Source organism: Pleuronectes platessa, chromosome 19, assembly GCF_947347685.1.
Source record: "Pleuronectes platessa chromosome 19, fPlePla1.1, whole genome shotgun sequence".
Taxonomy (NCBI): Eukaryota; Metazoa; Chordata; class Actinopteri; order Pleuronectiformes; family Pleuronectidae; genus Pleuronectes; species Pleuronectes platessa.
The window spans coordinates 9,871,143-9,977,430 of record NC_070644.1 but is presented as its reverse complement, the minus strand read 5'-3'; the positions used below and the strand labels follow the sequence as shown (position 1 = coordinate 9,977,430).

The window sequence follows — 106,288 nt, the reverse complement described above, 5'->3', positions numbered from 1 at the left end:
AAATAATACATTGGTTGTATGTTTGATTGAAAACTAAAATCTATTTTCAATATATTTAAACATTTATCATTCTGAAGGTTGGTGCAGAAGATGATTTTAGGGAAATCAATCACAAGCTCACCTTATTTTGGGGACGTTTCTTTTTTCTATACCAAACATGTACATTAAGTTTTTTAACCAGGAAGCATATTTCCACAGGGAAACTGGCACAGCTCATAAGGCACAAACAAACAGAGTATAGAAATGAAGGTATAACGACTGGATGAAGGTTCTCTATTGTGCTCGGACATGCATCTATGTACGGCTGTATTTTAGAAGGTAGGTCTTCTCAATCAGCACAGTCAGCACGTAGCTCCCCACCAGGGTCAGCACCACATGGCCGAGGAAAATGTACGTCTAATGAAGAGAGAAGATACAGTGCACTAAGTTAAAATAGTATATATACTGTATATAAAGAAAGAGCCAACTCTGCGTCAGCTGTGGGTTTTATGGATCAAAATGAAACGGACCACTTACAAAGTTTAAGTCTGTGTAGTGGATCAGGGTCTCTTGCAGGCCTGTATAGATTCTCATGAAAATAGGATGTGACAGGTAGCAGGCAAAACTGATGTTGGAAAGTGGAAGCCAGAAACCCAATGACAAGAAGCTCTTGATAAAACCTGGGGAATCAGAAATTTAAAATACATTCACATATTTGCTTTCATGAGTAAAATATCTCACTTAACACTTAACAAGAAATGTACAAACATGCTACAAATGAACACAGTTTGTTCTTGAATACTGTGCAAAAGCAAGCTAAATAATTTTATTTTTCATGTAATGTGTAATATGGGCTTAAAGGTCGGGTTGGTAATCATGGAGAAGCAGAGCAGGCTATACTTTGAAAAAATTGCAACGATAAATCCTACATCCTCCAATAGTCAAAGCCACGCCCCCAAAATGCATGAAAACATCACTAACTGACAACTGTCATTACTTTCATGCTTACTGCTGTAATGAATGGCACCCCAGACCCAGATTACTTTATTTAAAGATCGAATATCTCAATAACCAACAGTTTTTTGGACTCAGGACTCGGGTTTTGTTTACCTCCATAACCTTCCTCGCAGGCCACTATGATCCAGGTCACAGCCAAAGCCCAGAGGGATCTGTGCACTCCTTGATAGAAGGCATGTGGCAACGACAGAGAGGTTGGCTCCTCCTTTAGGACGTAGGCTAATCCAACCACCACAGCCAAAAGTGAAAGACAGCAGAACCAACCAAGTGCAGCCTGCCACTGCAGCAACAGTAAGATCACACACATATCAGCATTGTGACTTTTATTTGTATCTGATATTACAAACAAGCATATAATTTTTGTTGAAACAATGTGTGAGGTGCCTTTCAATATAATCATACGTTCTTACCTTGTGCTTTAGGACCGGATCTTTCTTTGTGGTCAAGTATATTCCAGTCAAGACCCCTATTAAATATGGCCCATATCTTGTGTAGGGTTTCATATAGTAATGTAAGCCATAATTCAAATTTAACCTACAAAAATTAACAAATAAGATATTTTTTTTAATTCAAAAGAAACAGATGGAATGGCTATTTAGCTTTTTCTCTCTTTTACATTGGATTCTACGGTAATGAAGTGTCAGTGTCAACAGACAGAATTATTAGATAGATTTGGTTCCTATTTGCATTCGCACTGGATCACAGTCTTACCCTGAAGATGGCTGGAAGACTGGCAGCTGCAGGAGCGCAGTCCCGATGGCACCAGAAGCAATGGTCATCAGCATCAGGCCTCCTGCCACAGCCGCAAACACACCTTTGTTCCTGATAAACACCAGATAGGATGGGTAGGATTACGTGTGAGTAACGCGGTGGCTGTTTTAAAACACTACTAATTAGAAATATATTTTGAAATTATATAAAAGCACAGTGGACATACAATTTGTAAAAATAGAGCAACGGTGGAGTGGTGGCATAACACTGGAAGTCAAGAGACAAGTACCATGCCCACGGGATGCACTGGAGAGAGAGAAGAAACAAATGTGCAAAATACAGTGGGTCAATAAACATACAAATACATTTCCAACAGACAGCCAGAGAAAGTTTGAAATTACTACCAGCTGTGAGGGTGTGAGGAGATTGCTAATCAACAGCACGTTCCCCCACCAGTAAGTCTTACAGTCCGCCCTTGTCTCAGTAATTTGGAACCAGAATGGCCCCCCCCGTACTAAAGAGTCGAGGCCGGTACTGAAACACAGGATGAACAGATGCAGTGGTTGAATCCTGTAATGACAGAAAGAAACAATTAAATCGACATTGGTTCTGAGATCACGTTTTAAATGAATGGCGTTGAGATTCTAATGAGAAAAAATTACTTCATGACACTGACAGATTTGCATGAGTTGATTGGGTAAATTGTTGAATACCCTTTACCTTTTAATCCTGTTGAAGAGGTAGCTGGCCACCATAGAGATGCTCAGTTTGCCATCAGCCCTGTTGATGGAGTTTAGCAGATACCTGGCACTGAGCAGACCCCTGAAACACAGATGCTGCCATTAAACTCACCCTTAACCCTTTTTCAGAGACATGGAGAATCAATAAGATCACAATAAATAAAGTGCAAACCTTCATAAACAAATGTCTCAGAAGAATCCTGAAAATCTACTGGCCAAACAAGGTCAGCAACAACGATCTGTGGACAAGAACAAAACAACCCCCAGCAGCAGACGAAATTGGACGAAGAAGATGGAGATGGATCGGGCACACATTACGCAAACCAGAGTCAAACACCACCAGACAGGCTCTGACCTGGAACCCTCAAGGAAAGAGAAGCAGAGGACGTCCTAAAAACACCTGGCGCCGGGACCTTCAGGCAGACACAAAGAGACTGGGAGGCACCTGGTCGCAGATAGAAAAGAACGCCAGCGACCGTGAACTCTGGAGGTCCCTTGTCGACGGCCTATACCCCAGCAGGGGTGCTACAGGCACTAACTAACTAACTAACCCTTTTTCAGATACATTAGATTGTAACAGCTTTCAGGCATGAACACCAGAATATAATATCCAGAAATGGTTCTTTTTCAGAACTCTGGTTTTTACATATGAGGAACGTAGCAGGAGATTGTCCGACACATTCACAACAACAGGAAAAATCGTAAATATTTGTGCACTCTTTAAGGTATTTTAAGTTATGTGTACTCTGCATGTTAGAAACGTCATCAACACACCCACCCACACCCACTCGGACATTTTCCTGGCCCTTTTAATTAAGGGGCTGACAGGGGAAATTCTGCCTCTAACCCGCTTGTCGATTCCACCACTGTCTTTACGCTTCTCCTCACCCCAGCACCAAAAAGCTGTCAACAGCCAGAAAACCAGGTCCAGCTCCTGCAATCACATGGAGAGGGTTGCTCTTAGCTGCTTTCTCCAAATGTTTCTTGTTATCTGCAACAGAGATGATACAATATAGGTACAATGATATGTGAGTAATGATGAGACTTCCAAACTGAAGGACCAATATCTCATACCTAGGAGGAACATGACAGAAAACTGGGTGGAGTGGCCACACATGATCCAGAACAGGCTGAGGACACGGATGCCGTTCAGGGAGGAGTAGCCCCCTCCTGTGATGGATGAGGAGGTGCTCAGGACACTTTGGCTGTTATTCTGAAGAGAAAGTGCCTCCAGGCCCTGGTTCACACAGCTTTGAGGAAAACACAGTGGTGTGTGGCTGGTGCTATCTACAAGGACAATATAAAAATAAAAAGAAGAAGCAATCTATAAATATAAAGATTTGGCTACTGCACCTTGAAATTATTATGGAAATGATCTTGCACATGAATTCCTTTTATATTTGGTTTAAAAATGTAACAGCTGTTCTGCTGTGGTTGTTTATATAAAGTTTATTTTAGTACAAAGTGTAGCTGTACAGTAGGGTTTTCAAAAGTAGCAATACTTTGATACTTTTTCAATAACTTGTGTTTAAAAATGATGCAATCTCCATGATTTCCCTTTTGATGGTATCGAAGAAAAGAACTGAAGCAAATTAACTGATCCTCAACCTTTGGCTCTTTTATAGTTTGTTGTGGCTTTTTTACAGTTGTTAGTGTAAATGTATATGTAAATGACCCTCACCTATTGTAACAACTTTTGGGTTGTGACAGAAAGAGTAGGGTCGCATATAAAAGCGGCCTAAGGGATTTTTCTTCGTCATTTGACTGACGATGAAGTGTTGTTTTTTATACAAGTCTTTGTTAAGTTTTGGTATCATTACAACCCTAGTTCAGTATCTATTTCCTTATCTGTTTTCTGTTGATCTTGCAGTCACGGCTTGGAACCAGTTCCTGTGAACTTACCCTTTTCCTCTAGGCTGCCACCGTTCCTTTCACTGCCAGAGGAGCCATTGCTCTTCAGGGTCCCATAAAGGTTGATGCCAGTGTTTACAGAGGATGATTCAAGAGACGGACTGACCTCCCTGTTCTTTTTCCACCTTATTATAGCAGTGAGCAGGGTGGCGGCAAGAGGTATCGCGACCATCACGGAACACACAAACCTGCAGGAGAAAAGTTGCCAGTATTTTAGATGGAGTGTAGTATCCCTCAGATGAAGTCCTACACATGTAAAGAAGCACTTCTCCAGTTCAATACTCATGGAAATAATTCAGTAGAGAGTAGACTGACAGGCAGGTGACATCAAATGCATCTGGGGAAACGGTGTTGGACAAACAATGGGTCATCAACAATGCCTGAGCGGTTTGATTGACCAGGATGGAAGGAAAAGGAGGAATTAGGGACGTCTGACCAATCTGAAGTCTCCCTGTTAAAAAAGTCAGGAGGTCCAGTTAACAAAATTTCACCAAATAAACTGAGTGAATCAAGACTTTTAGAATCACTGACCGTATAGCACCAGCATTTCCACATCCTCTTCCTTGCAGGAGTCAGGAACACAAATACCCACAAAATAGCGGACTGTTTCCTGGGTAAGTAAAAAACGGCAATTCAAATAGAAATCTCCCATCCTTGTAGCTAGATGCCAGGACAAGGTTTTATCTCTTAAAATGATGGTTCATATTGTTACCTGCTGAAGAAACACCTGGCAGTACTGTCCAGAGAAGGTGGAGCCATGGGAAGACTGACACTGCTCCCGCGATCCCGGCTGGTTGACATTACCTCCTTCAACATTGCTGCCCATCTTTCCAAACGCATCATACACTGATAATAAACACAAATACACCAACAATTATTTTGTATTCATTTTCTTTAACATTGCTAGATAGGGCTATTTTCAAAATTTCCCATGGTTTGTCAGGCATATTTGTTGGACTGATGTAAATTACAATTTGCTGCAGATTTAAAAATAAATCCAGATCCAGTGAATTCAAACTTTGATCTTAACAGAGTAAATCTTTCAAACTTATATAAAATCACAAACATGAACAGTTATTAGTTAAATTCAGTTTCATTTTATGATAAAAATGTCAATAATAATAATAACAAACAAAATAATAATAAGGAAGAGTAATTGAATAACTTTGTTTTCAGAACCTATTTCATGTATAAAAAGGCATCTAAAAGTCTCTTAAAAAGAAAAAGAAATAGGCAAAACATTATTAAAAATAAATATTAGATAGTCAAGAAGTAAATAAAATGACATATCTATCTAACTAGAATAATTAAGATTCTCTAACCACTGGCCTCATAATTTTACAGTTTTGTAGGACTGCATATATTTTTGTAATCTAAGAAAACCAGTGGGGAACTTTTCTTTTTGATGTGAATTTAAATCTATTGTCTCAAACTATCAGAAATCTCACATTGTCTTTTTTCATAATTAATACATTTCTTTAAAAAGGCAGCTTCACTTACTGTTGACAGCGTATTCCCGTGGTCTCTCCTGGTTTAGTTCCCAGAGGAAAGCGTTGATGTCCTCCTCACATTTTTTTGTCACATTCAATGCCTGTGTGGTTTCCAGCTGTAAACTAGACCTTGCAAACAGAAAGAACAACAAAAAACCCAGAGCCATTTTCAGGACTGAATGTAAATCTTAGTAGAGGAGAGTTTAAATACTATGGGAAGGAACACACCCTTTTTCCCTTTGGCAAAGGCAAACATCCCCACAGCGGCAGCAGCAGATGAGAAGAGCTGAAGTCTTATGATCAGTCGACATCAGATCGCCCTCTGTCAGGTTTCATAATTTATTGACACAAATAACAACCTTGTACACAAGCACCAGAAATGTCTAAAAACAGCAGCAGCAGCAAGCACTTTCTAACCCACAAACAATTCACAGACTGATTCTCACTTGCAGTTTTACAGCTTAAGACAGTTTGTCTTATTTTTGGAGTAGAAAAACTACTTTTCAAAACAGAGTGATGAAGCTGATGATGAGACCTGAAAGTCAAGCTGTAGATAGTTTTCACACAACTTCCAAAGGTATGTTGATTGCTTTATTTTTGTCACAGCCAGGTTTACATTCCTTCACATAAATACTGCTCTGTAATATCAACTTTCATTATGATTTCACAATAAACCACAAACTGAAGAAGCTTAAAGAGAAAATGTGAAAAATAGATGTGCTATGGCTCATTTTGGCAAATTTTTCCAGGGAATAGTTCACTGAATTTGATGAATATAATTATGAGAGTGTGTGATTTGGTGCACCTTGATTGAATTCAATCAATCAATCAATCAATCAAATTTATTTGTATAGCCCATATTCACAAATCCCAATTCGTCTCATAGCAAGAGTAAGAGTAAGGAAAAACTATGTTGGGCCAGAGCCCAGCGGATGACCCCAAGACACAGGTCAGAGGTTATCCAAAGAAAATCTAAACAAAGGCCTGTGTAAATCAAGGCCTTGTGGAACATTCTTATCCACCTGTGAGTACTTTTTCCTGGCAGTTTCGAGAAACCCCAGCAGGTTTCAAGGCCCCCGCAGGAACACGGAACCCCTGCTGGGTCTGAAGAGCCCACAGGGGGGGGGGGGGGGGGGCACCAGACACTGGAGCCGAGAGGAAAAAAGGGTTGTTAAACTTTCGGCGGGAAAACATCCTCCTGCAGGCTTAAGAATCTCCCCCTGGTGGTGGAAAATGTTCTGGGAATGCCTTGGAACCCCCGCTGAGTTCCAAGCCCCGCCCACTCAGATCCATTCCTGACACTCAATTGGCTTAAAGCCAGCATCATCCTATGACCAACTCCTCAAGGAGGAGGACCTCTCAGGTAATTTAAAAGCCCTTGCACCCCAAAAATCGCTGCCATTTCCTGCTCTCTGAAGACGTCAATAGACCGTTCCCGGTCTAGCTAGATGGTTTAGTTGCTAAAGGAGGCAATCGCCATTTTACCCTGCTCTGAAGACGTCAACAGACCCCTTCGCAGATGTTCCAGTTGCTAAAGGGGGGCAATTACAGACGTTTGTTTTATTTCCATTTTCTTTTATTTCTTTATTCAGTCGACGTTTTATTTTGATAGGACTTTTTGTTATTTTAACTTGAAGAGGCCGTGCACAGGAACTCGCTCGCCGGCCGAGCATCACAGACTTTTCTTTTCACGATCCCCACAGCTGCGACACAGCTGTTAATCCCTGCAGGACAAAGCATCATTCTGTCGCAGAAGAGACGAGGCCGAATTCCGTTCCACGAGCAAGACGAATTCGCTCCATATCCGGTCCCAGCACGAAGCCGCTGCAACAGATGAACCAGCGCTATCCAGCTCAAGCCATGACTTCTTCACCTAATTCCGGGGATTCGCTGACCACATGTACCCCGAGGAACACAACACGAGATTCACTGGACTTCCGGAAAATCTGCGCGCCACGCGCAAGCAACACCGCGGAGGTCACAGTAAGAGGCTTTATTGTCTGGGCAGAGACTAGTTTAAATACTTAGCGTGTCATGTTTATTTGAGTGTGTTTGTTTGTAGATCGCTGATCTGTTTTTAAGCCGTGTAACACGAGGAAACGATGCGTCACTTCCGGCTCCTTGTTTACATTGGCGAATGTTTTAAAGTGCCTCGCGCCGTGACAGAGAGCCTCCGGCAGCACTGTTATCGTCCGACTAAGTTTGCAGAGACCTAACCTGTTAAAAGATCGGTGCACAACTCTAATTTGTGTACTGAGTGGTGAAGTCACTGTAGCTGGTCTCAGACGATGTTTTTGATGTCTCTCTCTCTTTCTCTCTCTCTCTTTTCTCCTAAACCTGTTTTTACACACGTCCCGACCTACACTTACCTATTTCATGTTACATAGAAAATTCTAGATTTAAAGAGCCTTAATACATCTCGACGCCATTCGGCGCCAGAACCATGAGATAAGAAATCTCTTTGTCTAAAGTTCCTTTGTGTAACAGGCGACCAACCGCCATCTTGTTTTCGACCTCATGTCGTCACCGGGGTCATAAACCTCCATCTTGAAAGTACGTGAACGTAACATCTTGATCCTGGCCAGACTACGTCACTACGTGATCTCGTCATTACGCCATAGCCACTCCCTTTACTCTTTAGACACATACACCCACACACACACACAGAGACACAGACAGGCAGACACACACGACCACACACACACACACCAGTAGATACTCAGTATTACATGTGTGACCATTGTGATAAGTGCTGCTGCTGCTGTTGCCTTCTTTGAAATATTGGAATTTGTTAAATGAAGAATCATTGAAATAACATTAACTTTATTTCCCCTTTTGAATAAATACTTTTGTAATTAAAGTATTTGTATTTCTGTGATTATTTGTACATGTGTATGTGAATGCAGCTGGATTACTATAGCCTGTGCTCGAACTTAAAACCCTTCATTGTTTATTATATAATCAGTAATATTAAATATTGAGATTATTAATTTAACTTTTATCACTTGAGACTGATAACTATAGTTTGACTAGTTGGTCCCTGTAACCAGGGTGGTGCCCCGCAACGATAAGCATTAATTACTAGGGATGCACCGATATATCAGCCGAACATCGGTAGCGGCCGATATTCGCCTCGTTTACTGATATCGGCTTATCGGTAATAAACTTGACTTTCACCGATATCATTGGCCGATGTTCATATTTGTGGTAAACCCGCTGGGCACGTGCCGCGGCTGGGGGAGCAGTCGCTCCGTCGCCCTCCTCTCCGCGCCGCCGGAGGCTCAGTGTGCGGCACCGGGAGGTCCTCATCCGGTGGCACCTCACGGCGCCGGCGCGGAAGGCGGGGAGGGGACTGGGTACGCGGTCAGCGGCGGCCACTCTGGACGCGTGTCGGGCCCTTCTCGCGGATCACCTCAGCTACGGCGACCGCTGGGGGAACCCTCCGGCTGGCGCCTAGCAGCTGACTGAGAACTGGTGGGACCAGGGGAATCCGACTGTTTAATTAAAACAAGCATCGCGAAGGGCCACGGTGGGTGTTGACGTGATGTGATTTCTGCCCGACACTAAAAACAGGTAAAACTGAGGAGGGCTTGTTAAGTTATCTTGACTCAAGCAGTGTAACTTGGTGTAAAAAGTATGAGCGTAGCGTCTGTTTAAGTACTTTATTCTCATGTGCATCGGCTCTATTCATCCGTCTCATGCACAGGTAACAAGGGAATTGACAACATACATCATACACAGAGAAGCCGTAACACATCTAATAAACGGGCAATACTGCTACCGTAAATCAATGAGGAGAGCGTTCTCTATAATGCTACTTTAACAGGGCTGTTTTAGACAGGGTAAAAGGTGCTGTTTTAAATTATCCTTGTGGTATTTTGACAAAAATATGTTACAGACATTTCATTAAGATCCCAAGGAACCATTTCAACTTGCGGTAAAATGGGCCTAATATGTCTCTGTTAAATAAAGTTTAGTTAAATCAGAGATTGTTTCATAAATCTGATTCAATTTGTGCTCATTAAAAGATAAGAGTGATGAATAGTGCTTTTTAAATAATGATTTAATTATTTTTCTGGCACAAAAGGGTGAATGAATAACAACAAAAAGAAAATAAACAAATATCGGTATCGGCTATCGGCCAGATTGTTATTTTAAATATCGGTATCGGTATCGGCCAAGAATTTCCATATCGGTGCATCCCTATTAATTACAGATTGTTTCATTCTTAATTGATAATTTTATTGTTTTCATTAATTATTTAACCATTATTAATTGATAACTGTATAATTTCTAATTAATTATTTTACTATTCTTAATTACTAGCTTTATCATTTTTAATTATTTTTAATAAATAATTTCTATTTTAATAATCATTTCTCATGATTATTAATAATTAGCCAACGTCAAATCTACTACTACTATTGCACAACAACTACTAAAAACCCTTTTAACGGGGTAAAAGTTCGTAGAAACCTCAGAGAGAGCCACATGTGAGGGATCCCTCCCCCAGGACGGACAGAAGTGCAATACACCGCGTTCCACATTATTATGCAAATTGGATTTAAGGGTCATAAACATTCATTTTTTAGTTTTTGAATTAAAATCATGGATGGTATTGTGTCTCAGGGCTATTTGGATGATTGAAATCAATCTCAGACACCTGTGATAATTAGTTTTCCAGGTGAGCCCAATCAAAGGAAAACTACTTAAGAAGGATGTTCCACATTATTAAGCAAGCTACATGTTTCAGGCAAAATGGGAAAGAAAAAGGATCTCTCTGCTGCTGAAAAGCAGCAAATAGTGCAATACCTTGGTCAAGGTATCACAACATTGGATATTTCCAAAAGAATTGCGCGTGATCATCGGACGGTGAAGAAATTTGTCACTGATTCACAGCTGTTGGGACATGGTTTTTGTGCAAACCACAGGCCTCCCTTCAGTCAAACTTGAAATAAGGGAGCCGCATGTTCTGGAGTGAACTCAGTCTCCCAGAGTGCCACATGTTCCCTTTGTCTTAAGACAGTCAAGGAACTCAGTCTCCCAGAGGATGTAACAGGATGCTGCATGTCCTGGGATTTGGGCAATATCACACAAAGGTGTCAAGAACCTGGGGGGTCACTCCTATTGGTCACTCTGGTCCAAGACCTGTGAGGTCACCGGGGCCAATATAAGGAGACGTCTGCCTACAATCTCTCTCTTCTTCCATCACGCCGAGGGCGGAAGGCTGTCTCTCTCTATCCAACCCACAACCGGAGGTCAGAGGTGCAGCTCCCAGCTCACCCCTCTCAAGGAAATCTCCTCGCCCTTCAAGCTCTACAAAACTCCTCGTAGCGACGCGATGTCCTGCAGGAAAACTTCAACCAGCATCTGAGCACACGGCTCGACAGAATCGCGAATGCAGAACTCTACGACCACCAACCCAGGAGACGTCACAGAACTGCAACTGGACTGCAACTTCTTTTCCCCTTTCCCTCGGACTGGTAACATAATCTGGGCTTAATAATTATACTACGCTAAGCAAGACTGTTTATTTGATCGGTGTGTGTTTATAAGTTTGATATGTGTTGTGATATTGTGGCAACAAGTTATTTGAAAGTAATTGTTAGTTAGGCCCTTCATAGGCCTCCTTTGTAGGTCTCTCTGACTCTTGCATTATCTGATTAACATCTACACAGACACACGCATAGTCTCCACCTAATTAAACCTACCCCCATAAAGCAACATCAGAAGAAGGGGGGGGGGCTCTTATCTTAGGGACCATTTTTAAAGCATGCTAATTTACATTCACACACACACACACACACACCTCCTTGTTAGTTAGTTTGATTGTTTAGTAATTTGTGTTTTTATACTTTATTATGTTCATAATAAATGTTCTTCTTTCACAAATGTTCTGTCATTAATATTGCATAAGTGAATCTTGCCAACTGTTACACTGTTAAGAACTCCATAAACCTTCATTGTTCATTATATAATCTTTAATGGTAAAATATTGAGATTTCTAATTGAACTAGATCTAAATGAGACTGATCTTAATCAATAAATTGGCTATCTTTTCCCTTCTATGAAGGGTGGTGCCCCGCGAGAACTTTAACCAATTAAAGTTATGATTTAATATTAATACTTTAAATATTAATGTTTTACATTTTATTTTGATAACCAAATTTATTGAGTGCCTAAAGGCACACCATTCTATGGTAACACTTTTTACGTACTATTGCACAACACAGCACAAGCGGGTTCGTTCAGACAAAGGCAAAATAAGGAAGATTTCTTTCAAACAAATGCGTAGGGTTAAGTGAGCAGCCACTAAAATGCCATTGAATATCAGCAAACAGGTGTTTGAAGCCGCTGGTGCCTCTGGAGTCTCGCGAACTTCAAGATGTAGGATGCTCAAGAGGTTTGCAAGTGTCCTTAAACCTGTTATTCGCCACCCCTAAACCAAGCTCACAAGCAAAAAAGGTTGCAGTGGGCTCAGGACTACATGAAGACTAACTTCCAAACTGTTTTGTTTACGGATGAGTGCCGTGCAACCCTTGATGGTCCTGATGGATGGAGTAGAGGATGGTTGGTGATTGGCCACCATGTCCCAACAAGGCTGAGACGTCAACGAGGAGGTGGCGGAGTCATGTTTTGGGCCGGAATCTTGGGGAGAGAGCTGGTAGGCCCCTTCAGGGTCCCTGACGGTGTGAAAATGACCTCGGCAAAGTACGTAGAGTTTCTGACTGACCACTTTCTTCCGTGGTACAAAAAGAAGAACCGTGCCTTCCGAAGCAAAATCATATTCATGCATGACAATGCACCATCTCATGCTGCAAAGAATACCTCTGGGGCATTGGCTGCTATGGGCATAAAAGGAGAGAAACTCATGGTGTGGCCCCCATCTTCCCCTGACCTTAACCCTGTTGAGAACTTTTGGAGCATCATCAAGCAAAATATCTATGTGGGTGGAAGGCAGTTCACATCCAAGCAGGTGCTCTGGGAGGCTATTATGGCATCCTGCAAAGACATTAAAGCAGAAACTATCAAAGAACTCACAAGTTCAATGGATGCAAGAATTGTGAAGGTGATATCAGAGAAGGGGTCCTATGTTAACATGTAACTTGACCTGTTAAGATGATTTTGATTAAAACTTTTATTGATTTCAGTAAATATGACCTCTTAATGCTGCACATTCAACAAATGACAATTTTTAGTTCTTTACAACCTATAAAATATCTTGAAACTTTGAAACTCAGAAACTCTGCATAATAATTTGGAACACTGCATTTTGAGTTTTTTATTTTTGAAAAAAATACTGTTATCATTGGGAGGTTTGTTCAATAAAATTTGAATTATACTCTAACAGTTGATGACTTGAAAATTATACTGACTGGCTGTGCATTACTATTTAGGAAAATCTCAGCAAAGTGTAATTTGCATAATAATGTGGAACGCGGTGTAGATGTCCGGTGTAGGAAAACATCATCAAGATATAGGTTTCAGCAGCAATGATGAGGGTAAACATCTTGAAGGATAACTTCAATATGATATGTCAAGCAGTCCTGCTGCAATCATAGTCTATGGTCAGCAGCCAGCAAGATCATGATCCGCCATCCAGATCGGACGCCACTATAGTACACAATCATTGTCCACTGCCGCTTATTAGGATCAATCATCAGCCGCTGCCTCGGTTGTGGTCCAACACCATTATATGATGCCAGCGTGACACAGGATCCGCCATTACCACAGGAACTGAAAGATTTATACTGGGTTAAATCCATCTATTTTCCTAATTTTCATAGTATGTGTGTTTTATATATAAAAGATAATAACTTGACTAGGTTGTGTGGGGGTGCAGCTGAAGGTAGGATTCTACGGTGGCCCTGAGAGCTCAACAAACAACAACTTAAGAAAACACATGCAAGTTGACAAAACACAAGCAATGTAAGAAAACTTCTATATCAATTTCACAACACACCACAACACATTACAGAAACGCGGAGCAAATAGACAAACGCAAAGCAAAAAGAAAAATGCGCAGCAAATAGACAAACGCGCTGCAAATAGAGAAATGCGCAGCAAATAGACAAACGCGCTGCAAGTAGAGGAGAAAACCAACGGAAGTGTTTCCAGAGGACAGCTAAAAGTGATGGACACTGCTGCCACAAAAACGTCCAATACATCGTACAAATTCTGTTCCACACAGGGATCGGCCACTCGCAGCTCTGGAGCCGAATGCGGCTCTTCAGCCCCTCTGCAGTGGCTGTACAGTACAGTGTTGTTCATATGTTTCGCGAACGCTGAACTTAACGAATCAGTTTTCATATTATTGACGTGAACGTAGCGATGAACATGAGTGAACGTCACATTAATTTTTTTAATTATCATCGTATCAGGCCACCATGAAATACCAGGAGCGGGCAAGTGTGTGTGTGTGTGTGTGTGTGTGTGTGTTTGTGTGTCCCGGCGCTCCGACCCCGCCCACTCGCTTGGAGAGAACCACAGTGAGCTCTGAGCAGCAAGATGGTCCGATCTAGAGACATGCCGTCTTCTCCTGTTAAACTGAATAAACAGCGCTGACAAGCAAGCCCCTGTTTGTGAGGCAATGTATTGTCCATAGTGTGCAGGGGTACGAAACCTTTACTATCAAAAGGGCGAGTGGGCGCGGTCGGAGCCCCGGGACCCGGGACCTATATACAGTCTATGTCCGGGACCTGAGCGCTCGCTACACACACATTAACGTAAACTCACGTTCATCGTTACGTTCAGGTTAATAATATGAAAACTGATTCGTTAAGTTTAGCGTTCGCGAAACATATGCACAACACTGTACTGTACAGCCACTGCAGAGGGGCTGAAGAGCCGCGATTGGCTCCAGAGCCGCGGGTGGCCGACCCCTGTGTGGAACCAAATTTGTATGGTGTATTGGACGTTTTTGTGTCTCCTGTGGCAGCCGTGTCCATCACTTTTAGCTGTCCTCTGGAAACACTTCCGTTGTGTTTACTCCTCTATTTGCAGCGCGTTTGTCTATTTGCAGTGCGTTTGTCTATTTGCAGCGCGTTTTTTCTATTTGCAGGGCGTTTGTCTATCTGCTGCTCGTTTCTGTAATGTGTTGTGTTGTGTTGTGAAATTGATGAAGATGTTTTCTTACTTTGCTTGTGTTTTTTCAACGTCATGTGTTTTCTTAAGTTGCTGTTCATTGAGCTCTCAGGGCCACCGTAGGATTCATCTTTGAATAATTGTCCTAAGATTTTGATGTTCCATGTAATTGCAGCTCCAATCTAAAGGAGAGATTGAGTTTCACTTCAAGGTGCTTTAGAAGGAGACAAAGACCTCTGTTTTGCCAGGAAAAGGCTCAGACAGAAAAATGTGTAATCCGGGAAAATAAACAAAGTCGAAGTTAAGTTACAATTACATTTCATTTAGCTGACGCCTTTATCAAAAGCGACTTACAATAAGTGCATTCCACCCCGAGGGTACAGACCAAGGATGACAAGAATTAAGAAAGTATAATTTCTTCAAAATAAAGCAAAACTACAAAGTGCTATAAGTAAGTGCCATTTAAGTGCTACTAAATGGTTAGTTAAAAAAAAAAAAAATGTATTCAAGGTATAGTCGGATCGAATTGAGGACCTCGGCTCGATGTGGCGTGTCCTCTGAGGAACCTAAATCTCCATGTTGAACATTTATTCTTGAAGACATTCAATGGACATTAGCAGCATTAAGATTTTGGATCACTGCTGACTGTATGAGGATTAGTCCCATATTACACTAATATATCCATACATCATCTAATCCAAGTGAAAAACTACCATGGAAACTGTTTAAAATAAAAAGCTCCTCTATAAAAAGGTCTATTCAAGGCCTATAAAGTATCTTGTTCCGTTTACTTAAAGACACTGACTTCAACATTTATTACATATTTCTGTGAGTATATTGTATACATGATGTAGTATTTATTGTGTACATTATATACAGCATAATCACCAATGTATGTTGTTTGCAATGTTAAAAAGTGAGTTCTTCTCACTTCTCAGCTGCACTCATTCTCTTAGACTTGATAAAGGCCATTCCATGTGTCCTCATGAGAGTGGTTAGGTTTCCCTCAGTTTCAAACATCTTCACACACACTTTGCATTTGGTGTTGGGTTTCCCATCATTGTTCTCGTCCGTAGTGTCCAGCTTGTTCTCCCTCTGATTCTCATCATCATCCCTGGTCCGTCCGTTGCATCGGGCGAGGCCGTGCGGCTCCTTCAGCCGATGAACGATGAAGAGGTGTCGGGACAGTGATCGGTTGGAGGTGTAGCACAGGCCGCACTCCTGACACTTGTAGGACGAGCCATTGGACTTGTGCTGAGGAATGTGTTTGTGGAAAGCGGCGATGTCCTCTGAGGTGAAGCCACAAACCACACACTTGTGAACTTTGGGGATGTTCACTTTGAGCCTTTTCAGAAGCTGTGAGTCTGATCCCCTGGGGCCGGTATTTCAAAACTTGTAATCCAGATCAGAATGATCCGGATAACCAAATCCCCCTGTCCTCAGCCACGGATCAACCTGATCTATCCCGGTATTTCAAAACTTTGCTGGATTGGATCAGAGTGATCCTGATACCGGCAGATTGGGATGTCCAAATCCGTCCCGCCCCCTGGATCACAGACAGGAAACAGGAAATGGAGCCAACATTTTACAGAAAAAGGAGAAGCTAGCTCAACTATTGTCTCTGAATTAAAGTATAATCTTAGCCAGTGTTGATGCGTCCTCAGACTAGATGAAAGGCAATCATTATGTTGAGTTAACCAATTATGTAAATCAGCACAAAGTTGAAAGAAGAGCTCGGCGATCTCTAATTAAGCAGAGTTCGCGCTAATGCGAGCTAACGCTGCTCCATTGACTCCTGTGTTAAGGAGCTAACAAGCTAGTAAATAGGCTAGCGTCTGTATGTCGCGGTCCACAGTCCATTTGAATGCATTCACTCGCAAGGCATTGTGTGTAGATTTTAAAATGTGTTGTACATATCTTTTTAGAAAACGGTTGTTAACAAAGGGGACAACCCTAAAACCTTAATATTAGATTTTCTTTACAGATGTCTGTGGGAAGAGACTTGCACAGACTTGCTCCAAATGGCATTACTTTTTGAGCTTTGGCTATGAAAATTAAGTGTGTGTGCTGAATGCATGTGAATAAAAACATTTGACAGAGTTTCAGTGGAGGCCTTTATCAGTGGGTAACTTAACAAAAAAAAACTGTTACTTAAATAAGGCATTCATATTCAAACTTAAACATACAAATCGAAGTTTTGTTAAACAAAAGCACCAGACCTTATCAATGAGGATCAAGAGAAATACAAATTAACCATGGCATTTTGAACTGCTCTTCCTGCTGGTTCATCTGCTTGATGTGGTGGTGGTGGTGGCTGCAGCTGTGGTACTTCTGCCTCAAGTGGTGGTCTGTCCAGGATGTCTTCATTCAGAGGAACTCTTCTCAATTGGGCAATGTTATGAAGAACAATGCAGGCAGATATTATATTGCAGGCCTGCTTCGGCTCCACACGAAGATAGTTCAGGCAGGCAAATCTGCGTTTTAAAACACCATTGATACGCTCAATTGTTCCCCTTGTTGCGCTGTGTGCATTGTTATACCTCTGCTGTGGGTCACATGTGACAGTAGCAAAGGGGGTCATAAGCCACCGTAGAAGTGGGTAGCCACTGTCACCCAGGAGGATACCATCCGGCGCAGTTTGTTGCAGTCTTCTGTAGAGATGACTTTCTCTTAGAATCCGTGCATCACGTACAGAACCAGGCCATCTCACAACACAGTTGGTTATTTTAAGGTCAGCATTCCCTAGATAACGTAGGGCAATAAGCACCTGCTCCTCCACAGGTAAGGCATGACTCCTTCTTGTAGGACGTTGAAGATGTGGGCGAAGAATTTCACATATATACAAAATATCTTCTCTTCGAAATCTATACCGTGCATAAAGCTCATCATTTGAGTACTGCTCAATGAAATTACCTCGTTGGACATACTGACGAGGCTTGTATCGTCTCTGACGGTGCCGCAGGACATGTACTATGGATGTCATGTTGCAGAAGCAAAGGTCATTGACCTAACGAGCCCAGTTTTAAAGTCTGTGACCTGTTCTTTCTTACCTGCTTTCAATTTAGCTTTATGGTATTTAAGGCCTTCCTTAGTGATAGGGCTTTCTCAGACAACATGGAGAAGAATAAAGGAAGTAATTTCACAACAGCAGAGACAACGGCCCTTTTGGAGGGAGTTCGTGCCAATTACCAGGCCCTTTTTGGAGGTTTTAGTGGTCCTGGACAGAGTTCTCTGTCCTCAAAAGTAAAAAATAAAATATGGGCCGACATAACAAGGCAAATTAATGCCACTGGTAGTGGCCAACGGCGGAGTGTTGAGCAGGTTCGGCTTAGGTGGAAAAACTTAAAGCAAAAGGCTACGAAGGACCATTCTGAGGCGAAAAACCCCCAAACAGGGAACAAGTCCATAAAACGTGGGGAGTTCACTGATACGGTTTTGGACATCATAGGAGGTGAGAGTTCCCAAGCCTTGTTTGGAATACTGCCAGCTGGTACAGGGGAGTCAATCGACCCCACGGAGCCTCTGAACCTGTCTGCTGAATTGGTCACCCTCACCCCTGTGGAGCTGGCATTTGAAGAGCCCAGCACAAGCCAGAGCCCTGTCTTGGAGGAGATGTGGAATCCACCGGCACCACCACCACCATGTAAGCGCAAAAGGCAAGCTGAAAAGGGGGATGGCTACAATGAACTACTGAAGGTGGAAACGGAACGGGCTCAGCAACAAATAATTCTAACAAATGAACAAATCTAACTAACACTTCTTAAACAAGAAGAAGTGAAGTTAAGAATTCAGTTGCTGGAAAAGCAGTTAAAAGACTGAAATGTATACTGCATAGTTTAACACTGTTTGTTTAATAAATCACATTGTTTTTCCTTCATAATTCCTTGTTAATTGGAGTTTGTAATGTCACTTACATGCAGTAGTGTAATGTTTATTCTGTGTTGCACTTCTGACGCCGATTTGTTAAAGCATTGCAGTGAACAGCATGCATGTTTGCAGAAAAAAAAAAGGAACGTGAAAAGGAAATAAACATTGATCAAACAGCAGTGAAGCTTAGTTGTATTAAACAAAGAACTTTGGGAGCAGTTACACACTTCAACTGTTCAAATCTTAACATGTAATCTCCCTCAAATCCACCTCTGAGGTGGGATCAGGGTGATCCTGATTTTTAGGATCAAACTGATCCAGATTTCCCACTTAAGTTTTGAAATACTCAACAGCAGCTTTTAATCCGGATCAAAGGCAGGATTGGATTGCCAAATCTGAATCTGAATCTTCAGGATCAGATTTGCTTTGAAATACCCGTTTTTAGGATCTGATCAGGATTTAATCCAATCCAGGTGGATTAATCCTGTCGGATCATTTTGAGATACCGGCCCCTGGAGCTCAAACCTGGCAATCCCTCATCCTCCCCTGGCTTCCTCTTTGGGCTGGGGGTCTGTAGAGGTGATCAAGATAGTAGGTTAGGTTAGGACGGGAGAATCATAAAATTCACTTGTAGGGTATTGATTCAAAAGGAGTACTTCCCTCTGATTAAGTTGCATGTCTCCAAATTTGTGCCACAGTACCGTTTCCTTGTCAGGTAATTCCTCCACATTTTCAGAGCGGACAGTCTTTCCCTCTGGTTCTTTGATGCCATGCATCATCTGAACGTGCTGATCCAACAGCACTCTTTTAGTGAAGGGCTGACTGAGAGCTGGACAGTGACTAGCAAAGCAGAGAGAAACATCAATTTTAACTCCAGTAAGCTGAAAAGTTGACATTTTATGCTCATCCTCAGGTTCACAATTTTAATTGCGTTGTTACTTAAAAGGTTTATGCCGGCCTCTGCTGTTCATGCTGGTCACTTTACTTGCCTTTATTGGGGGGTGCCAAACTAGCCATTGGGTTAGGGTTAGGGTTAGGGTTTACTGCAGCCTTTTGAATTTCTGATTGGCCTAACTTGATATTCTTCCTAACGCTAAACAATGATTACTCTCAATGCATAAAACTAAAACCGTCAAAGGCAGGGTACAATTTGGGGCATTTGTTTCGGAATTTCCGAGATAATTATCCCAGAAAAACAGAATAATTTTTTTTTAAGTGAATGTAATATGCTTCTGTAGAAGAAATCTTATTTTAAGTTCTAAACATATTAAGGGTGTTTTTTTCTCACGTTCTGTACGTCCTATAGCGACCATTACATTATGCAAATTAGGCGATGACGTCATTTAGCGACATCTAGCGACTTTTAGGACAGCCAATAGCTACTTTCCTTACTGAGGAGTTGGCAACACTGCTCACGGGCATCTGTAGACCTTCCGCAGCCCCTTGTGTTTGAGACAGTTGTGTCGACAGAGACTGTGGGAGGAACTGAAGGACTTGTCACACTGTCGACATGGGTGCTTCTTCAAGATCTACAATGTGAGCATGAGACTGTTTAAGGTAACCTAAAGAAATGCTTCATGAACACCATCTATCTATCTGGTTTCCCATTCCAAACACGATCACTTTTTCTGTCTTTCTATGCTAGAAATATGCAGAGAATCTTCTTCATTTTGAACTCACTTCCTGAGCGGGTATTTCAAAAACATGATGTGATCAAAAAAAAATGGCAATAAGAGTGAAGTCAGACATTCACCTTGCCATGTTCATGCCTCATATGAGCCACAAAGACCTCCCTGGAACTGAAGAGGGGAACTGTAGTCCCCACATGTGTATCTTGAGCTTGGAGGGCCTGAGGATTTACTGTTGCTTTTCTTTTGTGGCGAACGTGAAGCCACAAAAGAAGATTTCTTTTCTCCCTTGTCTTGACGATTAACATTTCCTCCATCTTTTTGTTGTTATTGCTGGGGCTGTTAGTGTTAATGCTGTTATTAGAATTGGTGGGCTTGATGCTGAGAGGAAGGTTGATGCCCAAGTTTGGTGGAACCTCGATGGTCTTCAGGGTTCCATGAATGACCTGGATGAATGATCTACAAATGCATATTGATTCCTATTTCTGAGTTTATATCATTAATGCTGGTATGTAAAACATTTCTAGAAAATTTAAATAGAAATTGTATAATTTTGCATGATATTCTGTTGCAGACTTAATGATGATGTTAGGAACATAAGTCAATATTAAACTCATTAACATGCATGAAATAAAAATTCTTCAATCTTACTTTGATAGGGGAGAGCGGGGTAATGTGGGACATCGGGTCATGTGAGACACCCCCTGTATCTAGGCAACGGAACACATTTGTGGTCATTTGACCATTATGTTTTCAAGCCCCTCCCATTCCCCCCTTGCCATGAAGGAGAAGTTGTTACTGGTGTTGTGGAAAGTATGTTTTTTCACAAAAAAATCTTTTTTTTCATGTAAAAGTAAATTTTCTTGCTTTGAACTTAATCAACTGTTGTGTCAAAACAAATTGAATCAGGTAGAAAAACTTATATCATACATGTTGGTGAACTTCCAACATATAAAACCATGTGATTGATGCTAGCTGAAGATTAGCCTGAATTGCTAAGAGATGTTGTTTTTGTAAAACGGTGGCTGTGGGGTAAAGTGGGACAAATGCTGTGGGGTAAAGTTTAGCACTTTACTCCACCATGAAGCACAAGTTAAGTTTATTCTTAAACATATTCTAGTGTTATATTACCTTATATATGTTTTATTTTTAATGTCATAAACATTGTAGAAAAGCCATCATGCCAAGAAACTATACACCAGGAAGACAAACTGGGGCCAAACACCCCTCGCAGAGATGGAGAGTGCAGCCGCTGAGGTCATGCAAGGAAAGAAGTCCTTAAGAAAAGCTGGAAGGGATAGAAATATTGACAAGACAACCCTCAGAAGATTCATAAAGAAAAAAGAGAAAGGGAAATTAAAATCAGTAGCCTGGGGTGCAGTAGCTGAGGTAAAGAGAATATTCACAGGTGAGATGGAGGAGGAGCTTGCCAAAAACTTGAAACAACTAGCTGACCAGTTCCATGGCCTTGCTCCAGTTAAGTGACGTGAACTGGCATTTGAATAAGCAGAGAAAAACAATATCCCTGTCCCTGCCAACTGGACAGAGAAACAATGTGCAGGTAAGCTAGGGTATGCAAGAGATCACATGAATCATAATAATCATAAATGTGATTAATTGACCAATCCCCAAGATTCTGTTACTAGTCCGATATTAGTGGTTGTCAATCTAGCTGTCAGGATTTTAACTATTACAACATGTGTTGTTATGGTAGTTTTAAAGTGGAAAAAGTAAGTGGACCACTTTACCCCGTAGCTGGGGTAAAGTGGGACACAAGACCACTTTTTTTAAAACAATCATATTTTCACTGCCCTTTGTCCTGAAGACATTCCGATCATTTCCATTGCTAAAAAACATCCTGAATTAATAGGAAATGTGTAAATTTTACCGATAATTCATTTGAGCTCGCCTAGAGGGGAGCAAATGTAAAAAATGTCCCACATTACCCCGCTCTTCCCTATGGTCCAACATGAGCTGTTTCTGCGCATAGTGCAAGGAGGAGTCAGGGCATTTGAACACTGAGACTTTATGATTGACAACATGCTGGTTGAAGTGTGCGCAGAGCAGGGACTGCTGAGTGAACACAGTGTCACACATGGAGCACTTGTAGATCAACCTGAAAAATACACACAAAATTGTAATATGAATTTACCGCACAACATTACAAGACTCAATTGGTACCTACATAGTGAAAGAGGTGTTAAGCGATTCTTAGCTGTAACGTGTGTTCTTATGAAAAAATGTTTATAGGGTAAAATTAAATTGTTTGAGGTCACAGTGACCTTGACCTTTGACATTTGACCACCAAATTCTAATAATTTTCCCTTGAGCTGAAGTGAAAGTTTGTGTCAAATTTGTGTCATTTCATTCTTGAGATATCATGTTCACAAGTGGGGATGGTTGGATTAGATGAACAAATGGACGAAGGGATGGACAAGCAGACAGACAGACAGAGAGACAGAGGGATGACCCAGGAACATAATGCTTCCAGCCCCTGGCTTCTGCCGACGTAAAACAAACTCCGGTTAAGCTACCATGTCTAACTCCAACAAATCCTGCTACTGACGAAGCAGCGAGGAAGGTTTTCCTGAGGGAAAGGAATTGGACATGGGTATTGGGTTACAGGGAAATGTGTCAGTGTGGAAGGAAGAGTGATGATGTGACATTGGAATAAAAGGGCTTGTCTGTTAATATTATTATTAGGAAACTGAAATAAGAGTCCCAGCTGTTGTTGAGTGTTGTGTTTCACATGAAGACATTAAACCTTCAGCTGTACCTAATGTTTTAAAGAAACTTTTGATTATAAAATTATTTCAGATCAGGATATGAAAATATAATTTTATGTATTGAAATATACAGTTCAGCTCAGGGTAAATTGTTTAATTTCAGATAGTAATGCAGCTTTAGGCTTGAGGCACAACAAGAGCCGAAACCACACAGAGCACCTGCTCCTTAACACCTGAATAATCAGTAGTGCTGAAGATGAATAGTGTCAGTGAAAGGCTGGTCCTGGATGCTCTATATGTGCGTGGGAATGTGTGCCAGGCGCAGTCTTGAAGGCCATAGGGCAGAGAGCACATTTGTAGAAGGTGTGGTATATTCAGCTAAATAGATCCCTTTAACATAGGTATAAACATGAATCACATGTTTAAGCATGCAGCCCTCATCTTCAGATTCTCCGAAATCCCTCCATGTATTTCTCTCACTCTAGGGAATGATCTCGGACCTGTTACTGGATGAATATAGAACAGAGATGGGCAAAGTACGGCCCGCGGGCCGTATACGGCACTTTGGGCTTTTTAATCCGGCCCGAACATGTTCAAATATAAAAAAAAAAATTTTTTATTGTTTTGAAACTCACAATTTAGTAGCACTAATGGCACTTACTTATAGCACTTTGTAGTTTTACTTCATTTTTGAAGAAATTGTACTTTCTTGCTTCTTGTTGTTCTGGGTTTGCACCCTCGGGGTTGAATGTACTTATTGTAAGTCGCTTTGGATAAAACCGTCAGCTAAATTAAATTTGACCGGGAGTGTGGTGTAGAGGGCTTGAAAGGGCAAATGATCTCCCTTCACTTTTTCGCTTTGCCCTGTGAGCCCTTCTGTAAAATGAGCGGATTTAGGAAATGAAAAGTGGACAATGACTGGCGAGTGTTTAACACTGAGTGGACAACAAAATACTTTTTCACTGAAGTGCAATCGAAGGCTGTATGCCTGATATGCCGAGAAACAGCTAAATTAAATTTGACCGGGAGTGTGGTGTAGAGGGCTTGAAAGGGCAAATGATCTCCCTTCACTTTTTCGCTTTGCCCTGTGAGCCCTTCTGTAAAATGAGCGGAATTAGATTCAAGAGTCAAATACCAAGGTAAGTTTTTTGGTGGCATTTGAAATAGCAAAGGCTAGCAAGCCTTTCTCCGAAGGCGGGTTTTGTTAAATTGCCTTGCAAATAAATGCTTTGCTACTTGTTAAAGGCCAAATCATTTCATGTAATGATTTTTATTATTATAAAAGTATATAAAAGTATTATAAAAATTATTATTTTTTTTTATGTCATTTAAATTAGTTCACAAAAACACTCCATCCATCTGGTCCTGGCCCGGCCCCTCTGTCAAATTTTAGAACCCATTGTGGCCCGCGAGTCAAAAAGTTTGCCATTGTCTAAATTGTATGATGTTTATTTCAAGATGCCTGATAGGTTTTTCACTCTCACTTTTTACACTCCATACAGTTGCTTTATTGTTAAAATTATGCTGTAGGACGGATTGTTATTTTTGTCATCAAATCAAATCAAATCAAATCAAAGTTTATTGTCACATGCACCAATGACAGCGTCATCGGAGCAGTGAAATTCTTATGACATGGCAGGCAAACATCTACGCATTAGGCGACTTTACAAAAGAAAAAATAATAACATACTATGTAACATAACATATAACATATAACACAGTCAAGTGAATATTAAATTAAGTAATATGAATATATGTATAACATATAACATAGTCAAATAGATTCAAATGAAGCAACAGTTTTCAGGGTGAAGAAGTGGGGAATATTAAATAAGATAAGTATATGTGAAGTAAGTGTATTTGTATGATTCGGGAGCAGAATGTACATGGTGACTATTCAGAGGATAGAAAAAAAAAAAACATGCTATCTAACATAACATATAACATCACATCGTAATATATAATGTAGTCAAGTGAAGCAGTAGTTTACAGGGTGAATGGAATATTAAATTAAATAATATGAATATGAATATATGTATAAATATAACATAGTCAAGTCAAAGTCACATAGTCAAGTCAAAGTCACATAGTCAAGTCAAAGTCATGATCATACACCTGTATGTTTTATTCTTTTGATTATTTCAAAACTTGTTGTTTAGTCTCGAAGGGGAGAATATGTGGTATATTCAGCTAAATAGATCCCTTTAACAAAGGTATAAACAAGAATCACATGTTAAAGCATGCTGCCCTCATCTTCAGATTCTCAGAAATTCCTCCATGTATTTCTCTCCCCCTAGGGAATGATCTCGGACCTGTTAATGGATGAGTATAGAACATGGGTCTTAGTCTTTAAGCACAAGATATGTCTTTATGAATACACCATTTCATTAACATTATATGCTTAGACACATGCAGTCATGTCCTGCCAAACCACAGGATTTGGGACGTTGTTGTGCCTTGGGTCGCAACCTCTCTATATAATGTGGCCTTGACTCCTGCAAATTCAGGCTCCTGCATTTGGCTGGGAATGTCTCCAGGTATACCATGGTGCCTGTCCTGATCTGTGAACTTCTTTGTATAAAACATTACTATACAAGCTAGTTCTGGGTCCGCGGAATCCTTCCTTCAACTTCACCATCATCGACATCTCAGGTGCTTAGCATATATGATAAAGGTCTTACAGTGTCTCCCCTGGAGGGAGACAGAGGGTTGAACACAGACTTGAACGTAAATTCAATTTAATTCAAATTTTCAAATGATCTTTTTAAAATCAGTTTGATGTATTGTCGTTTAGCTTAGCTAAACAGGTGAAACAAGGTTAAAAGGTTACAAATAAAATTTGCCTATCAAAAAGGAAACACTAATGAAGCTCAGTATTATATATATCAGGAACTTCATCTTTCTTATTTATTCACAGTTCTCTGTTTTTCTAATCAGCTGATTGTGGGCATATATATATATATATTCAAAACATCTGGAACAAAGTCCCTCAAAAGGAGGACAAATTATATAAATAAAACAAAACCTTAAGTCAAAGACAACTGATAAAATTACACCAACGCACAATTTAATCGCAATGTCCAAAAAAGGATAAAATACACATAATAGCAAATATATATGTATATTTATATACGGGCCTGGGCCCGGACTCCCACCGACGATATGTGTCCAGTTCCGCCTCCCCCAGCAGCCGCAGCAGTAGCTCCGTGGTGGGAGCCCCCAACCAACTGAAAGCGATGGATGAGCACGGACCCAATATATTGACCAACCTGTACTGGCTCTTTGTGAAGGGATACTTCCAGACGACTTCACAGATGCAGGTGAGTACTGTTACGTGTCTTACATGAACACTCATGTGGTTGACAGACTGCTGCTGCTATTCATTTTCACCTGTATCAAGACCTGGACAATAGAAGCTACAGAACTAACATGTAAATCATGAAAGACTAATAAGTCATTAATAGACGATAATAATATGTAATATAATCTATTTTAATTAAACATTTCTCAAAAACACTGACTCACTTCGATCCCTACCCCTGTTGGACTCTGAACCTACCCTGGCTGTAACGCTAACCAGTCATCAGTCTCCATGCGTTAACCCAACGAGGAAGTTCTTGAGTTGCAGCCAATCAGCGGCAGGATATGGGCAGGCCTTAGCTCGTCTAAGGTGGTTGGGAATAATGAGGCACTGTTGATACTGGCACATAATTCGGTGTTTCAGGTTTTGAATGTCCTACTACTGACACACATCCGGACTCTACAGTACAAGTACGCTGTAAAAATAAATATATATTTAAAAAAACTGTCTTTACATCTATAGAAAAATTTAAAATTTAATTTAGCAAATCATCCTCAACCATTCTACCCATTGGACTCCCCCAGAGCTTTTTTAATTGGTGCTTGGAAACCTGTATTTCTTTTGAGATTGTTTGAGATATTTATGAAATAATTGCAAGGGACATTAAGGCTTCGGCAACTGGAAACCCTGTGATGACAGCTGTGCCTGCTGATGAGAGCCTATAAACTCCTTCAGGCTACTTGATGGGAGGTTTATTGAAAAAAGAAAAGTAAATGAAGGGAAGTAAATAAGTAGTAGTTTAAGATAGAACCTGATCTACCTGTCCAGCCCCAAGGCACAAGAATGGACAGGTTTCATACAACATTTGGTGTTAAAGCTCAGCTTTGTTGGATTTACCCAAGAAAAGAAGAAGACAGCAAAGTGATTGAGACGCTGTTACCTAAATAAGAAACATTCAAACTTTCACTCAGCATCACAAATACACACAAAAATAAAAAAAAAATCAATTGAAGACACTCTATCCCACAAAAAAATATTTATTAACTCATATCATTTGCTCAAAGATTGAGCACCGCAAGATCTACGGTCCGCTGTGGAAGTCGGAGTTAGGCCCTCTGACCCTTGTGAACATGGCTCAGGCGGACCTGATAGAGCAGGTTTTGAGGCAGGATGGGAAACATCCGATCCGGACCGACATGCCCTTCTTGAGGTTGTACCAAGAGATGAGGAACCAGGCCTATGGACCCCTGACCGAGTGAGTGTACCTCTCTTAGCTTTACCTTTGTCTCTCAGGCCAGTCAGAGGACAAGTCCAACGACACTTTTTCCAAAAATTTTCACTGAATATCGGGTCTAGAGAGACGATTTAAAACTTATCAGAAAATGATTCTGCATCGTAAGAAAACATTTAGAAAATAACACAATTATGTTGAGCTCGACAATGCATTTTTTTTTAGAAGGGTCTGTGTCCAGTAGGACTGTAGATGCGACCTAAAGCTTAATAGATTGAAAAATCACTTGAGCTCCATTGTCAAATAGCCTTTTTACAATCTTAAAAAATGTTGCATTGTCTGACAGTACATGGTGTGCATCACTCCCCCGATGCTTTTCATTTATAAAAGTGCTTGCAGTGGGTCAGGTGGACATCCAAGAATTAGTAATGATCAGTTTCTTTGCTTTAAAAGCTAACACACAAGATTTTAAACAACCAACAACTATTTGATGTGTAAATGTAGTGTCTTCACTTCTGCCTTGTGAATGTTTTTTTTCTTTAACCCTAGAACACTATTGACAATTAGTAACACCATCACTAATGTCGGGTACATTTTACCTGATATAATACACCTGATAAAACATACCTCTCATAAAAATATATTAATGTACAACAATACATGGCAATTTGAAGTACTCTTCTTTTATATTCCCTGATATAACATCTCAGAAAACGAAAAAAGGTATCATGGGGGGGACCATATAAAAAGGCTCTAAAATTTGTGAAAAATTAATCAATGACAATATACAATGACGATATACACATTAATTATTACTATAACTAAATAAAATAATTAACAAATTAAATTAAATAACGTAAATAAAATACACTTTACATAAATTAGACAATCTAACGTACGTGTTGGATATTAAGAAAATAATACAACAGGACATACATAAACTCACATACCTGCAGTTGTGGAAACAAACAGTGTCTGCATGAAGTTACTGCGTGCTCGTCCCCTGTACAACATACGTAGCGTTACTTAGCTTTCCCCTAACAACACAATGTACGCAGCAAACACACCTCTTCATCATCCCCCCCCCCCGTCGGACAATAAAGTCACACTCTCTCTCTGTGTGTTGTGTTGTGAGTTTCTCTGTAACCGGTCGGGCCATTTTAGTGCACTTGTGAGTCCCTTTGTGGGAAACTGTTGGTCCAACCCCTCCCGATGGTTGTGCTAATGTTTTTGCTGCTATGTTAAGTAAAAAAAAAACATGAACTGAAGTCAATATTTGATTTGGTACATCTTCAGGGCAGCAATATGGAATTTCTTTAGTTTTTAAAAAAAAATATTTAGCCAATAAGCTTAACCAGTAGTGCCTCTGGTTATGTGTTTAGGAGCCACTTTCACCTAATTTCATAATGTCAACAGACTGTAGGCCCCAACCGAGTGAGCGCACTCATGTAGTGTGGAGGTGTGGCCATGGAGGCAGTGGAAATGCTAGTGCTATTGCGACATGTACTGTATATCATTTGCCCCATAGAATACTTAGGGCAGTTTTTATCAAAGTTTTCATTTTAACAAAGACAAATCCCATACACTGAACATGGATAACGTTGCATTTCCACTTCCTCCCACTATCCAGAACTGAAGCCAAAATATCCCAGCCATCTTTCGCCCAATGCTGTGATATTTGAGCCAGTCTCAGCTATATGGGGGTGGAGCTTTGGTATCAAGGTATCGACCTATACACTCCTGATCAAAATCTTAAGACCAGTTAAAAAATGGCATGAATTTGCATTTTGCACTGTTGAATCTTAGGAAGGTTCTAAGTAGAGTTTCAAAATGCAAAAAGAAGAAATGGGAACAAGAGCCCAAAAGTTGTGAGCAGGCAATTTATTGAAAATAACAATTTAACTGAAGTAGGCTTTTCATCAGCTGATCAAAAGTTTAAGACCACAGCTAAAAAATAAAATAAAAACTCCTAAAACAGAAATGAAAGTGTCAAAAACTGACTCAGTAATGAGTAGCTCCACCATTATTGTTGATCACTTCAAAAATTCGTTTTGGCATGCTTGATGCAAGTGTTTCCAAAAGGCTAGTGCGAATGTTGCGCCAAGTGGTGAAGATGGCTTCACGAGCGGCATCCACTGTCTGGAACTGAAGTCCATTTTTGTAAACTTCCCTTGCCATCCATCCCCAAATGTTCCCACCCAGGATGGTCCAAAAGAGTGATGTTATTCTCCTGGAAAATAGTCTTGGTCAGACGGGCATTGTGAATTGGAGCGTTGTCCTGCTGAAAAACCCAGTCGTTACAGACGAGGGCCCTCAGTCATGAGGGATGCCCGCTGCAACATCTGTTATGGCCAGCCCAGTTTATTAAGTTAAGTTGGCTGGAGATTTATAACTTATTCTTGTTATGTGTTGTTATTGTTTACTCACCTCTCCTCTCGTTTCAGACTCCTCACTCCCTCGCTCGTGTGTGTGTTCCACCTGGGTGATTGTCAGCTCCTCCCTGATTGTTTTCACCTGGTCCTCATCACCCGGTGTATTTAGTCTCTGTGTTCCTGTGTGGCGTTGCCAGTTCGTCTTTGTTTCTCAATGTTCCTAGCGTTCCAGCAATTCCTCCTGATAGCCTTCCTGTTACCGATCCCTGCCTGCTTAACGGTTTACGTCTCTGCCTTTTCCCTGCCGGATACCCTGCCCTGTGATCGACTGGCCTCCCGTGTACCGACCTTGGACTGGAACGATTACGAACTCTGCCGCTGCCTGTCTCCTGTGGATTATTGTACCCATGTTTGGACTGCCGTGACGTGTACCAATATTCTACAGTAAAGCTGGTTAATTGCACCTTCTTGTGTCTCCGAGTCGTGCGATTGGATCCACACACCTGTCTGCACTCCTTACAACATCTCCACATAGCCAGCTGCTGTTTGACGCCCCTGCACAACCTGGAGCTCCATTGTTCCATTGAAGTAAAAAAAACCCAGATCATGAGCGAGCCCCCTCCACTGTGCCGCGTAGAAAACATCTCAGGTGGCATCTCCTTGTCATGCCAGTAACTTTGGAAGCCATCAGGACCATCAAGGTTAAATTTTTTCTCGTCAGAGAATAAAACTTTCTTCCACCTCAGCGCCGGTGAGATTTTTTTGGGTCTACCACTTGATTTTTTTGTTCCATAACCCTGAGGATCTTTTAAGAAATGCAAAATGACTGTCTTACTGCGTCCAACCTCAGCAGCGATGGCACGTTGTGAGAGGCCTTGTTTATGCAGTTCAACAATCCTACCACGTTCAAAGACGGTGAGTTTTTTTGCCTTTGCCATCAAGAGATCTTCACAGTGTGATTACTTGACAGGAAATGACATGGAATCCAAATTTTTGCACAGATTTTGGCTTTTAAAGGCTGTAGTCTTAAACTTTTGATCAGCTGATGAACAGCCTATTTGAGTTAAATTGTCTCTTGTTCCCATTTCTTCTTTTTGCATTTTGAAGCTCTACTTAGAACCTACCTAAGATCCAACAGTGCAAAATGCAAATTCATGCAATTTTTTAACTGGTCTTAAGATTTTGATCAGGAGTGTACATGTGCACAGGCAATAGCGAGTCAGTCGCAGCTGTCAATCATGACGCTTCCCTCTATTTTTACAACATCAAATAACTAAGTAAAACCAAACTGGGAAAATATGCACTTGAACATGCATCAGTGTGACAAGAACTACCTAAAATGACCGAAAACATTTTTCAGATAAATGTTGTTTGGCTCATGCCCAGATCTGCAAGAAAACCTCTTGGGGTAATTTACCTACGCCCAAGAGAATGTCTACCATTATGAATTGAGCGGCCATTTTTCGTGATTTGAAGCCTTGTACCATAACGGACTTCCTCTGCGGAATTAATCTTTGTGTGCAATCTAGTGACCTCCACAATGAGATATCATAGAAAAGATTGGGTTTTCTTTTTAGGGCATGCACATTTTAAATTCATTGTACATGAACAGATCTGCCCCAAACTGGAACTGGAGCCTCATTTCCACTTATTATCCTCCTCTTTTTAGGATTGGGGCCAACTGGCAGCGGACCCGCAGTATCCTGAACCCGTGGATGTTGATACCCAAACACTGTCGATCTGTCAATCATTTCCTCAAGGAAAGCCACTCCCACTCCCACTGAAAAACCCCGGAAAAGTAATGATTTCAATGAATGACGGCTACGAGTTAAGATGATAAAGCATCCAACTTCTTCTCTTCAACCTTTCTAGATGGTTTATATCTTTATTATTTATTAACAATTCTATGCCAGCCTGGGAGTTGACAGTGCAAACAATCTCACTGCAGTTGTCCTTGACTCTTTCACTCCTGCATCAGATCTTACAGCTTTAAATGAGTTTTACTTGAGTGTTTTGTTACTTTTGTAACTTTATGTAGTTGGAGCAGAGAATTAACTGTCTGGAGAGGAAGTGAGCGTGCTGTCATTCAGGCGTGTTCACTCTGGCACGGCTGCACAGTCATTTGGCCTTGACCGCTGAATAGATACAGGGAGATAAACTGTGGGGTTGATTCCAGCGTTTGCTAGAATCACATAGGAAGGATTAGGTTCATTACATGATCTCTAAACAAAGACTTTGTTACAACAGTTTTAAAAAACCCTCCCTCAGGCATGATCAATTTTAGAAACTCGGGTAACTCTGTAAACATGCTTGTTTACTTTCTTGCTGAGAGTTAGACTAAAACCAACTCTGCGAGCTAATATTGGAACAGTAAGTATGAAGCTTTGTTTAAACACTGACATTAAGGAAAGAGCCCACGGCTCCACCTACCAGTCCTTTTATCAGCATTTTCCACCAAGGAGGATATGTTTTACATTTTTAGTTTTTTGTTAGTCAGTGGATTTTTAAAGTCAATTTTAGCCACTTAGTTGGCTCGTGGAAATCTAGTGGAAAACCTGCAAATCTATTCATAATATTCATAATGACTTTATATTACTTTTATTTACATTTTTTTGAATGTAGGTATCTGTTCAGTGTTGTTTGAGACACGTATGGGCTGCTTGACCGAGGTTTTGCCTGAGGAAATAAAAAAGTTCATTACCTCCGTTGGGAAAATGTTCCACCTCAAGCAGGTCGTGATCCTCTTCCCCAGGTCCCTGTGGCCCTACCTTCCCGCTTGGAAATGGTTTGTGTCAGTCTGGGATCACCACCAGTGGAGCATGTCACAACCCCCTTAATCACTGATTTTCTTTGAGTTCACCTAAATTAACTTTTTTCTACATTCCACATCATTATGCAAATAGATTAGATTAGATTAGATTCAACTTTATTGTCTTTAAAAAGTACAAGTACTTATACACCGAAATGCAGTTTAGCATCTAACCAGAAGTGCAAAAAAAAAGGCAGTAAAAGTGCAGAGTATTGTGCGTATTGAAAGTGGAATGTAAATAAATAAGATATGTACAGTAAGAAATATATATTGGATAGCACAGTATTAACAGGTATTGTCTGATATAAGAACTATGAGCAAGATAACTATATAAAAATATATAAATATGAATATGAATATACTGTAGGACAGTGATTTTCAACCTTTTTTGAGCCGCGGCACATTTTTTACATTTACAAAATCCTGGGGCACACCACCAACCAAAATGACACAAAATGACACTCTATGGCCTAACACAGTACATATAATACATATAATTAGTAATATAGTTTCTAAATGTATTAAAAAGCACTATTTTAAACTATTTCAGCCCTTTATTACTCTTACCTTTTAATGAGGTATTGAATCAGATTTATGAAACAATCTTTGATTTAACTAAACTTTATTTAACGGAGACATATTATACCCATTTTATCACAGTTGATATGGTTCCTTGGGGTCTTAATGAAATGTCTGTAACATATTTTGGTCAAAATACCACAAGGATCATTTAAAACAGGACCTTTTAACCCTGTCTAAAACAGATTGACCTGTTTTGAGTGCCAATAGTTACTCCCGCCGTTCACCTGCGCTTCATTGAATTTCTTCACTTTGACATTCAGAGCACTGGGCAGAAACCGATAAGATTTATTCAATCTCTTTCGTGAACCTGGTCTCTGATGTGAGGAGTTCTTTTAAAGGCGTTTTTTGTAGAGCAAGAAGTTTCATGACTGCTGGAGGGAGCGTACCTCACACACCCGCTGTTCAGCGACAAGATGACGATCACTGAGACTCTGGCAAGCATGACTGAGATCCTGCTGGCAGGAGTCGACACGGTGAGTTGACTCAGTGTGTGTTCACTCTGTGGAAGGGACGAGTCCAGTCTGCAAGAGGCTTACAAGACAAGTACAATAAAACAAAGAAAGAAACCAGATTAGTGGCATCAATAAAAAAAACTAAACAAATAAAACATCTTGATGGTTTTCGAAGATTAAGAAACAAAGTTCGCTAACTTAGACTCATAAAAGCATTACAATAATTTCAACAGACCTTTTATTTCATGGGATATAGATACTTAATTTAAATTATATCAAAATAAGTGCAGTACAACCTTTAATTTACAATTCACGCAACCTGTGGACAGGAATCATGTCCTTGATAAGTTTCCTCTAACACAAGATTTAATGTCTAAAATTTGCTGGATTTCAATATGTTTGTATTTTGGTCTAACAACCATTTCTTCAAATATAGTACAAACATTATTCTAATTGTGCTCAAGCTCAATGTGTGGCCTATGACCCGTGACAATTTTTGTGATTTACTCCAGGGAAAAACATATCCATGCTACAAGGGGTTTGAATGTACTATTGTTAACACAATTATAAAGATAAAGATTATACCACTTCATACCCTGACAGCTTTAGCAACAGATAACAGTGCGAGTGGCTCTCCAACACTATCTCCTGGAGTCTGTACCACCTGGCAAAGCTGCCAGAGATCCAGGAACAGCTGAACCAGGAAGTCATTTGCCCCGGAGACAAGATGACGTCCAGCAAAGACATCGCTCAGATGCCATACCTGAAGGCCATCGTCAGGGAGACACTAAGATAACATGGCATCTTTGTCAATGCATTTTATCAATAGGACATTGGATGGATTATTTGAATGTTTAAAGTGTGTTTGCTCAGGATTGAAAGACCCAACATTACCTCTTGTTATTATTATAATATTTCCTGCAAATGAATTGGCTTTTTGAGGGCTTTAACATGCTCAAATTCTAACCAAAATTTGCACAGAGTCAGAAAGTGGTAAAAATATACGTATTCTGGAGGAATTTTTAATTGGCGTCGCAAAATAGCTCAACGGTGCCCCACGAGACCCCCGGAACATGTTCACATTGACCGATCTTCACAAAAATCAATACACAGTGAACCATGACCAGACAAACAAAAAAGTCTTAGGTGCAATTTGAAAAAAGCAACAGGAAGCCTGTTATTTGGCATTTAGTGGCCATTTTGGCCATATTACAAATTTTACCTTGAGGTACTTGTACCAGGGATTACATCAGGTCCACTTCAAATTGAGATGAGTGTCATCACAACAATATGGAGATACAAACTAACTGCGAAATCGATTTATCGTCACACGTTGTGACCGTGGCGTGGTGTCAAAGTTTGATTACATGCCATTCAAACACGATATTCTGCATCGCGGACAAACATGAACCATGAATCCTTTGATGCTGAGCCGTGAACAGCAACTCCACTCCTGCAGGGACAGTGTCAGTGGTCAAAGATCAAAGGAATCTTTATTTCTTGCAAAGGTGACGTCTCTCTCTGTCTCAGTATTGGGACGTTTCCTCAAACCGTGTAAACATTGAGGTACGGCGAAGGTTTATCCCTCGCCAAAGGAGATGATGTTGTCATAACTCCACTGTGCATTGTCCTATCCCCACCAAACTTCTGTCTCATGATCAGAGTCCAATTCTGATCAGCTCTATTTGTCAATATTTCCTCAGTCATTATTTATTTTTTTCCAGGTAAAACGCATGCAACGCTTCAAAATTCATGTGCTGGGGCCCGCCCAGTGCTGCTTTGCAGTCCTAGAAATTTTTGAAATTGTATTTTATTGTTGATACTTCCAGGGTTGAGTAGCTCTGGTTTTAATTATTGTTTTTATTAGGTTTTTATTAATGTTATTAGGTGACTTTACATGATTTTTTGAAGGTATTCCTTTTCGATTCACATTCGTTTTCCCTTTCCTGCTTCGTGTCAATATCTGCACATAAATACATAGCTCGAAGCAGCAAGTGGTTAACTTAGCTTAAAGCAAATATTGGAAGTAGTTGGTTAAAACAAAAACTGTTGGCAAATAGACTATCATTGGTTAGCCGTGTCTGCTTATTCTTACACATCCACGTAAATAAAACAAACAGACTTAAAACAAGTCAACATGGAAAAACACACAACACAACCAAGTATATAAGCAAATGCAAAATAAACTTTCAGCCAACACAACCAAAAAAAAAACATATTCACGCACACAATTCAGGTTTTTTTAATGGACCTCGCCAAATGGAACCTTGGGTAATCAGGCCATGTTTTCCAATCACTATAATGCCAATATAACTTTGCAAAGATATTATATATCTAGATATTGCCAATTCCAACATTCAAACATCCAGGCAGTTACAAAATACAGCTAATAGACACAAAAGGTTCATAGACCGACGAGGAGTTGCTGACAAAGGCAGCTGTAAATACTGATCTTTGTATATTATTTGTGCAAGAATTATGAATTTCAAAGTTTAAATCTTTAATATTTTGCGAGTAATATCACATTTGTAAATGTTTTATGAGTCACTATATACGCAGATAAAAACAGAGACAGCGTTCATTTTTTTGATTGGAGTTTGACATTTTTTTTAATTTTTTTTATTCAAAATACACCTGTAAACAATACTACAGTGACCTATATAGCTCTGAGCAGAATGAAAACTCCCCAAAAATGTTGAGTTTCTTTGACAAACTCACATTTCCCTGTATCCCTCCGGAGCACAATTAACCACTTTGGGGAGAGATCTCAAACACAGAAAGTCAACCAGCTGATCACACATGTTCTGGTCTTGCCCTCTCAGAAATTTTGGGCAGACTTTTTTCATGCTTACTCTACAATTTTTGGTGCGGTCATCCCTCCAAACCCATTATGTGCCATTTTTGGCTTTACCGATAAAACTCGTCCTCCTAAATGCAGGGCCCATGTTGTCATAGCTTTCACCTCTCTGCTTGCCAGACGTCTGATACTGCTCTTATGGAAGGAACAAACACCTCCCACATTCAGAAGATGGATTAGAGACACCATGTCTTTCATGAAAATGGAGAAAGTCAGATATACTCTGAAAGGTTCCATACAGAGCTTTGAGAGAACCTGGATCCCTTTCTAACCCTATGAGAACATACAATGCCCACTACAAGAGAAAGATTAGATGGCAACAACCGCCCCCCCCCCCCTCTCCCTCCTTTATTTTAAATTTAAATTTAAATTTACCTATTTACTTACCTATTTTTTAATTAATTAATTAAAATTTGTATTTTCCTCTTTCTTTCTTTTCTTTTCTTTTTCTTGCAGCAGTGTCGTATGTATTGTAATAATCCAATCTGCCAAATACATACATAAATATATATATATATATACATTCTAAAGTCTCTCTTAATGTATGTACTTCTGCTGCAAGGGGTAGGCTGGCTGGGGGCGGGTGGGTCTTGCTGTGGGGATGGGTATATCCATCAGATTTGTGATGTGTAGTTGTATAATTGTACTGATTACCCAAAGAAAACCAATTAAAAAGTGTTAAACATAAAATACACAGTCACATTTCTGGGGCAACACCTCTAACTGCACTGGCAAAGCAACAATGCAACCGTATGAGGCCCAAACTGTTCTTTGAAAAAGTATTAATTATGAATTTGCTCACCTTGAAATGACCTTGCTCACGTTGCACAGCATGTGTGTGACTTATCTCATAACACTGAAATCTCCTGATGACATAAGCAGCGGGCTAGTTTCCAATCATTTAAATGGTGCCATGATTTTAACTTGGAAAAGCATGAAACATTGACACTTTTACTGGCCAAGCTTCATAAGTCCATTGAAGCTTTTATTAATTAGAAATGGTGTCGGATTGGATCAGAAGAAACAGTTTCACAATTTGGGAAACAGGTGTATTAGCTTTCTTGCAGGGAGGTAGCTCAGAAGATTGATACCACTTTTTCGGTCTGCTAAATTTAAGGTACATGAGTTGGCTTTAGTTGAGCATAAAGATTAGAAGCAGAAAGACACAACTCACCCAACTCGTCAACATAAACTAAGCTTAGCTAAGATAAGCTAAATAAGCAAAACTGAGCTATATTAAGCTAAGACTAAATTAGATAAGCTGAAATAAACTAAGCTAAGGTAACCAGCTGCCGGACTACATGATCTATAGCACGTCCTGACCCGTAGGTTGTCACTGATCTTTTCCCGGCCTTTCCAAATCTTCATCTCTGACAATCAATACTTTTGATTGGATCTAACTTGACTTATATTGCATGTACTGCACATTTTTTTCCCCGTAAACCGCTTCCTAAAGGTTGTTTCGTAATAACAGCAAGGGGCAGTTTTGTAACCATGTGACGGCTGTTACATCGTTGTTCCTGTGATAGGTGAGATGGAACAGAGACTTTAACGGCAAAAATCAACACGTTGTAAATAGTTTAACAACAGAGACTTGGCCTTGCGTAAAACAGCAATGCTCCAAGTTTAACATGTTAGAGAGAGAAAATAGACTGTTTCTAGCTACTGCTCATCTGAGAGCTCCACCTGCTGTCGCAAAACAACATGTGAAGTGATTAATCAATCAAATTGTATTTATATAGCCCATATTCACTAATCACAATTTGTCTCATAGGGCTTTAACAAGGTGTGACATCCTCTGCCCTTAACCCGCAACCCCCGAGTAAGGAAAAACTACTAGAAAACCCTTTTGACATGGTAAGAAGAATGAAGAAACCTCAGAGAGAGCCACATGTCCTCAAACTCTCCTCAAACTTCCCGGTTAAGAGCGAGGAGGAGAACGGTGCTGCACATGGAAGACCAATGCGTCACGGCCAAGTTTTGTTTGTGTGTGTGTGTGTATGTGTGAGAGGGTCAGTTAATGGATGCTTTTTCCAAAACCACTTTAGGCAGTTGTGTCATAGCAGGTGACTGACTCATATGAGACACATCTTAACTATGCCAAAGTCTTATAAAGAAATACCAAACAATAATTGGCAATAATATTATACAACTGAGCACCTGACAGTATATCCTTGATTAAAAAATTATTGATAATTCAAGTATGTGCATTGAAAGTTAAAATAATAATCATCAAAATCATAATCATACACTTTATTTAAATTATACATTACAAAACACAGTTACAAGATGTTTTACAAGTTAAAAATGAAAAATTGAAGGCAAACAATAGGAAATGATTAAGAGCAGTTTGAATAACAGACAGCATTAGAGCACAAATACTTTAAAAAGTGTTACTGATGAGAAAAGAGTAAAAACAGTAGTTGGTAGGATCAGTATTGGGAGGATACACATGTATAAAAATATGTCTTTAAGAGACCTGACAGAAAAGGCTTGGTCAATTTATTTGATAATTTAAACAGGTTTAAAGTTATAGATGGTAGTACAGCACTGTGGTAAATAATAAATTGGTTGTATGTTTGATTGAAAACTAAAATAAATTTTCAATATATTTAAACATATATCATTCTGAAGGTTGGGGCAAAAGATGATTTTAGGGAAATCAATCCCAAGCTCACCTTATTTTGGGGACGTTTCATTTTTCTATATCAAACACGTACATTAAGTTTATTTACCAGGAAGCATATTTCCACAGGGAAACTGACACAGCTCATAAGGCACAAACAAACAGAGTATAGAAATGAAGGTTTAACGACTGGATGAAGGTTCTCTATTGTGTTCTGACTATCATCTATGTACGGCTGTATTTTAGAAGGTAGGTCTTCTCAATCAGCACAGTCAGCACGTAGCTCACCACCAGCGTTAGCACCAAATGGCCAAGGAAAATGTACATCTAATGAAGAGAGAAGACACAGTGTACTAAGTTAAAATAGTATATATACTGTATATAAAGAAAGAGCCAACTCTGCGTCAGCTGTGGGTTTTATGGAACCAAATGTAACGGACCACTTACAAAGTTTAAGTCTGTGTAGTGGATCGGGGTCTCTTGAAGGCCCATATAGATGATGATGAAAATAGGATGTGACAGGTAGCAGGCAAAACTAATGTTGGAAAGTGGAAGCCAGAAACCCAATGACAAGAAGCTCTTGATAAAACCTGGAGAATCAGAAATTTAAAATACATTCATATATTTGCTTTCAGGTGTAAAATATCTCACTTATTACTTAACAAGAAATGTACAAACATGCTACAACTGAACACAGTTTATTCTTGTATACTGTGCAAAAGCAAGATAAACAATTATTTTCCATGTTAAGTGTAATATGGGCTTAAAGCTCGGGTTGGTAATCATGGAGAAGCAGAGCAGGCTACACTTGCAATGATAAATCCTACATCCCCCATTGTCAAAGCCACGCCCCCAAAATGCTTTCATGCCAACTGCTGTGATGTATGACACCCCAGACCCAGATGACTTTATTTAAAGATCGAATATCTCAACAACCAACAGTTTTTTTGACTCAGGATTCGGGTTTTGTTTACCTCCATAACCTTCCTCGCAGGCCACTATGATCCAGGTCACAGCCAAAGCCCAGAGGGATCTGTGCAGTCCTTGATAGAAGGCATGTGGCAAGGACAGAGAGGTTGGCTCCTCCTTTAGGACGTAGGCTAATCCAACCACCACAGCCAAAAGTGAAAGACAGCAGAACCAACAAAGTGCAGCCTGCCACTGCAGCAACAGTAAGATCACACGTGATGTCAGCATTGTGACTTTTATTTGTATATGATATTACAATCAAGCATATAATTCTTGTTGAATAAATATAAATCAATATAATCATACGTTCTTACCTTGTGCTTTACGACCGGATCTTTCTTTGTGGTCAAGTATATTCCATTTAAGACCCCTATTAAATATGGCCCATATCTTGTGTAGGGTTTCACATAGTAATATAACATATAATCCAAATTTAACCTACAAAAATGAACAAATAAGAAATATTTTTAATTTAAAAGAAACAGATGGAATGGCTAGTTTGCTTTAACTCTCTTTTACATTGGATTCTACGGTAATGAAGTGTCAGTGTCAACAGACAGAATTATTAGATAGATTTGGTTCCTATTTGCATTCGCAGTGGATCGCAATCTTACCCTGAAAGTGGCTGGAAGACGGGCAGCTGCAGGAGCGCAGTCGTGATGGCACCAGAAGCAATGGTCATCAGCATCAGGCCTCCTGCCACAGCCGCAAACACACCTTTGTTCCTGATAAACACCAGATAGGATGGGTAGGATTACGTGTGTGTAACGCGGTGGCTGTTTTAAAACACTACTAATTAGAAATATATTTTGAAATGATATAAAAGCACAGTGGACATACAATTTGTAAAAATAGAGCAACAGTGGAGTGGCAGCATAACACTGGAAGTCAAGAGACAAGTACCATGCCCACGGGATACACTGGAGAGAGAGAAGAAACAAATGTGCAAAATACAGTGGGTCAATAAACATACAAATATATTTCCAACAGACAGCCAGAGACAGGTTAAAATTAGTACCTTACTTGGGGTTGGGAGGATATTGCTAATCAACAGCACGTTCCCCCACCAGTACGTCTTACAGTCCGTCATTGTCTTCATGATTTGGAACCAGTATGGCCCCCCCCGTACTAAAGAGGTGAGGCCAGTGGTGAAACACAGGATGAACAGATGCAGTGGTTGAATCCTGTAATGACAGAAAGAAACAATTAAATCGACATTGGATCTGAGATCACGTTTTAAATGAACTGCGTCGAGATTCTGATGAGAAAAAATGACTTTGTGACACTGACAGATTTGCATGAGTTGATTGGGTAAATTGATGAATACCCTTTACCTTTTAATCCTGTTAAAGAGGTAGCTGGCCACCATAGAGATGCTCAGTTTGCCATCAGCCCTGTTGATGGAGTTTAGCAGAGACCTGGCACTGAGCAGACCCCTGAAACACAGAAGCTGCCATTAAACTCACCCTTAACCCTTTTTCAGATACATTAGATTATAACAGCTTTCAGGCATGAACACCAGAATATAAAATCCAGAAATTGGTTATTTTTCAGAACTCTGCCTTTTACATATGAGGAACGTAGCCGGAGATTGTCCGACACATTCACAACAACAGGAAAAATCATAAATATTTGTGCACTTTTTAAGGTATTTTAAAGGGGACATATTATGAAAATTCCACTTTCTGTAGTCCTTCTACTCTGGCATGTCTACCGTCCCAAAAACTGTAGGGAGTCTCGCTACATGGCCTTGGACCACCCCCCACCATCATCTCACCGGCTCCGGGGAGAGACGGCCCGGCTCCCCGGCTAGCGTTAGCTCGCGAGCTAACGAGAGCTAACGCGCTCCACCCTCTCCCCGGGGAGACGGCGCCGACTGGGCCGGGCCGGGCTCCACCGTCTCGCCGTCTCTCTGGGGAGCACGTTAGCTCGCTGCTGCTACCCGTCAGACATCTAAGTGGCCGCATAAACATGCCGATCGTCGAGGCGGAGACCCCCGGGACACCTCTAAACGTTCACTCAACAGTGTGGAAGGATGCTGCTGCTACTCCAGCTCCAGCTCCCACTGCTCCCACTGCTGGACTGCGCTGGGGCGCTGGGGCTCTCGCAGCCAGGCTTCAACCCTTCTGACTCTGGTTCAAAACGTTATGGTTGCAAGATTGTATCGTCGTCTCCATATTTATACAGAGGTAATGGATAGCTACAAATCTGGGCACTTGTATCTCATGAAGGAGGGAGGAGGGGTGAGGGGGAGAGGGGGACATGGGGGGGGGGGGGGGGGGGATGAGAGGGAGGCGGGGCACTCAAAACAGGTCAATCTGAGGAGGTCTGTTTTAGAGGGGGTTAAAAGGTGCTGTTTTAAATGATCCTTGTGTTATTTTGACCAAAATATGTTACTGACATTTCATTAAGACCCCAAGGAACCATATCAACTGTGGTAAAATGGGCACACGATGGGTCCTTTAAGTTATGCGTACTTTGCTTGTTAGAAACGTCATCAACACACCCACTCTCTTGAACTTTCCATACATTTCAGTGTTGTATTCTCACATAGGCCCACTCAGACATTTCCCTGGCCCTTTTAATTAAGGGGCTGACAGGGGAAATTCTGGAACTGCCTCGAACCCGCTTGTCGATTCTACCACTGTCTTTACGCTTCTCCTCACCCCAGCAGCAAAAAGCTGTCCACAGCCAGAGAAATAGGTCCAGCGGAGGCCATCAAATGGAGAGGGTTGCTCTTAGCTGCTTTCTCCCAATGTTTCTTGTTATCTGCAACAGAGATGATACAATATAGGTACAATGATATGTGAGTAATGGGGAGACTTCCAAACTGAAGGAGTATCTCATACCCAGGTTGACCTCTACAGGAAACTGGGTTGAGTGGTGACATATGATCCAGAACAGGCTGAGGACACGTATGCCATTCAGGGAGGAATAGCCTCCTCCTGTGATAGATGAGGAGGTGCTCAGGACACCTTGGCTGGTATTCTGAAGAGAAAGTGCCTCCAGGCCCTGGTTCACACAGCTTCGAGGAAAACACAGTGGTGTGTGGCTAGTGCTATCTACAAGGACAATAACAAAATTAAAAGACGAAGCAATCTAAATGTAACAAGTGCTATGTTGTGGTTGTACATTTAAAGTTTATTTTAGTACAAAGTTTAGCTGGGTTAGGGTTTAGTAGGGTTTTCAAAAGTATCAATACTTTTATACTTTTCAATAACGTGTGTTTAAAAATGATGCAATCTCCATAAATTTCACTTTTGATTGTATCGAAGAAAAAGAACCGAAACAAATTAACTGATCCTCAACCTTTGGCTCTTTTATAGTTCGTTGTGGCTTTTTTTTTTAACAGTTTTTAGTGTAAATCCATTACTTTTACAATTTGATGACTTAATTATTGATTAAATGGATATGTATTGTATATGTTAATGACCCTCAGCTATTGTCACAACTTTTGGGTTGTGACAGAAAGAGTAGGGTCGCAAATACAAGCGGCCTAAGTGACTTTTCTTCGTCAGGTGGCTGACGATGAAGCGTTGTTATTTATACATTCACATTCAAATCTTTGTTGAGTTTTGGTATCATTACAACTCTAGTTCAGTATCTATTTCATTATCTATTTTCTGTTGATCTTGCAGTCACGGCTTGGAACCAGTTCCTGTGAACTTACCCTTTTCCTCTAGGCTGCCACCGTTCCTTTCACTGCCAGAGGAGCCATTGCTCTTCAGGGTCCCATAAAGGTTGAGGCCAGTGTTTATAGAGGATGATTCAAGAGACGGACTGACCTCCCTGTTCTTTTTCCACCTTATTATAGCGGTGAGCAGGGTGGCGGCAAGAGGTATCGCGACCATCACGGAACACACAAACCTGCAGGAGAAAAGGTGCCAGTATTTTAGATAGAGTGTAGAATCCCTCAGATGAAGTCCTACACATGTAAAGAAGCACTTCTCCAGTTCAATACTCATGGAAATAATTCAGTAGAGAGTAAACTGACAGGCAGGTGACATCGAATGCATCTGGGGAAACGGTGTTGGACAAACAATGGGTCATCAACAGGGCCTGAGCGGTTTGATTGACCAGGATGGAAGGAAAAGGAGGAATTAGGGACGTCTGACCAATCTGAAGTCTCCCTGTTAAAAAAGTCAGGAGGTCAAGTTAACAAAATTTCACCAAATAAACTGGTGAATCAAGACTTTTAGAATCACTGACCGTATAGCACCAGCATTTCCACATCCTCTTCCTTGCAGGAGTCAGGAACACAAATACCCACAAAATAGCGAACTGTTTCCTGGGTCAGTAAAAACACGGCAATTGAAATAGAAATCTCCCATCCTTGTAGCTAGATGCCAGGACAAGGTTTTATCTCTTAAAATGATGGTTCATATTGTTACCTGCTGACGAAACACCTGGCAGTACTGTCCAGAGAAGGTGGAGCCATGGGAAGACTGACACTGCTGCTGGGATCCCGGCTGGTTGACATTACCTCCTTCAACATTGCTGCCCATCTTTCCAAACGCATCATACACTGATAATAAACACAAATACACCAACAATTATTTTGTATTCACTTTCTTTAACATTGCTAGATAGGGCTTTTTTCAACATGTTCCATGTTTGTCTGGCAGATTTATTGGACTGATGTAAATTACAATTTGCTGCAGATCTAAAAATAAATCCAGATCAAGTGAATTCAAACTTTGATCTTAGCAGAGTAAATCTGTCAAACTTATATAAAATCAAAAACATGAATAGTTATTAATTAAATTCAGTTTCATTTTATGAAAATAATGTCAATAATAACAATTATAATAACAATCAACATAAAATAATGAAGAGTAATTGAATAACTTTGTTTTCAGAACCTATTTCATGCATAAACAAGCATCTTAAAGTGTCTTAAAAAGAAAAAGAAAGGCAAAACATTATTAAAAAATATAAAATGTAATATTAGATAGTCAACAAGTAAATAAAATTATATATATATCTAACTACAATAACTACAATAATTAAGATTCTATAACCAATGGCCTCATAATTTTACAGTTTTGTAGGACTGCATATATTTTTGTGATCTAAGAAAACCGATGTCTTTGTAGGCAACTTTTCTTTTTGATGTGAATTTAAATCTATTGTCTCAAAGTTGGAACTATCAGAAATCTCACATTGTCTATTTTCATAATTAATGTATTTCTTTAAAAATAACTTACTGCGGACAGCATATTCCTGTGGTCTCTCCTGGTTTAGTTCCCAGAGGAAAGCGTTGGTGTCCTCCTCACATTTTTTAGTCACATTCAATGCCTGTGTGGTTTCCAGCTCTAAACTAGACCCTGCAAACAGAAAGAACACCAAAAAACCCAGAGCCATTTTCAGGACTGAATGTAAATCTTAGTAGAGGAGCGTTTAAATACTGTCGGAAGGGAAACACCCTTTTGAAAGAGGTCCCATTAAGTCATCCGCTGGCCTGAGGCGGTGGACTAGTGGCAGAAACTTGGACTATGGGCAGAAAAGGTCTCTGGTTCGTCTCTGGTTCGACTCCACGCAGAAACAACAAAAAGATGAACCTGGATTGATCTGTCCAGAAATCCAAGAGGATTCTCCCTACCCTGTCTAGTGCCCCTGAGCAAGGCACCTTACTCCTCCAAGATCCGCTCCCTGGGTGCCGTACATGGTCGCTCTCTGCTCTGTGTGTCATGCACCAGATCGGTCAAAAGCAGAGATTACATTTCCCTACGTGCATGTCTGTGCATGTGTTTGGGACTAATAAATGCATCTTAATCTTAATCTTTACATGAGGAGGCTGACAGAGAGATCCAGGCTTTGTGATTATGTCCCCTGCAAAATCAACTTAGTGTTGTGGTCCTGTGATTACCACTGTGACTCACAATGTTTAACCATATGCGTGAATTACACGTTTCAAAAATCCTTAAATATTCACAGAAGAAGAACTCCCCTTGAATTTTAACTTTTATCTCAATTATCTTATTTTAACTGTAAAGCCAAACTTAAAATGTGGAAAAAGAAATACCACAGACCGTCCACTATCTGACCACTAGAGGGAAAGCTTGTCCTAAAATGGCCTTTACCAGGCAACAGTGAGGGAAACGACCTGCACTCATTCAATATGACACAGTTTCAGTCATGTCAATTATAGTTTATGAGCGTGAGAACTATTGCTTACACACCAGCTTCACTCTCGTCAGACTGTTGGAATGGTTGTCGTAGAAAAAGGCTATACCCTTTGCCATTATTTTAACATTCAGTATTCAGTATATTCAAATCAGTTTGATTGATCACGAGAAGATTTGTGATTTAGGTCCTTGGAGAAACGCTGATGTCTTAAGTGCAGTCGACATCAGATCGCCCTCTGGCAGGTTTCATAATTTATTGACACAAAGAACAACATTGTACACAAGCATCAGAAATGTCTAAAAACAGCGGCAGAAGCAAGACACTTTCTAACCCACAAACAATTCACAGACTGATTCTCAGGTGAAGACAGTTTGTCTTATTTTTGGAGTAGAAAAACTACTTTTCAAAACAGAGTGATGAAGATGATGATGAGACCTGAAAGTCAAGCTGTAGATATTTTTCACACAAATTCCAAAGGTATTTTCACTGGTTTGATTTTATGAGTGTCACAGCCAAGTTTACATTCCTTCACATAGATACTGCTCTGTAATATCAACATTCATTATGATTTCACAATATACCACAAACTGAAGAAGCTTAAAGAGAAAATGTGAAAAATAGATGTGCTATGGCTCATTTTGGCAAAATTCCCAGGGAATAGTTCATGGAATTTAATGAACTATAATTATGAGAGTGTGTGATTTGGTGCACCTTGATTGAATTTACAGGAACTGAATGATTTCTACTGAATGCCTTTCTTGTTTATATTGTAATATATTGATAGGTGAATTAATCTGTGGATTAACTGCTGTTTTAAAGACACGTGAGTGTTTTGTGTCTTATACTTTAAATATTCAGGTACATACAAAAATGTTTTAAGTCTAGTTGGAATCTCAATGAGCTGCTATTTATAGTGTACTAAACTAAGACATCCATGAAACGTCAACTTACAAAGTCTCACAGTCTTTGAGGATTAGTCCGATATAACACTAATATATCCATACATCATCTAATCCAAGTGAAAAACTACCATGGAAACTGTTTAAAATAAAAAGCGCCAATATAAAAAGGCCTATTCAAGGCCTATAAAGTATCTTGTTCCGTTTACTTAAAGACACTGACTTCAACATGTATTACATATTTCTGTGAGTATATTGTATACATGATGTAGTATTTATTGTGTACATTATATACAGCATAATCACCAATGTATTGTATGTTGTTTGCAATGTGAAAAAGTGAGTTTTTTTACTTCTCAGCTGCACTCAGTCTCTTAGACTTGATAAAGGCCATTCCATGTGTCCTCATGTGAGTGGTTAGGTTTCCCTCAGTTTCAAACATCTTCCCACACACTTTGCATTTGGTGTTGGGTTTCCCATCATTGTTCTCGTCCGTAACGTCCAGCTTGTTCTCCCTCTGACTCTCATCATCATCCCTGGTCCGTCCGTTGCATCGGGCGAGGCCGTGCGGCTCCTTCAGCCGATGAACGATGAAGAGATGTCGGGACAGTGATCGGTTGGAGGTGTAGCACAGGCCGCACTCCTGACACTGGTAGGACGAGCCATCGGACTTGTGCTGAGGAATGTGTTTGTGGAAAGCTGCGATGTCCTCTGAGGTGAAGCCACAAGCCGCACACTTTTTAACTTTGGGGATGTTCACTTTGGGCCTTTTCAGAAGCTGTGAGTCTGATCCCCTGGAGCTCAAACCTGGCGATCCCTCATCCTCCTCTTGCTTCCTCTTTGGGCTGGGGGTCTGTAGAGGTGATCAAGATAGTAGGTTAGGCTAGGACGGGAGAATCATAAAATTCACTTGTAGGGTATTGATCAAAAGGAGAACTTCCCTCTGGTCTCCAAATTTGTGCCACAGTACCGTTTCCTTGTCAGGTAATTCCTCCACATTCTCAGAGCGGACGGTCTTTCCCTCTGGTTCTTTGATGCCATGCATCATCTGAATGTGCTGATCCAGCAGCACTCTTTTAGTGAAGGGCTGACTGAGAGCTGGACAGTGACTAGCAAAGCAGAGAGAAACATAACTTTTAACACCAGCAAGCTGAAAATTAGACATTTAATGCTCATCCTCAGGTTCACAATTTTAGTTGCGTTGTTACTTAAAACGTTTATTCCGGTCTCTGCTGTTCATGCTGGAGGGTGGGGGTGGGGGGGCAAACTAGCCATTAGGCATGTGTTATGCAAGTGTGGGTTAGGGTTAGGGTTTACTGCAACCTTTTGAATTTCTGATTGGCCTAACTTGATATTCTTCCTAACGCTAAACAATGAAAGCTCTCAATGCATAAAACTAAAACCGTCAGAGGCAGGGTACAACAAATCCTGTATGTTACAAGATTTGTGATCGTCAAGGATGAGCAGTGTCCAGTGTTTCGTCTCGACTAAATAGACATTGGAATTGTAAGACAAGAAGAATCAAGGGGCAACATAGAAATTAATAATTTTCTGCTTTAATCGACTACACATCAGGAGCCTGCTGCAGATTTGTCATCATTGGCTACTGTTGTGTTGTCGAGCAACAGGAACTCCTTTACATACAAGAGTGCGACTCAAACAGTTAAACACAACAATTGTTTGGACCCTGCATGGATTTGCATTTGTATTCACTGAGGCCTGATGAAAGAGTGTGTGTACTCACGGGCATGTGTAGACTTTCCGCAGCCCCTTGTGTTTGAGACGGTTGTGTCGACAGAGACTGTGGGAGGAGCTGAAGGACTTGTCACACTGTCGACATGGATGCTTCTTCAAGATCTACAATGTGAGCATGAGACTGTTTAAGGTAACTTAAAGAAATGCTTCATGAACACCATCCATCTATCTAATTCCAGAACTCTGTCTGTCTGTACGTGACTCGCATATCTCAAGCTACCTTCAACTTATCGGTTCACACTTGGACCCGAGGAAGTGCAGTGTCCCATTTGGTCCAAATTGGATACATGGTAAATTCAATATTGATTAAATACATATAAACAGGCAGCTATCATTCAGTAGTGGTGGCAGCTGGGATTCATCAACGTAAGTTACGTTGTCAATCCTGACAACAGCTGGTCTTTACCGGGGCTCAAGAACTTCCGGTCACTATCCGGTAACAAATTTTAGAAAGACAGCTGCAATCAGCATTACCACAAACCAAGAAAAAAGCCCATTCCAAACACGATCACTTTTTTCTGTCTTTCTATGCTAAAAATATGCTAAGAAACTCACTTGCTGAGCGGCAATTTCAAAAACATGATGTGATAAAAAAAAAAATTGACTATAAGAGTGAAGTCAGACATTCACCTTGCCATGTTCATGCCTCATATGAGCCACAAAGACCTCCCTGGAACTTGATAGGGTACTGCAGTCCCCACATGTGTATCTTGAGCTTGGAGGGCTCTTGAGACCTGCTGAGGATTTACTGTTGCTTTTCTTTTGTGGCGAACGTGAATGTTTCTTTTCTCCCTTGTCTTGACGATTAACATTTCCTCCATCTTTGTTTTTGTTATTGCTGGGGCCGTTGGTGATAGTGCTGTTATTAGAATTGGTGGGCTTGATGCTGAGAGGAAGGTTGATGCCCAAGTTTGGTGGAACCTCGATGGTCTTCAGGGTTCCATGAATGGCCTGGATGAATGATCCACAAATGCAGATTGAATCATATTTCTGAGTTTATATCATTAATGCTGGTATGTAAAACATTTCTCGAAAATGAAATGGAAATCATATAATTTTGCATGATGTTCTGTTGCAGACGTAATGATGATGTTAGGAACATAAGTCAATATTAAACTCATTAACATGCATGAAATAACAATTCTTCATTCTTACTTTTATATGGTCCAACATGAGCTGTTTCTGTGCATAGTGCAAGGAGCAGTCAGGGCATTTGAACACTGAGACTTTATGATTGACAACATGCTGGTCGAAGTGTGCGCAGAGCAGGGACTGCTGAGTGAACACAGTGTCACACATGGAGCACTTGTAGATCAACCTGAAAAATACACACAAAAGTGTAATATGAATTTACTGCACAACATTACAAGACTCAATTGGTACCTCCATACTGAAACAAGTGTTAAACGATTCACAGCTGTAACTTGAGTTGTGTTCTTAAGAAAACATGTTTATAGGGTAAAATTAGATTTTTTGAGGTCACAGTGACCTTGACCTTTGACATTTGACCACCAAATTCTAATCATTTACCCTTGAGCTGAAGTGAAATTTTGCACTCATTTCATTCTTGCGATATCATTTTCACAAGTGGGGATGGTTGGATTACAGTTAGACGGACAAATGGACGAAGGGATGGATAGACAGACAGACAGACAGACAGACAGACAGACAGAGAGAGAGAGACAGAGGGATGATCCAGGAATATAATACTTCCAGCCCCTGGCTTCTGCCGACGTAAAAAAAACTCCGGTTAAGCTACCATGTCTAACTCCAACAAATCCTGCTATTCACGAAGCAGCGAGGAAGGTTTTCCTGAGAGAAAGGAATTGGACATAGGTGTTGGAAGAGCAATGATGTGACGTTGGAATAAAAGGGCTCGTCTGTTATTATTTTTATTATTAGGAATCTGAAATAAGTGTTTAGAGTCCCAGCTGTTGATGAGTGTTGTGTTTCACATGAAGAACATTAAACCTTCAGCTGCACCTATTGTTTAAAAAAAACTTTGAATAACAAAGTCATTTCAGATCAGGATAGGAAAATATAATTTAATGTATTGAAATATACAGTTCAGCTCAGGGTAAATTGTTTAATTTGAGATGGTAATGCAGCTTTAGGCTTGAGGCACAACAAGAGCCGAAACCACACGGAGCACATGCTCCTTAACACCTGAATGATCAGTAGTGCTAAAGATGGATAGTGTCAGTGAAAGGTTGCCACATGGAATAAAACAAACTCAGGTTAAGTTGCCATGTCTAACACCCACAAATCCTTCAACTGATGACTCAGCGAGGACGATTGTCCTTAGAAACATGAATTGGACATGGGTATCGGGTCAAAGAGAAGTCAAAGGAAATGTGTCTATGTGAGGTTGGAATCTTCTTGAGTAAAGAGCTTTTGAATTATCTGTCATTGAGCATTGAATTTAGCATTGAAATTCAAGTTTTTGTACTTCAGAAGGCATAACAGTTTCCGTAGCCTTTACTGAATGCTGTTTTCAATGTTGCATAAAATTGAAACAGGTTGCGTTGAGAACAAAATTGTATATAGATCACAAGTTTTGCAAAGACCTACTTGGGCTCTCCAGCCTTCCCTCCTGGATGTTGTATATGTGCGTGGGAATGTGTGCCAGGCGCAGTCTTGAAGGCCATGGGACAGAGAGCACATTTGTAGAAGGTCTCACAGTGAGCGCTCTGGATGTGGGACTTCAGCATTCCAACATCGGCGAAGATCACACTGCAGTGATGGCAGCTGGAGGGAGACAGGGGGCAGAGGGAGAAAAGGGAACAGTCACACAGACTTGAACATAAATTCAATTTAATTCAAATTTTCAAATGATCTTTTTAAAATCTGTTTGATGTATTGTCATTTAGCTTAGCTTAGTTTAGTTTAGCTTAGCAGGTGAAACAAGGTTAAAAGGTTACAAATAAAATCTGCGTCTCAAAAAAGATAACACTAATGAAGATCAGCATAATGTCTATCAGGAACGTCATCTTTCTCATTTATTCAATTTTTCTGTTTTTCTAATCAGCTGATTGTGGGTATTGTTTCAGTAATCCAATCAGATTTGTCCATGATCTCAATCAGCCAATCAAGTTTTGCTATCAAACTTTGAACCTGCTCTCTTCTCATTTCAATGATTCCCTATGACCCTGTTAACCCAAACCCCACCATTTCGATCCGTTTTTTTCATATCCAGAGCCTTGGTTGAGCCTAGCGCAGTCTCAACTTCATGGGTACAAAAGACTCTCATTAATAAATATGGAATTCTGTCTCATGATCAGAGTCCAAGCCTGAACAGCTCAATGTGTCAATATTTCCTCAGTCATTATTTTTATTTTTTTCAGGCAAATCGCATGCAACGCTTCATAATGCATGTGCTCGGGCCCGCCCAGTGCTGCTTTGCAGTCCTAGAAATTTTAGAAATTGTATTTTATAGTTGGTTCTTTCCAGGTTGAGTAATTTTGGTTTTAATTATTGTTTTTATTAGGTTTTTATTAATGTTATTAGGTGACATGATTTTTTGAAGGGTTATTCCTTTTCGATTCACATTCGTTTTCCCTTTCCTGCTCCATGTCAACATCTGCACATAAATACATAGCTCGTAGCAGCAAGTGGTTTACTTAGCTTAAAGCAAATATTGGAAGTAGTTGGTTAAAACAAAAACTGAAAATAGACTATCATTGGTTGGCCGTGTCTGCTATGTCTTACACCTCCACGTAAACAAAACAAACTGATTTAAAACAAGTCGAGATGGAAAAATGCACAACACAACCAATTATAAAAGCAAGATCAAAAACAACTTTCAGCCAACACAACCAAAAACCAACACTGTGTCGGGGACTACTGCATATTCACGCACACAATTCAGGTTTTTCAATTGACCTCCCCAAATGGAACCCTGGGTAATCAGGCCCAGTTTTCCACTCACTATAATGCCAATATCATTTTTGCAAAGATATTATATATCTAGATATTGCCAATTCCAATTCTTTGTCACCCTTTGTGCTGACTCAACACAACTTAGAAGCTGTTGAGTCTTTATATATGTATTGTACAAACTGGCTAATATGTACAACTTCAAGCAGGGTTGTGTCTTCACTTTGCCGTCCCTACAGGCAAGATACCCTACAGGTGTATTGTCACCCTGCTGGAAACAAATGCAAACCCAGGCCCATTCAGTGAGGAAAGTCTAATGATAAATAAACAGGCTTACATGTTGATGAGTGGACAAGCTGGCGGGCAGGTATACAGGCAGGTAAACATCCAGGCAGTTACAAAATACAGCTAATAGACAAAAAAGCTGTGGTTGGTTGATGACTTGTGAACCAGCTGTCTTGACTGCAGATACCGGCAGGAAAGCTGTCGCAACAGGTTTAATGGTCATTTAAACCAACAAACCGACGAGGAACTGCTGACAAAAGCAGCTGTAAATACTGTTTTTTTGTATGTTTTTTGTGCAAGAATTATAAATATGAATTTCAAAGTTTAAATCTTTAATATTTTGCAATTAATGTCAGATTTGTAAGTGTTTTATGAATCACTATATACGCATTTAAAAACAGAGACAGCTTTCATTTCAAACAATTTTGACAAGACTCGTAATTAAACCATAACTAATTGATTGAACCATAATTAAGTGTTATGGTAACTGTCTATTTTCTTCCCCCGAAGTTTCATAATGTATAAAATCACTTTAAGTGATGTGGAACTGTCAAGCTGATGCAAACACAATGTAATATTAACTATAATTAGAGATGACATCATAAGTGGCTCTTTGAAAGAAAAGCAAGAGCCCTTTAAATCAGAGTATAACCACTTACCAAAGTTTGACACTACTCTTTTGAAATACAATCGACAAGTTTTGCAGATCTGACTGTCCAAAAAACAGGGTCTACAGGAACAACTTCGAGAACTATATCACAAGTGAGGACTTGTATGTTCAAATGATTTGATTTTACTAAAGTTAGACTGACCGGTAGCCGACTCTGCGGGTGTAATGTAAGCAGTTCTTGGTAATGTGCGACTGGAAGTGGACAGATCGGCAGCTGGCGCCACACTCAGGACAGATGTAAGGAGACTTGTGCTGGTGGATCCGCTGGTGTGACTGAAAGCTGCACTGATTTGGCAGAAGAATTTGGCAAACCGTGCAGGTTTTCTGTAAGCACAGAGGAGAAACAAATTAAGAAATATATTAAAGAAAATGAATGGATCCTGAGGGGTGAATATGTATTTCCCAGAAAGTACTTACTTAATTATGATATTACACAGATCTCATTAGGACCAGTTTACTATGGAACTACCTTCGGTTACTGAGGAAAAAGTGCCGATAGAAACAATGTACATCTCAGAACCTTGGCCCAGTAACACTAGAATGAAATGATAAAGTAATATGAGTAAACCGACTCAGCTTTACAGAGCTTTAGCAGTCCTGCTCAAAACTTCACTGTTTTGGATCACTCTCACTACACTCATAGATACCAGCTACAGCAAGCTTCTATTTTTGGGCTACAGCACTTTAGTAGAGCATTTAGCTGCAACAAAACATAATATTTCTGTCAGGGGGGTGTGGAGACCGGAAATAGAGAGTGAATAGGACTTGCATTTGCCAGGTGCCTCCAAAATCAGTGTTAATGTTGCCTTATATCTGCTTGCATGTGTAAATAGACAATTGTTTGCTAAAAGTTTCTCTATAGCAACTCAATATAGTTACATCTTGTTTTCACTGCCCCCAAGTGGCCACAAACATCAACAACACTTCATAGACCACTATACTTAGTAAACGAATACATCTTGCGGTAGCCAAATTGATTATTTACATTTCCGAATCCCAAAAATTAAATGGAAAAATTTTATGTTAGAGTTCACGCCATAAATACATCCACACACCTGTCCAATGGACTCTGGTGCCTGTTGATAGTGCCTGGCTAGCAAACTGTCATCTTTGAACACTTCATTGCACTCCATGCACTTTAGGTTGGGCCTGCAGAGCTTTGATGCATCATCCTCCAAGGGCATGGCTGTCACAAAAGGAGCACTGCATGGAGCTGAAATCACTGCAGTCTGGGACCCACTGACAGTGCCTTTCCCTGAAATTTGACTTTTTGGTGCTTGGGCTTGGAAAATGGTGGTGGTACCGGTGATGCTGGGTGAGCCTGATGACAATGATGTGGGTATCATCTGGTCTGCAGGGATGGGTTTTAGGATTAGATGTGAGCACTGCATGACAACCCCCTTGTCCTTGTGGCCCCTGGCATGAGACAAGAGGCTGCATTTGTTGTAGAACACTAGACTTTTGGCACAGTGGTTGCAGGTGACCTCGATCCGCACACTGCGACGTTCGTAGTGCTGTGTCCGGCTCCTTTCCAGAGCAAATGAATCTCCACACTCCAGGCACTTGTAGCCACGTGAGGGTAGAGAGATACCGGCTGTGGTTGGCGGGGATAGGTTTGGAACATACACAGGGACAGGATTAATGCTACTTAAGACTTTATTAAAGGCGTCCACTACAGAACTTTGAGTGCTAGAGATAACTTGAACCCTGGAGACTTTCTTTGAGGCCTGGCCAGTAAGAATTATCTGCTGCTTGACATGTGATTGTTTCTGGCTCTGCTTGGAGGAGATCAGGACCTGTTTGAGGTCACAGGTCACAGTCTGAGGCAGGAGGTTGAGGTTACCAAGATGCACTGTCTTTGGCACAAATTTGGCATTGGGCAGGCTGGAGGCAGGTACCATGACGGTCTTTTGCTGGAGGACTTTAGCAGCTTTCAAGATGGCACTGCTGGCACTTTGCACTGATGCAGCTGGAATGACTGTTGCTTTGATTGTGGTGTTGTTAGCAAGCTTAAGGTTGATGACTTGTGAACCAGCTGTCTTGACTGCAGATACCGGCAGGAAAGCTGTCGCAACGGGTTTAATGGTCATTTGCTTGGTTATTTCAATTGATGGTCCTCCAGTGGTGGCTAAAACCGTAGTTGGCGGCCTCGTTGGAGATGAGAAAATTGCAGTGGTAGTTGCCGTGACAGATATGCTACTCTCTCCTTTTTTCAGGCCGTCAGGATCAAACTCTGGGAGAACGCGGGTCACAGTGCGCTTGATCTGTCCAGAAGAGGTCTTGATTGTTTTGATCCTGACCTTTGGTATGACTGTGGTTGTGTCTATGCTTGAGGAAGGGGAACCCTTGCGACTACCTTCACTGGTGACACTAGAGGGGCTGTCTTGTGGCCTTGTTAGCAGCCTCTTTGCAAACTCTAGGGCTGACTCATTCAGCTGTGGCCTTTCCGGAGCAGCAGGGTTTTCATTGACCTTGTTGGTTTCTTTATGTGTTGGGGGAGAATCCAAAACACATAAGTCTGTACCATTGGCCTTTTTGGCACTGAGGGCTGCTATGGCTGCTATACAAGAAGATAGTTTTGCAGAGGACTTACCCTTGACCTGGGGGATAGGGGACACATTAACAAGTCCTGATGACTCTTCAGCCTCCTGACACTCCTTACTGTGAGACTTGAGTTCCTCCTTGGATAAACTTGACTGACTGATATTGTAAGACTTCGAATCTCCGATTTTGACACTATTGTTATTATTGTTGTTATTGTTTTGATCAGGTTTTTTGTCTTTGTTTGCTCTGGGCTTAGACACATTGTCCACTGATATGGGAGATTTGTAATTCTGGTCCTTTCCCTTAGTGGAGGACCTGAAGAATGTCTGACCATCCCGATTGTCCATGGGGTCATCTACCTCAATTTTATCATCTTCATCAAACTCTTCAGCACTGGAGATGGGGCTGAACTGATTGTAGGAGGATGGTTGGTTGTTAACTGGCTGTCCTTCCTCCGTGGGATCTTTCAATCCATTCTTGGTGTATTGAGGAAAACCTGTTAAGAAGCCATTATGAAGTCTGTTGCAAGTGTCAACAGAATGGGAGTGGAAATCCCTTTCTGATACAGTTTCACCATGTTCCCCATTGTCTGCTTTTCTTAGGTTCTTGACAATGACACTAACGCCAACGTCGTGTCCTATTGAGGTGCTGTGGGCATCGTCTTCATTAGTAGTCACCCCAGTGGGTTGCTTGAGCTGTCCGTCGCGCTCATCACAGTGGCCAGATTCAATAGCAGCTTTTGAATCCACCATGTCGGGGATGTCGAAAGCCGCCAGCAGATCGTCAAAGTCGGGCGTCTTCATATCTCCCATGGTCCTGATCCTGGTCTGATGAGGAGATCACCTAGGGAACACAGATAAAATAATCATAAGCAACACAACAGCATTGTACAACATTTTGTTCAGAAAATTATGTAGAGAGGGAAAACGATGCATGTATTGATTGTTTTCAGAGAGAAACACAAACCGCAGTCTCAGCAGGGATTTCAATGGCGTAATTACTGTAAGTGAAACAAATGAAATGGGGAGAAGAACAATAGTTTGAAATGCAGATCTACCGCAATATATATATATATATATATATATATATATATATACATATAATAGAAGATGATTGATTGTGTTTATTTTTGATGAATCATAAACACAGAGCATGTTCTGGTCTTGAATTCAAAAAGGAAAATGTATTTTTTAAACGGAGTTCTTTGCTCTCAGTTTGATATAATTCCCCAGAAACTGGTCGTTATGTACTTTAACAGTGAGCAATGTGAAGGGACTGAAGTGTCTTGGGGACAAAAGACACAGACATGGAGCTGCTCTGCTTTTATGTGCCGTAAAATTCAAATGCATGGCAGCCACGTCTGCACACACACAGAACCACATTTTACAGTCTCACGGCTTCTTGGTGTCAATTGTAATAATCCTGGATGCGGATGGCGGGAGAGGTGCGATGGTGATGAGGTTCAGATGAAAACCAGACAAGAGACAGAAGGAGAGGCGTTTTGGAGGGGGGGGGGGGGGGGGGGTGGCTGTGAAGGAGAGCTGTGAAGCTGCAGCAGAGAAGAAAAAGGCCTGGTGGAAAGAAGAGCTACTAACAGCCATGACAGCTACAGCAGCCTGACGCAGGAAGTCCATGATGGTTTAATACGGACAAACATGAAAAATACACCACACACGTTCTCCTCTTAGCAACAGCAGTTTAATACACATGCAGTGCCACCACCTGAAATCCACACGCATGGCAGAAAAAGACGACTACAGTCTCAGATAAGTCAAATTTCAAATATGCAATCGTGAAAGCGAAGCAGCCACTCCTCACCCTCTGTCCTCCGTCCCTCTCCAGTCACTAGCCAAACCTTCCCTCCTGTCTTCCTTCCATCCTGCAACAAACACAGTCACAACACTGCTAACCCACAAAAAGGCATCCACCCCACCCTGCCTGGAAAAAAAACGTCCTGTCTCTTCCCCAACAAGGAAAAGACCCAGAACACAGGGTCAGGTTACATCCATGGGTCTTGGTGAGTGATGGTGGTCCTGTGGTGAGGATCCTCCTGAGTCACTCTCTGCACCATCAGCAGCCCACAGACATACAAACAGACAGAAAGACCATGCTCCAGTGTGTGTGTGTGTGTGTGTGTGTGTGTGTGTGTGTGTGTGTGTGTGTGTGTGTGTGCACGAGGCAGGCGCCAGGCAGCAGATTCACAGACTCCCGGCCGGCCCTCCCGTCCCCGATCCCCCTGCCCTGGTCCCTTCCCCAAAATCTCCCCTGCTCCCATCGCCTGTGCTGCGAAGGCTGTCGACACCCATCCAGCGGTGAGCCGCAGCAGACGCAGCAGGAGCAGACTCTGTGCCATGGTGGCCAGTAGCTGAGCTGTGATGGGCTGCCATGGAGAAGCCTGTGCTATCGCTTTCCCTCAGAGGAGCACAGAGGCGGCATTGTTCCTGTCAGCCCTCTGTCTGCCTCAAACCGGTTTCAGCTGGTTCCGGTCACCCAAAATAAAAGCCCCATGCTGCAGCACGGCCTCGGAAACACACAGGGAGAGGGCCTGAGACCACTTCCCAAGAAACACCGCGACATTTGCAACACAAACTACATAGATGTTGTGGTATGGAGTCAGTGAAACAGGAACACACAACATTATACAGAGATATGGAGCAGATTCACAGGAGCAGCTTGCTAGGCCTGACAACCAGGCCACAAAAACACACACAAACAATACACAACAAAAGGATGTTTGGGTGAGCACAGTCACTTTCAAAAATAATAAAATAATATCAGAAAGACTATATAAAATGATACACATAACACAATGAAAGCAAAAAATGTGTCCGATATAACAAATACACAAAACTGCTGTGGAAAATGATGACAACACATTATAGAGAAGAAGAGAGTTTAGGTAACCGTGATGGTAGAAGCTCAGTCCAGTGCCTTGGCCTGTTTCTTAGGCAGATCCCTCAGTGCTCTCCCCCTACACTTGCTGGTCGTCTCTTAGAAAAATTTAAAACTGGCTTGCAGACCCCCAGCAGCTTTACACACACAGCACCTAGATGTAAAGGCAAGATCTGTAAAAACACAGACAATCTGACATGGGCAAAAAACGCAGGCCAGTCATGCACCTCCCTCCCCCTGTTCTCCATCAAACACATGCCCAACCTACCACACATGTGCCACCATAGACACACATACACAGAAACATGCACATTCATGCATATATGCATATAGAGGTAAATGTGGCATACCCTGGTCAGATTTTTTTTCCACTCTCAGGAGATATTCAGGATAGAAAAACAGTCTCCCTGCAGAGGCCTCAGCACCTGCCTTCACTCAACTCCAACCATTCTCCTCCACCTCCCTCCCCCCTCTCCCCTCTCTCGTCCACTGGGTCAGTGCTAGACGTGCCCAGTCCCAGTCCAGGCCTCGCTTTTTTCCCGGAGCCCCCAACACTGCCACCATGGCCGTGCATGGAGGGACAGGCGGAGAAAGGGGGCAGTATTCAGCAGGCGAATCAGGCCTTTTGTTTCGGTGTGTGTGTGTGTGTGTGCGTGTGTGTGTGTGAGTGTGAGTGTGCTGGGGGGTGAGGGGACTCTCCACTCTGGCTCTGGAGCAGCGGCAGCAGCAGCAGCTGGTGCAGAGAAAGACAAGAGAGAGAGAGGGGGAGATGGAGACAGAGGAAGGTGGGGGAGATAAAGAGGAAGAAAGGAAAAGGCAGCAGGAGCATGAGGGCTTGAATCCGTGCAGTACATCTCAGGCCTGTGCTGCAGCATAAGCAGATGATAAAGATTTTTTCCATTTTTTCCAAGATCGTGCTGATTAACTAATACTGATCCTGACCCTTTGCCTTCAAGGATAATCTTTTTTTTAATAACATGACGTATAAATTGCCGAGGCCTCCTTTTAGGCCCGACTGCCCATCTGCATGCTGCGTACACCAGCGTCTTCTGTCTGGTTTGTATGTTGTTCCTGGTCAAAGCTCTGCAAACATATATTGTATTCTTGCAGAGCAGCTGCCTGTTCTTGGTAAGAACACAATGCAGGAGAATAAGGCTACCTTTCACTTGGACATAATGCGTATGCTGCAATGGCATCATTTCTCAAATGCCGTTTCACATCACAGCAGAATCGTCCTGCTGCAGTTATTAGAGAAAAGCAGCACACCAACAACAAGATAATCAAAACAGTCAAAATCAGAATATGTCAGATAATTCTCAAAACAAAACTGTTAAATGAATATTTCATAACCTACCTGTGTGACTGCAGGAAGATGTTTTCTCTCTTTGGCCCTCTACCAGTCCTTCACACATCTGGCAGCCCCCTCAAAGGCAGCCATGAAATGCTGCAGTACATAATCGAATTATCCTTCATTATGCTAAAAGGCCGTGCACAGATTTATTCACACAGATGCAATTTCATACACTGCGGGGCAGGTGGCAACGTGCACATATATCATTAAAGGCCCTCATGGTGCCTCCTGCCTCTCCACAGTGTGACAGATCCAGAGAGGAGGCTGAGGTGGCAGCGCTCCCCACCCCCGACAAACACACAGTCGCATGACGTCACGCTGCCTCCATTCATGCTGGCTGGAAGCAGCAAAGGGAAACTGCCACGAGCTCGCCATCTCATTTTCTCAAGATTTATTTCCTGTAGAAGATACAGATTTATGGTTGTTTCACAGACTGTGTCTGGAATATCACGGCATATGTATCAGAATTTGTCAGAGCTAAAATCTTTAGTGTTTATAAAATGTACCCTAATCTTAATATCATCTCCACAATGTCTTTAATAATCAAAGATATAACCCTGATAAATGTTTAATCAATTAAAAAAGTGGTTCCCAATGTGTTCAAATTTTCACATTTTAACAACCATGTGCTTGAACACATGCATTTTCCAAATATATCAATATTGTGTGACATTGCTCGAAGCTAAAGAGCTATCAGTAAACAAGGAAAGGCTTAAATGTGCACCTTACTGGATCAGGAATGCTCCACGGATGTTGGAGATATAATTTGCACCTCTGGGTAAATTGTGGCCCCTTTTTGGCCCCGGATTTTAGATTAATCCTTTATCTGCCACTGACTCAGATTGTTCCATTTGAAGGATTCTAAACATCACTTCTAGCCTTTAACTATATCCAGTTTTAATATAATACGCTGTAGTATCCTTAAAATGTGTCAGTAAGTTTACCTAATTTTTCAAACTAATTGAAATGCTATTTAAAATCCTAGCAGAGATTCCAATGTGCACATTTTGTACTATTGGATTTGAACATTTCACTGTTGTTATGTTGCTCAGCTGGAACAAGCCGATGTAGAATACACAAATCAAGTACATGATATTGTCAGATCGTGGGGTTTTGATGGATTTTACTGACTGTGAGGAAAACTGACTTAAAATAAAAAATTGTAACACAAGGATGAATCATTCGTACATCATCTTTCCATGAAACTAAAACTTTTAGTTTCTTTAAATCTGACCGCTACCTCAAAGGCCCCTGATTGGACGGAGCTGTGACGAACAGCAATGTTCTTATAATGGAAAACTCTGAGCTGTACTTGACACTTTCTGGCTGAAAGGCCTCCCTTAATCGACTCATTTTTACTTGTCATCAAACCGGTATCATTACAGTCGTGACACCGCAGTCAGAGCACTTAGTGTATCGTGAGACATTTGGAGACAATGAATGGATTGAATAGGAACCAGACAGGATGTTATTTTCCCTGCTCACTCATAGAAAGATATTTTTATCATGACATTAGTTATTGTTCATCTGTTGTACATGAAAAAGGTTAAATTACCCCAAGGAAACTTATAACAGTAAAGTACATTTTGTGCAAATATATAAAAGTAGTGTTTAGCAAAGAAAACTATAACAACGCAATTTATTAGGGCCCGAGCACCGAATGGTGAGAGGCCCTATTGAATCTGTAAGGATTTTTATTATTATTAGGGCCCGAGCACCGAATGGTGAGAGGCCCTATTGAATCTGTAAGGATTTTTATTATTAGGGCCCGAGCACCGAATGGTGAGAGGCCCTATTGAATCTGTAAGGATTTTTATTATTATTATTATTATTAGGGCCCGAGCACCGAAAGGTGAGAGGCCCTATTGAAATTGTAAGGATTTTTATTATTAGGGCCCGAGCACCGAATGGTGAGAGGCCCTATTGAATCTGTAAGGATTTTTATTATTATTATTATTATTATTATTTCCCTTTGGGGGGCTTTTTCAGGGTCTAGACATGCTCAAAAAGTTATGAAACTTTGCAGGAAATTCAAGGTCTGCGGATATTTTAGTATTCTGGAGTAATTGGAATTGGGCGTGGCAAAATGGCTCTACAGCGCCCCCTGGAACCAGCCCCTAGGTTTCCACATAACGGATTTTCATCAAAATCTGGATATAGGTGTATCGTGACCAGTCATGAAAAAAAGTCTCATGGAGCATTATGAAAAACGCAACAGGAAGTCCGCCATTTTGCTTTTAGTGGCCATTTTGGCAATATCCCACATTTTTACTTTTACGTACTTGTCCCAGGGCTTTCATCAGATCAACTTCAAATTCAGATGAGTGTCATCACAACAAGATGGAGATAAAAAATGATTGAGGGATTTTTTTTTTATCACACCGTGTGACCGTGGCATGGCGTTAAAAATTGGTTACACGCCATCAAAACACGGGCATCTGTATCTCGGACATACATGTTCCAATCAAGTCCAAACTAGACATGTAAGACAATAGTCCCCGCCTGATGACATCTATGCATAAATGATGACTTAAAACCGCAGCGCCCCCTGGTGGCAACAGGAAATGTCTTGTTTTTTGCTTGTCTTACACTTGGATGAATTTCTCCTCATCCACTGACCTCAACCATGTCAAACTGTATCAAATGGGTCCCAAGACATTGACAATGAAGACATAAGATTACCGTGACTTTTCGTCAAACGCCATATGAATGGCGTGGCATTAAAGTTCATCAACTCGCCGTGAAACACGAAATTGCTGTAACTTCAGTGTTCATGATTCTATCTCTCTCAAACTACATGTGTGTAACAACAGCCCCCCCCTGAAGATATTCATATGGTTTTAAGAAATGGGCGTGGCAAAAAAACTGACCAGCGCCCCTTATAGGGCAACCCCGGCACTACGATGGCCGACATTTATACAAATCTATCGGGACATGTGTCGTTTCATAACAAACAAAAAAATATCTTGGATAGGTATGCTTGACCAAACCGGGAGGCCGCCATTTTGGATTAAGTGGCCATTTTTTTTCCATATTCCACATTTTTACTTGATGCACTTGTCCCAGGGCTTTCATCAGATTAACTTCAAATTAAGATCAGTGCCATCACAACAAGATGGAGATAAAAAGTGATTAAGAGATTGACCTTTCGTCACACCGTGTGACCGTGGCGTGGCGTCTTGAGTTTGATTAAACGCCATCAAAACACGAGGTTCTGTATCTCGGACATACATTGTCCAATCGAGTCCAAACTAGACATGTAAGACAAGGGTGCCATCCTGATGACATCTACACAGAAATTATGACTTGAAATTACAGCGCCCCCTGGTGGCTACAGGAAGTGACATGTTTTATACTTTGATGAACTGCTCCTGGCTGATTTACAATATACAGCTCAAATCAGATCAGTCAAGTCATTAGATCATGGTCAGAATTGTGACGTTTCCTCAAACCGTGTAAACATTGATGTGCGGCGAAGGATTTTCCTTCGCCAAAGGACACGATGTTATCATAACTCCAGTGTGCATTGTCCTATCACTACAAAACTTCTGTCACATGATAAGAGTACAAGCCTGAACAGCTCTATGTGTCAATATTTCCTCAGTGTCATAGCGCCACCTACTGATTATCCATGAAACAGGAAGTACTTTGTTAATCCACACTGCCTTATCCAACCGGCTCCAAACTTTTGACCTATGATCACAATCCTGATCTGAACAGCTCCATATATAAACATTAGTTCAGGGTCATAGCGCCACCTACTGATCAGTGTGAAAATTACATTGTGGTAAAATTTTCCAATTGACACGAAACTGCTCACGCTACATCAGAGCGGCTACTTGAACAGATCTATAAGTCTGTGTGTAATTATTATTATTAGGGCCCGAGCACCGAATGGTGAGAGGCCCTATTGAATCTGTAAGGATTTTTATTATTATTATTATTATTATTATTTCCCTTTGGAGGGCTTTTTCAGGGTCTAGACATGTTCAAAAAGTTATGAAACTTTGCAGGAAATTCAAGGTCTGCGGATATTTTAGTATTCTGGAGTAATTGGAATTGGGCGTGGCAAAATGGCTCTACAGCGCCCCCTGGAACCAGCCCCTAGGTTTCCACATAACGGATTTTCATCAAAATCTGGATATAGGTGTATCGTGACCAGTCATGAAAAAAAGTCTCATGGAGCATTATGAAAAACGCAACAGGAAGTCCGCCATTTTGCTTTTAGTGGCCATTTTGGCAATATCCCACTTTTTTACTTTTACGTACTTGTCCCAGGGCTTTCATCAGATCAACTTCAAATTCAGATGAGTGTCATCACAACAAGATGGAGATAAAAAATGATTGAGGGATTTTTTTTTTATCACACCGTGTGACCGTGGCATGGCGTTAAAAATTGGTTACACGCCATCAAAACACGGGCATCTGTATCTCGGACATACATGTTCCAATCAAGTCCAAACTAAACATTCAAGACAATAGTCCCCGCCTGATGACATCTATGCATAAATGATGACTTAAAACCGCAGCGCCCCCTGGTGGCAACAGGAAATGTCTTGTTTTTTGCTTGTCTTACACTTGGATGAATTTCTCCTCATCCACTGACCTCAACCATGTCAAACTGTATCAAATGGGTCCCAAGACATTGACAATGAAGACATAAGATTACCGTGACTTTTCGTCAAACGCCATATGAATGGCGTGGCATTAAAGTTCATCAACTCGCCGTGAAACACGAAATTGCTGTAACTTCAGTGTTCATGATTCTATCTCTCTCAAACTACATGTGTGTAACAACAGCCCCCCCCTGAAGATATTCATATGGTTTTAAGAAATGGGCGTGGCAAAAAAACTGACCAGCGCCCCCTATAGGGCAACCCCGGCACTACGATGGCCGACATTTATACAAATCTATCGGGACATGTGTCGTTTCATAACAAACAAAAAAATATCTTGGATAGGTATGCTTGACCAAACAGGGAGGCCGCCATTTTGGATTAAGTGGCCATTTTTTTTCCATATTCCACATTTTTACTTGATGCACTTGTCCCAGGGCTTTCATCAGATTAACTTCAAATTAAGATCAGTGCCATCACAACAAGATGGAGATAAAAAGTGATTAAGAGATTGACCTTTCGTCACACCGTGTGACCGTGGCGTGGCGTCTTGAGTTTGATTAAACGCCATCAAAACACGAGGTTCTGTATCTCGGACATACATTGTCCAATCGAGTCCAAACTAGACATGTAAGACAAGGGTGCCATCCTGATGACATCTACACAGAAATTATGACTTGAAATTACAGCGCCCCCTGGTGGCTACAGGAAGTGACATGTTTTATACTTTGATGAACTGCTCCTGGCTGATTTACAATATACAGCTCAAATCAGATCAGTCAAGTCATTAGATCATGGTCAGAATTGTGACGTTTCCTCAAACCGTGTAAACATTGAGGTGCGGCGAAGGATCATCCTTCGCCAAAGGACACGATGTTATCATAACTCCACTGTGCATTGTCCTATCACTACCAAACTTCTGTCACATGATAAGAGTACAAGCCTGAACAGCTCTATGTGTCAATATTTCCTCAGTGTCATAGCGCCACCTACTGATTCGCCAGGAAACAGGAAGTACTTTGTTAATCCACTCTGCATTATCCAACCGGCTCCAAACTACTGACCTATGATCACAATACTATTCTGAACAGCTCCACATATAAATATTAGTTCAGGGTCATAGCGCCACCTACTGATCAGTGTGAAAATTAAGTTGTGTTAACATTGTCCAATTGACACAAAATTGCTCACGCTACATCAGAGCACCTACATGAACAGATATATATGTCTGTGCGTAATAATAGTGATGGCGCCACCTACTGGCAAACCTACTGCCGCAGAGCGCAAAACACATGCAACGTGGAGAAGTGCATGCTCGATCGATGATGTGCGCTTGGTCATCGATCGCTCTCTCCACCGACCGCAACAGGCTTCAACGTGCGGGTGCTCGGGCCCGCAAGTGCTACAACGTAGCCCTAGTTATTATTATTATTTCCCTTTGGGGGGCTTTTTCAGGGTCTAGACATGCTCAAAAAGTTATGAAACTTTGCAGGAAATTCAAGGTCTGCGGATATTTTAGTATTCTGGAGTAATTGGAATTGGGCGTGGCAAAATGGCTCTACAGCGCCCCCTGGAACCAGCCCCTAGGTTTCCACATAACGGATTTTCATCAAAATCTGGATATAGGTGTATCGTGACCAGTCATGAAAAAAAGTCTCATGGAGCATTATGAAAAACGCAACAGGAAGTCCGCCATTTTGCTTTTAGTGGCCATTTTGGCAATATCCCACATTTTTACTTTTACGTACTTGTCCCAGGGCTTTCATCAGATCAACTTCAAATTCAGATGAGTGTCATCACAACAAGATGGAGATAAAAAATGATTGAGGGATTTTTTTTTTATCACACCGTGTGACCGTGGCATGGCGTTAAAAATTGGTTACACGCCATCAAAACACGGGCATCTGTATCTCGGACATACATGTTCCAATCAAGTCCAAACTAGACATGTAAGACAATAGTCCCCGCCTGATGACATCTATGCATAAATGATGACTTAAAACCGCAGCGCCCCCTGGTGGCAACAGGAAATATCTTGTTTTTTGCTTGTCTTACACTTGGATGAATTTCTCCTCATCCACTGACCTCAACCATGTCAAACTGTATCAAATGGGTCCCAAGACATTGACAATGAAGACATAAGATTACCGTGACTTTTCGTCAAACGCCATATGAATGGCGTGGCATTAAAGTTCATCAACTCGCCGTGAAACACGAAATTGCTGTAACTTCAGTGTTCATGATTCTATCTCTCTCAAACTACATGTGTGTAACAACAGCCCCCCCCTGAAGATATTCATATGGTTTTAAGAAATGGGCGTGGCAAAAAAACTGACCAGCGCCCCCTATAGGGCAACCCCGGCACTACGATGGCCGACATTTATACAAATCTATCGGGACATGTGTCGTTTCATAACAAACAAAAAAATATCTTGGATAGGTATGCTTGACCAAACAGGGAGGCCGCCATTTTGGATTAAGTGGCCATTTTTTTTCCATATTCCACATTTTTACTTGATGCACTTGTCCCAGGGCTTTCATCAGATTAACTTCAAATTAAGATCAGTGCCATCACAACAAGATGGAGATAAAAAGTGATTAAGAGATTGACCTTTCGTCACACCGTGTGACCGTGGCGTGGCGTCTTGAGTTTGATTAAACGCCATCAAAACACGAGGTTCTGTATCTCGGACATACATTGTCCAATCGAGTCCAAACTAGACATGTAAGACAAGGGTGCCATCCTGATGACATCTACACAGAAATTATGACTTGAAATTACAGCGCCCCCTGGTGGCTACAGGAAGTGACATGTTTTATACTTTGATGAACTGCTCCTGGCTGATTTACAATATACAGCTCAAATCAGATCAGTCAAGTCATTAGATCATGGTCAGAATTGTGACGTTTCCTCAAACCGTGTAAACATTGATGTGCGGCGAAGGATTTTCCTTCGCCAAAGGACACGATGTTATCATAACTCCACTGTGCATTGTCCTATCACTACAAAACTTCTGTCACATGGTCAGAGTCCAAGCCTGAACAGCTCTATGTGTCAATATTTCCTCAGTGTCATAGCGCCACCTACTGATTCGCCAGGAAACAGGAAGTACTTTGTTAATCCACTCTGCATTATCGAACCGGCTCCAAACTACTGACCTATGATCACAATACTATTCTGAACAGCTCCACATATAAATATTAGTTCAGGGTCATAGCGCCACCTACTGATCAGTGTGAAAATTAAGTTGTGTTAACATTGTCCAATTGACACAAAATTGCTCACGCTACATCAGAGCGCCTACATGAACAGATATATATGTCTGTGCGTAATAATAGTGATGGCGCCACCTACTGGCAAACCTACTGCCGCAGAGCGCAAAACGCATTTAACGTGGAGAAGTGCATGCTCGATCGATGATGTGCGCTTGGTCATCGATCGCTCTCTCCACCGACCGCAACAGGCTTCAACGTGCGGGTGCTCGGGCCCGCAAGTGCTACAACGTAGCCCTAGTTATTATTATTTCCCTTCGGAGGGCTTTTTCAGGGTCTAGACATGCTCAAAAAGTTGTGAAACTTTGCAGGAAATTCAAGGTCTGCGGATATTTTAGTATTCTGGAGTAATTGGAATTGGGCGTGGCAAAATGGCTCAACAGCGCCCCCTGGAACCAGCCCCTAGGTTTCCACAAAAGCGATTTTCCCCAAAATCTAGACACTGGTGTAACGTGAGTAATCATAGAAAAAAGTCTATTGGAGCATTATGAAAAACGCAACAGGAAGTCCGCCATTTTGCTTTTAGTGGCCATTTTGGCAATATCCCACATTTTTACTTTTACGTACTTGTCCCAGGGCTTTCATCAGATCAACTTCAAATTCAGATGAGTGTCATCACAACAAGATGGAGATAAAAAATGATTGAGGGATTTTTTTTTTATCACACCGTGTGACCGTGGCATGGCGTTAAAAATTGGTTACACGCCATCAAAACACGGGCATCTGTATCTCGGACATACATGTTCCAATCAAGTCCAAACTAGACATGTAAGACATTAGTCCCCGCCTGATGACATCTATGCATAAATGATGACTTAAAACCGCAGCGCCCCCTGGTGGCAACAGGAAATGTCTTGTTTTTTGCTTGTCTTACACTTGGATGAATTTCTCCTCATCCACTGACCTCAACCATGTCAAACTGTATCAAATGGGTCCCAAGACATTGACAATGAAGACATAAGATTACCGTGACTTTTCGTCAAACGCCATATGAATGGCGTGGCATTAAAGTTCATCAACTCGCCGTGAAACACGAAATTGCTGTAACTTCAGTGTTCATGATTCTATCTCTCTCAAACTACATGTGTGTAACAACAGCCCCCCCCTGAAGATATTCATATGGTTTTAAGAAATGGGCGTGGCAAAAAAACTGACCAGCGCCCCCTATAGGGCAACCCCGGCACTAAGATGGCCGACATTTATACAAATCTATCGGGACATGTGTCGTTTCATAACAAACAAAAAAATATCTTGGATAGGTATGCTTGACCAAACAGGGAGGCCGCCATTTTGGATTAAGTGGCCATTTTTTTTCCATATTCCACATTTTTACTTGATGCACTTGTCCCAGGGCTTTCATCAGATTAACTTCAAATTAAGATCAGTGCCATCACAACAAGATGGAGATAAAAAGTGATTAAGAGATTGACCTTTCGTCACACCGTGTGACCGTGGCGTGGCGTCTTGAGTTTGATTAAACGCCATCAAAACACGAGGTTCTGTATCTCGGACATACATTGTCCAATCGAGTCCAAACTAGACATGTAAGACAAGGGTGCCATCCTGATGACATCTACACAGAAATTATGACTTGAAATCACAGCGCCCCCTGGTGGCAACATGAAGTGACATGTTTTATACTTTGATGAACTGCTCCTGGCTGCTTTAAGATATACAGCTCAAATGAGCTCAGTCAAGTCATTGAATCAAGGTCAGAATTGTGACATTTCCTCAAACCATGTAAACATTGATGTTTGGCGAAGGATCATCCTTCGCCAAAGGACACGATGTTTTCATAATTCCACTGTGCATTGTCCTATCACTACCAAACTTCTGTCACATGATAAGAGTACAAGCCTGAACAGCTCTATGTGTCAATATTTCCTCAGTGTCATAGCGCCACCTACTGATTCACCAGGAAACAGGAAGTACTTTGTTAATCCACTCTGCATTATCCAACCGGCTCCAAACTACTGACCTATGATCACAATACTGATCTGAACAGCTCCACATATAAATATTAGTTCAGGGTCATAGCGCCACCTACTGATCAGTGTGAAAATTAAGTTGTGTTAACATTGTCCAATTGACACAAAATTGCTCACGCTACATCAGAGCGCCTACATGAACAGATATATATGTCTGTGCGTAATAATAGTGATGGCGCCACCTACTGGCAAACCTACTGCCGCAGAGCGCAAAACGCATGCAACGTGGAGAAGTGCATGCTCGATCGATGATGTGCGCTTGGTCATCGATCGCTCTCTCCACCGAACGCAACAGGCTTCAACGTGCGGGTGCTCGGGCCCGCAAGTGCTACAACGTAGCCCTAGTTATTATTATTATTATTATTATTATTTCCCTTTGGGGGGCTTTTTCAGGGTCTAGACATGCTCAAAAAGTTATGAAACTTTGCAGGAAATTCAAGGTCTGCGGATATTTTAGTATTCTGGAGTAATTGGAATTGGGCGTGGCAAAATGGCTCTACAGCGCCCCCTGGAACCAGCCCCTAGGTTTCCACATAACGGATTTTCATCAAAATCTGGATATAGGTGTATCGTGACCAGTCATGAAAAAAAGTCTCATGGAGCATTATGAAAAACGCAACAGGAAGTCCGCCATTTTGCTTTTAGTGGCCATTTTGGCTATATCCCACATTTTTACTTTTACGTACTCGTCCCAGGGCTTTCATCAGATCAACTTCAAATTCAGATGAGTGTCATCACAACAAGATGGAGATAAAAAATGATTGAGGGATTTTTTTTTTATCACACCGTGTGACCGTGGCATGGCGTTAAAAATTGGTTACACGCCATCAAAACACGGGCATCTGTATCTCGGACATACATGTTCCAATCAAGTCCAAACTAGACATGTAAGACAATAGTCCCCGCCTGATGACATCTATGCATAAATGATGACTTAAAACCGCAGCGCCCCCTGGTGGCAACAGGAAATGTCTTGTTTTTTGCTTGTCTTACACTTGGATGAATTTCTCCTCATCCACTGACCTCAACCATGTCAAACTGTATCAAATGGGTCCCAAGACATTGACAATGAAGACATAAGATTACCGTGACTTTTCGTCAAACGCCATATGAATGGCGTGGCATTAAAGTTCATCAACTCGCCGTGAAACACGAAATTGCTGTAACTTCAGTGTTCATGATTCTATCTCTCTCAAACTACATGTGTGTAACAACAGCCCCCCCCTGAAGATATTCATATGGTTTTAAGAAATGGGCGTGGCAAAAAAACTGACCAGCGCCCCCTATAGGGCAACCCCGGCACTACGATGGCCGACATTTATACAAATCTATCGGGACATGTGTCGTTTCATAACAAACAAAAAAATATCTTGGATAGGTATGCTTGACCAAACAGGGAGGCCGCCATTTTGGATTAAGTGGCCATTTTTTTTCCATATTCCACATTTTTACTTGATGCACTTGTCCCAGGGCTTTCATCAGATTAACTTCAAATTAAGATCAGTGCCATCACAACAAGATGGAGATAAAAAGTGATTAAGAGATTGACCTTTCGTCACACCGTGTGACCGTGGCGTGGCGTCTTGAGTTTGATTAAACGCCATCAAAACACGAGGTTCTGTATCTCGGACATACATTGTCCAATCGAGTCCAAACTAGACATGTAAGACAAGGGTGCCATCCTGATGACATCTACACAGAAATTATGACTTGAAATTACAGCGCCCCCTGGTGGCTACAGGAAGTGACATGTTTTATACTTTGATGAACTGCTCCTGGCTGATTTACGATATACAGCTCAAATCATATCAGTCAAGTCATTGAATCAAGGTCAGAATTGTGACATTTCCTCAAACCATTTAAACATTGAGGTGCGGCGAAGGATCATCCTTCGCCAAAGGACACGATGTTTTCATAAGTCCACTGTGCATTGTCCTATCACTACCAAACTTCTGTCACATGATAAGAGTACAAGCCTGAACAGCTCTATGTGTCAATATTTCCTCAGTGTCATAGCGCCACCTACTGATTATCCATGAAACAGGAAGTACTTTGTTAATCCACACTGCCTTATCCAACCGGCTCCAAACTTCTGACCTATGATCACAATCCTGATCTGAACAGCTCCATATATAAACATTAGTTCACGGTCATAGCGCCACCTACTGATCAGTGTGAAAATTACATTGTGGTAAAATTTTCCAATTGACACGAAACTGCTCACGCTACATCAGAGCGGCTACTTGAACAGATCTATAAGTCTGTGTGTAATAATAGTGATGGCGCCACCCACTGGCAAACCTACTGCCGCAGAGCGCAAAACGCATGCAACGTGGAGAAGTGCATGCTCGATCGATGATGTGCGCTTGGTCATCGATCGCTCTCTCCACCGACCGCAACAGGCTTCAACGTGCGGGTGCTCGGGCCCGCAAGTGCTACAACGTAGCCCTAGTTATCACTACATTCTAAATAATGATAAATTCCAAATTTAATCTTTAGTCTATAATCTACATATTCTCCATCATGTTATGAAAATAGATTAAACACTAAACAAAAGTTTAGCTTAGTATAGTATAGTAAGTATATCTTTCATCACAGAACTGGATTATTGGTACAAGCCATTGAGTCTTTCCGGAAGATTCACCCAACAGTGCCACCTAGTGTCTCTACCACTAAATGGAATATTAAGAGTAAAACTGGATACAAAACCATTGTCTTTATTCTTTCCTTTTATTGAGATGTAAATTATACACCAGGGAAGAACATTGTATGAAGAACAGCAGGTACTTTCCCACATAAATATACTATATTTAAAAAAAAACTTTACAGCTCTCATGGTATAGGTAGAAGAAAAAAAAACTCCTCGACCTTTCAGTATGTGGCAAGTTCATACCTTCAATTATGCAGCGCGCTTGACATTTGTCAAGATATATTCAATGATTTATTTAAAGTATATACTATACCAGAGCAGCTAATTCCAAATTCTAAGAACTCATGTATGGGTATTACACTTTTTACGCTTAAAATAAACCTCTTTATTAGCAGATTGATTTATATGAAATAACCTTATATGAATAATGCATTCCGGTTTCTCAGTACATTTCCTTGGTGCACGATCATGCGCGGGACCTTGTTGCCTCACATAAACACAAAACGACAAATACTCCTGGTGGCACCTGCTCTGTGAGCTCTGTACCTGCCGTTGCCCTTTGACCATGTGGTGAATCACCCTGTTTGGTTAAGGTCAGCCTCGGACAGGGATGTGATACGTTCTGAGCCCAAGATGCTCTCTAATATCCTGCCGGGGTGTGTAAGTGGATAATGCCCAGAGGAAACCTTTAACCTTTTCAACACAAAATGCTGCTATACCTGCAAACGCCTACGCACACAGAGCACATGGACTCCGTATCTGTCATCATCCATTGTTATTCCAATCTGTGGGTCAATACTGTCATGAAAGGGGTCAGTCAAGTATGAGAATTAGTTTTTTTAGGGCCGATTAATTCACACTGTTGACCTTTCCAGAGGGTTCAATACACTGTAATAAGCTGTGCCGATAAATGAGGTAGACCACACCATTCTGCGTCGTCAAATATTTGTCTTTGGCAGAAATATTGCCCATTGTCATTCGTGTCATCTTGTTTGACTTGTGTTTGTTTTTTGAAAATTCTGCGTCATTTCCTCAGCTCTGAAAACAAGGGGATGTTTGGGAAATCGCACTTTATTCAACAATAGCAAGGGAGATTTCACAGAATGTTTCAAAATAAAAAAAAAAGAAGCAACAGGAAGGTCTGGATTTAACGCTGATTTGTTAAGCCATTGAGGACAATAACTATATTTATAGAACTTTACAATACTTAACTTGATCGCTGCTTTACTACTCCATCCTACTAGATCCAACACGTTTTACTACCTAACAGCTGTAGTTCATACTGCTTAGTTTGCAGATAGAGATTTTAGAACAAGACACCAATGTGTTAATTTATCAATTATATTGTAAAATCTAATTATGTGATATATAGTAACATTCTGAAATGGAGATTTGACATGATGGTGATGAAAGTACTGCACTTCTCTGTACCAGAGATATTGAAATGACTGAAAGGACTTTTACCTCTGACAAAATGTTTACTGACTCAAGTTTTGTCATTTGTTCTAACTTGAAATCATGATAGTTTCCTCAGGCCACTTTTCACATAGAGCAGGTTCAGACTACTCCTTCGTTTGAAGAACTTATTACACCACGATCTGCTGACTCAAATCAAGATATCTCATTGGAGAAGAATCAAATTTTTTGAGGTATGTTCATTCATCAGAAACATACTCTCATTATATTGTAAAAGTAGCCACGCCACATTTGATTAATTCTTCTTTATCAGGGGATGATCTGTCGTTGAAACTATATGCACAATTTGAATGGTTTGAAAGGACTAAGCAAGTGAAGCCGAAGCATCTCCGTCGCCATCTGGCTGCAGGATAGATCATACACTCCCCCTCCTCCATGTTAGTGGATTGGACGTATACGTCAAATAAAATTTCCTCAAAGATATAGTTTCTGTCATTTTATGTATAGTTATGGTTATATTGTAAAAAGGTTTTCTGAAAAGTTTGATTTAATCATTCATTAATAATCTTATATCATACTGAATGTTAAAACATTGTGAAAGTGGACGTTTTGCATTAGCAATACTTTTCAGAAATTCCTGCATTTTGCTAAAAATAGTTTAAAGATTAGTATTTTTAACGTAAATCCTCTGTGTTCTTCTGTCGTCACTGGTTATTGTGCAGCTTCCTCCTCCACGTGCACATCCTTGTTGTGACGGATGAGACGGAAGCAATTACACACACGAGCCGTCCATCACGGCGACGTGACGCTGACCAGCTCTGAACAAACATGAACAAAGAGCGGTGGTCTGATAATTACAAGCTGATGGATGATGACCATCAGTCTCCTCCATGTTCCCTCTCGTCCTGACAGCAGTTTTGAAAAAGCAGCTGATGACGTGCAGCTGGATCTGGATGAGGAGGGGGGCTCTGAACTTTCGTCATTAGGGCTTTTTCTGTCTCAGGCTCCGGGAGTGTAACTTCTAAGTCCACCGCTCGGACCGACTCCCCCTCTCCTCTTCCTCTGCTCTTCCTCTGCTCCGTCTCTCTCTGCGCCACCGCCTCACACAATACAAAAAACAATTGGTCGACTCTGGTGGAGGTTTGCTGAAGTTACATCGAGCTGATTCCCGCAGCTGAGGATCCATATACGTGTAGTGTATAGGTCTGATCTCTGGTAACGATGGGCGGAGTGTGCTGGTGTTATTCGTGGACCTGCAGACTGTGGCCGCTTCTGATTCTGGCGACTTTACCCAAATGCGTGGTCCAATTCTCAGAGAGTCCGGCTGCTGTGGTGGGGAAGATGTACCCAAGAGGCAACCACTGGGCAGTAGGTAAGAACAACCTATGACTTCACAGGAGATACATTGAGTTACCTGCTAGAGGAAATGTTGACTTAATTGGGATTAGACTATTTTATTTAATTGAAATAAGATGTATTGATTTAATTGGAATTGTACATATGTATTTAATTGGGAGAGGACTTCTTAATTTGATCGGAACAAGTTATGGATTCAATGATTGGAATAAGACATTGATTTAACTGAATTAAGAGTTATTGATTGAACTAAAATTGATTAAAATGGGATAAGCTGTATTGGTTTATTGAAATAAGACATATTGATTTCATTGAAGTAAGACATATTGATTTAAATCAAACAAGACACATTGATCAAATTGAAAATACCCATAATTTGCAGGAAAAAAAAACAATGACAGTAAAATAAAATAATGAAATTACAATCAATTGGGTTTTATTCAGTTAAATTAAGAAAAGTGTCTCCTTTGGACAGGAAAGCTGTTTCATGTGAAACATCACTGAAGCCCCTGCATTAGTTGTATGTGGTGAAATTAGAGTCTCTATTACTATACTTTTAATATTAAAGTGTGATTACAGATGGCTGATCACCTTTGGACGCGTACTATGTTAGATAATTCTGGTTAGCCTACATGTAGTTCAATCTGAATATATACAGCTCAATCTTCATGCATCTCTATCCAACCTTCCAGGTCACTTGATGGGTAAGAAGAGCATCGAGAACCCGCCTGCTGACGTGCAGGGGACGAACCCCAACGGTGAGAAGCTCTCAGAAACAGAGCTGGACCGATTCGAGCCCCTGATGGAGACTCTGACACAGCAGAAGAACCAAAACCAGATGAGGACCCAGACTGCAGACAGGCTGCTCCAACTGCACAGAGGCTGGAGAGAAGAGGACAGAGACAAGTATCTCAGAGAGGTCTGGCTTTGGATTTGATCTCCTCATTGATCTTTAAGTGGTTCCGAAATAAGATAATAATTTGTGTTTTTCTCACTTTCATCCCAGCTGTCAGACCTGTTTCTTCTGGCTTTGAAACTGCGAGGCAACGACTCCACCTGAGAGCGAGACGGATTCTGTTTGTGAAGCAGTCACCACCACCTCGAAACACTGTAATCACATATCCACACTGACAGTTTTTTTTTTTCTGCTGTGAGAAAATGTTTGAAACTGGAAGTTTATTTTAATCAGTGATTTCATATTTCTAAATCATGCAGCAGTTTGACGGCAGACTGGCCTGAAGACTATATGTCACATAAGCCCAAAAAAAAACGAATAAATTTAACGTTGTGATAACTGCATTGTTGACGTCTGATCATGCTTTGCACAAAAAAAAAGTGATATCTTATATTTGTCTAATATGATCATCCAAAAAGAATATTCATGTTCTCTCCATGAGTGCAGTAAGCGGTCTGAACCGCTAGATGGCACAAGAGCATCTGTAGTTTTGTCGTTACATGTTACCTGTAGGGTAAAGTATGAAGGGTTAACATAATCATAATTACAAATAAGAAGCGATCATAAGAAGACGATTATGGTCAATTCACTTCACTTTTATGCTGCTTTCCTCTCATCGGAGGGAAGAAACGTCCCATTTAGGACAGGAGGATGGATGATGATGGCGACATTTATTAGCCCTCGGGGCTTACAGACAATAGGACATGCTAATTGAAACAATTTGGCTACACACATCTTTCTCTTAAAGCCAAGGGACAGTTTTTTCTCTCTCTTCTGTTCTCTTCCCTCATTTTTCACGGATGATCGGCCAACAATAGAAGTACAAGCCACTTTCACCCCATCACTCATTACGAGTGTAATCCCAGGAGCGAATGGGAGACAGTTTACAGGAGCTAATGAGGATGAAATAAGTGGGTTGACAAATGCAGAGAGAGGAAGTCTGGGAGTTAAACACACATTCCCTCGATGCTGCAAAGAGATGCTGCTTTACTTCAACGTTTGATGTTAAGTGACTTTGCAGCTTTAAAATATAACAATTTAGATGATTCTTTTTTTAAATCCAAATTTGTATTTACAGAAGGCATTGTGGGCCTACTTGAGTCCATAATGCCAAAGCTGAAGGGATTTTCGCAGCCTTTGCAAAGTATTGTAGGTAAAAAACATAATCATTTAAAAAAAACAATCACAACCAAAAACATCAACTGTTTCACTAATTTTTCATTTAATATACAAAATCTTTCTTCTCACCAGCCTGATTATCATCCACCACTAGAGGGTGCTATATTCAGAATTTTCCATATTAATGTGTGCTGAGTTTCTGCAGTTTAATGATGAAAACAAATAAAATCTGAATCCACCATTGAAGGTATTTTGAAAGCAATGGCAAATTCTTTTGAGTAAGAATTGTTTTTTTTAAACAAATTTAAGCCAAAAACAACATCAAGCCCTCGTGTATCACTGGATTTGCAGTTAAAGTTAAAATAGCTGTTTTTGGAAAACGTTTTTCATTCAGCCTGACAGTCATCCACCACTAGGGGGTACTGTATTTAGAATTTCCCGTGTTGTCTTCTGAGTTTCATTCCACTGTTGCCTTAAATCTCCAGTGTGGTTCATGATCCTCTACACATCTTTACTGACGTGTGAGATCGGTGGATCCCTCCAGCTCATAAAAGCTCCTCTGCTACATATTTCAAACCTCTCAAATGTGGATAATGTTCTGGGACAACTTGATTAGTCATTATCTTCTTTGTTGCTTTTACACACAGTTTATTGTATAAAGAAAATGTTCACATCCGATAAATCTTTCATGGTGAAAACTGAGAATTTGAGTCCAAAATCGAGTAGAGGGAAATGAGGAGTGCTCCATTTACAGCAGTAGAATAAATACATACTGGTTGCTAGAAATGGAATTTGCTCTATTGGTGAAAGAATGAACGTGTTCTGAATGAACTTAGAAACTTAAAAAAACTGTTTGCAGAGAAGATAAAGGAGAAGAAAAACCCAAAACAGAAAACTCTGATTATCAGAAGTTCCATATTTTCACAGTGAATGTACAGTTAGTGTCAAACCTTTGCAGAAGGGTAGGTTAGGATGTGTCTAATCCTAGAAGTCAAACTGCACTTCTCACTTTTCCAAATGTCTAATACTGCAGCCCCCTCAGCAGGAGGATAAAGTCACGTTTCCAAAAGATGCAACAGATGTATTCTGGTACTTCATGTCCATGTCTGAGCTCCACTCAGCATCACCACGTCTTCCCAAAACTCTGAATGTGTTCCTTCGCCTTCATCCTCAGTGAGGCTATACTGGAGTTCCTTGGATCAGCAGAGCACTGGTACGCCGGGGGTGGGGGGCACATAGAGCCGATGTGGGGCAGGGGCTGGCCATGTCCCAGGCCCGGGCAGGAGAGGAAGGAGGCCGACAGGGAAGAGGGCACAGAAGGAGGAGGAGAAGGGTTGTATGTGCCCGGAAGGCCCTGCGAGCCACCGATGAAGCCCGGGAGGGACTGCAGGGAGGTGGAAGTGGTGATCGGGCTGGAGAGCCAGGGGTCCAGCTGCAGGCCGGAGCCCAGGGAGCCTGTGGGGGAGCGGCTCAGGCAGAGCAGAGAGGAGGAGGTCTCCTGGAGCTTGATGGAGCTCACCTCCAGCTTCTCCTGCCGACGCCACTTTGCCCGTCGGTTTTGGAACCACACCTGAAAGAAAGAGGAGAATTTTTTCATTTTCAATGCATTTCAATCATCATATCTTTGTTTATTCCTTTGGGGGGAACTCTATGCAGCAGCTTGGCCCTCAGAGCGTCTCTCAAAACACAAAGAGAGGAAGAGAGACAGAAAGAAGAGACAGCTACAAAAAACACAGGCTGTAAGCTTAAAATATATTATGTAAAAATAAATCATTGTGTTTAAGTATTTAAATTCATTTTATTTTATTTGAACAGACCTAAATCACGACAGACATTATCTCAAGCACTTAACATAGAAAGATCGAGACCTTACTTCTATGTGAACATTTAAAAAGACTGGATAAAATTATTAAATATATGAGTGAGGATTTGAGCTTTTAAACTAAACACTTTCCTTCAAATTGTGATCAATAATCGCATGTAAACATACAGAAATATTTCCAGAAGGGGACTCAAATTGTAATATTTCCTTTTAACAATGATAAAAATAATGATGTCATAAAAGCCTCATTTTCTTTTTACCTGAACTAAACCAAGAAAAAAACATGATGTTAAAATCGTTTTCTGTATTAAAAATGTAAACAAACTGTAAATGAAACACCAATTTGTCAACATAGTAAAAATTTATTTATTGATATTAAATATTAATTAGTGACTGGTGGGTTAAAATAGTTGTAAATAATGGGGTATAAGACAGAAAATGATGACGTATTGTATATATATATAATCTAGTATTGTCCTAAAAATCGAGTTTATCATTTAAAATTGAATAGTTTTAACCCAAAACAAAATTTTGAGGGAAAGATGATACCTATTACAATGTTACTTTAGATTATTTTTATATATGTTTTTTTAAGATCTTTGGCATTTATTAAAATATTGTTTTGTTCAATGGTGAAAATTATAATCACCATGTTTAAACAGCCATCATGTAAACTTGAAATTCCTTTTTAATTGTTTCTCTAGCTCCTTGTAACTTTTGGAAAGGTGCTGTATAAATAAAGATTATTATGATCAGTAGCAGGCCAATAAAAGTGTGATGAACAAAAGGGTTTTTTATTTCCTGGGACATACCTGCACTCGGACCTCCGGTAGGTTGACCTTCATGGCCAGCTCCTCGCGGCTGTACACGTCCGGGTAGTGGGACTTCTCGAAGGCTCTCTCCAGCTCGTGGAGCTGGAAGGTGGTGAACGTGGTCCGGTTCCGACGGTGCTTCTTCTTCGGGTTCTCGTCATCGGACAGTTTCCCGTCGTCTCTGTCCGGTGAGTCCGGGCACACCGAGGCTTCAGCGGCGCACACAGCTGCGGAGACACGGACCAGGGTGAGAGGGGAGAACATCCAGTAAGGTTCAAGTTATGGCCAAATGGAAATAGCCTATCAAACAGCTCTATTTTTTTCCAAGTGTTGCGTATTTAATCTAAACTCTAATATTTCTTATTGCCACTCCAATCTGCTGAAGACAATTTGTTTTACATCATACAAAATTACTCCTGATTCCCCCAAAAATGTCCTAGAGAAACTAACAGAAAGAGCCATTTTATGTAGCGATTTTAAACCTTCAAAAGCCACAAAGTCTATACGATTTAAAATGCAGAAATACACTGCATTTTAAATCGTCTCGATTCCTTCATTCAACTGAATCCACTTACTGTCAAAACTTTCTGCGTAAAGACTCTTCTTCCCCGGTGTCACGGTGACGCTCCCGGTGCGCTCTGCATCTTTGGCCAGAACTTTTCCCGCCATGCTGTACGAGGCCGACTTGTGGAAGATAGTCTCCTCTTTAAATCCCAGTATGGCCTCGATGCTGTGGATCGTAGACGGGTTGCTCCCGGGGCTCTGAACCGAGCGTGTGGGGGGAGACAGGCGCTCATCCATCATCATCATGACTTGGGCAGGTGATCCAAGAAGCCACATTGGTCGGTGAGGTCTAAACGATGGTGACAATTACGCACGGTCCAAATCAAAAGTCCAGGTTTTGCTGTTCTCTCCTGTTGGGTAAAGTTGTGGATGTCAAATAAAAAGTCTGAGGGAGGTTCGGGGAACTTGCGCGTAGGACGCACACCAGCGAGGCTGCCTTGCGCATGTGGATATGGAGTATCCTCAGAGGGGGCTTTTAAAGTAGCGCCTGCTGCACGACCCCCTGCTCAAGCTGCAACCCCCGCTGCACGTCAGAGAGAGAGAGAGGACGTCCCGTGGGATTTGGCCCCGCTGGATTTAGGGGTAACTGTGCGCCACCATGCAGCCTCCCATAGCTCCTCCCAATCTCAAGTGCATCAGTCGGTGGATGCTGCCTCTAAACCTTCTTACATAAATCTTAAAACCATCTTTCCACTCCTCCAGATGTCATGTCATGTCAGTCTGTCAAAAAAAAAGAGGAAGATTATAGGCAAACAGATTAAGGTACAACAAAATCATAATTACAAGATTTCTGCTCAGGACATGGATTGCAAGATGACAGCTTAGTATTTAATCAAAGCGTCAAGATATTGTTGCCAAAATGAATTGATATTTAATTTAGTGAAAGCATTATTTGTCTTATTGACCTAAAGATAAACAATAAATCACACTTCTTGACTCACATTGAATCTAAGTATTTATAATAGTCTCTTTAATTCAATTAAACTGTAAGCCAATGATTCCTAAACCAGACTTAAACTATATGTTAACCAGTTCTTACAGGTGTTGAGTCCAACAGGGAAACAAAGCCCAAACAATAACTATAACCACTTAACAGCAAACAAAGATTGACAGCAGTATAGTAATCCTACTTAAGGGGATTACATTATTTTACTCAAAAGGGTTAAAACCCTTAAAACTATTTAGGTTTTCCTAATCACAGAAGGTGACCTTATCCTTTGTTTGCCAGATAGAGGAGGGAGGGGGGGTCGCTAACTGAGCACTCCTTAATTAACTCCAGAAAGTTGGGAGTCAATGCATGCAAATGTTATTTAAAGGGAAGAAAAAAAACTTGTTCTCTGGTCATCTCCTGCTTTTGTGTGTTGTAATGATGATTTGTGGCGAATGCATGAGCAGGTTTGTAAAACAGATTTGAAAGTATCAGGGGGTAAAATAGTCAAACTCAATTTGATTCTCCCTCAGTTTCCAAATGTATTTCTGAATCCAGATGAGAACTTTTATTTTTCCCTCTGTTGAAATCACCTTTACCTCGAAGTTGTGTGAATCTGTTGACAAAGTGGTTTTAATTTTAAATGTGAAAAGGCTTAAAATTGTGTTTCAAACAGACATGGTGCTGAGACAGTGAACCTGTCAGAACGTGTTTGTTTAATAAAATGTATGTTTCCATAGAGAAAATAGTGCTTGGCTCAATAAGAGAGAATTTGTGTTTTATGGATATCAAAAATAATTACAATTCAATTTGAAACAACAATTTAAAATGTGTTATAGAAATGCTCCTCCCTCTGTGTGCTAAAATAGCTTCACCACCTCTCAAACTTATCTATTAACACTTTATGTCTTGTTTGTTTAATACGTCAATTAATCCAATTTTATTTGTCTTGTTTGGGCAAATCATAGTTTGTGTACAGATAGAAAATAAAACAAATTAATTCAGATATAAAAGTGGTATGATTTTATGATTTCAACACTCAGGCAAATTTCTCTATGTTTCTTTTAAAGGTACATTAAAGTTACACTATATTGCCTTAACCAAATTATTTTGCCCCAAAGCTGTTATACATTCATTGACTGCCAGAGCAGCCTTCATTATTCAGGGAGGGGGGGCTGCACAAGATTTGGGACCCCGGGTGCAGATATGCTCCAACACAAGAGCATTAGTGGTGATCAGGCCTGGATTTATCACCACCTCTGAAGGTGCTGGATGCTGAGCTCTGTCCAGGCCCCTTGGTCCTTGGACGAGGAAGAGCTCTCACACAAAACTGCAGCCATCAAGTTAAAAGCATGAACATATTGTTTAAAATATCATTATTAGCCGGTGTCAGAGAGAAGCTGCATTCAGTCAAGTACCATAGTATTATTTTCAGGTATCTACTTATTCAATTCCATTATATGCAATTCTATACGTTTGCATTTCAGAGGCAAATATGGTAAGTGTCACTGCTCTGTAATATAAGACGTTATACCAAACCATTGCTGATTTATGGTTGATAGATTTACGTGTTTGTAAAGTATACACATTTAAAGTAAACACTCGGAATGGGATTATTAATACAATTTTAGCGATCATACTCTACTCAGTTTGGTCCAACCATTAGCATAACCTATAGGCTACTTGTTCACCTCAATTTAAACTTTTATTTCAACCATTTGTCCAGTACTTCAGATGGCATTACTCAAAAATTGCAAAATTTCAAAGTATCATTTGTATTTTTACCTTTTTTCTTTTTTTTTTTAGCTAACGCGGGTTAGAAACCCTTTGTCAGTTCTACCCCGATTTGAATATTTTCATGAATGTTAGCAACTGTCTTTGCGTCTTGAAACTCCACGAGAATCTGTGATGGAGTGGATGAGACTGTTTCTTATATTTGAAGATGAATATGATCGACTTGTGTAATTTGCCGAGCTGGTAGCTAAGCATTGTTTTCCGATAAAAAGAGGAATGACATATCGGGCCTTCAGACTTTGCTTCATTCACTAATATCCCTATCTGGAGAGAGAGAGAGAGAGAGAGAGAGAGAGAGAGAGAGAGAGAGAGGCACAGGCTGACAACCTTGGTTGTTCTGATCCTATTAGATGGTAATCTCCAGACTTCACAAATCCACAGCCGTCGTTTCGACTTCATGTGAAACTCTTAATGTTGAGGATTCCTTCCTTCTTGCCTCCCCCCTCGTTCGGCCTAATCGTCCCTAACAAGTGTTTGGATAATGCCCAATTAAATTAAGACTGATTTCTTCATTCACAGTTTAAGCCTTTGATTCAGGTAGATGGTTTTAATCGCTCAGTTGGTTCAGCTTCGTACATTTTATGTTTGGACAGCAGAATTTCTCCATGCCTGAGCATTTGAGAGGTCGCTAGTGAAATCCAGACATGAAGCACCATGCAGCAGAATTAAAGTTAATAATCATAGCATTTAGCCATTTTCCCAAACTAAGATCATCGATAGTTTGACCAATAATAATCGTACATAAAAGAAATTGAAAATTCAGTTTTTGAGGAAATTGCTAAACTGAATTTCTGGTTTGATTTGAAGACCCAGTTAAAAATTTGTGAGGTTGTATGGTCACATTTTGAAAGCATGTACAAAATTGCATTCAAATATCATAAATTTAGTAATTTGCAAAACAGTTTAAGTTTGTCAACATGCAATAAAGTTTAAAACTATAGAAATATATTTTTTGCATTTGAAAAGATGTAAATTTAAATTTGTGGTGGGATATTTTCTAATGAAGATTCAGGACCAACTAATTTCTAATCTGTCACGTGACACTGAAATTACGAACTATTCGGACCCTGTTTTTACGCCTGAGCTGCAATTAGCATTTTGTCCACAGGTCAGGTGAAACCTTCCAATCAGGGCTGAAGAAGACCCATCCTAGTTACACACCAGTGAAGAGGGTAATCTGCTAGTGGAACAGGATTGAAACGCTATAATTAGCGCACGTTTATCGTAAACCAAACTCCCCCTGGTGGCTAGTCTGAGTATAGAAATATAGTGGGATTGCTCTCTGAAGAGGATTTTCAAGCTTCAAACACGAACAAACATATTTAATGTGTTCAATACACATCTTTATTTAAACATTCAGACATTTTGTTTTCTCAGTTTTAAATACCTCCACGTATTTCATCAGTGTTTATGTTCATTCCTCTCACTGGAATGGAATAAATATATATGGAATAAGTGTATTAATATTAGGATTTGTGCAAATCTGAAAATGTCTCTGCAAATGTTTCAGGCTCACTGAACTGCTGAAGTGTTTGTGTAGAGAAAGTACCAGTAATTCTTAAATATTGAAAGACAAAAAAAAATCCATCTAAATACCGTAATTATTTCAAATACCACATACAAAAAAACTAGAATAACCAACAACCAAAAGGACAGTTGAAATACACAGACGAAACTGTCTCATTATATCACAAACATTTTGAAATGCACTGTGACCTGTGACCTGTGACAGAGAAGTGAGAAGAAATACTTTGCATGGACGTTCAGGGAAAATCACATTATATAACCAAGAAAACTGGGGAGACATGGGGCACCTTGGACATAATTTTAAATAGTTTCTGATTATTAAGTCACTGGGAAACTTTTACAATATATCCATTTTTGCGTGATGCAGACTGGTAGAAGTAGCACTGTGTCACCTTGAGGGGACCAGGCATTTTTTTTTTTTCATTTTAGACGGATGTTTTGCCTTTTTAGTGCTTATAACAGATTCTACATGTTGACTGAAGTTTGGTCTTTCATTTCCAGGAAATTGAAATGCAGGCCGTTCACATGACGGAGCACTTCTCCTCCGCTTTAGTCTTGAGCTCGGTGACGGTGGCCGAGGCCTTCTCCTTCAGCTGGTCCATGTCCATGTTCTGCAAGTTTTGAATCTGGCCCATGAGGGAGTCCTTGCCCTCCTCCTCCGTGGCGTCCTCGTCCACCATCTTTAGCAGCTCCTCGGGCACGTCCACGTCGTCCCCGGCCATCTCGATCATGTTCTCGTCCTGCTCACTCTGCGGACGGTGAAAGCAGCAGCCAGAAAACATGGGTAAGGACCCAGAAACATTGACATATGACAGTTGATGGTGTGACACTATAAATCGCATTAGAGACATTTGAAATAAGGAATTGTGTATTTTTACACCTGTTTACAATTTGTCCAAAAACTATTTTTATCTGTTTATCCTCCGTGGTATACATGTATACAATTTTTCTCGTAATCATTTTTATTTCAGTTATATCCATACAAATTCAATTTATGTAAGGTCTTTCTGTTCGAGTGTTATTTTTATGTTTAAAAAATGTCTGCTTTTAACAATATGAGGCTGTCAGGTGTAGGAAGGACATTTTGTGTTTTCCCTGGTTATAACAGAGACTATGTATTTATAGTGTTGAATTATTATTTGCAGAGGTAAACAACCTAGAGGCTGACTTAAAGGATTTTTACAGGATTAACTTTCTGCCTGGCCGCCTGCTTTTCAAAACATTTCAGGTTCCACTGCCACACTCAGGCCTGTCATACTGCATATGCCAGCCATTAAAGGTCAATATAAAACATCCATAACTTTCAAATAAAGTACAATTAGTTAATTCCTAACAAAGATTTTAAAGCGTTTTCAACATTTTTCACATATTTTTCTGATGCCCCTGTGTCTTTGACTTCCCTCTTTCTGCACTAAGTGCATGGTAATGCTCAATTTAAAATCTTTCCAACAAACTAAACCTAATCACTTAATATGTGGAAAAGTCATGCAATAGGCACTGTGCTGTGACTACTTTAAACTTCAATCTGTGGGATTATCTGGGACCTGCCTTTAGCCTTTCCTCTCTGAATCCCAACGATAGTCTAAAGATATCTACTACGGTGTCGCACGAGACCCTAAAGCCAGTGGACGGACAACAACATCTTCCTGTTTACTCACACTACACATGAGATATATATGAATAAATAGGTGTTTTTCTAAATCACACTTGAGTTCACATTATGTAGGTCCCCAGCCCTTCAAAGATTAAAATAAAATAATTAACAGAACAATATGCCTTTAGGTGCTTTATTGTGAAAATCCTTTTAAATGTATATTTCAGCTCTAATAGAGACACTCCTAAAGGCTTTGTATGTTGGTCTTTTTCAAACTGCCATGCAATACAAACATCCTTTACAGAAAATAATTACATTTATATGCACAGCTCCCTGCCATTGTGTCCGTCATAAATATGTTGTTTCAATTTAAAAGAGACAAACTGTGAAAGGAAATTAACCCATTGTTTAAAACTACAGATGCAAGAGGCTGCTAGAAAAAAAGCCTCCAAGGTCATCGCTGCATTCATGGGAATAGAAAATCATCTCATCAGAAAAAGCTGTATTAGAAAGTGAATTTCCTATAAAAAACACACACACAGTTCATTACAGGTAAGGCTGCATCAGCAGATTAATGTATATCATTATAAGGTTCTAGATATTTATCTTTAAAATGCTTAGATTAAATCTCATCATACCTTATTTGCTCCTTCCATTACAGCTTATTTCTCTGTAAGATTCCTTTTTAAATCATGTAGCTGCCTCACGCTACAATCACGAAAGTAGTTGTGGCTCTTCCTTGAAGCCGGTTCACGCTGCCTGTTGCTCCCTAATGAGCCTGAGACACCTGCTCAGCGCGGTTTGGCCCTGTTAAGACTCCAGGTGCAATGTGGGACACATAGGCTGACGTCGCCGAGATGCTGCTTTGAATGTATTTGTCACTAATCTACTGGCATGGCCTCCACCTCCTGTTGACCAGGCTGCAGCTGCCAAGCGCTCTTGTTAGATAAAGGCAGCCTCTGCTCACTGTGAAGCAGCTATTTGCCGCTCGCACTCAGCACAGTCATCAGATGCTGCTCTTTCTGCCAGTCACTGGAGGAAAGGGCCTTTTAACAAGAGCTGACTCATATTTTTACCAGTCCTTAATAGCAAATGGAGAAAAGGGCCATCTGATCAATATATATATTTAAAGAAATCCTCCAGAAACTGCAACTTGGGTCTTGTAAACTTGTAAAATCCCCTTTTTTGGCATGAAAGGCAGTTTACATCCACATATTCAGTGTTTTGAACACAATAAACTGCAGTCGTAGACATTTAATCCCTCTCAGGGAACCTGTGAGCAGAGGCTGGTGTATAAATGTTCTATTTTGTATAATTATCATTTAAATATGTCTAATAATATTCTTATATGTCTTTATATTAGAGGTTTCAAGTGTGTCACAAAACTGCATATTAAAATACACTTTTTTAATGAAGTGCTTATAAATATCAAATACATCAGTAGGTCAAAGCGATGTGTTACTTTAAGATCAACCATTATACCTTTGTGTTCCTCTATTAAGTATCATTTATACAGTACAGATGTAAATCCCTTACCTTTGGCAGTCTGTATTTGTCTCTGAGGCACACCCGAAGTGTGGCCCTCTCTGCCTTCTTGTGTAAGAAATCTGCATCTCTCTCCATCCTGAAAGAGACACAACAATGTTTTTAGTACAGCAACATTGACTATCAGTCACAACAACATCCCATGTTGGTCAAAGTAAAAAAATATTATGCCTGTTAATCTCTTTTCTGGAGAACACGATATCTGCAGGTGGGATTTTGTGTGTCTGCATGTTTGTCTACAATGTGTCACGGGTTCTAGCAGCATAACATGTTTTCAACCCCAGGATTTGATGTGTTTCATTCGGTTTTTACCTTTTATGTGTTTCAATCCAGCGTAAAGAAAATAAACCTCAACCTGATTCCACAGAGCTCATCGCAATATTCCAATATCACAAACGTTAGTGACTAGGTAATCAAATGAGTTACCAATATGGTCTCAATATGTTCCTATGCTTAATGAATGTAAAGTAAAGTTGTATTTTTTTACCATTAGTGTATATTAGTGCTTTGGCTTCAGGTAGATTCCATCAACGATTTCAACATCTACAACTGTATTTTTTTTTATGTAATGTAATCTGCTTCAAATACAAAGCAACTTCAAAATAAACAAGGAAACTGTTTGAAAAGACTCTCGATCAATTTGAAATACGATCACAAACCTGGTCATATGATTACAAACCATTCAGCTTCCGATTTTTTTAAATTTTTTTATTTGCAGTGTTTGTTAATTGTATTTTAGTAGTCTTTTATTTCATTTTGTATAATTCAGTATTTTGTACCTTTAAAATGTCTTTACACTGCAACGAAACAGGGACTAACCCTCAGTGGATTCTCTAGTTTAAACAAAAGCAATATATATATATTTGACTCATTTTGATGCCGCCTTTATTAAATATTTACCAAATCTTGGGGCATATTCACTTTTATGTGGTCATTTAGCGTCTTTTTTGTTTTTTCAGTATTCCCCAGATATGCATGCAGGGTTCTGTATGTCACCGATGATTTGGTCCTTGGTAATGTTTACTTTCATGTATGCCACTACTGGTTAACCTCCCATATATCTACAGAATATAAGATGCATACTGAGACTGTATTCTGTATCAAAGAAGTCAATAGCATCGGAATTTAAAAATCTGCAAAATCTAACATATGGGATGAATATTTTTTATTTAAAAGTGTCCTCATCCTCTAAAAACTTGTATGCTTAATTCATCAAAGGCCATTTCCTGATGTCAATGTGGTTCTGTGCACTTTGCTATATATATATATATATATAAGTATTCCTATATCTCATGGCACTATTCACGTTAACTTTCCCTCAGCCAATTAAAGATGGGATTATAAAGCCAGACTGAGTCGAGCAGATTTCCAATCAAGCAAAGACGGCACAACCTGAACTCCAGTCGAACAACAGAGTGCTGCACCCAGGTTTCTGTAAACTACACATTCATTAAAATGACCTTTACTTTGCAGATCATAGAGATACTGATACATAGTCTTTTATTTCCCAACAATGTGTTTGTCTGCATCAGGAGTCATCGTGGAGTGAATATGTGAATAGCGTTACAAAAAATCTACAATACGAGTGTTGTCATTTTAATTCCCCAAACATGAGAGTAGAGAGGGTGGATTAATCCTGTTATGTCATACAAGCGGACTGAATTTGATGCTTTAAAATCTACCGTTTCACCAAATTTAGATTAGTCACATTTGTACAATCGCACAATTTACAGTTTTCCTTCTAAATTCAATTCAGGATTGATTAAACACATATTAATCACATTGTACATATTTTATTATGGAAATCTCTGCGCAATGGAGAAGAACTGGAATCATTAAAGTCCGTGTTTTCAACTGAATACTGAATTGTTTTTAAAACTAAACACTAAACAGAATGTTACCCATCTCCGCTCTTGATGCAGAAATTGATGACAGATTAGGAGAGATTATTGATCCAGGTCCATCATGACCTCTAGTCCTGGTGGATTATCATGTAGAAATTGTAGGGGGAAACAATCATTGCTTTGTCCCAAAAACTCACATATGCACAAAAAAAAAAAATACAAATGAATTGGTGTTGGATGGGAGTGTGGTTGCAAGACAGGGAAAGTTAAACAGTGACGAAGTGGACTGCAGCTCTTCAAGGTCAGATTCTGCAGCCATACAGGTTTCCACGGACCAATGGCATCAATTCATAAGGGACTGTAGGGTCCGGGTTGTTTACTTACTTCTCCTCCACCACCTGTTTTTGGTACTCTTCATACTCCTCCCGTGTCATCCCCGCTGCTTTGGCTGGATCTGTGGGGGCGGCCTCCTCTTCTTTGTCACCTCCACCCCCGAGGCCAATTCCTGACAGGGGGTTCCCAATCATGCTCTTGATCAAGAAAGCCATCTCGACCTCTGTGACTGTTTTCTCTGCTTTCTGGTTGGAAGAAACGTCGCTGCCCCTTTATGGCGCCCTCCGCTTTGGCTTCCTATAGCTGTCAAATCCAGTGGTAGCTCTCTAGCTAACCTGCTGCTTGTCTATGGATCCAAGGACACACTGATGACAGGCAAACACACACACACACGGTTTGCCTCGGCCATAATCTGGATTTAATCCCCCCTGCTCCACGACGCTAAGAGGCAGATGGCCTGTTTTCTCTCTATTTTTAAATCATGCAGACCTTTGGTGGATGTTGTCGTCTTTTTTATTTTGGACATTTAGTGCATTCTGTGGCAGAGCAAGGTGAAGCATTTATCATAAAGAAATAGAGTTTTTGTAGACAGGGGCCTTCACTTTGTGACCACACACACCCACTGCTGCTTAATCGTATTAGTAAAGTAAGGGCCGGCCCGTGTGCAGCTTATACTGCTGAGGCCGAGCAGAGTGGAGAGAGAGAGAGAGAGAGAAGCGTGATTATAGTCATGTTTATCCGCACTGGAACCTCCCTCATGCCGGGCTATTGTTCCGTGGGAAGATGATTGACAGGAGGATATATTGCTCAGGCTTCATTTCTCCATTTTATTTTGGTTACCTCACTTGAGCTGTCAAACGTTTCAGAAATGGGCCATCAGATGTGTCCTGTGATTTCTAGATTTATGCTCAAGTGTTCTCACATGTTCATTCTTTACTGCAAGATCACTTAGTTACTGATCAACACTGCAATGAAATCAACAAGGGCCTATCGAGACATCCAAGGACACCTTACAATAGATCATGATAATACTGTAGGTGTAAAGTGTGGGAGAAATGAAGGATGCACAGATCTCCTTTACCATTTGTTCCATTAACTTCCTCTACTATGAAATAACCTGCAGAACCTGCAGAATATAGAAAATACGATATATAACGCATGTATGTTTTTTTCAAGGAAAAGAAAGATGTGCATCAACTCCAACATTTCTCTGAATGTCGCTCGCTCCATGATTTTGGAGCAGAATTAAACATAAAGAAATATGACATACGATGACCATGAATGTCAACATACAGCCTATATTTCGGTGATTCAACAAAAATTCTGGATGACATTTGCATCGATAGGAAACCTGAACTCTAATCAGGGATTATGCAAACACTGCTGCAGTTTGCTGCACATCTTTCTTTTCCTTGAAAAACACATACTTGCATTATTTATCGTATATATTCTATATTCTGCATGTGCTACAGGTTATCTTATAGATTTAGATGAAGTCAATATGTCGATAAATTCTAATGGACTTTTTTTCCAGAGCAGCCATTTTGACATAAAAAAAGACAAACGTATAACGGAAAAACCCAGCGTAAATAATTTATAAATAATCAAATTAAAAAAGGTAAATAATGTAATGATCTGGCCTCAGGTTAATCTGGACGGTTAAAGACCTGTGAATTCTTTCTTCAGTGAAATTAACCAACCACTATTAAATTCATTGTCATAAAATCTGGTCATTTGGATATTTATAACTATAAGATGATGGCCTCTTGTTTTTAATGATTACTGACACTAAAATGTACGTGTAAAACCACCAAAGGGTTAACATTTCTAATGTCCAGTAGTTTAAATACCGAGGTGATAAAAAATGAAAGATTTTCTAATTTGCAAGACGGCTGTGACTAAATTCAGCCACATTGAGCCACTAATTCCTGTGTTTATATAGATAAATGTAAACTACAACTCCTTTTAGACATAATCCATAAGAGTAAAAAGTTAATAACAGCTTTGATCTTGTGCGATTATGCAGAAGTGTATTGTAAATTGTTCATTTGGAGAATATGTCCGATTCTGACACGTCGGACTCGATCAAAACAGAAAAACAGAAGCAGACATCGGTTCTTTGAGTTTTGTTCACCAAGTGCTCAGCATTCTTTTATACAAAATTTTACAAGTCAAAAAATGGGTTGATTTCATTTTTTTTCAGGTAAGTTTCATGGAATTGGACTGTGGCAGATTCAGCTTTCAAAAACAAAATCTACGGATCTGACTGATCAGAAATACTGCAAGGAAGTTATAGCATCAGGATGGAAGTCTCACACTAGCATTTATACACAATGATTGATCAAATTAAAAATCTGCAATTAATTAAAATAAACTCCATCGACAAAACTATTCTTTTCAAATAAAATAACTTACAATCTGAAAATATTTAAACCAAAAAAAATTACCAAAATGGACATTCCCTCATTTACACACTTTCATTTTCAGAATTTCATCAAAAGAATTTCTTTGCTGCAGCTTCTTGTTGAGTTCTACACGAGGGAAAAGGAGAAAAAGAGAATTCATTAAAAAGCGGTCGATCTTTTAAGCACACAGAAATTTACCAAAAAAATGTATGTGTCTTACTTGTACATGATGTAGCAGAAGAACAGGACTGATTGGATGACGATGAAGATTATAAAATGAATGGTGGATAAGCAGGAAGGCACAGGAGGCGGGTCAGGGCACTTTACGATCTTCTCAGCAGGATTCTACAGGTGAAAACACACAGAATAAGATTCAGTAGAGTGAACTCTTCTAACTGTCGTAGTACTTCTTAGATAACCCAAGAAAATGTGTCTGGGCAATTTCCGGAGTTTGCCTTTCCCAAATGAAGAATGCAGAAGGAGGTTGCCGAGTCAGACGCTTCACACCAACAGGAAAACATCATTCAGGCAAAAGAGAGGTGTTTGGGTAGAATACGCAGAAAGCGATTCGTCAAATTTGCTGATGTTTCCGTTTACAGCACATCGACACCAGAATCGGTCCTTATCCCCAAACACTCTGGTATCTCAATGTCCTTCTAAGGTCTCAGAGATCTTTGTCTAAGTGTATGGCACCTTATCGATATTTGCATTCCATTTGTTATGTAAATTTTTGTTGCATTTTTGCATCAGTTGCTGTTAGAAACGTCATCAACACACCAACTCCCTCTCTGTGAAGCTTCTGGACATTTTCCTTCCTTGTTCTCAAATGGGCTCACTTTAAAAACGATCCCGACATTCTACTGGGGAATAGCAGGAAAATGTAGCTTTCTCACTTCCAGCATCTCGGGAAAAATCCAGGAAAAATTCGGAGAGTTCAGTGCATGTGTGCAAGTAGCTGAAGTGTCGGTGTTGAGTATCTGATCTGTACCTGAGCACTGCGCTGCACCAGGTGATCCACGTCTCTTTTGACCGTGTGCAGATGCTCCTTGATTTCATTGAAGTGCTGAATGGTCTCATATGTTCCGATACCAGCTGCGTTCCCCTGGAGCTGGGCCGAGCCGATCTGTTTCAGCGACTCGTGGAAGGAGCTTCTGCAGAGACGAGGAGAGGACACACAAAGGGATCAGAGTCCCTGTAGAGGAACACTATGCCTGTTTCAAATACTTCTTCAGTCCCACAGCCTCTGAAAACCCAATAAACATGTCACCAATACAGTCTAGTCTGTTTACCTTTCACAGTCGGATACATGCGTTGAATGACTTCATGTTTGGAAACAGAACATACAGTAATATGCTGTGTGGTATCATTTATTTACCATCATACAAATAGTCCTAAATTAATCTTTTAATCCCTATTCACAAGAGGCTGCATATTCTCAAAGTTTGAAAACAGAAAATTACCATCTGATAAAAGAGGTCATGATTGCTAAATTAATCCCTTATGAAAACATGTTCTTACAACAGATTACAAGTACAGGAGGTTAATAAAAAAAAAAACACAGGAACCCTATCTGCAATATGTAATCCAGACTCTCGTCATGATGCTAAACCCATCTACAGCGTTTTCAGTACGGTATATGCCATTTATTGCATATACAATATGATGTTGTATACTTAGAGCAAATACAATATGGCAGTTTGAGTGTATAGAGTATAGTATATGCAATCAAGAGCATATACAATTTGGTATATGCCATATAGAATCTAGATGGCATACATGTTAAATAGGGTTAAGTTAATAGGGTTAAGTTAATGCAAATATCTGATAATAGGATATACACATCCTGTTATGTTTATGGTCAATAAATACAAGTAATAAGTTTTCTATTCTAAAACGGTGGCTTGTTATGAATCAAGAGCAGAGCCAAGATCCTGGAAAGATAATATTTTTGTTTTGTGTCACTGCAACTGTCCTCAGCCTGATTATCGTATTTTCTTAAGTTACTATTTGTCAAATGTCCGTGACTCATGACCTCCTACAGACATCAACATGGATGATCGAACAGTGCTGCCTCCAGTCCTCTGTGTCTTTACTTTCACTTTCAGAAGTAAATGAGGTTAAAATGCAAAATAAACCATTCTCAGGAGAGAATGAAAAATGTCTAAGCTGGGATCATATTTCTCAACAAAATGAAATTTCTCAAGGCTGATTACTTACAGGGAGGAAGCAATAAGTTTCCTTTATCATCTTAAACACATCTAAGACGATTACAAAGAAAAAAAAAAGTGACTTGACAATTGAAAGGAACTCCAGCAGCGTAAGTCCCGATTGTGACGAGAAATCAATTGGAAGGAAACTGTGTTTTGCTGTGTATGACAGATGTATTTAAAGACGACTAATCTGATAAGGACAAAAATGGTGCTAAGATGTGGCCTTTTCTTGCTCTGCCACATGTCTGCGGTCTGAGAGGACGGCTGGGGATGACACATAAACAAAATCTAATTTGTTTCGCATAGAGAGGGGGAGAGGACAACAAAAATCTCCCTTGAGGAAGTAAGTGAGCATTTATTAAAGCCGACATCTAATCTTTATTTACCACAACTGACCCATTTATGAGCGGAAAGCCCTCCTTGGAGTCTCGGATGAAGTCCTATCATCAACTTGGGTGTTTAAAAAGACGGGTCAGGATAGACTGAGAGCTTAATCTACAAGGTAATACAGATCAGTCGCTCACATTAGCACACAAAATGAAGCAGCTGCCGCCTTGTTGCCGCAGGTCTGAACTTAGTTAACGTGTCATTCAGCTCATTCAGCTGCAACATCAATTGACCACTCTGATAATGTGCTTTCTGGAAATTACAGAAACTCTGTCTTTTTCTGCTGTCTATAAGATTTAATTCACTTATGGAGGCATCTGTGTGGAATTAAATATATGAGACAAGTCAGAGTCCATGTGAGTTATGGGTCAGCGATGAAATAAAGAAAATCATGTATGGAGAGTCAATTGAGGATGAATGTCCTGTTGGATTTAGGGCATATAAACAGCTTGGTTCTTTTATGATACATGAGACTAAGAGATTAATGTTACATGAAATAAAATCTTTAATATCTTGTGATTCTGATTAATTCTTTATGCAGATGGTGGGATGGCCGCTACAGGTCAATTACTGAATAAATTAACACTGTTGATTTTTGAAAGGGCACAATTTGATGAGGAAAATAAAAAACATTCAAATGTTCTCAACAATTACAAGCTGAGCTAAAAGTGAAGCTATAATTAAACAACTAGCTGAATATTTTATTTAGGGAAACTAAGTAAAAATAATGATTAAAATCCACTCTCTAATCTTTGGTACTGAGGATGACTACTTCTTCTTTTTATTCTTTTTTTAAATCTCTTGCGTGCTCACAATGACTAAGCCCACAAGCACCTTACACGAGCCATACAAAAGCACAAATATGTTATTTACAAAATAAAAGCGCTCCACATCAAAAAAATTACATTCTCTATACCTAATCAGGCTTACTCACGGTAAGTACCAAAATCAAACAGTCATCTGAGTCTCTGCTGTGGAAGGCACACCATCATAAAATCTCTTAAGCTGTATTATCTTGGCATTAAAATCTGTGCAGGCTGTGATCTGAGAGTGGTAAGGAGAGCATTTTTTAAGGTTGAAGGAGAAGAAGATTACAGCTGGGCTTTACTGTACCTATCACACTGTGCCTCAGCAATGACAGCATTCTTATTATGTGGAATAATATATTTAAAATAAATGACTTTCTCTATCCGGGATCAGACTAAAGGAGTTCCAGGCCGATATGACCCTGATTCCACAACCCAAAGAATCGCTGGAGAAATCTGGTGTGGAACCTGAGCTTGATACCGATGTTTGGCCCAGACTGTCGGCTAGTGTGATTGGTTACAGAGCATTTCTTAAACCTCCCGAAGTGCCTTTAGAAAAATCTGGGCAGCACCGATATTTATCAAACATGTTTGATATTACTTATTTAAAATCAGGAGGATTATTTGTACGGTGAAACCACTCAGCAGCTGATGGTGCGGACGCACAATGGTCAACAGTCTGAGGTTAACTTCAGCTAGCATGCGACTGTTGACAGATATTTTACCAACAGTTCAAATCTAACCTGAAGAATAGATAACCCTTGTTGACCCTGTCTCTCCATCCATTTTTTCTTCCAGACTCATTTCACCTTCTGCTTTCTTTATTTACTTTACACTAACTCTTCCCCATCCAGTTTTGGGTGATGTGCCCTTATTTTCTTATCTTTCTTAAGACAATTGAGAAGAATATCTGTGAAGATTCTCCTCATGTTCTCCCGATTTCAAAATCAGTCAGGATTTTAAAACTTAATTCTTAACTAATCATCATATTTTTACCTTGTCAACAACACAAGCAGAGACAGGACACAAGCGGACTGAGTTTGGAGGAAGCCTTGACTGTGGCTGGATTATCAGGCAGGCCGACACCTGCGATGTTGCAGCCACGGCATCCTGAGATTAAATATGATTTCAGGGAATTACCGGTAGGATTTCCCTTGTTTTTCTGGAGTATCACAGACCGCTCTCTTCATCTGCGGTTGCACAAACAACAGCTCGTTTTTTAGGATCGGCAATCCGTAACAATGGATGCTGCTGTTACTTACTTCAACTCGTTCAGGTTTCTGAGAACCTCCTGCTGGGTAGACAAGACGGTGCTCAACTGTGGATTGGAAGAATCAACCTAGAAGACAAATACAGCACAGCGTGATCAAACACAAGAGCTGTTATAAAATCAGGTTTATAAGTTTGGCTAACCTGTCATAAAAACAGTTTATTGGAAGGAAAACACAAGAATGTCACTGAAGTGCATGTTAAATGGCCATTTGCTTTTAAAGCTTTATTTCACTGGTTAAACAGGTTTACACTTCTAGATTAACACAGTGATAAGAAATTAATCTCGGGTATGCAGAAAAATGTGGATTTCTACATTTTCCTTTATGTGAAAAGGGGAATTCTAGATGAAAGTAAGTGTTTTTTTTATAATCCTGAACTGATTCTCACTGTGTGGATCTGGTGTAAAAAATTCTGGCAATAAAAGGCTCACCTGTCCCGACTCGACGTTCGCCCCCTTTTTGGCGACCTCATCGGTGATAACGGAGACGTATCTGCGCTGCTCGTCCAGGATCATGGCGAGCTGCCGGTGAAGCTGTTTGATCTCCAGATGGATCCGGTTCTGGCCTTCAAACACCTGCCGGATCTCCCTGTCATTCACGCTCTCGTACTGGTCCTCAACTAAAGAGGAGAACCAAAATGTAAAGATTAAAACCAATTGAAATTAAATCAACAAACCTTCTATGGGGCAATTTGGAGATGTTTATGCTTTGGGGTAAATTATGATTCAGAAATTTGTACATTTCCACATTTTAATTGAGTTTGTTCCTTTAATATAGAAACAAATTATAAGAAAAGAAATTATATAATTTTACTCTTATTGATATTTTACCCTGTGCCTTTAACATAATTAATTGGGCCGTATGATTTCAGAACACTAACTTGGCTCTCCTTGGACGTCTGGGTGCTCTTTCTGAAACTCCTCTTTCTTTTTGTCGAGCTCTTGCTGGAAGTTCTGAAATTCCTCCTGGTACTTGTCCTTCTCTTCTTTAGGAATCTCAGATTCAGGTGGAGGCTTCAATGGAGAAGACAAAAAAAAAAGCCCACTCTGAGCTCAATAGAGGCCAAGCTTAGGCTATATTGTGCACATGCGGGCATGCGCACACAGAGACACACACAGCTACAGAAAAGTAAGTTGCACACAGGACTTGGAGAGAATGAGGAGCTCTAGGAAAGTTTAGTTACCGGTTGCTGGCCTGGTTCTGTGAGTCTGAATAACAAGAAGGACAAGACATCATGGTCATCTGAGGGAGGAAAGGAATTTTGAATTAGAAAATGACAAAGGAGAAGCTTACTGAAAATACAGCATAGTAATAAGGAGCAAAATCTTGGGAAAAACCTGGTAAATACAGATTAATAAACTGATTCTACCTTTGTAATGTTATGGTTTGTTTACTACAACAGGGTAGCAGTTATTCAAAAACATGAGTAATATCTCAACAGGTCACAAAATGTCAGTAATAACAGTAATTATGTGACTCGTCATCCCAAAATAATTAGGCTGTGAGGGTAGAACACTTTAATAACGGAGTAATATCACACTAATGAAATAATGAGCATATGGTTATGGTGGGGAGAACAGTAGAGTTTATAGTAGAGAACAGAGTAGTACCTGCTAAACCACCGGTGGCAGCTGAAATGCCAAAGAAGCCCTCAGTGGGAATGACCATGTTGTCAATCTTTGTGCAGAACTCATAGTCGTCTCTGTCTGGAGTGAAACCGTTGTTGATCATCACCTGAGGAGGAAAAAAGAACGATGCTGCTGCTGATAAAAATTGTACTGATATTGACCGATATATTTTATCTGTATATCTATATTTTTTTCTTTAACTTCTAAGATGTCATTATCAAACCCTCACTACAATGTAAACAAATGCAGACTTTTTCTGCATTGTTTATTTTATACACCGATATGTCTGTAAGATGATCATCAGCTTTATATATATATATATAATATGCTGTATATAACGGATTCTCAGCATTTGCCATAGGGCTGTGTGTCCGTGATGCTTCCTACCGTCAGTGTCTTCTTGTAGTATGTTATTTTGGCTCTGACAGGATACGGTTTGTTGCGGAAGTCTCGTAAGCATGTGCCGAGGGCTTGTGTGGTGCCGTCACTGCCAGATGAAAACAACATTGTCAGAAAAAAACAGAACTAAACCAAGGCTCCACGTCATCATGAGTTTGGAAAAGGACAGTAGGATCAAGGGGTAAGAACCTCTATAACCTGTATAAGTGAATACAAATCAATGTCTGTTTTTGTAAACACTCAGTTTGGAAAACACTGAACTCTAAGACAACCTGGAATTGAAAGAGTGATTTAAAGCTTTCACTGGCTCGGGGGAGATTAGGAAAAATGGAGGATTATTTACTTTCCAAGCAAATATAATAATATTTCCTAATCTTCTTTAAGTTGTTAAAAAAATTTGAGTTGGTGATGACATCAGATCTAAGCAAGAGAAGTGTTTACTTACTTTTGGTGGTCATAAGCAAGGTTGCCATTGTTTCCCACAACAATTATGGACGGGTTATTTTTCTGGAATGAGGATGAGATGACAAGGAGATGCATTAATCCTTCACATCAAGTAAATGTATTATAGGTAATCTCATGGCAAAATATCAAACTGGTACCTGGGCACAGATAAACACTTCTCAAATGACTTGTTTTGCACGACAGCGATCAACAATATTTCCCACACACTTCACACTTTAGCAGTTGATAACAATCAAACAAGAGAGGATGTCTTCTATGTCAGGTTTTTGAACTGGCTGCAACAAAAGACTGAATCTGAGTTAGCTGTGAGTCTGTTAAGGTGCTTTTTTACAAAGCTCCACATAAGACTCATTCAGGAACAGAAAGCAAATGATATGTAAATATGTTTTAACTGTAAAATGGCGAAACTGACTTCTGTCCACACAAGCTCCAAATGAGTAACGGTCTTGTGACCATTCACTGCAGCTGTGTCATTGATTGTGTAAAGCACTTGAACACTACAGAGTAGTGTGGACGGCAGGCGTGAACGTAGCAACTGTGATGTGTTTTCAAACTAAAAACATAGTAGTGTGCAAGCAGCCTACAGAATTTAGTGTTAAGCTGACACTGACCTTTCCATCGTTGTCAAAAGAGTCAAAGAAAATTCCGAGTCCGTTCCAGTGGTCGGCGGCTCCGTACACTGGACCGTCGAGGCCTTGTGATGTCGTGAACCACACAGCCTGTCAACACAAAAGAAAGCACACATACTTAACTTAAATTATTGTTTCAGTGACATTTGTAAAACAAAAGATTAAAATGTGGTACCCTGTGTGCACGCTGTATATACGCTAGCTATATATATATATATACACATATATATATACACAATCAGGCTATGCTTTGTTTATTCATTTAATAATGCCAGATTACAGCTGGGCTTTATTGTTTATCAAATTGCAATAATTCCATTTCCATTATGAAGTCATTATATATTTTCTGACTTCATTGTGTTGTCTTATGATGTTATATGATGTTGAATAATGTTCTGATCAGTATAAGATTATATTTATAATAATATTAGATTGTTTCTCTAGCTGTAATTCAGCAGAGGTAACTTGTAACCACAATCCAACTCCTGCATCACCTGTCATGTTCCTGTCTGTAAACAACAGTCATTTCTTCTCATCAGTTTAGTTTGGCTTAAATACTGCAAATAGAAAACTGTTGTTTTCCCCAGGTGTGGAGACGCTTGTCATTTCCCCCTGTGGGCATGGCACTCCTCCTGAAACAGGGAGTGCACCTTCGCTTCAGATACAGGATTTTCCATACTTGACTTTCAGAGTCTGCGAGGCAGCAGGTGCTTTATACAGTAGATCTTATACTCAGATCCAATTACAAGCTAACTGTATTTTTCTGATAAATGTATGGTAAGGTTTAATTTCTTTAGTTTTTTAGTTCTTTAATTTCAAATATGACATTGGATATGATAAATTGTAAGGTTGTGGATTAAAGATATATTGCAGGGCCATGCAATATAGATTTGGGGATTGATTTTGATGATGCATCAGCTTCTGTAACAATGTAAACACAAAACTTTTCAGACCTTAGTCCGGGGAATATTGGCATTTGTTTTACAAATTTTTCATTTATTTTATTCCTAAAGAATAACTTTCAAATGGAGAATGTTTTGGTGATTCAGATTATGAAATATTTGCAAAAGACAGCGACAATATCATCAAATATTTCAAATTGTCATGTTCTTGATGCTCGATGCCACAGACACCGTTTAGTTTCTATTAAAAGTATTAAGGTGTAATACCCAGCCCATAGTATAGATCATGCAGTAGTAAATACATTGAGTATCTCAGCTCAGTGTTGATTAATTTGAGATCAGTTAGTCCACTAATGACTTGTACACTATATGAAATTCTCTAGAGAGCTTTTATCCCTGGCAGTGTCCCCCTCCTTACCAAACCGTCCGCTCCCATCCTGCCTCTTCCAGATACTCTGAAGGTCACCTCGGCCTCCCAGTGTTCGAAGTTGACTGGGTTCTTCGTCCACACGGAGCCCTTCTGGCTCCTGAGAGACGGGGTGATGCGCACCTGGTCTGCACTGGGGATAGCATCTGTGTTGGAGGAGAGAAGAACGTTTCAGTGACACGTTAAGTTTGATGGCCTCTATGGAAACAATACCCTTTCTAATATTTGTCTATGAATTCAGCAACCTATTGGTTAGATTTCCATTCCAGCGATCTTGTAGTATTGTTTGTTTATTTCCCCCCAATAAATTCTTTAGATACTTGAGACACAGGATATTTTCTTCTGAATATCTGTTTGTACAATCAAGATGTCACATTAGGATTTGTGCACTTGTGCTGTGCTTACTCCTGTGTCTGTTTGTAAGAAAGACACAAAACTACCGGTCAGATTTCCAAGAAACTTGGTGGCGGGAGGTGGTATGGGTCAGGAAAGAACTCACCAAAGTTTGATGGTAACCATTGTAACATTTTCACCAATTTCCCAGGGAATAATACATGGGTGTTGATGTAACATATCAGAAATATTGAGGGAAATGATATTGATGAGTATGCAACTTGATGTGGCTTGTTTTTATGCAAGGAGACTGCTGGGCCTTGGTGGAGGAACTCTTTCTACTGACAGCCATCCTAGTTGTTAATGCCACTAGAAAAACTTGCTGCTTTTCTCTTTTTAATATAATTATAACTTGAATACTTTAGTTTGTACTATTTTCTTTAGTTATCTTGTAAAGCAATAACACCAAACTTTACCCAGTGTCAGTTATAGTTCATTGATGACGCTTAATTGTTCGTCTTTGCCTGATGTGACAGTTAACTCTGAGTTTTGGGCTGTTGCTGGGACAAAACAAACAACTTGTGCGTAATGGCGGCCTGAGGGTTTTAAATTGGGGTTTGAGTCCTGCTGCTGGCTCCTTGTAATGTCAGCCTCCTGGTTTCCTGTCACCTCTGTGAAAACCACTGTTTACTAAAGGACAACACAGAGGAGACGGGAGAAGCCAGAGGAGATCTATGTGGACTCAAGGATTTTGTTTTCACCATGTTGTGAGACAGGGCGTTTCACAGAAAATGATTCATGTCTTGATGAAAAAACTCGCCAGAAGTTTCCACTTGAGTATCAATGTAGTTTATCAATGTGTTGATTTTTGGATTAAACCGTAGAATAATGTGTAGATTCATTGATAATGCTCAGACACATTGACGCTGGGTTACAGGGAGTATCTGTAATCTCTGTATTGATCGCTCATGTCAGCGATCAATACTGGACGACTCACTGTGTGATGCAAGAATCCAAAGGCCTGTTCCCTGAGGAGGAAAGTTCAACACTTCACATGCATGTGTCAGTACAGACGCCTGCAGGAGTCAGATCTTTAATGTCCTTTTCTAAACCCTGGGTTTTATATGTTAACGGGTGTGAGTGTCATCGGGACTTTGAGGTGAAGCTCGGCTGGTTAAATCCATCAGTTTGCTAACGAGGTTTTGAATGAAAGACACAAACCGCTGTGCCCACAGAATGAGAGGTGCAGAGCGGAAACAAGCCGCGGACATGACGCCTCTGAGCGGACTGCATTCACATAGAGTGTCGGTGCCGGAGCCGGAGGACGAGCAGCTGTGTGTTGACACCTGGACACGAACTTACTTCCCGAGTGGATCCAGAAGGGGATACTGCCGTCGGTCTGCGCCAGGTGAGGACCCTTGAAGCTGTATTTGTACTCGAAGCGCCGGTGAAGAGCCTCCTCCGTCGTGGACGCACCTGAGACGATGTCCCCGACGCTGCGCTGGAATAATAACGTGGTGAGGAAAGTTAATATCAATGCAGGAGCGGTGCAGCCCGGCAGCCGCGCTGAGGACTCCGCCATGTTTGTATCACTGCTGACGTAGCGCTCAGAACAGGGGCATGACGGGAAGCCTGGAGGGCCAACAGGGCGTTTTCTCATTGGACGGTTCCTGTGTCTCACTCATTCGCTGTCTCTCTGCCCCCCCCCCCCCCCCTCCTCTTCCTCTTGATTCTCTCTCTCCTACTCTTCTCTCTCACTTCATTTCTCATTCTCTCTCTTTCTCCCTCACTCTCATCTCTCGTTTTCTCCCTCTTCTCTCTCTCTTTCACTTCATTCTCTACCTTCTCTCTCTCTCACTCTCTCTCTCCATTCTCTACCTTCTCACTCTCCCCCCTCTCTCTTTCAGTTCATTCTCTACCTTCTCTCTCTCACTCTCTCACTGTCTCTTTCTCTTCATTCTCTACCTTCTCCCTCTCACTCCCCCCTCTCTCACCCTCTCTCTCTCTCTCTCTCTCTCTCTCTCTCTCTCTCTCTCTCTCTCTCTCTCTCTCTCTCTATCTCTCTCTCTCTCTCTATCTTCTCAACACAATCTATGAGCAGGGGCGTAGCAGTGTAAGTAACAGTACGGAGGGCAGCATCACATGGTGCCCCCTCAAATAAACAGTAAACTGCTAGGGTTACTAGAGAGTACACTACATGGCTTGTATCTTGGATTAAGGCTTATTATAATCTATTCTTGAGTGTCAATCAGGTATAAAGATGCCATTATGATAAACTGTAATACTAATATGTATGCTAATTTAATTATAGCATTAGTCTATGATTTAAGTGTCTGTTGTTTCTTATGTTACTTTCATCTGGACCAATAATAAAAGTTAGTTTAATGTAAAGAATGTTATCTGATGTCTAACACATATACATCCTGCACAGACTGCACCCATGGTAAACCTTTACCCCCCCCCCCAAAAACGATCATCTGTCCCGTATTAGTCTTAAAGAAAACAATGATGTAACAAACAATAAACATATCAAATATAACGAAAACCCACATGGTGATGGCCGTCCTTCAGTTGCTGCTCCTCAGCGGCTCGTGGGCCTGCATGAGGTCGGTGAAAGGTGAGGTGACTTAAGTCATGTCGGCTGCAGGAGCTTTCATGCTGCCATGAGCTGTCTGAAAGCCCCAGTGGGTGACGGGGAAACGACACAATTGTGTGCCACTCACTTTCTATTTACTCTAAATCAGCTTCCTCCTGGAGGCACAGCATCACTTTCTGTAAGGGGCTGTGATTACTGGTTCAGGAACCAACGTCAGGACAACAACAGGCTATTGTGATGACACTAATCTGGGGATTTTGACCACTCTGGCAAATGATCAGCAAATGGCAAGGACTGAGCTGCATGGTGTTTACCACAGTCAGGTGTTATGCTTCATTTCATGAGCATTTCCTTAATATGAGATACATAAACTGGGCTGGTCTGCTTCTTTTTTATCAGAGGTATACTAGAAGGTCACTTGGAGGGTGCATACCTCCATCGAGGCTAATTGGCCACCTACGTATTATTACTGATTGCATTGTACACATGCCTGTGTTCTTTATAAAGATCTTTGCAACATTTCTTCAGAAATAATAAAGACTGAAAATAGAATTTCCCATATCCACTCCCTTTATTGAATCTGCTCCAAAAGAAGAGGGATTCTTCCCTGGCCCATATCACAGCCTTCCAGCATATTTCAATACAATTGGTTCCGTAGTTTTTGCATAATCTGGCTAACACACAGACAAACTAAATAAAAAAAACAATGAAAACATAGCTTCCATGGCGTACAGTTAAAATCAGCTCAAAGACAAAATCAAAGAAGGCTGATGACTTTTTCTTTTCTGTGTCAACGTTGAGTTTTGAGAGACACAATAATGAAACACACTGTGAGGAATGAGGAATCATTGCTTTTTGTCAGATTAGTTCCAAATAGTGATCTGAACAGAGAAGATCACACCTTATTAATTAGCAGTTCAGTAACAACCCTTGCTACTGTA

At 40.5% G+C, this 106,288-nt stretch overlaps 7 protein-coding genes and 1 pseudogene across 7 annotated transcripts; 2 read left to right on the top strand and 6 right to left on the bottom strand.

Moving 5' to 3' along the window:
• Positions 1-294: 294 nt before the first annotated feature.
• LOC128425144 (O-acyltransferase like protein-like) lies at positions 295-6,015 on the bottom strand. Its single transcript, XM_053411664.1, has 15 exons — positions 5,859-6,015; positions 5,071-5,204; positions 4,890-4,968; positions 4,674-4,809; positions 4,350-4,546; positions 3,522-3,734; positions 3,336-3,438; positions 2,428-2,529; positions 2,112-2,277; positions 1,934-2,013; positions 1,708-1,818; positions 1,407-1,530; positions 1,090-1,276; positions 517-659; positions 295-396 (listed from the first exon to the last, which is right to left on the bottom strand). Exons 1-15 carry the CDS (start codon positions 6,013-6,015, stop codon positions 295-297), a joined length of 2,034 nt encoding a protein of 677 aa, XP_053267639.1.
• Positions 6,016-18,046: 12,031 nt separating this feature from the next.
• On the top strand, positions 18,047-34,696 carry LOC128425215 (sterol 26-hydroxylase, mitochondrial-like; annotated as a pseudogene).
• A 4,912-nt stretch (positions 34,697-39,608) lies between these two features.
• LOC128425145 (O-acyltransferase like protein) lies at positions 39,609-45,716 on the bottom strand. The gene is made up of 15 exons (XM_053411666.1): positions 45,560-45,716; positions 44,744-44,877; positions 44,562-44,640; positions 44,347-44,482; positions 44,023-44,219; positions 43,202-43,414; positions 43,019-43,121; positions 41,687-41,788; positions 41,371-41,536; positions 41,193-41,272; positions 40,967-41,077; positions 40,667-40,790; positions 40,358-40,544; positions 39,831-39,973; positions 39,609-39,710 (listed from the first exon to the last, which is right to left on the bottom strand). Exons 1-15 carry the CDS (start codon positions 45,714-45,716, stop codon positions 39,609-39,611), a joined length of 2,034 nt encoding a protein of 677 aa, XP_053267641.1.
• A 937-nt stretch (positions 45,717-46,653) lies between these two features.
• On the bottom strand, positions 46,654-58,673 carry znf532 (zinc finger protein 532). Its single transcript, XM_053411662.1, has 9 exons — positions 58,329-58,673; positions 55,022-57,353; positions 54,109-54,290; positions 51,707-51,883; positions 50,291-50,453; positions 49,766-50,086; positions 49,125-49,237; positions 48,351-48,489; positions 46,654-48,233 (listed from the first exon to the last, which is right to left on the bottom strand). Exons 2-9 carry the CDS (start codon positions 57,320-57,322, stop codon positions 47,730-47,732), a joined length of 3,900 nt encoding a protein of 1,299 aa, XP_053267637.1. The 5' UTR covers positions 57,323-57,353; positions 58,329-58,673; the 3' UTR covers positions 46,654-47,729.
• Positions 58,674-75,708: 17,035 nt separating this feature from the next.
• Positions 75,709-77,317, top strand: grp (gastrin-releasing peptide). Its single transcript, XM_053411671.1, has 3 exons — positions 75,709-76,068; positions 76,745-76,971; positions 77,059-77,317. The coding sequence occupies exons 1-3, from the start codon at positions 75,918-75,920 to the stop codon at positions 77,110-77,112; spliced, it is 432 nt and encodes a 143-aa protein (XP_053267646.1). The 5' UTR covers positions 75,709-75,917; the 3' UTR covers positions 77,113-77,317.
• Positions 77,318-79,249: 1,932 nt separating this feature from the next.
• On the bottom strand, positions 79,250-81,600 carry rx3 (retinal homeobox gene 3). The gene is made up of 3 exons (XM_053411607.1): positions 81,336-81,600; positions 80,761-80,987; positions 79,250-79,696 (listed from the first exon to the last, which is right to left on the bottom strand). The coding sequence occupies exons 1-3, from the start codon at positions 81,598-81,600 to the stop codon at positions 79,250-79,252; spliced, it is 939 nt and encodes a 312-aa protein (XP_053267582.1).
• A 4,494-nt stretch (positions 81,601-86,094) lies between these two features.
• Positions 86,095-91,104, bottom strand: cplx4a (complexin 4a). Its single transcript, XM_053411629.1, has 3 exons — positions 90,941-91,104; positions 88,704-88,791; positions 86,095-86,322 (listed from the first exon to the last, which is right to left on the bottom strand). Exons 1-3 carry the CDS (start codon positions 91,102-91,104, stop codon positions 86,095-86,097), a joined length of 480 nt encoding a protein of 159 aa, XP_053267604.1.
• A 1,900-nt stretch (positions 91,105-93,004) lies between these two features.
• On the bottom strand, positions 93,005-104,370 carry lman1 (lectin, mannose-binding, 1). The gene is made up of 13 exons (XM_053410878.1): positions 104,114-104,370; positions 102,410-102,564; positions 101,072-101,179; positions 100,441-100,502; positions 99,984-100,083; positions 99,579-99,702; positions 99,152-99,210; positions 98,849-98,981; positions 98,400-98,587; positions 97,960-98,036; positions 94,283-94,445; positions 93,515-93,639; positions 93,005-93,420 (listed from the first exon to the last, which is right to left on the bottom strand). The coding sequence occupies exons 1-13, from the start codon at positions 104,331-104,333 to the stop codon at positions 93,384-93,386; spliced, it is 1,551 nt and encodes a 516-aa protein (XP_053266853.1). The 5' UTR covers positions 104,334-104,370; the 3' UTR covers positions 93,005-93,383.
• Between the last annotated feature and the right edge of the window lie 1,918 nt (positions 104,371-106,288).

What these genes read in the sequence shown, in the direction of transcription:
- LOC128425144 (XM_053411664.1), bottom strand. Translation starts at nt 6,015, where the DNA reads ATGGCTCTGGGTTTTTTGTTGTTCTTTCTGTTTGCAAGGTCTAGTTTA. An exon ending in GCCAGGTGTTTCTTCAGCAG is followed by an intron (nt 4,969 to 5,070) that starts GTAACAATATGA and finishes TTACTTACCCAG; the next exon opens with GAAACAGTCCGCTATTTTGT. An exon ending in TTCTGTCATGTTCCTCCTAG is followed by an intron (nt 3,439 to 3,521) that starts GTATGAGATATT and finishes TCTCTGTTGCAG; the next exon opens with ATAACAAGAAACATTTGGAG.
- LOC128425145 (XM_053411666.1), bottom strand. Translation starts at nt 45,716, where the DNA reads ATGGCTCTGGGTTTTTTGGTGTTCTTTCTGTTTGCAGGGTCTAGTTTA. An exon ending in TCCTGTAGAGGTCAACCTGG is followed by an intron (nt 43,122 to 43,201) that starts GTATGAGATACT and finishes TCTCTGTTGCAG; the next exon opens with ATAACAAGAAACATTGGGAG. An exon ending in TCCTCCCAACCCCAAGTAAG is followed by an intron (nt 41,273 to 41,370) that starts GTACTAATTTTA and finishes CTCTCTCTCCAG; the next exon opens with TGTATCCCGTGGGCATGGTA.
- znf532 (XM_053411662.1), bottom strand. Translation starts at nt 57,322, where the DNA reads ATGGGAGATATGAAGACGCCCGACTTTGACGATCTGCTGGCGGCTTTC. An exon ending in TCATGTTGGACCATATAAAA is followed by an intron (nt 50,087 to 50,290) that starts GTAAGAATGAAG and finishes TCATTCATCCAG; the next exon opens with GCCATTCATGGAACCCTGAA. An exon ending in TGAGGCATGAACATGGCAAG is followed by an intron (nt 49,238 to 49,765) that starts GTGAATGTCTGA and finishes CTCACATTGTAG; the next exon opens with ATCTTGAAGAAGCATCCATG.
- grp (XM_053411671.1), top strand. Translation starts at nt 75,918, where the DNA reads ATGGGCGGAGTGTGCTGGTGTTATTCGTGGACCTGCAGACTGTGGCCG. An exon ending in AGGCAACCACTGGGCAGTAG is followed by an intron (nt 76,069 to 76,744) that starts GTAAGAACAACC and finishes CCAACCTTCCAG; the next exon opens with GTCACTTGATGGGTAAGAAG. An exon ending in GAGACAAGTATCTCAGAGAG is followed by an intron (nt 76,972 to 77,058) that starts GTCTGGCTTTGG and finishes CTTTCATCCCAG; the next exon opens with CTGTCAGACCTGTTTCTTCT.
- rx3 (XM_053411607.1), bottom strand. Translation starts at nt 81,600, where the DNA reads ATGTGGCTTCTTGGATCACCTGCCCAAGTCATGATGATGATGGATGAG. An exon ending in TTACGCAGAAAGTTTTGACA is followed by an intron (nt 80,988 to 81,335) that starts GTAAGTGGATTC and finishes GTGTCTCCGCAG; the next exon opens with CTGTGTGCGCCGCTGAAGCC. An exon ending in TACCGGAGGTCCGAGTGCAG is followed by an intron (nt 79,697 to 80,760) that starts GTATGTCCCAGG and finishes TCTTTCTTTCAG; the next exon opens with GTGTGGTTCCAAAACCGACG.
- cplx4a (XM_053411629.1), bottom strand. Translation starts at nt 91,104, where the DNA reads ATGGCTTTCTTGATCAAGAGCATGATTGGGAACCCCCTGTCAGGAATT. An exon ending in AAACAGGTGGTGGAGGAGAA is followed by an intron (nt 88,792 to 90,940) that starts GTAAGTAAACAA and finishes TGTCTCTTTCAG; the next exon opens with GATGGAGAGAGATGCAGATT. An exon ending in ACAAATACAGACTGCCAAAG is followed by an intron (nt 86,323 to 88,703) that starts GTAAGGGATTTA and finishes CACCGTCCGCAG; the next exon opens with AGTGAGCAGGACGAGAACAT.
- lman1 (XM_053410878.1), bottom strand. Translation starts at nt 104,333, where the DNA reads ATGGCGGAGTCCTCAGCGCGGCTGCCGGGCTGCACCGCTCCTGCATTG. An exon ending in CTTCTGGATCCACTCGGGAA is followed by an intron (nt 102,565 to 104,113) that starts GTAAGTTCGTGT and finishes CCTCCAACACAG; the next exon opens with ATGCTATCCCCAGTGCAGAC. An exon ending in CGAACGTCGAGTCGGGACAG is followed by an intron (nt 98,037 to 98,399) that starts GTGAGCCTTTTA and finishes TTTGTCTTCTAG; the next exon opens with GTTGATTCTTCCAATCCACA.